This window comes from Patella vulgata, chromosome 1 (assembly GCF_932274485.2).
Source record: "Patella vulgata chromosome 1, xgPatVulg1.2, whole genome shotgun sequence".
Taxonomy (NCBI): domain Eukaryota; kingdom Metazoa; phylum Mollusca; class Gastropoda; family Patellidae; genus Patella; species Patella vulgata.
The window spans coordinates 57,117,563-57,261,741 of NC_065879.2; the positions used below are offsets into that span (position 1 = coordinate 57,117,563).

General features: G+C 36.0%; 1 protein-coding gene and 1 pseudogene across 1 annotated transcript; one reads left to right on the forward strand and one right to left on the reverse strand.

Annotated features, from left to right (window-relative positions):
* Positions 1 to 18,860: 18,860 nt before the first annotated feature.
* Positions 18,861 to 67,246, reverse strand: LOC126809798 (uncharacterized; annotated as a pseudogene).
* Positions 67,247 to 69,142: 1,896 nt separating this feature from the next.
* On the forward strand, positions 69,143 to 78,146 carry LOC126808789 (uncharacterized). The gene is made up of 8 exons (XM_056103550.1): positions 69,143 to 69,428; positions 70,530 to 70,590; positions 73,639 to 73,757; positions 74,181 to 74,376; positions 74,872 to 74,907; positions 75,243 to 75,323; positions 76,815 to 76,898; positions 77,337 to 78,146. Exons 3-8 carry the CDS (start codon positions 73,728 to 73,730, stop codon positions 77,525 to 77,527), a joined length of 618 nt encoding a protein of 205 aa, XP_055959525.1. The 5' UTR covers positions 69,143 to 69,428; positions 70,530 to 70,590; positions 73,639 to 73,727; the 3' UTR covers positions 77,528 to 78,146.
* Positions 78,147 to 144,179: the final 66,033 nt, after the last annotated feature.

Below are 144,179 nucleotides of genomic sequence, written 5' to 3' on the forward strand. Positions count from 1 at the left end.
ACCTACATAGCTGTAACTTCGTGAATATTTGACCTATTTTACATATTCATATTTCTTTGGGTACTTAGAAACATTTACTTTAAATCTGCTATTTTCGAACGTCATTGACATTCATTTCGGAAGTAAAAACGAATTTGACAACTTCTTTAATATTAGGACGATTTTCATGAAATTTGGAATAAAAGTAGACCTGATCCATTTAACTTATACCATGTCTCCCCTTGGAGAAATGAGGGATTTAAGCATGATTTTCATGATATTTGGAATGAAAGTAGATTGATTCATTTAACTCGACAAAGTTATTTACGAGTGAAAAATCAGCATTAACGGCTTGGAAATACTCGAAATAAGACGCCGTTTCGTGAATTGGTTTCCTATTTCCGAAGGTTAATTGTACGACATTTATGTTTTATCTTAATTTTTATACGCCTACATTGAAATGTGGTTGTATATTGTCGTCCCCCTTGTCTGTCCATCCGTCCGTCCGTCTGGCGGTCCGACCATCCGGCATCCAGCGTCCACAATTGCTTGTGGACGCTCTAGAGGCTAAAGTTAATTTCTGATTGACTTTAAATTTATACACAGTGTTTAAGGTCTTGAGACGAAGAAGCCTATTGATTTTCAGCGATTTCCGATAATTACTGCCAGAGTTATGGCCCTTGATCACTTTGAAAAAATTTTGTGGACGCTCTAGAGGCCAAAGTTAATATCCAATTGACTTTAAATTTATACACAGTGTTTGAGGTCATGAGACGAAGAAGCCTATTGATTTTCAATGATTTGCGATAATTACTGCCAGAGTTATGGTCCTTGATCACTTCAAAAAATCTTGTGGACGCTCTAAAGGCCAAAGTTAATATCCGATTGACTTTAAATTTATACACAGTGTTTAAGGTCATGAGACGAAGAAGCCTATTGATTTTCTGCGATTTCCGATAATTACTGCCAGAGTTATGGCCCTTGATCACTTCAAAAAATCTTGTGGATGCTCTAAAGGCCAAAGTTAATATCCGATTGACTTTAAATTTATAATTTCCGATAATTACTACCAGAGTTATGGTCCTTGATCACTTCAAAAAATCTAGAGGCTAAAGTTAACATCCGATTGAGATAAAATTTATACACAGTGTTTAAGGTCATAAGATGATGAAGCCGATTGGTTTTCAGGGATTTCTGATAATTACTGCCAGAGTTATGGCCCTTGATCACTTCAAAAAATCTTGTGGATGCTCTAGAAGCGAAAGTTAATATTCGATTGACTTTAAATTTATGCACAGTGTTTAAGGTCATGAGACGAAGAAGCCTATTGATTTTCAGCGATTTCCAATATTTGCTGCCAGAGTTATGGCAATTGATCACTTTGAAAAATCTTGTGGACACTAGAGGCCAAAGTTAATATCCGATTGACTTTCAATTTATACACAGTGTTTAAGGCCATGAGACAAAGAAGCCTATTGATTTTCAGCGATTTCCGATAATTACTGCCAGAGTTATGGCCCTTGATCACTTCAAAAAATCTTGTGGATGCTCTAGAGGCTAAAGTTAATATTCGATTGATTGACTTTAAATTTATGCACAGTGTTTAAGGTTATGAGACGAAGAAGCCTTTTGATTTTCAACGATTTCCGATAATTACTGCCAAAGTTATGGCCCTTGATCACTTTGCAAAATCTTGTGATGCTCTAAAGGCTAAAGTTATAATCCGATTGACTTCAGATTGATACACAGAGTTTAAGATCTTGAGACGAACAAGTATATTGATTTTCAATGAATTTTTATGACTTGAACAGTTAAATCCATGATATTAAAAGCTTTGCATGCAAAACGTTAGCATGGGGCAGAACTTTATAAAAACCAAACAAATTCTAATAGTTTTCTGATAATTACTTTGTGAGTTGTTGCTCTTAATCAGATTTTAGTGTATTATAAATGTTTCATTACCGAAAAAAGTAAAAATATGCGACAACCCTTGTTGACTGCCCGGACGATTTAGTTGCTGTGAGCGTATGTTTCGTTGCCTGGCAACCTATCTTTAAAACTTGATCTAAATATCCGAATATCTGAGGTCAATCCGATTCCAAAAATATAAGATTCATTATAAGTTATCTCACTTTATTGTTCGATTTTTTTCTCAGCATTTTCCCAGACATTTTCTACTCATTTTCTGATTCTTCTGGCTTTTAAACAACTTGAACGATTTTTCAGAAACTTCTGCAACGGAAAGTAAATCCGGTTTCAGCAATACAGTCTCAGCAATATCTTTTTATATTTAGATTACCTTTTGGCCAGGGGGAATGGTTCTCATTATATTTTAGCAGTCTATCAGTTGACTCGACTTCACTCTTCAGCTCGTTTCAATACTTGCTATGTTAAAGCTTAGCAAACTAAAATTTAAAACATAGATAGATATCCAGATCATATAGCCATCGCCGTTATTTATATTGATAATTCGCCTTTAAGTGGTCTGGGAATATTAGACTGAACCTCGTAAGTGTCGTAATAATGGGGGGGGGGGGGGAAGTAAATTCTCCGATATAAAACCTATTCAATATGTTATATTCAAACAGTTTCTGACATTTTTTAGGGTTTCATGTTTGCGCAATATTGTCCATAGCATGGTTTTGATTTTGTCTGATATATGGAAACGCCCGCTGTCCCAGCCAGGTGACTTTATTCTAGCTCTTTGAACTATAGAAATATCTTTGAAGTTTTAAAATAAGAAAATGAAATGATCAGTATTTTAAACTTCTGGAACGGGGAGTCAATTCGATTACGACAATACATGTCTCCGTTATTTCCCAATTTTTTTTGGCCCGGGTGCAATGTTACTCACTATATCACTCCGGTACTCTGTGAAATCCGACACCATTTTCATGTCCCGCTTTATTTCCTTATTACTTCAGCCTGGCAACCTATCTTTTTGGGAATATTGTATTAATATTTTTTGTTACATTCTGTCTAGACAGATGCATTTCCGTCTACTCTCCCTCAAATTCCAAGTATCCAAGGTTACTTTTTGTGCATTTTTGTCCCCCGCCTTTCGAAGAAAGCAGGGGACTATTAAAATGGGTTCGTCCGTCTGTCTGTCCGTCTGTCTGTCCGTCCGTCCGTCCGTCCGTCTGTCTGTCCGTCTGTCTGTCCGTCACACTTTTTGGGACACAATAACTCTCTTCCTAATTGAGCTAGAATGTTCAAACTTGGTGTATGTGTTTATTAGGTCAATGCCTTGATGGAGTTCGAAGATGAGCATTTTCCGCTTAGGGTAAGCAGAGATAAGCAATTTGATTGGTTGATGCTTTGGGACACGATAACTCTCTTCCTAATTGGGCTAGAATGTTCAAACTTGGTGTATGTGTTGATTAGGTCAATGCCTTGATGGAGTTCGAAGATGAGCATTTTCCGCTTAGGGTAAGCAGAGATAAGCAATTTGATTGGTTGATGCTTTGGGACACGATAACTTTTAATTGAGCTAGAATGTTCAAACTCGGTGTATGTGTTTATTAGGTCAATGCCTTGATGGAGTTCGAAGATGAGCATTTTCCGCTTAGGGTAAGCAGAGATAAGCAATTTGATTGGTTGATACTTTGGGGCACGATAACTCTCTTCCTAATTGAGCTAGAATGTTCAAACTTGGTGTATGTGTTGATTAGGTCAATGCCTTGATGGAGTTCGAAGATGAGCATTTTCCGCTTAGGGTAAGCAGAGATAAGCAATTTGATTGGTTGATGCTTTGGGACACGATAACTTTAGTTCTAATTAAGTGAGATTGATGAAACTTGGTGTATAGATTTATTATATGAATACCTTAACTAAGTTCGATAATGAACATTTTTTGCTGAGGGTAAGCAGAGTGATAAGCAATTTGATTGGTAGAAACTTTGGAACACAATAACTCTCCTTCTAATTGAGGTAGAATGTTCAAACTTGGCATAGGTGTCTATTAGGTGAATGTTTAAACTTGATGTATATGTAGATGTTCATTAGTTGAATGTCTTGACTGAGTTCAATAATTAACATTTCGAGCTGAAGCTACGCAGAGCTAATCGATTTCATTTGTCGATGGTTTGGGACAAGATAATCTTGATTCTATCTGATAGAGAGTGATGAAACTTAGTGAAAAAAATAAATGTGCGATTAATTAATATGTGTCATCTATTTATTTTGCAATTTCGGCGGGGGACATCAGCCTCACTGTTGGCTTGTTTTTTATCCAATTCCAACAATTAGACCCACTTTCCTTGTCAACTACTGGCAAGTGGCAAATAAAGCCAGGATGCATATTTCACTGAAGTATCTGTAAAAAAGATATAATGGACATAATCACACAGTTTGGATTTTGATTTGTCCCAGTGTTTTTATACACCCACATTTTCATGTTGACGTCCGTCCGTCCACAATTGTTTGTGAACACTCTAGAGGTCACAATTCTTATCCGATTTCAACGAAACTTGAAATATATGTTTATCACCCTAAAATCTCGGTTCCTTTGGCATGTATCGGACGGTAACTTCATGGATTATGGCCCTTGATTGTATGAAAAATCACTTCTTTTTTTGAGCTTGTTCCCTGTCCATCTCTTGCAAAATGTGGGCGTATCTTAGCTTGTGAACACTGTAGATTTTTATCCGATTTTGTTTAAACTTTGTTTAAACTTTAAATGTATGTTTATAACCCAAAAATCTCAGTTCCTTTCCATAATCGCGCATATCGGAAAATAACTTCCTAAATTATGGCCCCTGATTGTACATAAAAAACGTTTTTATACGTCCACATGAAAATGTCGTCGCCCCTGTCCGTCCGTCCGTCCACAATTTGTTTGTGGACACTCTACAGGTCACAATTCTTATCCGATTTTGAGATAGGTTTATCTCCAAAAGATCTCGGCTGCTTTCGATATTGGCATGTATCGGATTGAAAATTCATGGATTATGGCCCCTGTTTGTACGAAAAATCACGTTTTTAGCTTGTGGACACTATAGAGGTCACAATTTTTATCCGATTTTGTTGAAACTTGAAATGTAAGTTGATAACCCAAAGATCTCATTTCCTTTCGATATTCGCACATATCGGACTGTAACTTCTTGAATTATGGCCCCTGATTGTACGAAAAATTGCATTTTTAGCTTGTGGACCCTATAGAGGTCACAATTTTTATCCGATTTTGTTGAAACTTGAAATGTAAGTTGATAACCCAAAGATCTCGGTTCCTTTCGATATTCGCACATATCGGACCGTAACTTCCTGAATTATGGCCCCTGATTGTATGAAAAATCGCATTTTTAGCTTGTGGACCCTATAGAGGTCATAATTTTTATCAGATTTAACAAAACATATTATTATATCACCGTTACACCCTAAGGATGGCTGAGTTCAAATTTCGTGAAAATCGGCCCAAAATTGACAGACAAAATAGCCGCCGTTCGTTCTCAAATAGCGTAAAAATATGGTATATCAAGGTTGTGGACCCTATAGAAGTCACAATTTTTATACATCCACATTTTCATGTGGACGTATTATGCCGTCGCCCCTGTCCGTCCACAATTTGTTTGTTGACACTCTAAAGGTCACAATTCTTATCCGATTTTGACAAAACTTAAAATATAGGTTAATCTCCAAAAGATCTCGGCTGCTTTCGATATTGACATGTATTGGATCGAAACTTCATGGATTATGGCCCCTGTTTGTACGAAAAATCAAGTTTTTAGCTTGTGGACCCTATAGAGGTCACAATTTTTATCCGATTTTGTTGAAACTTGAAGTGTTGGTTTATAACCCAAAGATCTCGGGTCTTTTTGATATTGGCGCATATCAGACCGTAACTTCCTGAATTATGGCTCCTGATTGTACGAAAAATTGCATTTTTAGCTTGTGGACCCTATAGAGGTCATAATTTTTATCCGATTTAACAAAACGTATTATTATATGACCGTTACACCCTAAGGATGGCTGAGTTCAAATTTTGTGAAAATCAGCCCAAAATTGACAGACAAAATAGCCGCCGTTCGTTCTCAAATAGCGTAAAAATATGGTATATCAAGGTTGTGGACCCTATAGAGGTCCGTCAACAATTTGTTTGTTGACACTCTAAAGGTCACAATTCTTATCCGATTTTGACGAAACTTGAAATATAGATTAATCTCCAAAAGATCTCGGCTGCTTTCGATATTGACATGTATTGGATCGAAACTTCATGGATTATGGCCCCTGTTTGTACGAAAAATCTCGTTTTTAGCTTGTGGACCCTATAGAGGTCACAATTTTTATCCGATTTTGTTGAAACTTGAAGTGTAGGTCTATAACCCAAAGATCTCGGATCTTTTTGATATTGGCGCATATCAGACCGTAATTATGGCTCCTGATTGTACGAAAAATCGCGTTTTTAGCTTGTGGACCCTATAGAGGTCATAATTTTTATCCGATTTAAAAAAACGTATTATTATATCACCATTACACCCTAAGAATGACTGAGTTCGAAAATCGGGCCAAAACTGACAGACAAAATGGCCGCCCATCGTTTTCAAATAGCGTAAAAATATGGTTTATCAAAGTTGTGGACCCTCTGGAGGCCACAATTTTTATCCAATTTTGTCGAAAAATCACGTTTTTAGCTTGTGGACCCTATAGAGGTCATAATTTTTATCCGATTTAAAAAATCTTATTATTATATCACCGTTACACCCCAAGGACGACTGAGTTCGAATTTCGTGATAATCAGACCAAAACTGACAGACAAAATGGCCGCCCTTCGTTCTCAAATAGTGTAAAAATATGGTATATCAAGGTTGTGGACCCTATAGAGGTCACAATTTTTATCCAATTTTGTTCAAACATGAAATGTAAGTTTATAACACAAAGATCTCGGTTCCTTTCGATATTCGCGCATATCAAACCGTAACTTCCTGAATTATGGCCCCTGATTGTACAAAAAATGGCGTTTTTAGCTTGAGGTCACTCTAGAAGTCACAATTATTATCCGATTTAAAACACTGTTTGAATATATCACCGTTACACCGTAATGAAGGTTGAGTTCGAATTTCATGAAAATCGGACCAAAACTGCCAGACAAAATTGCCGCCCCTTGTACGCAAATAGTGTAAACATCTGGTATATATTAAGGTTGTGGACCCTCTGGAGGTCACAATTTTGTGCCGATTTTGATGAAACTTGAAATACATGTTTATAACACAAAGATCTTGGTTGCGTTCGATATTCGCGCATATCGGATCGTAACTTCCTGAATTATGGCCCCTGATTGTACGAAAAATCGTGTTTTTAGCTTGTGGTCCCTCTAGAGGTCACAATTATTAACCGATTTAAAAAAACGTTTGAATATATCACCGTTACACCATTATGATGGCTGAGTTCGAATTTCGTGGAAATCGGACCAAAACTGCCGGATAAAATGGCCGTCTCTTGCACGCAAATAGTGTAAATATATGGTATATCAAGGTTGTGGATCCTCTAGAGGCCACAATTTTGATCCAATTTTGATGAAACTTGAAATACATATTTATAACCCAAAGATCTTGGTTCCTTTCGATATTCGCGCATATTGGATCGTAAGTTCCTGAATTATGACCCTTGATTGTACGAAAATTCGTGGTTTTAGGATGTGATCCCTCTAGATGTCACAATTTTTATCCGATTTAAAAAAACATTTGAATATATATCACTGTTACACCCTTATGATGGTTGAGTCGGAACCAAAACTGTCAGACAAAATGGCTGCCCCTTGTACGCAAATATTGTAAATATATGGTATATCAAGGTTTTGGACACTCTAACACAATTTTGATTCGATTTTGATGAAACTTGAAATACATGTTTATAACCCAAAGATCTTGGTTCCTTTCAATATTCATGCATATCGGATCGTAACTTCCTGAATTATGGCCCTTGATTGTATGAAAAATCACTTCTTTTTTTTGAGCTTGTTCCCTGTCCATCTCTTGCAAAATGTGGGCGTATCTTGCAAGGCAACCGCTTGTTCTTTAGCTAACTGGCTGAGTTAGGACTAAATGTTGTGAATATATTTACAGGTGATGATGATGGAAATGATAAAGATGTAGATGATGATGGTGAAGATGTCCATGGTTTTATATTCTCAACACTCAAGTAATATAACTTTGTAGTCATAAATCAGCTTTTAATCGTACTAATTGTTAAATATGCATATTAATTTAGAAATTCTAACAGTTTAAACTCTGTTACTTGAATTCTTCTTGAATATTGTCTATTGTTTATCTCTCTATAATGTCACTTACTGTAAACTATGGAAACCTGTTGCAGCCTTTTTGCAATCTCAACTTCTCGCTCCTTCATCCTAGACTTCTTGTTTTCTGGAATTTGAAAATCCTAGATCTTCCGCCTCTCAACTGTGAGAAGTCCAGATTATAAAATGGCTACAACACGCTTCCATAGTACCATAGTAAACAAACCTTATTTAAGAATTAGAATTTTCAAAAGTTGCACTTGAGAATTGTGGAGGTTTGTAAGATTCAATAAGTTTGCAGATGACCATAATATACATAGCATGCTTTAAAGATACATTCCCGGGTACAAACTGGGTAATTTGATGATATATTTGAACTAAAAACATATTCAGACTAATCAATTTATCATAATTTTGCTTCAAATCCTTCTCAAAACATTGCAATTGTCAGGGAATACCCTGGCTATAAAAAATCGATCAAAAGAGGTCATGTTTGTGTCACGTGACTTACCTCTCTCGGTACCTAGCAACGGGTGCGAAGTCAGATAAGAATTCATTGCATACACAAGATGATGTTGTCTTTAATTGCTGACTATTTATTACAAATATCGAAGCCTAATTAAATTCTCGAATTATCCACTGCCCGCGTCTTTTTCAGTGATTTTTATCTAAGAAAGTGTTGTACGTCTAACTCTTCATAAAGTTTATCAACATGTACACCAAGCGCTCAATTCCGCGTGTAACCTTCGATGTCACGCCTGCAGACACTCCTAATCGCCGAACTGTCGATTAGGGAAAATCTTACATTTTTGTCCTGTATGCACTCCATGAGTGTTTTTCAGGGAATCCAGTATTTTTCTACTAAGACTGGATATTTCTACTCTCCATATATACCAAAATTTCATACTTTTATTGGAAATAACCACCCGATAAATACTTTTCTGGGAACGTATCTTTAACTAAGTGAAAAGTTTGGAAGTGATTGGTTTTTATAAATTAATAACATTGCTTCTTCAATTCAATTATATTCATGGGTTTATTTCATTTCAAGTTTCAAATATTTGTTTTTAGACAGCGATATCCAGATTCAAAGGAAAATCTGAACGAGTTCCAACATCATTTGCTCGATTCGACAGTGGAATTAGCTCCTCTGAAAGTTTGGCAGTTGCAGGGTATGTGATACTTTATAATACATTTATGCGGTTACTGGATTGAATGTTATGATGTTAAATTCTCTAACCTATCACAATATAGTAAGCGGAAGAATATTGGGTAATAAAGCACTACAACTTGGGTACCGTTTACTTTTAGGTTTCTATACGCCCACATTTTCATGTGAAATAATTAATAGAATACAATATCAAAAAAACATCGTTTTATCCAACGTTTCGTCAATAATCAATAAAAATACTAACTTCGTCAGGGATGAAGAACTAAATACAAAGGGAGATGCTAATTGCAGGCCGGTTGGGGAGGTGCGGAAATTACCGATGACCCGATGATTGCCTAATCCATTGACCAATGAGATTGCCGAATCCATTGACCAATGGGAGGCTTTGTTTTTATTTATGTCGAACGTGTGGGTATAGAGAGCCCATGGTTTGGGAAACGGTTAGACCGGCTTGGCATTTAAACACTAAACTACATATACATAGGAAGCTTATACCAAATTAGCAGGATAGTGTAGTAAGGGAGGGTCACAGTTAGATGGACCAATACCTGTAGAGTAGGATAGTGGAGTAAGGCGAGGTTATGGTAAGACGAGCCTTGCACCTAACCACTAAACCCACAAAGATGACATCTACCAATCCAGAGAAGAGACGCATAATGTCCGCATAAATGCTGTTTCTACAGATCAACTACCAAACCATATGTTTTTTATACGACCACATTTTCATGTGGACGTGTTATGCCGTCGACCCTGTCTGTCTGTCTGTCTGTCGTTCGTCCGTTCGTCCGATTTAAAAAACCTTTTTATTATATCACCGTTACACCCTAAGGACGGCTGAATTCTAATTTCGTGAAAATCGGCCCAAAATTGAAAGACAAAATGGCCGCCCTCGTTCTCAAATAGCGTAAAAATATGGTATATCAAGGTTGTGGATCCTATAGAGGTCACAATTTTTATCCGATTTTGTTGAAACTTGAAATGTAAGTTTATAACCCAAAGATCTCAGTTCCTATTGATATTTGCACATATCGGAATGGCCCATGATTGTACGAAAAATCGCGTTTTTAGCTTGTGGACCCTACAGAGGTCATAATTTTTATCCGATTTAAAAAAACATATTATTATATCACCGTTACACCCTAAGGATGGCTGAGTTCGAATTTCGTGAAAATCGGCCCAAAACTGACAGACAAAATGGCCGCCCTTCGTTCTCAAATAGCGTAAAAAATATGGTATATCAAGGCTGTGGACCCTATAGAGGTCACAATTTTAATCCGATTTTGTTGAAACTTGAAATGTAAGTTTATAACACAAAGATCTCGATTCCTTTCGATATTTGCGCATATCGAATCGTAATTTCCTGAATTATGGCCCTTGATTGTAGGAAAAATCACTTTCTTTTTAGCTTGTTCTCTATCCATCTCTCGAAAATGTTGGCGTATCCTGCCTGGCAGCCGCTGGTTATTAAATAAAGGGAAGAACTTCCCACTAAACCCACAAATGGAAAGTTTTCAAAATCATATTCTAAATAAACAGGAAGAAACTTCAGCTCTCCGCCTTGTCTGCGATATCAAGGGGCTGACAAGGACAGCTATCTAGTCGTTCGGATGGGACAAAAAAACGAGGACCCGTGTATACATTGGCTTGCAGGTTAAAGATTCCTTGGCAGTTGGAAATCGATATATGAGAGTAGACCATAGTACCACTTCCAGGGCAAAATTTCCCTCCTAGAATTCTGTATGGCACATGCCCGTCTTCATTAGCCCAGAATGACCTAAAATGGATACAGTGCTTACTTTTAGAGACAGTTCTTATTGCTGAGTATTAAAATACTAGTTAAACGATCATGAGTATACTAAATCTGAGGTACACTTCAAAGATCAAGACAATCAGTAAATAAAATGGCCAAATACACTATACAAAGTGTTGGTAATATAGAGGGGATAGTGCTTGCTTTTAGAGACAGTTCTTTTTGTACTGGGCCCCATTGCTCTAGGCTGAGGACTAAAATCTCAGTTACTCTGAGTTCTAATTTGCAGCCAATCATCCAGTCAATCAATCGGTTAGATTAAAAGACAATAGTCTTACTGCACTTTAATCTTTATTGAAGGTAACAAGTGACAAAGCAAACAATGTCCTTCAAGTATCTCATCATTTTATGGTTATTTAATAAAACAAATATATATTTTGTTTTAGGGTCATGCTAAATAAATTACCAGTTATACAATTTAAATATATTATTAAACTATTTGGATTCATTAAGAATTTTATAATAACTATGCAAGAGCTAAATCTGCCTATTGCAGGTCTTTCTTTAGGCCTGAAATATTATATGAACTATTAATTAGACATTTATTAACAAAACAAAACCATAATCGACTCTCGATGGCATCAGATACTCGGGATTTTAACTAGATTAAAACGGTTTGCCATTTAAAAATTTAATTTAAAAATGGGAAAGCGAGGTTAAGTCCCGATTATACCAGTGCTCTAGTTAACACTGTGCACACATCTTGTCAAAACTACAAACAATGATAACTTGGCTGAGAATGAAGTAATTTGACTGAAAATTTAAATATTTTCTTTTTTCATCATCTATTTTTGAATTATTATAGCAAGAATGACCAACTCTTTATTAAACTCTTAACTAATGTATCTTTAATTAACTATACTTTTGATTCATTTTTCAAGTCATACAGTGAAAATGTCTGTTTTCGTCACCACTGCCAATCACTTGAAAATTTACCTTGATGTTGTAAGTTATAGAAATTAACAATTCATAAACAAATATCGATTTATAGTGAATCCAGGATTATTTTGAGTTTGATATTCAAGGCACTTCATGGCAGAAAAAAAAGGTTGTCTTTTTAATATGTGTGAAAAATGGAATTTTATTTATCTAATGTGTAATGGTAATTAAATATACATTTTGCAAGAGCTAAATCTGCCAATTGCAGGTCTTTCTTTGGGCCTGAAATGTTATCTAAATTATTAAACATGCATTATGCAAGAGCTAAATCTGCCTATTACAGGTCTTTCTTTAGGGCTGAAATCTTATCTAACTTATTAATTAGACATTAATTAACTTATCCTGACCATAATGAACTCTCGATGTCAAAGCTAGCCTTCGATATTGACTGGATTAGATTCCTATATGCTGCTTAACGCTCATTGATAATTAAATCAAAAAATGGATGATCGAGACTATGCTTTTTATCATACTGACTTTAGTAATGATGATCGAGGCTAGGCGGAAATTTCCAAAGCTAATATCTCGGTTCATAGTGGATCAATTTGACTGAAATTTTCAGCAAATTACCTTTACATTATCTAGTTTTTACCTATTATAGTGAGAACTGCCAACCCTTTATCTAATCTCCCATAATGTATCTTTAATTATAGACATTAATTAACTTATCCAGACCATAATCAACTCTCGATGTCATCACTAGCCTGCGATATTTACTGGATTAGAATCCGATCTGCTGCTCAAAGCTCATTGATGATTAAATCAAAAAATGGATAATCAAGACTGTTTTTTATCATACCGACTTTCGTAATGATGATCGAGGCTAGGCCTAAAATTCAATTGCTAAATTCTCGGTTCAGAGTGGAATGTGGATCAATTTGACTTAAATTTTCAGCAAATTCCCATTACATTATCTATTTTTTTAACTATTATAGTGAGAACTGCCAGCTCTTTATCTAATCTCCCATAATGTATCTTTAATTACATTGCTTAAAATGAGAAAGTAATTGTAATGATTACATTTGAGTACATTAAATCTAAGATACACTTAAACCTGATGCGCATGAAAAGACAAGACATTGACAAAGTATAATAGCCAAATAAAACATACAGAGTGACCTAAAATAGTACTTGCTTTTAGAGACAGTATTATTGCACTGAGATGGGATAGGATTTACCAAGTTCCGCAGACACTGCATAATCAATACAGTTTTCACACTTTCGGATATTAACAATACCTAAGACCACTGTGCACCATGCATGACAATCCAGCTTGCACCTGTCGCATTGTTTTCTGCCTTTCTCATACAGGACTTTGAAGCAATAAGGACAACCTGATACTTTAAGTTCGATGTTTGATATGTTTCCGCCTATGACAATAGCTGGAAATGGTTCTATTTTTCTATTTTTAAGGCACGATATCATATGTATACAGAGCATTTTCTCATTGAAGGTGATCATACCCGGATTCACACCATTGCATATAGCTATTGCAATTGCAAAGAGTCCACAATCACTTCCATTTGACTGCCTTTGAGTTGGTTTTACAATAATGTTGAATTGAGTTGGTTTTACAATAATGTCGAATAGACCATTTTTTGGTCACATGAGCTGGAGCAGACTGTTTTTCACATCAACTACTGATCAACTACTGAAGAATACAAACTGTCATACAGATGAACTTTATTTTCCTGCGTGAAGCCAATGTTTGAGACAAAATCCAATGTTTGGAGGATCTGTATGAACTCAGACAGCTCAATAACTGGATCAAACTTGGGTGGTTTCACTGTATCTTGAAAAGAAGAAACCAATGGGAATTGATGACTGAGGAGCTTCTGTGCAGCTGAAATGTGAATATCTGAAAGCCAATCCTTTTTTTTCGAGAATAGTTTCATCTTTTGTTGATAAATGCAAGCCAGTACTTTGGTCATCTATCCACATACTATTTGGGATTGTTTGTTGAGTTGAATATGCAGCAGAGTTGATGGATACAGTTGACGGTTTGGGCGCAAGCACAGTGAATGGTTTTTGTACGGTGACAGTACGGCTTTAGAACAGTGACAGTTGACGGTTCTGGCACAGTGACAGTTGATAGTTTTGGCAAAGTGACAGTTGACAGTTTCGGCAGAGAGACAGTTGAAGGTTTTAGTGCTGTGCAGTGGCGGCGCCAGGGGGGGGGAAATGACCCCCCCCCCCATTAATCTGGTCTGCCCTCTGTTTGCCCCCCCCCCCCCAATAATTTTAGAAAATAAAAAAAAGTATTTGTGATACGTTTCGGTAATCAATACCTTCTACGGTGAATAAATCCCACACCCCCACTCAGTCATAAACTTGCATGTTGTAGAGCATTTCCGACAGTCTATTTTTCAAAATTTTCTTGGCAAGGTCCCCAATGGACTCGCTACTTTGGCGCTAACAAGGGGAATTCGTTGAGGTTCGCAAGTCCGTTCGTTTGACATTTTGTTCTCTAGTCGGATAAACTGGTGATCAGGCGACGAACGGTATCTGGGCAGATTTATTTATCTCGACGATCGGTGCCCGACAGAATACTGTAAGACAGCATTTCCGACAGTCTATTTTTCAAAATTTTCTGGGGGAGGACTCCCTACTTTGACGCTCGTGAGTGGGCTTTGCCCCCTTAACCTTGGACTTTGCCCCAGCTTTGCCCCTCCAATCACCGACGGCTGGCGCCGCCACTGGTGCAGTGACAGTTGATGGTTTTGGCACAGGTACAGTGAAAGTGGACAGTTTTGGCAGAGTGACAGTTTACGGCAGTGATGGGATTTTGCCCGTATATTCCGGACATGTCCGACGCTATTTTCCGAACGTCCTAAATTGTCCAACCAGGAATATGCCCTATCGGACATCAAGACATGGTAAATAATATTCAAAATTCCAAAGTTAATATAGTGTACTGAGTGTATAACTACCACTCAACCCGATTATCGTTGATAATAGGCTGGATTGATTAGGTAATTAAGTGATCAACATATTTATCGTTTTATACCGTCTATACAGCTATCTTGATTAACTACTTAATCTGCCTTGATTAACTACTTAATTTGCCTTGATTGGCTGACTTAATTCTTTGTCGGACAATTCATCAATTCAATCCTGAACAGAATTCATTGCTCCTCCTCCGTGATATCTATCCATTGTCTCACGTTTTAATCTCCTTGATGTCAACCGTAGACATAAGTCATATATGTCACATATCCTAATAGTATATAACACCCCAAATCAATATACATTGTGTCCGATAACTTGTCTGTGATATTTCTTAATAAAGCTATTTCACGCACACGCAAAATGAAAGTAGAAATCTCGCGAGACACATGGAATTAAGAGGTGTAAACGCGCCGAATCTAATACGTCTGATGTCGGGAGAAAAGATTCTATTTTGATGGCATATTTTAAATGAGGTTTATGTTTTTAAATAAATAAATAAACACGCTAAGAAATGTTGACGAATATTTCGATTGGAATAACGTAAGTAGTTACGGTAATTGTTTTAGATGATAGCGCATGCTTAGAGTCGAATAGAATTATTTAGCAGTTGCTGTCACTCTCTCGTTGTAATAGAGCTACGTTTACTAAGGCTTACGGCCAAATAAATTTCAGGATGTCATTTTTATACGCCCACATTGTCGTCTCCCCGGTCCGTCGGTCTGTCGGTTCGTCCATCGTCCACAATTTCTTGTGAACGCTCTAACGCCAAAAGTTATCATCCAATTGTTTTAAATTTGATCTATGTTGTTAACATTAGTGAGATGAAGAAGCCTATTTAATTTCAATAATTTCCGTTTATTACTTCTAGAGTTATGGCCCTTGTTTCACTTTGTTGAACCTTGTGAATGCTCTAATGCCAAAAGTTAATATACGATCTTTGTGAAATTTATATGCAATATTTAAGTTAGTGAAACGAAGAAGCCTATTGAATTTCAAGAATTTCTGTTTATTACGTCTAGAGTTATGGCCCTTGTGAACGCTCTAACTCCAAAAGTTATCATTCGATTTTTGTGAAATTTACATGCATTATTTAAATTAGTGAAACGAAGAAGCCTATTGAATTTCAGCAATTTCCGTTTATTATGTCTAGAGTTATTGCCCTTGTTTCACTTTATTGAACCTTGTGAACGCTCTAATGCCAAAAGTTATCATCCGATCTTTCTGAAATTTATATGCATTATTAAAAGTTGACTGAAACGAAGAAGCCTATTGAATTTCGGCAATTTCTGTTTATTACGTCTAGAGTTATGGCTCTTGTTTCACTTTATTGATCCTTGTGAACGCTCTCACGCAAAAGTTATCATCCAATCTTTCTGAAATTTATGTGCATTTTTTAGATTGCTGAAACGAAGAAGTCTATTGAATTTCAGCAATTCCCATTTATTACGTCTAGAATTATGGCCCTTGTTTCACTTTATTGATCCTTGTGGATGCTCTAATGTCAAAAGTTATCCGATCTTTCTGAAATTTATATGCATTATTTAGGTTACTGAAACGAAAAAGCCTATTGAATTTCAGCAATTTCCGTTTATTACGTCTAGAGTTATGGCCCTTGTTTCCCTTTATTGATCCTTGTGAACGCTCTAACGTCAAAAGTTATCATTCGATCTTTCTGAAAATTATATGCATTATTTAAATTAGTGAGACGAAGAATCCTATTGAATTTAAGCAATTTCTGTTTAGTACGTCTAGAGTTATGGCCCTTGTTTCACTTTATTGAACCTTGTGAAGGTTCTAACTCCAAAAGTTATCATCCGATTTTTCAGAAACTCACATGCATTATTTAAATTGGTGAAATGAAGAAGCCTATTGAATTTCAGCAATTTCTGTTTATTATGTCTAGAGTTATGGCCCTTGTTTCACTTTATTGAACCTTGTGAACTCTCCAATGCCAAAAGTTATCATTCGATCTTTGTGTAATTTATATGCATTATTTAGATTAGTGAAACGGAGAAGCCTATTGAATTTCAGCAATTTCCGTTTATTATGTCTAGAGTTATGGCCCTAGTTTCACTTTATGATAGTTATCATCCGATATGTATGAAATGTATATGCATCATTTAAATTTGTGAAACAGGTCTTTTGAATTTCAGCAATTTCCGTCAATATGGCGATTGTGAATGTTTGAATGACAAAAGTGATCGTGTGATCTGTATGAAATTTATATGCATTATTTAAATTAGTAAAACGAAAATACCTGTCAAATTTCAACAATTTCTGTAGATTACTTCCAGAGTTGAGACCCTTGTTTCAGTTTGTAGAACCTTTTAAATCCTCAAACGACAAAATTTATAATCTGATCTGTATGGTACTGTCTTGTTAAGGCCCCCAATTACCTACAAAGGAATAAATATGCGACAACCCTTGACAACTGCTCGGACGATTTAGCTGCTGTGGGCGTATGTTTTGTTGCCTGGCAACCTATCTTTTTACCTTCCGTATATAAATTGAAAAATGTATCGACTTATGACCCGAAAATACGGTAATTTTGGGGGAATTTGAAACCGGTACTAATGGGCAGTAGCCGGCACGCTTTCATTCTATGGTATTACGATGTCATGTAATTTTGTAGGAATATTATTGACATAATTTTGAATCCCGTACGGGAATTAAATATGAAAAATAACGAGGAGCACCTATTTTTTTTATTACGTATGAATTTGAATATTTTGTTGACACATGATTCTTAATTGTGGTTTGAAAAGGCCTGCTTAAATAACAATAAGAGTTATGTCCCTTTATTTTCGGGAAGAAAATGTCCGACTACTAAAATTTTGAAATCCCATCACTGGTTTACGGTTTTAGCACAATGATAGTGGATGGTTTTGGCATAGTGACAGTTGACGGTTTTTGCACAGGCACGGTGGACGGTTTGGGCACGTTAACAGAGGACAGTTTTGGTGCAGTGACAGTTGGCAGATTTGGCAAAGTGACAGTTGACAGTTTTGGCAGAGGGATAGGTGATGGTTTTGGCGTAGTGACAGTTTCGACAAGGACCGGGACTTTAAAATGGTTGCGCATCATTTTGGAGGCTTCACCAGATCTTTTGTGCTGCCAGGGTACCTTGTGTGGAGGTTTGATTCTTCTCAAGGACTTTATATCTCCTCGATTTCCACATGTTCCAACTGATTGCCTTGATTGTAGTCTCTTTTTTATCTTCTTTTTGTGTGAATTGAGGAGCAATCTGCCATCAGCAATAGTACCACCTCGTAGCATTCTGCAGATTTCTTTTGCCATATCTGTAGCCTTGTTGAGAAATTCTTAATCATGGCAGAGCAGAGATAGGCAGCTGTGGTGGCACTTGCCAATGCTGTGCAGCAGTATGCATGTGACTTCTTGATGTTGTTTCTCTTTGGTGATCCAACCTCGTGGGTTTTCTCCGGGTTCTCCGGTTTCCTCCCACTGCTAAAGACCCCTACGCGCAAGCGAATTGTGTAAATAAAATTAAACCATATGTTAGTCCCGAAATGACCTAGTTTGTGTCGAGTGGACGTTAAACCCCATTTCTATCTATCTATTTCTCTTTGGTGAAGGAAGTGGCTTCAATGTGGTGGTGCAGGTGCATCACTCTCAGTTCCACTGTCTACAAACATGGCACTATCGACTTCCACTTGTTGGTCCTCAGTGTCGTCACATTTATTCTGATTCTTTTGCTCTGTGACTTCGCCACTTGTTTCCTGTGTTGGACAGGCATCTAAGATAAGAAAAGGGCTATACCTTTAAGACTGTGGCAACTTTGAAAAATCCCAAGTCGGATAAAGTCTGAATATCGCCAGAAAATGCTTGCACAGGTACCTATATTTATACCAATCAGGGCACTCACAAGATGGCTCTTCAAATTTGACTTTGTACTAAACTGGTGCCCCAGGTTCAGCGTCCATAGAAAGAACCTCAAAAGTTCCGTCATCAGCATTCACAAGGTTCACACCATTCTCTGGCCAATCTCTTGCAGAATTCATTCTCTTCAAGACATGTTTGCTGAAGTGGTGTTGTTTGTCACTCAAATAACAAGGAATGGCTGCAGAATAGTCTTTGTACTCCTGGCTCCAAATTGTATTAGTCCTGCAGTATCTTTGGTATGCATCTGGCAGAAACTCTCTTATCACTGTAACCACCCCTGTCAAACTTTTATCTGAATGGTGGCAGAGATAATGTTTCAGAACATTGTTTTGGGATTCTACTCCATTGTTCGTGTTTAGCACAATATCCAAAGTTCCAATCCAGTGGCACTTCACCCAACGTTTCACTTCTGAAAACCACCTTGATTCCATGTATGTCTGTAAGTTTCTATTGCTGTTTTCATCTCATCCTCTGTCATGGCATTGGCAATACTTCGCATCATTCTCAGGGCCTGTTTTTGTTCAGTAGTTGATAATTGGTTACAGCTCTTGCTGACCCATCTCTCCCATGATTGATTTCTGTGGAAATCACACAGGAACACAAGAGCCTCTGGAAATACCTCCCCAACTGCACCATTCTCAGCCAACAAGTCCATCATAAAATACTTGGGATGAACTTCCGGATTCCAATCTCTAAAAATCCTTAGAGCTTCTGCAATGTTTTCAATTGTTTCATCCTCAATCACAAACTTTCCAATGACAACGTACGAATGATTGGTCTTCACACAGAGAAAGAATAAGGGGAGTGCATATTTCATTGTTTTGTAGGTTGCATCCAGTAAAACAATATCTCCATAGCGACCAAGTAATCTTCGTTGCCAATCTGTTTGGTGACAATACAACAAAGTGTTACCACCTTCTTTCATACCCAAACCATTTTCAACTTTGCTAATGCTAGGGCGAAACAAGAATCTATCAGTGGTTTCCAACTCCCACTCTTTCACCTTTTCCAAGAAATTTTCCTGATCTACCTTACTGTGCCTGTTTAATGATTTCACAATGTAGATATGATTTCTGATATTTTTATACGCCCACATTGTCGTCGCCCCTGTTCGTCCGTCTGTCCACAATTGTTTGTGAACAGTCTACAGGTCACAATTTTTATCCGATTTCAATAAAACTTAAAATATAGTTTTATCAACCTAAGATCTTGGTTCCTGTCGATATTGGCATGTATCAGACTGTAACTTCATGGATTATGGCCCCTGATTGTACGAAAAATCATGTTTTTAGCTTATGAACACTGTAGAGGTCACAATTTTCATCCGATTTGATTTAAACTTGAAATATATGTTTATAACCTACAGATCTCGGTTCCTTTCAATATTCGCGCATATCAAACCGTAACTTCCTGAATTATGGCCGTTGATTGTACGAAAAATCGTGTTTTTAGTTTGTGGACCCTATAGAGGTCATAATTTTTATCCGATTTAAAAAACCTTATTATTATATCACCGTTACACCCTAAGGATGGCCGAGTTCGAATTTCGTGAAAATCGGCCCAAAATTGACAGACAAAATGGCCACAATTTTTATCCAATTTAAAAAAACTTTACAATATATCACCATTACACACTAAGGATGGTTGACTTCAAATTTCGTAAAAATCGGACAGAAAATGACGGACAAAATGTCGTCCCCTCGTTCGCAAATAGTGTCAAAATATTGTGTGTCAGGGTTGTGGTCCCTCTGGAGGCCACAATTTTCATCTGCATGTTTATAACCCACGGATCTTGGTTCCTTTAGATATTCGCACATATCGGACCATAACTTCCTTAATTATGGCCCCTGATTGTATGGAAAATATCGCGTTTTTAGCTAAAAAATCGTTTGAATATATCACAATTACACACTAAGATCTTGGTTCCTTTTGATAATCGCAGATACCCGAACTTAACTTCCTGGATTAAGGCCCCTGATTGTTTGAAAAATCGCATTTTTAGCTTTGCGGATACTTTAGAGGTCACAATTTTTTTCCGATTTTAAAAACCGTTTAAATACATCACCATTCCACCATAATGAAGGTTGAATTCGTATTTCGGGAAAATCAAAATGAAACTGCCCGACAAAATGGCCGTTCTTTGTACGCAAATTGTGTAGAAGTGTGTAATACGAAGGTTGTGTACCCTCTAGAGATCACAATTTTTATCCGATTTTGATGAAACTTAAAACATATCTTTATATCCCAAAGATCTCTGTCCCTTTTAATATGTGAGCTGCTCCCACAAAACCAGTCTCTTGGTCATTTTTATGAAAAATGAGTTGGTAGCATATTTGCATAGTCTACAGTCTGAGCTTTCCAAAAATGTAACTCTTTTTAAATTAGGACCAGGGATAAGAAGTTTATGATATTATGAAGTTTGTGGGTGTTTCGAAATGGGAAAAACGTCAAAATGAGAAAACGGACTTCAAAGTTTTGGGACATTTTCAGAAGAAATTTCACTCAATAATCCTTAGCAACCTTCAATTTAGATATCTAAACCCATGATTTTCTGATAGTATAAACCAAAGAAAACACCGAAGGCGTGGTTCCAACTCGGTTGGGACATTTTTTACTTTTTCTAAATGAATAAAATCAAATCCCAGACTTTTTGTCACATTTTAGAAAAAAGGCCAAACAGGGAAAACCAGTCTATTCCAAACATGCTTCTTTTATTTTGGATTTAAAGCCAATAGCATAGCAGGAAGGAGGTTACCTTATTATTAGTAAAAGAAATTTCTGATTACACAAAATTAATGTGCCCATCAAAATCTAACCATGTTGGTTGCCATGGTAAAGGCGGCCAAAATGTTTTTTCTTGTAAGTTATTTCATGTACACTGAATGTATTAAATCATAAATAGCCCATTCCTAAAATCATGTGGTTTTTCCACATATGACGTCATAACACCTGGCTCCAGTGGATGGAAAAAAACGCTTACCTCATGACGTCAAACACAGATCAACTCTTAAGAGACCCAGATGTTTGACGTCATAACCTCATAACAAATCAACAATAGCCCATTCCCAAAATCATGTGGCCTTGGCTTTGGGGCTGTATTTAGGGCAAAGCTCTGTGACCGACATCATGACGTGATGTCATGACGCGATATCATGACATTAATCACAGATCAACTCTTAAAAGACCCAGGTGTTTGACGTCATAACCTTATAAAAAAAAACACGCCATAATCATTATGGTCAATAGTGTTAAAATATAGATATTATTATGCATTTTGTGCATTTTAAAGTTAACTCATTTTTTTTTTATCAAAAAGCGATTGCCATACAAGACACGCCCACATTTTGCAAGAGATTAGCAGAGAACAAGCTAAAAAAGTGAATTTTTGTACAATGTTGAGTCATTATCAAGTATGTTACGGTTCGACATGCAATATTATCACAAGGAACCAAGATCTTTCTGATATGAACGTATATTTTAATTTCCATCAAAATTGGATACAAATTGTGACCTAGATGATCAACAACCTTGGTATTACGTACTTTCAAACTATCTGCGTACAAGAGCGGCCATTTTGTCCAGCAGTTTTGGTCTGATAATCACAAAATTCGAACTCAACCACCCTTAGGGTGTAACGATGATATATTTGAATTTTTTTTTTAAATCGGATAAAAATTGTAATAGGGTCCACAATCTAAAAATGTGATTATCTTTACAATCAGGGGCCATAATTCGGAAAGTTATGGTCCAATATGCACGAATAAAAAGATCTCTGGGTTATAAACATACTGTGTCCACAATCTAAAAACATGATTTTTCGTACAATCAGGGACCATAATCCATGAATCTATGGTCCGATACATGCCAATATCAAAAGAAACCTAGATCTTGGGAGGATAAACCTATTTCTGGATGGACAGGGGCGACGACTATTTTTATGTGGACTAGGGTTAGGGTTGAACTAAAAACCATTTATTGTGAATCTTTTTTTAGAACATGCATTATGGAAGTGTTAAATCTACCTATTGCAAGTCTTTCTTAAGGCCTTAAGTGTTTTAAAAACTATTAATAAAATATTTATTTACATGACCAGACCATAATCAACTCTCGATGCCAGTTTATGGGTCGGATTTTCAGTACATACATGTAAAAATTGTTTGACAATTTAATGAATTAAGTTAAAAACGGTGAATTGGGCTCAGCCTCGAACAACCAGTACGGTGATTGCAATCGGTGCACCCATCTTATCAAACCGTCAAAGGCTAATATGTTTTTGAAGTATGTTTGAAATCTACAATTACAATCAAGTAATTTACTTGTATCACAAATTAACACAAAACTATCAAAATCTACACTAACCATAAAATTTGTATCACTCCCATTAATAGAACATTTAATGTATAGACCTATCTTCAACATGGTATAAGCCTAGACATATCACCATTTTATAATGGGAGCCACGATGATTAAGTGAGTAAGACGTTGGCTCGCTAGCCTGGAAGCCGCGGCTCGATCCCGGTGTTGACCGAGAAAGTTCATCGGGATTTTCCGGCAGGGTTTCTCCTTTTCAGTGGTGCAGGATGAAGGGACTGACAAGGACTGTCTAGCCGTTTGGGTGGGATGGAAAACCGAGGTCCTGTGTACTCATAGACGTGCGGGTAAAAGATCCCTTGGCAGTTGGATTCAATATAAGAGAAAGCCGTCCTGGCAAAATTTCTTTCGTATTAAGCTGTATGCCAGGGCTGGGGTGATGGTAATGGAATGTAAAGGCCGTAATGAGTAATGGGAGATTTCAAAAGTAATGAATAATAGAATTAATTACGTTCAAAAAATCATGTAATGGTCAATTACATTTCAGTTACATTGTATGACACATAATTATTTTTAATATAAGCCTCATATTTTATAGCACCAAAGAATAAGTGTATCTGACACAAATCAAATTCATTCTAATTTTAAGAAAAAGATTTAAATCAGTTTAGCAAAATAAATAAGAAGGCATTAAACATTTCCTTTTATTTATACTTTCACTTGGATATACAGGGTTCTTTTCTTAGACATGTACCGTATACTAATTATTACTATTAAGTATTAGCTACGGGAATGATCTGATATTTACCGGTGCAAACTCGTGTTTACTCATTCGAGCGTATACCTCCTTGAAAATACATTTACATTAGTCCAAGAATACTAATTTAACTATAGAACATACGTACTATGCCAAAAAGAATCCATTTATTTAGCCAAATACTTGAAGTAGCGATTTTTTTCGGTTCACTGACCACATGACAATTGGCATTATTTATACTTCTGCTTTATTAAAATGTATTTCAATAAGAAAATCAATAATTCCTTTGGAAAATCAAAGTATCTGTATAAGAAATTTGTCAAGATGCATAGAAATTGAGCAGAAGCAGGGATAGTTCTTACGGTAATCAGTCGAGTCGGGTGGAAAAGTAAGCGCGAAGTCACGTGACGTAAACAAGCTCTTTCACGGCGTGAACCTTTTGGCCGGGGTTATAACAGTCTCAATCATTTAAGCAATAAAATATCATATATAGGCCTAACATAAAGATTTTGTTTTTTCAATAGTTATGTTAAATATCACATAGAAGGTTTAGTACTTTAGAAAAATCGAACCCGCCATCGCCGATACACTACTATTAGTACACAGTGTCAGTAGTACTAGTACCGTGTAGAAATTCATCATTCCGGCATCTTAAATACCGATTTGCTTGGCTGAATTCAGGAGTCGTGCAACATGGGCAGCGGGTCTAGACTTGGATGACATTCTTCAAACTTTTTAGTTAATATTAATACGAAATGACGAAATTTTCATTCATAAAACTATTGAACAAAAGATGAATTTGACAGATTGGCAAGTCAACAAATCTGTGTTTACATCCTCGTTGCACATGCCCATGTTACACATCGAGCGCGTGCAAGAGCTTTAAGCCAATGAAATCGCGTATTATCATCGGGAGGTCGGCCATTCATGGCAACGAAAAGGCTTACGGTTGATCTTGTTAAACTGACTCTGATTTGTTACTGACAAAGAATTTGCCTTTGTTTACTCCAAATATGGAAAGTTAAGTTCATGACCTTTCAAATGACGTATGGAGATTAGCATCAAGCACCGCGTGCGTTTTCAAAACATTGGATTACTTTCGCCGATTTTTTCACAGAATAGACGTCATTTCTTGGGCCTTTTTAATCGGGTAGGCTCATAAAATACCACCAAAACACCATTTCCAGTTTTCAGATCGTCAAAATCCTTCTCAAATAACAAAGTTCTTTTGTATTTCTTGATGTTCCAACCTCAATCTCAAAATCGACAATTTGACCAAAATCCATTGTTAACAATGCTTTTGTGCCCGTAGCACAAAATGACGTCTTGCGACAAGCGTCTGATATTGTGCGACTCACATATTTGCACATTTCAGGCCATAACTTTCTGGATTATTGCCCCTGATTGTACAAAAATTCATGTTTGTTTTTAGCTTGTTCTCTATCCATCTCTTGCAAAATGCGGGCGTATCCTGCCTGGCAGCCGCTTTTTTACAATAGGAAAATATCCTTGATCAGTTATATCAGGTTTCTTTACACTGTCTATGAATAGAGTTTGTAACACATAGTCATCATGGTATATTTTATTTCCCGAACACTGTCTATCCCTTGAGCTACGAAATCATGAATTTTTGAGACGATATCCAGGTGGACAGGCATGGAAACTGAGTTGGCAGCACTTTCCAGATTGTGATTTTTATGTGCATCTTTCATGGGTGCCAATATGTAATACCGATCTATCTCTCTGGCAGTTCCTTTTGAAATGTCTTCTCTCAGTCTGTCAAGCATTTCTTTCTTCCTTAGCTTCCGTTCCCAGTTACAGATTGAATCATCATCAGCAAATTTATAATTAGGCTATATTTTTATCTTCCTAATTATGAGGTGTGCTGGGCAGTTCTTCTTGAAGGGTTGGTTGAAGAATCATGCGCTTTTTCTGCCGTTTGTCGTACTCCGAATGGTCAGGGCCAATCTGAAAGAAAAGAGTAGACTAAAAAATAATAGCCCTAAAGTCATTGCTGTTTTTTTCTCAATTCAAACAACATATTTCAAAATGAATTACCAGTAGTGTAAGACTATTGCTAGAATTTTGGCTCTTTAAATTAATGATTGCATTATAATATATCTTTGATATATAACTGAGTTAACACATTCTATAGAAGTCGTATCTAATGCACTCAAAGAATGAGTGACAGATTATAGAATCAAAACATAGCTGGTTCTATGTGTCAACAAAATATGACTAGATCCCACGTGATCCGAAAATTATGATGGCATCATTTGGCTTGAGTAACCAATTGTTATAATTAATTACGTCATATTTGACCAATTAGATAATTGAAGGTCCACAACCCAAACTACTTGGAAACTAGTGCTTATTGTGTATACTTAGCTGAAAACTTAGTAAGTTTTGAAACAATTATGATTTTGTCACATTTGGCTCTCTACTAAACTCTATTCAGTCTATACATGTATACCTCACCTTCTTTGCTGTGTCTTTGTCATCGTGTACTTTGTTGTTCAATACCAAAGAAACATTCTTTGCGATACACAGCTTCCAGTTTAAATGGCACGCCAGTGTACGGAATATGGATGTCACCAATACCACTCTTCTAACGAAGCTTGCTTAAAAAGAATGGAGAGGCATACAGTTCAATATTCTAAAGTAAAGGGAACTGTTTACCTGGGGTTTTTTAAAAGAATTTTCACGCTTTTAATTGGATGCTGCTCCACTAGTTTGCTTTTGATGGGATTTTGCTCGTATATTCCGGACATGTCCGACGCTATTTTCCAAACGTCCTAAATTGTCCGACCAGGAATATGCCCAATCAGACATCAAGACATGGTAAATAATATTCAAAATTCCAAAATTAATATAGTGTACTCAACCCGATTATCGTTGATAATAGGCTGGATTGATTAGGTAATTAAGTGATCATCGTATTTATCGTTTTATACTGTCGATATATTTACCTTGATTAACTACTTAATCTGCCTTGATTGGCTGACTTAATTCTTTGTCGGAAAATTCCTCAATTAAATCCTGAACAGAAGTCGGATTAACCCGTGATTTCTCCATTGTCTCAAGTTTTAATCTCCTTGATGTCGGCCGTAGACATTAGTCATATATGTCACATATCCTAATAGTATATAACGTCCCAAATCAATATACATTGTGTCCGATAACTTGTCTATGATATTTCTTCAGTGGAAGCGGAAGTTAAATAAAGCTATTTCACACACGCGCAAAATGAAAGTAGAAATCTCGCGAGACATGTGGAATTAAGAGGTGTAAACGTGCCGAATCTGATACGTCTGATGTCGGGAGAAAAGATTCTATTTTGATGGCATATTGTCAGATTTATGATCATATTTTGAATGAGGTTTATGTTTTTGAATAAATAAATAAACACGCTAAGAAATGTTGACGAATATTTAGATTGGAATAACGTAAGTAGTTATGGTAATTGTTTTAGACGATAGCGCGTGCTTAGAGTCGAATGGGACTATTTAGCAGTTGGTGGCATTCGCCCGTTGTATTAGAATGACGTTTACTACGGTTTACGGCCAAATAAATTTCAGGATATCACTTTCTTTTTAACCTTCCTTATATAAATCGAAACGGAGTATAAGACAATGCCAGACTTTGCTGAAAAATGTATCGACTTATGACCCGAAACAGGTACGGATGGTCAGTAGTCAGCACGCTTTCATTCTATGGTATTACGATGACGATGTCATGCAATTTTGTAGGAATATTATTGACATCAATTTGAATACCGTATGGGAATTAAATATGGACGTATATTGTTTCAATGAAACTTAAAATATAGGTTTATCACCCTAAGATCTCGGTTCCTTTCGATATTGGCATCTATCGGACCTTAACTTCATGGATTATGGCCCCTGATTATACGAAAAATCACGTTTTTGGCTTGTGAACACTGTAGATGTCACAATTTTTATCCGATTTTGTTGAAACTTGAAATGTAAGTTTATAACCCAAAGATCTCGGTTCCTTTCGATATTCGCGCATATCAGACAATAACTTCCTGATTTAAAAAAAACGTATCATTATATCACCGTTAAACCCTAAGGACGGTTGAGTTCGAATTTTAGGAAAATCGGTCCAAAGCTGACAGACAAAATGGCCACCGTTCGTTCTCAAATAGCGTACAAATATGGTATATCAAGGTTGTGGAGCCTATAGAGGTCACAATTTTCATCCGATTTTGTTGAAACTTGAAATGTAAGTTTATAACTCAAAGATCTTGGTTCCTTTCGATATTCGCGCATATCGGACTGTAACTTCATGAATTATGGCCCCTGATTGTACGCAAAAACGCGTTTTTTGGGTTGTAGACCCTATAGAGGTCATAGTTTTTATCCGATTTAAAAAAACGTGTTAATATATCACCGTTACACCCTAAGGACAGCTGGGTTCGAATTTCGTGAAAATCAGCCCAAAACTGACAGACAAAATGGCCGCCGTTCGTTCTCAAATAGCGTAAAAATATGGTATATCAAGGTTGTGGAGCCTATAGAGGTCACAATTTTTATCCGATTTTGTTGAAACTTGAAATATAAGTTTATAACTCAAAGATCTTGTTTCCTTTCGATATTTGCGCATATCGAATTGTAATTTCCTGAATTATGGCCCTTGATTGTGGGAAAAATCACTTTCGTTTTAGCTTGTTTTCTATTCATCTCTCGAAAATGTGGGCTTATCCTGCCTGGCAGCCGCTGGTTTTATTAAGTATGAATTTGAATATTTTGTTGACACGTGATTCTTAATTGTGGTTTGAAAACACCTGCTTAAATAACAATAAGAGTTATTATGTCCCTTTATTCTGGGAAGAAAATGTCCGACAAATTTTGAAATCACATCACTGTTTTGAACTGAGAGTGGTTTCCAAAGAGAAACAAGAGCATCACTAATGATTCAAAATGGATTTGCATATTTTGATAGTTAATTGGTTTAGATTAATTTTGTCCCATTTTATGACAAGAGGCAAAGAAGGCTAGGCGTTGGGTTTCTTTTGCCAAATTTACAGACCAAATATTAACAAAAAAGTGGGTGTGACACCGACCTAGGGGGTTGGTTCAATGGGGAGGGGTAGTATTAACCACTCACCTTCTTCACTATATCGTTGTTTGTTAGCTGATGAATTTGAATCTCTGTAATGACCGCAGGTAGTGGAAAACTGTTGCCCTGTTTCCGTACGCAAGTCTTTTTCAAACTTCTTCAAATTCTCTAATCCATCAATGTAACCTAAAAAATAATGATAATGACATAAAAGACAGTAATTTTGGTTATATATGAGGGATTAAATATACACGGCAGTCGACGTATTTCGCAATAAAGCTTTTCAAGAATGTGCTACAAATTGTGAGCTTACACTTACATTGATTGTTTTATGTAAAGATGTATTGTCTTTAAATCCTCAGATTAAAACAAGTTTGCATATATTTGATCATACTATTGAACCCCTAATATTGTATGGCAGTGAAATATGGGGGGCTTTTAATACACTTAGTCCTTAGTTCAAAGACGGTTTCTCTTTAGAAAAGATATATAATGCTATAGAACCTGATAAGCTTCATGTTAAATTTTGTAAATTTCTTTTAGGAGTACACAAAAAGAGTTCAAATTTTGCAGTTCTGGCCGAATTAGGTCGATCGCCAATGTATTTAGAAATTGTTAAGTCTCTCCTGTGTTTTTGGCATTACCTTGAGAGCTCATCTCCAGATTCTTTATTAGCTCATGCTCTCACAACTAGCAAAGAACTTTCCAATGTTGGACAGTCATGGTTTAGCACTCACTGTCACTGAACTATGTCAACTCTTGAAAATGCCCTTAAAAACTTCATGTTATAAATTTTCAACATTTAAGACCAATTTGAAAAACTTGCTGGTCAAATGTCATAAAGAAACTTGGCTTAAGCAAAGGGAATCATTTATATGTCCAACTTAAAACTAACTTTGGATATGAAAATTATTTATCCTTGAGGAAATATGAATTCCGAAGGTATATCACCAAGCTCAAAATATCCTCACAGGCTCAAAATAGAAACGGGCAGGTATATAGTATTAAATCGTGAATCACGCCTCTGTGAAAAATGCCTGTCAGGGAAAGTTGAGGCGAAGTGCATTTTTATACGCCCACATTGAAATGTGGTGGTATATTGTCGTCGCCCCCGTCCGGCGGTCCGGCATCCAGAATTGCTTGTGGACGCTCTAGAGGCTAAAGTTAATATCCGATTGACTTTAAATTTATACACAGTAGAAGCCTATTGATTTTCAGCGATTTCCGATAATTACTGCCAGAGTTATGGCCCTTGATCACTTCAAAAAATCTTGTGGACGCTCTAAAGGCCAAAGTTAATATCCGATTGACTTTAAATTTATACGCAGTGTTTACGGTCATAAGACGAAGAAGCTTATTGATTTTCAGCAATTTTCGATAATTACTGCCCTTGATCACTTCAAAAAATCTTTTGGATGCTCTTGAGGCTAAAGTTAATATCTGATTGACTTTTAATTTATACACAGTGTTTGAGGTCATGAGACAAAGAATCCTATTGATTTTTAACGATTTCCGATAATTACTGCCAAACTTATGGCCCTTGATCACTTTGAAAAAACTTGTGACGCCCTAGAGGCTAAAGTTATCATCCGATTGACTTCAAATTGATAATTACTTCATGAGTTGTTACTCTTAATCAGATTTTCGTGTATTATAAATGTTTCTTTACCAAAAAAAAGTAAAAAATATGCGACAACACTTGTGGACTGCCCGGACGATTTAGCTGCTGTGGGCGTATGTTTCTTTGCCTGGCAACCTATCTTTTAATTGATTGTGCACATCTGACAACAGATAGGAAATGTTTGTTTGAGATTATTGAAAAATCTAATCCTAACTTTATCAACTTGAGTAGTCTGAACAAATATATGTTTGGTTACTAACTTGTGAAAGTGCAGACATATTAAAGGAGCTAAATCGCTAACATTTGGGACCTAGAAATTGACACAAGTGGGTCGCAACTCATATAATACTGTAATATGAATGTATATAAACTGATATACATTCAATGGTTTCCGTTTTTACTCTAATTTCAAATCGGTTATGTTCCGCGAAATAAGCCCGCAGTCTCAATCGAATGCAAATTTCTAGCGCCTGGTTATTCCAGTCTACATACGCCGTTTGGTTTGGTGCAATATGTCTAGTCTCGTTCCTCAAGTCTCTTGGTAGAACTGGGGCTGAAACGCATTATGGTACACGATTCGTGTACCAATGGCAAAATGTTTATTTTGTCTTAAACATTGGATATCAGATGCCCATCTTTTTCCAGTAAGATCACAGCATCAATATGTTGATTTAAAGTAGCTAAGTCTCTAACTCAATATCATCCAAAATCTTCAACATTGAAAGCACGATTTATTTGTCAAATTAAATCAACATTGATGTTGTGATCTTACCGGAAAAAGATGGGCTTTTGATATCCAATATTTAAGATTAAACAGATAGACCTATTTAAAGATAATTGTGAAGGTTGAGTCATGCGCAACTCATTAGTTAGGCTACTCATAAATATAAATGGCCAAAAAAAGAAGACTAAATTTATTATAAAAAGTGCAATTTACTTAAACCTCTGTCAGCCCCTAGATGCTCGTCAGCAATTTGTTAATATGGACTTTATGTTTGATCTGACCGTTTGATAAGCTTATACACCTAGGCAACTTTTTCTAATTGTGCTACTAGTACTGTTACTGTTAGGCATTGTAATTGTCAAAGTGCATTAATTTTAAACAATAGTTACCAAAATGATATTATATCACATGACTCTATTTCATTTGTCATTTAAAATGGCAAATAATCTAAAAAAAAAATTGTGTAAAAATTAAGATTAAATTATATTTGTTTGAAAAGAAATTTGGTGCTCTTACATTAAAACTTAATTTTCAAATGGGTTTCATTATTTTCAAATACTGGTAATTGCATTAAAAAAATCTAGGCCTATGTGACTATGTCATATTTTAATTTATTCAGGTTACGGTCAGTACATGCTGTTTTTTTTGTTGTTTTTTTGTGATTATTTTCAAATCCTTTTGAAGGTTTGGATTTTGTGTTGTGCCAAATGCAAAGTGTTTATTCTTTTTCCAATTTGCTTTATTATTTATAGACTACTATTTATTATAGATTCAAAATTTGAATCAAATGTTGTATTTTTATCATTTTATGTTAAGAAAGTGTTAAAAGATAATAGCTTATTATAAAACCAAGAAATAAAGCTCTTTTGTTATCATTTTAGTTCAACCGTGTTCATTTCAAGCCAATTTCTTTGGAGTATGCCCAATTTCTGAATATAATATACGTACAGTACTGGTCTGGTGGAAGTTTGAAATTAGTCCTTGATCGGTTTTTTTCCCGCTCAAGAATCTCGGTGTTTCCTCATTTGCACTCGGCGAAAATATTAGCATTCTGGGCGGAAAAAAAGCGGTGGAAATATAAAAAAAACGCGGGGGATTATATTCCGCGAAAGTATATAAACCGCGGCGGATTATAGTCAGCGAAAATATAAAAACCGCAGCGGGTTATAGTCCGCGAAAATATAAAAACAGCGGCAGATTATAGTCCCCAAATAAATAGAGTTGGCCCGCAAAAACTTGCCGAACCAGAATTAGAATATGCACAAGATTTGTACATCAAATTGATTAGTTTCTTTTCCTAATAAGTTGTCAGAAATTGAAATAAAGGGGAAACATAAGTAATCGATTTGATGAAATCCGACGGCTGCGCTAAATTTATAAAAATGGCTGCCGAACGAGAACTAGCTATGATGATTTAATAACAAAAGGCGAATTGTATGCATTGTGATGAAACATTTAAATCATATACCACAGTCTGTTAAAAATCCATAAAATATAAATTTCCATATTGATAATACAAGACAGTCTGCCCAATAGTAGTAATTCACACACAAAGGATATATTCAAACTAAAATTCCTTCAGCAATTCACTAAATTTACATCGGTTACAACTGAAAGCCATTTCAATGCAGTTGGATTTCAATAACAGAATTACCCTGTGATATAATCGTATATACGGTCCATGATATAACAGGTAGGCACCTATTTTTAGGCTCAAATAACCCAACCCTTTCAGAAAGCATGCAGTTCCACCTTACAATGTGTTCAATTGATTTAAGGCTTATTATGTAATGAATAATACATTACGTGTCGCACATCTATGTAGCTATTTTAGGTGTCAATTGTTAATTTTACACGAGGCAATGAAACCATGTTTCGTGAATTCGGTTAGCACTATCGGAAAGTTTGAGACATATACAAATATATTTAGAAAGGACCATCCTTTATGCCTAATGAACATCGGTATTACAATTGTGAATAATAGCACAAAGCACATACACGTATATGTAGCTATAGATGTTGACGCTTAATCCGACAATGAAACCATGTTTCGTGAATTCTGATTCATGTAGAAGGGTCTGAAAAAGTATTCAGGGAGTAGCAATTCGCACCCTTAGCTTTAAGTATGGAGAGTAATTTAAGTGTTTTGTTGGAAGTACATGCAACATAAATATATAATATTGGACTTTTAGCAGACAAAGCAGGCGATAAATTTTGAGAGTTTGTGTATGTCAATTGAAATGATAATTCGGCAACACGAATGCAACAGCACTCAATATACATGAATACATTTACGGGTGGACCCACCATGAAAGAATGTTTACCAATTTTAGTTTAATTCTGTTTTTGGCTTTAAAGTTGACTTCTGTATCATAACACAAATCCAATTTGATGACAGGTCTACATCAGATCAAAACTGATCAATTCTTATCAGTCATTGAACAGACAAGAATAACAATCAATCCGTCAGACATTTATTTATTCATAATGCATTTATTTAAAGTACCAAATGATTTAGAAGCAATTTAATTACAATTTTGTATATACACTGACAAAATATTATCAACAACGTTTCTGGTAATTACATATACATCTTCATCATATAAATACTTCTACAAATAAAAGGTTCTTCAATCTTATCAACAACATTTCTTGTAATTACATATTCAGGTAGCTATTTTAATTTCCTTCACAGTGCTTTATTTACCCATGGAAATATACATATTATTAATATATACATCATATAAATACATCTACAAAGAAAAGGTTGTTTTTTTTTGGGGGGGGGGGGGTTACTGATTAAAAATATAAACATGTATTTACATTGTCGTCATTATTTCCTTCTTAGGGCCTCGTTCATCGTCGGGACGATGTGATCTTTCCAGACCTTGACATCGGATACCTCTGGATAATAATAGAGAACATACCGTTTAATTAATGTTTTTCTCCTGTGTTCCAATTCTATTTTTTTGCATTTTCCCCCCTCCAAAATACGAATAATGCTGTCTTTTATTTTCGTCCGTAAATAATTCCGGAAATAGTCTAATAGTAACTTTTACTGCAAAATTTCCAATATTTAACGCGTGAGTTTTTAGTTTTTTTGAGTTCTACAACAGAAATTCTAAATTCGTCGGGAATATCATCAAACACAGACACGTCTGTACCTATAGCTTGCTGGTTAATTTCCACTGGCTCTTTTCTATTTTCCATTTTTTTAAGAATTTTTCCCAGATTTTGATCTATTTTATTCAATCACTTCATAATGACGTCCAGCGACTGCATTATCGTAGAACTACAACCACATTTTTTGCTAGCAGGACTGGTTTGTTCCAAATAGTCCAAGTCATGTAAGACTGCGAGTAGGGAAAAGTCTAACTCTGCTTCTGGTGTGGGTGCTGGTGTTGCTGCTGGGCTCTAGTGCTGCTGTGGCTACGGGTGCAATGGCTGGTGCTGTCTGGATTGGTGTTGATGTGGCTGTTGTGGTTGATGGTGTTGTTGTGGCTGATGGTGCTGTTAGGGCTAACAGTGCTTGTATCGATGTGGCTGTGTTGGCTTGGGATACAATAATCAATCTCGGCACTACGGCGGTATACTTCTGAAAAGAAAAGATAAAGTATGTTATACACCCATGCATAAAATATAAGATTTATAATTAATATGCAGATGCGGTAAATGTAAACTTGGTTATCATCCATACATCTATTTGATACATGGTCCAAGATAATTGCTAATTGTACGATGTCAAACACCATTCCATTTTGATATAATTATTATTATTACATACATGATCCAAGACAATTGCTCATGGAGACTTTTGGCAAGCCTAAATTAATTAAGATTCGAAATTATTTTTTTCTTTAATAGCTCGGTGACTGTCCAGCGACTTCAGTCCCTCCAGTAATTTGTAGGCTAGACACTGACTGTGATCATGCTGTAATAGAACTATAGGCAGGGCGGAAATCTACCAAAACTCTAAAAACTACATTGTTGCAACTGATCACGAGACAATACGGATACTTGATACGGGATGGAAAAAATTCTGCTTGCCAAAAGTCTCTAATAATAATTAACATGTGTTTAAAATTTACGAAATTTGTTGCTTAAAATGATTCGCTTGTTACCACCCATACTCTGTCAAGATAATTAAATAAAAAGAAAATTTATGAGTTTTGATTTATAAAAACTATTGATTATTTCCATGTTCTGATAATTGAATAAACTATCTATAAGGTAATTAGTCTTCTAAATCCACTTCTTTTTATAATGACAAGTGTGACAATATCATGGCGACATACTGTGTAGTAACACCATGATAAGTCACACCTGAATGTCTAGATTTCTGACTTGCAAACCCATCAACCTGGTGACATCTGCTAAAATGTGTATTTAAGTGTAAAAAGATGTGGAATGGTGGCCTATAAATCAGTAGAGAAATCAAATACCTAACACCTAATGCACCAGGGCTCCAAAGCTATCGACTAAATTTATCTCAGATAAAGTAGCCTAGCTAAGACTCCAAAAGGACTTCTCAAACCCAGAAAGACCACTAGATACTACAAAAATCATCTAGTCCAAAAATAGATTTAAGGTTGTCTTTGTTTTTATTTTTATACCTTCACAAGGTATAAGGTTTATTTTCTTTATATTTTGCATTCTTAATTTATTTTATTTTACTTTATTTTCTTTAATTTACTTTATTTTCTTTTCCTTACCTCCTTCCTCAGTGCTTTATTATTAGGATATTGTTAGGATATTATTTTTACCTTATTTCTATATATTAGATATAAGCTAATTTTCTTAAATTTTCCTTCTATCTCATATTTCTCCACTCCTAATCTAATCTATTTTTTTGTTACTTCTTCTTTTTGCCCCTTTTTTCAACTCTATATACCACCTTCCTATCTTTATTTATTTATTTAATTATTTCTATTTTTCTCTATTCTGTATCTATTTAATCATTTCACTTTTCTTTCTATCATCTACTAACAAAGAAGCTCAGTGTACAAGCCAATCAACTGATTGAACTCGTCACAAGCTTCTTAAAACAATAACAAGCTAATTTATTTCTATAGCTAATAAGCCTGATAACTGTTAAGTACACCCATACAAGCAATAGGAACCCATAGTTAATTAGTATTAATTACACTGATTGACTAGCGCTTCTTTGTGGAAAGGGGTAACAGCAGGTATATCAGCTTACGTCATTAATTAACGACAGAATACATCCTTAACCAACACTGTTCAGTCACTCCTTTTGTTTTCGATTTTACTTTTCGGCAGCATAAGAACGATGGCGACAGAGGCTAGCTCACCCATGTCAATGGCTGACGCTTTTAAAAGCAGCCCTGCACCAAAGTTCTTTCCTGCGACAAAAAGGAGAGAAGAACATACCCACGTCGTACTTGTGAGGCCACTGGAAGGTAAGTCCTTCCAAGGAGCCAAAGCAAAGCAAAGATAAACTTACCTTTAGGGAGGCAACCCAGCAAGTAAAGAACAAGGAGAGAGAAGCAAAAGTAGTCAGAGAACCGGTGGTGGAACCAAAACAAAACGGAAACGCCACTACAATGAAGTCAATCACCAAAACTACCTGAAGTTGAAATACGCCGCAAGAGACACCATCCGGAAGGCACAAAGCAAACACTGGATGACATTCTGTAATGCGTTGAATCAAAACACGCAAACAGGTGCCGTCTGGAAGAAGCTGAACGCCATGAACAGGAAGCGCAGATCATTCAACATACCAAACCTAAAGAATGGAGATGAGTACGTTACCAACGGCAATGAAAAGGCAGATCTACTTGCAAAAGCTTTCGCTGACGCAAGCAGGGACGAAAACCAATCACCAGAGTTCCCGAAGAGAAAGGAAATCTTTTACTCACAGCACCCTTCATTAGAAATTGAACCCAATGAAGGGTCTAAACCAATCAATCTACCCTTCTCTGAGGAGGAGTTAAATAAGGCTCTTTCCCTCAAGAAGGATAGTGCGGCTGGTGAGGACAAAGTAAAGTACTCGATGCTCAAACATCTGCCTAGAAATGCCAAAAGGATACTACTAAACTTCTTCAACACATCCTAGTTGGCAGGAGAGGTACCCAAAGAATGGCGGAAAGCCAACGTCATCCCTCTTCCAAAACCAGGTAAAGAGAGAACAAAGGCAGAGTCCTATCGACCAGTAAGCTTGACATCCACACTGTGCAAAACCTTGGAAACAATGGTTAACATACGACTACAGTTCTATCTGGAGAGCAACCGACTGATCAACGAAAATCAAAGCGGGTTCAGGAAAGGGCGTTCAACAACGGACCACTTGGTGAGACTACAGCAAGTCATGTCGCAGGCACTCCTCTCTGGGAACCTGTTATGTGTCGTGTTCGTAGATTTAACTAAGGCTTTCGATTTAGTCTGGCTAGACGGGCTGCTCTTCAAGTTAGGACGTATTGGTATAACAGGCATAATGTTTCGGTGGATCAAAAGCTTTCTGAGCGATAGAAGGATACAGGTGAATGTAGGCAGATTCCTGAGTGCCGCGCAAACATTAGAAAATGGCACGCCTCAGGGGTCGGTTATCAGTCCCACTCTCTTCAATATCATGATCAACGACATACAGAAATCTTCCTACCTCGACGCCAAAACTGAGTTAGCTAAATTTGCTGATGACAGTACCATATGGAGGAAAGGGAGGAACTTCTGCGAACTACAAAAGAACATGCAGAAGGCCTTAGACAAATTCATGGCATGGGCAAACAATTGGGGATTCAAAGTCTCGGAGAAGAAAACAGTCGGCATGCTTGTAAGCAGGGATAGAGGGATAAATAGAATGACTCTGTGTATGAACGGGAAAACCATCGAGTTTAAAGACCAAACCAAGTTCCTTGGCGTAATCTTTGACCGAAGGCTGACCTGGAAACCGCACATCGACGAGACTGTAGATAGATGCACCAAAATCCTAAACTTAATGAGGAAAATAACAGGCAGCACATGGGGTGCCAATAGAGTTACATTAACGATGGTGTATCGTGCTCTAATACGCTCTGTATTAGACTACGGCTCTTTGGCCTTCATGAACTATGCGCCAAAACTCTTAAGTAAGCTTGACACCATCCAATACAAAGCTCTGTGTATTGCGACCGGCGTAGGGCTTGGGACTAGGAGAGAGGCATTACTACAGGAAGCTGGGGAGTTGCCCCTATCCCTAAGAAGAAAAGAAATAGCGACAAGATATTGGGCCAAGATCCCCTACTTTTGTCAGTCTACAAAAGACCAGATATGTAAGAGATCCTAGAAAGAAAAGCTTCGACCAGGGTATCAGGGAAACAATCAAGGAACTGCAACTGGGGGAGCTCGTGATAAATTAACACAACCCCCCAGCGATCGCCCCTTGGACGCTCCCTATACCGCCGGTTAATCTAGATCTACTACAGAAAACTGACAAGAAAAACAACCCCACTGCTGCACATGCTTTCTCTCTAGAACACCTGGAAGACAACTGGCCGTCTGATGACTGGGACCATGTGTACACGGATGGGTCACGCAATCCTGAAAGGGGCACCAGCTCGTTTGGAATATACCTGCCAAACGGGAAACAGGGAATAAGCAGGAAACTGCCCAATAACTGTTCGGTGTACACTGCAGAGCTTGTGGCCATTCGTGACGCTATATCATGGATTTCCCATCAAAAGACTATTAAGTTCGTCATTCCAAGCTACTCTCTGAGCAGTCTGATTTCAATCCAAAATGACAACTCGGACTCAAGACCAGAAGTCATTTTGGAAATCAGGCAGCTGTACCAGAGGGTTATAGAGAAGGGAAGCAAAGTAGAACTCGTGTGGATTCCATCACATGTCAACATTAGAGGAAACGAGGAGGCAGATCGACTCACTAATGAAGGTCTCAAGGACACAGCACCACTCCGCACCATAGACTACAGCACCACGAAAATCTACAGTATGGTCAAAAGACAGGTCAATTCAATCTGGGAATTAAATCTCGTTGAACTTGACACATACAGATTCCGGCTGGATGACAAGATCTACACAAAGACAACACTCAATCACCCTAGAAGAGATATTTGTAGACTTATATCGAAGCTAAGGGTGAAAGAGCGGCTGCGAGACTACAAACACCAAGTCATCATCTGTGAGTGCGGAGAAGAATGTACCACCAACCATGTCCTGGTAGACTGCGAGGTATACGAGGAGGAGAGAAGGGAACTAGTGAGAACAATGGAGACCAACAACATACCATTCAACACTAAGAACCTACTCTTCCCGAGACCAGATCTGAAACTGTAAATCTTCGAACAAATCCACACCCTAATGGACACAGTTGGACTAAGTAGAATAGTGAAGTAAGAGGGGGTCATGGTTAGACGGGCCCGGCATCTAAACACTAAACTACATAGGGGATTTATACCAAACTGGCAGGATAGTGGAGTAAGGGGGAGTCACGATCAGACGGACTCGGCATCTAAACACTATTCCACCAAAAACAGACACCAAACCTACAGAGTGGGATAGTGGAGTAAGGGGAGGTCACGATAAGACGGGCCTGGCACCTAAACACAAACCCCACAAAGATGACATCTACCAAACTAGCAGGATAGTGGAGTAAGGGGGAGTTACGGTCAGATGAACTCGGCACCTAAACACTATTCCGCAAATGAAACTGATACCAAACCCAGAGAGTGGGATAGTGGAGTAAGGGGAGGCCACGATAAGACGGGCCTGGCACCTAAACACTAAAACGATGACATCTACCAATCCAGAAGCAGACGAGATCATCTACCAAACGATATGTTTTATATTAAATAAAGGGAAGAACTTCCCACTAAACCAAATCCATGGCCTAAGGCCAAATGGAAAGATTGCAAAATCATATTCTAAAAAACAGGAATCAGCTTCGGCTCTCCTATGTCTTGTCTGCGATATCACTTATGTGGAAGCAGACGTTAAACACCAAGAACGAACGAACGAAAAATAATGGTCAGGGGGGTTGGGATGGCCTAGTGGTCTAGAGTGCCGCGCTTCGACCTCTAGCTGGCCGGTCACCTCTGGCTTGCGACTGTGTTTCGATCCCTGGTGTGAGCGTATGTGGCTTGGAGATAGGGGCGCCTTCTCAACCACGTGGGTTTACTCTGGGTACTCCGGTTTCCTCCCACAGGAAAGACACCCGCGCGTGCGCTAAGATAATGAAAATGAAAATAAGACTTGTCAGCGATATCACCTTCGGTGGAAGCGGACGTTAAACACTGAGAACAACAACAAATAATGGTCAATTCGTTTTACAATGCCTTTTAAGATACAACAACACAACATACTAGAGATAATAAAGCTGCACCAGAAAGGTTGGACCCTCCAGAATTGCAAGATTTTTAGAAGGGAAGGATATTACAGTCAATTGGCTAGCAGTTAAAAAGGTTATTAAAAACCACGAAGACGGTAAAATTCAACATACTATAGCTGGGTATACAGCAACAACCCCTAGGTATTGCCAGCTGATTCGAAAGAAAAATAAAGAATTAATAGAAAGTAACGACCTATTTCAAAATGTCATCTTTACAGACGAGTGCACGATACAACTACATGACAATAAGACTGTGGCATACAGAAAAAAGGACGCAGAGGCCCCCCACCAATCCAGACCCAAACACCCTTTAAAACTTTATTTGTAGGGTGGAATAAGTAAAAAAGGTCCAACCAATCTACTGATTTTTGATGGGTTAATGGCCAGTAACTTTTATGTAACAGAAATTTTAGAACAAACACTTCTACCATACATAAAGGACAGATTTCCAGAAGGACACAGATTCCAACTAGATAACTACCCAAAACATACATATAAGCTATCAAAAAACTTTATGAAGGATAATGGAATAAACTGGTGTCCATGGCTTCCGAGAGTCCAGATTCGAATCCAATAGAAATGGTTTGGAATATGTTGAAAAGAAATGTGAGCAAACGAAACCCAAAATCTAAAGAAGAGTTAGCAACATATTGTGAAGATTTTTCGGCAGGAGTTTGCCAGAGGTTTACCAGAGGTTTGTGGAACATTTATACAAGGTCGTGCCCATCGTCGTGGCAATAGGTGGACAAGCAACAGGGGATATCCCAAAAAGGTTATTCGGACCAGAACCTTCAGCTGGTAAAGGTTGTGTATATTTTGATGCTCAAGTGGACGTATATTGCTGTCGCCCCTGTCTGTGTGTGGGTGTGTCGCCTACAGGCCACAATTCTTAAGTGATCATCTTGAAACTTTACATACTTATTCCTTATATCCTAAGAATGATCCCTATTGTTTTTGGTGCATGCCCGACCCCCAGGGGGCAGAGCCACTCCCATTTTTTGTATTTGTTTGTTTGTCGTCTTCAGGCCGCATTTCTTAACGTAACATTTTGAAACTTTGCATACTTATTCTTTGTACCCTAAGGAACATCCCTATTGTTTGAGGTACATGCCCGACCCCCAGGAGCAGAACCATGCCCATTTTCTTTTTGTATGTCTGTGTGTCGCCTACAGGCCACAACTCTTAATGAATCGTCTTGAAAAATTTTCATATGAGCTCCTTATAACCCTAAGGATGATCCCTATTGTTTTTGGTGCATGCCCGATCCCCAGGGGCAGAGCCACGCCCATTTCTTATATTTATTTATTTGTTTGTCGTCTACAGGCCGCATTTCTTAGCGTATCATCTTGAAACTTTGCATACTTATTCTTTGTACCATAAGGAACATCCCTATCGTTTGGGGTGCACGCCCATTTTCTTTTTGTGTGTCGCCTACAGCCCATAATTCTTAAGAGTCATTCCATGAGAAAACCATGCAAAATCGTGCAAAATCAGGAAGATGGGGGGTCGGCAGATCGAGTTCATCTCCGAGGTATTTAAGGGACTACTCCCGACTACTTCACAGCCAGAAGGGCCAATTTCAAAACTTCACCCTTATTGAGAAACAGCCTCTGGGTGATATTTGGCCAATTTTGCCATTTTTCAGGTCATTTTTGGTCAATTTTCAGCCACCTATTGTGGCGAGTCTAGGGTTTGGATGAAAACGGTGGTGATTGGTAATGTTAGTGGGGGTCTTCCTGTGCCCCAGTGTGAAGAACATGAAGTTGCATCTATTTTCTGGGAGCAGTGATCAGCAAATTTGTAAGATATGGTGAATAATACAGAAAATATACACCTCCAAAGATTAGCTCTATTTTCAATGATGCAGGGGTAGGTCAAAATATCGAAATGGTTTTATGCACAGCTCGACTCCCTCTATCGATATAAGAAATAAAATCTCTGTCACCTTTCTTCAATCAATGCGAAATCATAAGTCAAAGTTGGTGAATTTTCCCTATTGTAAATCTCTCATTCTCTATGAAATGGCCAACTTCTTTCATTCAGGGTAAGCCAGCTCTCTCCGTTTCTTCACCAAATCATTCGCCCGCGCTCACTGGTAGCAGATTGAATCCCCCTCAAGCAAAACTAGTCTCTTTGATGAGGCTTGGTATCCAATCCATGATGGCCGTGCCCAAAAGTGCACAAAATTGCAGTTTTTCCTCATGTTTGGCCATTAAATGTGGTACATATCCCAGATATGACCAAGAGAATCACTTCATATGATTGAAAAAATGTACTAAGGACATTAAGGCCCACCTTTTAGCACATCACATAGCAATAAGTGATGTGAGAACCGAATGGGAGTTGATTTCTTGACGAAGCTGCATTAAATGGAATATTTCAAAAGGATGCATTCTGCCACATCTAAGGAGAAGCCATACAAAGACCGCATTGTGTCACTTGGAATCAAGTTATTCCTACTGGAACGGCTAAGTGAAATAAAATACTATTGAAAAAAAGAAGGAAGAAATTGTGTCTTTGAAATATTGATGGAAACCTTGTGTGTGTGCTCGACCACAATCAAATTAGCAGAAAACAGTTGTGCGGTGATACTACATTTGACTGAGGTAAGTGTTGGGCTTCAGAAGTCCTCAAACCAGCTGCATTGAATCTGATATAGCTGTAATACCTTTACTAAAGGCCAGCTCTCTTCTTTTTTTAACTTTGGCAGCATTAAAAAATTCTTGTTAATGTTAGAATTTTTTTCTTCTATTCTATGTATATGCCGGAAATATTATGCTGCCCATAATGAGGAAATGGGATGTCAAGAGAGTCAAGTTCCTACACCGCCTCAGGGTAGTTCCTCAAATAAAAAATATGGCATAGGGTTAAAAATTCAACATCATCATGCTTCTAGGGGCTTACCCACAGTTCCTTGCAAAACATGCCTAAAGCTTGCCGTAACAGACCGTTTCACTGGCTAATACCTCACACTATTCAGAACATGTCAATGATAACAACTCTTTCAAATCCTAGTGTAGTAAAGACAAGTGAAACGAAATTATGTTCTATAAAAACGAAACGAAATAGGATCTGTGTTTGAATCAGATTGAAAATATTCTTAATATCAATCCTAAGGTATATGGGCAATTGAGAAATCTCTTGTATCAAGTCTCCGGATGATCGATTGACTGGGACCAGTTTCAGAAAATTTTACAAATGTTGCCCCCTGCAAATAGTACATTAGAAAATAAGTTTAGTAATTTATTTTATATGGTTTGGTTCTTTCAGGTTGCTGTTGCAACTGGTGACAGCGCTCCCACTGCTACATCATATGCAGCTACTGGTAATGCTGCTTACATCCATTATCAATCTACTGCAACTACATCATCTGCAGCTATGGGTATTGCAACTACCACGCTGCCTCTTCCTTCTGTAACCGCTATTGGTAGCAACACCAGTGACTGTAATGACTACTAATAATAGGCCTAGATCAGGTAATGATGATTACATGCGAATCTTGAACCAATCTCAGTATTCTAATTCTGATTTGTTTTGATGTATGGTTTCAGCGAATTCTTAGCAACCTTCCTAAAGGTTTTGCATGTAATCATCATTACCTGATCTAGGCCTGTAATCATCATTACCTGATCTAGCGACACCAGTGACTGTAATGACTAGCAATAATAGGCCTAGATCAGGTAATGATGATTACATGCGAATCTTGAACCAATCTCAGTATTCTAATTCTGATTTGTTTTGATGTATGGTTTCAGCGAATTCTTAGCAACCTTCCTAAAGGTTTTGCATGTAATCATCATTACCTGATCTAGGCCCATTATTGGTAGTTTAAAGTCATTACTGTTACTGGTGTCGCTACCAATAGCTGTTACAGAAGGAAGGGGCAGTGTGGCAGTTCCTATACCCAGCAGTTCCTATACCCAGGGCTGCCGACAACCAATATCGCAGCGCAATTTGCCATATATATTTTGGCCGTTGCTAACCAAAAATTAAAATCTAACGTTTTTGATTCGCAGTTACTGCGAATCATTAATATGCCTGTCATTTTGTATATTGACACAAGAATAATCCACATTTTGAAGACTAGAAGGCTTACTAAACACTTTCAACGTGTATAAAATGTTGAATAAAATTTTATAAACAAAACTGAATTCTCCGTGTGACATTTTCTTCTGGAACTACCCAGACACAATACTATATAACACAGGGACATAACTCTATGAATAGGGACTATTAAACCGGAAATAGGGAATCAAGTAGTACCACTCACATTGCGAGACATCAAGTAATTATATCATATTCATTTTGAAAGAAATAAATCCAGTGTATGTTAACGTATTGTAAAATGATAAATCAAAGTAAAAATTCCCGTAAAATATTATTGTTTATATCGCGTGTGTCTAGTTAATCGAGGTGCGCCCGATTGAACAAAAAAATAGTAATACTACTAATACACAATAAAAAGCAGAAATTGTTTTCTAACGAAGATTTCTAACGTGACAAAAAATAACAATTAAAATGAGTGGGGCTTCGGAAGTCACTGTCAAGAATTGGCTTCAGACATAAACCTAACTAAATGTCTACATCACATTCACAAACTGTCACAAGTACTTGTGGCAGTGCTAAAAAATCTAAGAATTTAAAGAATAGTCAGAATGGAATCTAATCATATTTGTTATGAATTAAAGTAATATCTTGTTATTTAGGTGTTTTACGTTGAAACTGAAAAACTGCTAATCAATTTTTAAATTTGCTAATCAAATTTGGCAAAATTGGACGTTTTGATTAGCAGTGCTGCTAATCAACTGTGAAAAATTACCGACAGCCCTGTCTATACCCATAGCTGCAGATGATGTAAGCAGCATTACCAGTAGCTGCAGATGATGTAGCAGTGGGAGGGATGTCATCAGTTCCAACATTAACCTGAAACAACCAAACCACATAAAATAGTTTACTAAAATTATTTTCTAAGTATTTGAAGGGGTCCCTGTTACCAGCCAGTCCATCATTTGGAGACTCGATGCAAGAAAATTTTCAATGGCCCATATACGTTGGGGTTGATATCAACAATATTTTGACAGCCCATTCCTCATTATGGACAGCATATTGTTTACATCCTTTTGGAATATTCCATTTGAGACCCAGGCGGTAGCGATGGGCAGCACATATCATTTTTTCTGTTAATTTGGCAAAACAAACCCAACGCCTAGCCTTCTTTGCCTCTGATCATATTACAGCCATTTCATATTTCATTCTCTTCATTTTAGGGAATCACGTGGCTAAGTGGGTAAGACGCTGTCTTGCTAGCCTGGAGGTCGTATGTTCGATCCCTGCATTGGCCGAGAAAGTCCATCCAGATTTTCCGGCGTGGTTCCCCCTTGTCAGTGATGCAGGACAGAGGGCCTAACAAGGACAGCTGTCTAGTCCTTCGGATGAGACGAAAAACCGAGGTCCTGTGTATATGTTACAGTCAATGTCTACAATCAGGCAATGTGTACATTGCCTCAAATACATGTAACCAGTCAATGTGTACATTGCCTAATGAGGCCAGTCATTGTGTACATTGTCTAAAGTTTCCAGGCATTGTGTACATTGCCTGATTAATTAGCCCAATTATTGTACACATTGACTGATTGTTGAAGAGCGATTATTGAGAAGACTAGATTACCACAGGTTTCGTTCTGTGATCACATAGGCTTCATTTCATATTATAAAAGATACTTTAATAGGTTCTTTGTCGGTTAATATGATTAACTATAATCACCACTCCTCTAATAATTGATAACAATTAAGAATGGCTTCATATTGTATATTGTACACTGATGCTTCATTTAATGAGGTTATGTTCATAGGTTACAATAATCCTATTATCCTTAGAGCGCTGGCTTCACAGGTTAGAAATTCTATAAAATGCAGGTTATTTCTTAGTAGACTTCACATGCATTAATGTTATCATCATGGAGTCCACATTTCGTGAGCATCTCCTTAACAGAAGACGGTCGGATGCAAAGTCAGTATTGTTGACGAAAGAAGAGTATTATAGTTTGATAGAAGAAGTCAAGGTTGCACTAGTAGCTGAGAAGAAGACGTTCCGGCAGTACTACGTTCTTGGGAGGTATGAGATCTTGCAGTGCGGAGACATTGAGAAGTTGATCAAAAAGAGAGAATCAGAATCTGCAGGGGGTTATTTCACCCATATTGATGAGATGTTTGACATCCTAAAGCATGCCCACATATCTACTAGTCATGGAGGTAGAGACAAAATGATGGAAGCATTAGTGAAATATGCTAATGTAACAAGATTACTTGTCCCGTGGACAGGTGGATCTTGTGGACATGCAGTCAATGGCCAGTGGATCACAAAAGTGGATCATGGTATACCAAGACCACTTTACCAAATTCTGTGTTTTCGTCCGCTCACCTCCAAACGTGCATGTGAAGTTGCATATCAACTCATAGATATCTTCCTGCTGCTTGGTGCACCTGTGATTTTGCAAAGTGACAATGGATCTCAGTTCACTGCCTCCGTGATCACTGAACTGAAGCTCATGTGGTCTGACTTGGTCTTGGTGCATGGCAAACCCAGACATCCACAGAGTCAGGGATCAGTTGAGCGACTTAACTGCGATGTGAAAGATATGCTTGTAACGTGGTTGGGTGACAATAGTACCACTGATTGGCCTGTAGGACTAAAGTTTGTTCAATTTCAAAAGAACAATAGCTATCACTCCACCATCAAGACGTCACCATTCAAAGCCTTGTTTGGTTCTGACCCAAAAGTTGGGCTGCGCTCCCTGCCACTACCTGATGAAATAATGGAACGACTTGTGACAGAAGAGGATCTTCTCCAAGCACTTCAATCAGCAGCAGCCACATCTGTGACAGCATTTGCAGAGACATCACCCGAAGCTCCTTCAGCAGAGACCTCATCCACATCTGCTGATGGTATCCTGACGCAAGCTGAGAGAATGATAAAGCGCAGTCGGGTAATCAATGTTGCTGCTAACCCTGGGGACAACGTGACCGTCCCCATCCCCATGGTTGATCGTGTAAAGGGTGGCGCACGCAACATTATGGGTGTGGTTCTGGACAGAAATGAAAATGACATGTACAAGATTGGTGTACAGGCAGGTGTCCTGAAAGGGCGATATTCAAGAAATCAATTTGACCTTTGCCCCTAGAGGCTTTACACTCCAAGAGGCTTTACCACAGAGAAAGAAATTGGACTTAGACAAGCAGTTCAAACAGAATCAAAATGCGGAGGCCAAGGTTATACGAGGAGTAACTGTTCTAAAAGTGGGAAACAGTGTGCCACAAATAAGTGTAAATGTTACAAGTTGGGTTTGTTATGTAACAGCAGATGCCACAACAGCATCAATTGTCAAAACAAAAATTGTTGACATATTTCATGGCCACTTATATCATGTACACATTGACTGGTTATTTCAGGCATTGTACACATTGCCTGATTGTAGACATTGACTGTAACATATATATTGGAATGCACGTAAAAGATCCCCTGGCAGTTGGAATTCGATATAAGAGTAGGTGATAGTGCCGCTGCCCAGGCAAAATTTCCCTCATAGCACACTGTATGGCATATGCCCGTCTTCATTAGCCCAGTATAGGAGCAGAACATTTCTCTTCATTTTAAAAAGTACCATATCAATCAAAGCTGGAATGTGAACGTATGTTGCCGCGTTAGCGATGCTCTGGTTTGTTTTGTTTTTTTATAAAGTACTATATCAATCAAAGCTGGAATATGGACGTATATTGCCGCGTCAGCGATGCTCTCGTTTGTTTTTTTATAAAGTACTATATCAATCAAAGCTGGAATGTGGACGTATATTGCCGCATTAGCGATGCTCTCGTTTGTTTTTTTTATAAATATGTGTGATTTTAAAATTTTAATTACATATGGCTAATAAAAATATGTTCTTACTTTTCTCTTTGGTGTTGGCTGGATTTGGGCTATCTTTTGTTTGGCTGTAGGTCGGGGTCTTTAAAGTCTGTAGTTTTTTCTTTTTTTCTTGTTCCAAAGCTAACCATTCCCCACTGGATATGATCTCAGCCTCTTCAACCTGTGCACTGGTTCCCCACTGCATAAGACATCGCTTCCCTACCGTGTTCTACCCTCAGCAAATATTCGGGACCGGGTTGGTTCTTTCGTTTGGTCGTGTAGCATGGTCGTAGAATAAAGTGTTTTGTTACTTTGGTGATTCATCAGTAATTGATGTTTACCAGCGTGTTATCTGGGGATTAATTGGTTATGAAAGTTGTGTAAACACTGTTCTCAGTATGTTTTTTTTACCATGGCTATTTAATATTACTATTTAATTGAGTATGAAAGTTGTTTTAACAATGTTCTCATTATGTTGTTTGATCATGATGGCTCTCATTTTTTTTTTGAAATATTTTTCTTAAGTGTGGGTGTATCTATTAATTTTGTAGCTTTTTGGGGAGTTGAATGGGTTGAAATAGGCATGTACACGTACCATTTTTAATCACATGCAAGACTTTGTTTATTGATAATCCACCGAGTTCTTTGTAGAATTACAATAAAAACATAAGATAATGATATACATTTGCACATGCATATTTAAATATATGAAGATCATTGATGTCAATGTGAGATTATCATTCACCAGATCTGAAATAAAAAATTAAAATAAATGTTACTGGAAATGTTAAGCCCGCATTTACAAATATTCCAATTTCTTATGCCAGCACACATGTTCCTGTTTAAACCCTCCCCTCACACCCCTCCCCAAAAAAAAAAAACCCACACAATTAATAAATTGTTAACATTGGTTTCAATGCAAAGCTAATATTTGAAATGTTTTGATTCTGATGTTGCTATCACTGGATTATATCTTTTCTGTAAACAGGACGTTAAAACCCATTTCATTTCATTTTTAGGAAACCAAATTATACAGGCCACCCTGCTTCTGTATCCGTTGAATATATTAAAACAAAAAAAAAGATTGTTTATTTTTCTTGTAAAATGTTTATTCACATAATTTAAATAGGTCGTCATATTTTTACATCACAAATTCAACAACACGTGTTTCTTCAATTGGTTAAAAGTGTTAAACCACATATTTGCCTGTTTTTAATGTTCCATTTTTGTGATATATTGTTATTTTTAATAAAAAAATCTTTTAATAGAATAAACACCTGGTATTTCAATGTCAGCAGGTTTGGGATAGAAAGCACGGCTTTAAAACTGAGTGTACTCACTTTTCTTTATTATTTTAATAGGATAAACACTTGTAATTACAATGTCAAGTGTACTCACTTTTCTTTATTATTTGCCGACATACTAAAAAGGTAAATGGCTTTGTAGCACATTGTTGTTTTAAAAACAAAATCAAAAACAACAACATAGTAACAGAATACAAACTACGTACATGTGTGTAAATGTATAAGGCATTAATGGACAGTTAGCTAAGGCTCATTCACGAGTGTGCAGGTAACTATACGTTGATTTAAATGTACGTCTAAATGAATACATATACAATGTAAAGCATTTATGTAACAATAAATAAATAATATTAAATTGTGCGGTGGACACTTTAAATTTCCTCAGCGTTTTAACAAATCCGCAAGGGTAGGTGGTTTAACAAATCCGCAGTGGTCGGCGGTTTACTCAAATTCGCAGAGGAAATTTAGAGCGGGGCCTGAGCGGATTAATACGCTGTGGTTCTCGATTTTTCATTGTTTGTGGACTCTCTACAGGTCACAATTTTGATTCAATTTTGACGAAACTTAAAATATAGGTCTATCTCCCAAAGATTTCGGTTTCTTTCGATATTGGCATATATCGGACCATAACTTAATGGATTATGGCCCCTCGATTTTTCATTTCTGCCAAGGTCGGACCAAGGACTAATTTCATACTTCCACATGACTAGTACTGTATGTATAGGCTATACTTCGGTAATCTCATTGGTCTATGGATTAGGCAAACATCGGGTCATTGGAAATTCCTGAACCTCCTCAACCGGACTGCAATTAGCATCTCCCTTTGTATTTAGTTCTTAATCCCTGAAGAAGTTGGATAAAATGATGGTTTTTTGACATTGTATTCTATTAATTATTTTATATCAACTTATCTGAATATCAAATGCATCATTTTGACTTTGTCAAAATTGATCCCATCTAACTGTCTGTATTTGGTTTGTGTTTCCTGTTTCTATTGATTGGAAGTTTCACATTTTCATGTGGACGCATATTGTCGTCGTCCCTGTCTGTCCGTCTGTCCTCGATTTGTTTGTGGACTCTCTACAGGTCACAATTTTTATTCAAAGATTTCGGTTTCTTTCGATATTGGCATATATCGGACCATAACTTCATGGATTATGGCCCCTGATTGTACGAAAAATCATGTTTCTAGCTTGTGGACACTCTAGAGGTCACAATTTTCATCTGATTTTGATGAAACTTGAAATGCATCCATGTTTATAACCCAAAGATCTTGGTTCCTTTCAATATTTGCGCACATCGGATCGTAACTTCCTGAATTATGGCCCCTGATTGTACGAAAAATCGCATTTTTAGCTTGTGGTTCCTCTAGAGGTCACAATTATTATCTGATTTAAAAAAAGTTTGAATATATCACTGTTACACTGTAATGACACTTCAGTTCAAATTTCGTGATAATCGGACCGAAACTGACAAATAAAATGGCTGCCTCTCGTAGTCAAATAGTGTAAAAATATGGTATATCAAGGTTGTGGTAGGTTGACCCATGTACTCACAGAAGTACAGTCCACCGCTGATAGTTCGAGACTACCACTGAAGCGTGCACATTCGCCGTGCCGAGACCAACTTTCTGACAGTATGATACTATAAATAGCCATGACACGTGCAATTCTCTACAAATCTATCAACTATTACAGCCGTAAAAAATTTATTGTTGCCGATTTTGAATAGCAGTAAAATTAAGCTTCTTGGTTATTACAGCAGATTTAGAAATTACGTTCGTTTCATTTTTTAAATCGCTTTATCATTAACTGTACCGTTAAGAGCGGCATCTTTTGGTTTAGTACAAATAATATCTCTGAATCACTCGGGTTAGACAGGAACATGATACTAGCAGTAGTTTCATTTTACTTTTACAAGCTTCTTAAAACGATTGTTGAGCTACCTAACGTGCTTATTTCTAAATTCAATTTCTTGTTCTAGCTTTCTGTTATGTTTCGTAAAAAAGTAGTCTTGATTATCCCGACCTGTCAATCAGACGTAAATAGTCGATAGACTGGTTAAGCGAGACTAATTTCAAAACAAGGGCACGTAACCTATCTTTTACTCAAAAGTGTCTGGATGTTATGGACGACTCTTGGAACCAGTTTTCAGTCTATTATTTATACATGATCGTTTATTTAGTGACTATAATTGTGTGAAACTGATTTGAGGCTTGGCATATATATAAATATTGTGGCGTAATTGTCGAGATATATGGAGATATTTATTTATAGTGGGTCACCCTAGTTGTGGACACTCTAGAGGACATAATTTTGATCCGAATTTGATGAAACTTGAAATACATCTTTGTAACCCAAAGATCTGGGATCCTTTCAAAATTCTTATATACTATTCAAAAAAAGTAGGGGATATTTGATTTTGGGGGCATAATACTAAAATATGCAAATGACTACGAAAAAAGTCACTATAGAACCTAACAGAAGAAACATTTCCAGTTACATGTGACGCCCAAACGCACCAATAGCTACCGCATGGAATGCAGGTGATGCTTGGGATCATCATGGGGGTCCAACCCAAGATTTGCACGACTCTGACTTTGAATGTTACAGTCATTGTGGCATTGAATTCCAGGGTGGAAACATCAGTTTAATTGTTTTAGTGACCAGAAAACAAATTTTGATATGCGTCGGCTTACCCAAAATGAAAGGTTACGTGCCCTTGGCATGCTACAGATCGGCACAACACAGGCGGTTGTGGCGCGGACGATGAATGTTTCTCAGTCTGTCATAAGCAGGCTATGGTCCAGATACCGTGATACACAATCTGTACAGGACAGACCACGCTCAGGTTGACCAAGGGTGACAACTCAAGCCCAGGATCGATTTATCCGTACCTTGGCTTTGAGAAATCGTGTCATCACAGCAAATCATATCAGCGCTCGTCTTCAAACAGACACTGGTGTGAGAGTGAGTGGCCAGACGATTCGGAATCGACTGCATAGGGGTCACCTTCGCGCCCGACGTCCTCGCGTGATCCCTTGTTTGAGAGATCATCACATTCAGGCAAGACGTCGTTGGTGTAGGGATCGTCAACACTGGGATAATCGACGCTGGAGCAATGTGATGTTTTCAGATGAGTCAAGGTTCACTGTTGATTTTTTGGACAGACGTAGGAGGGTGTGGCGTCGTCGAAACGAGCGCTTCCAAGACGTTAACGTCATCAGACATGATCGATTTGGGGGTGGTTCTGTTATGGTGTGGGGAGGCATCACTGTTGCTGGAAGAACGGCTTTACATGTTGTTGCAGGGCGTGTTACAGGCCAGTACTACTGGGACAACATCTTGGCAGTCCATGTTGTGCCGTTCGCACGACGTCATGGTCGCCGTTTCATCTTCCAGGATCGTTACAGGTTACCTCCAACAACAGAACATCACCACATTACCTTGGCCAGCACTGAGTCCCGACCTCTCCCCCATCGAGCATGTCTGGGACATGCTTGGACAGAGGTTACGTCAACGTCAACAACGTCCTGCCAATGTCCAAGAACTTGCTGCTGCGTTGCAACAGGAATGGGACAATCTGGACCAAAATGACCTTAGACGTCTCATTAGGAGTATGCCACGTCGGATCAATGCTTGTTTGGCAAACAGAGGAGGATTTACCCGTTACTGACTTGGTTGTGATGCTGTGGTAACTTTGCTGTTTGACCCCGGGTATCATTTTACCCTTATAATGGTCAGTCTGTGCCTTACTTAGTCTAACGATCATTTGGAATAAATCGATGAATGTGAACTTCATTTCATTTTGTCATTTGTTTCTTCGTCAGTTTCATTAGGTGACTTTAATAACACTTAAAAATCAAATATCCCCTACTTTTTTTGAATAGTATATATCGGATCATAACTTCCTGAATTATGGCCCTTGATTGAACGAAAAATCATGTTTATACGCCCACATGGAAATGTGGTCGTATATTGCTGTCGCCCCCGTCCGTCTGTCGTCCACAATTTCTTGTGAACACTCTACAGACTACATTTATCATCTGATTGTTTTGAAATTGATATATGTTGTTTGCATTAGTGAGATGAAGAAGCCTATTGAATTTCAATAACTTCCCTTAATTTCTTCTGGAGTTATGGCCCTTGTTTCACGACATAAGTTATCACCCGATCTGAATGAAATTTATATGCATCATTTAAATTAGTAAAACAAAGAAGCCTATTGAATTTCAACAATTTCCGTTAATTTCTTCTTGAGTTATGACCCTTGTTTCACTTTGTTGCACCTTGTGAACGCTCTAACGACAAAAGTTATCAATCGATCTGTATGAAATTTATATGTATCATTTAAATTAGTGAAACAAAAAAGTCTTGAATTTCAGCAATTTCCGTTAATTACATCTAGAGTTATGGCCGTTGTTTCACTTTGTTGAATCTTGTGAAGGCTCTAATGACAACAGTTATCATCCGACCTGTTTTAAATTGATGTGCATCATTTAAATTAGTGAAACGAAGAAGCTTATTGAATTTCAGCAATTTCTGTTAATTACGCCGTGAGTTATGGCCCTTGTTTCACTTTGTTGTACCTTGTAAATGCTCTAACGACAAAAGTTATTATCCGATCTGTATGAAATTTATATATATCATTTAAATTAGTAAAATAAACAAGCCTATTGAGTTTCAGTTATCACCTAAATTAGTGAAATGAAGACGAACAAGCCTATTGAATGTCAGCAATTTCCGTCAATTACGTCTAGAGTTATGGCCCTTGATTTACTTTGTTGAACTTTGTGAACTTTTGAATGACAAAAGTTATCATTCGATCTGTATGAAATTTAATGCATTATTTGAATTAGTAAAACGAAAAAGCCTTCGAATTTGAACAATTTCTGTAGATTGCTTCCAGAGTTACGGACCTTGTTTTAGTTTTAGAACAGCTTCCAGAGTTACGGCCCTGTTTTAGTTTTTAGAATCTTGTGAACCTTCAAACGACGAAAATTATAAGGGCATCTATATGAAATTGTCTATTAAATTCCCCTAATAACCTACAAAAGAATAAATATGTGACAACCCTTGTCGACTGCTCGGACAATTTAGCTGCTGTGGGCGTATGTTTTCTTGCCTGGCAACCTATCTTTAGAACCTTGTCAACCCTCAAACGACGAAAATTATAATGTCATCTGTATGAAATTGTCTATTAAATTCCCCTAATTACCTTGTCGACTGCTCGGATGATTTAGCTGCTGTGGGCGTTTGTTTTGTTGCCTGGCAACCTATCTTTTTAGCTTGTGGTCACTCTAGAGGTATTGATTTTTATCCGATTTTAAATAAAACATTTGAATAAATCATTGTTACGCCCTAATGACGACTGAGTTCGAATTTCATGGAAATTAGACAAAAATTGCCAGACAAAATGGCCACCCCCCGTACGCAAATAGTGTAAATATATGGTATATCAAGGTTGTGGACCCTCTAGAGGTCACAATTTTCTTCTGATTTTGATGAAACTTGAAATGTAAGTTTATAACCCAAAGATCTCGGTTCCTTTCCATATTCGCGCATATCGGACCATAACTTCCTGAATTATGGCCCTTGATTGTACAGAAAATCACGTTTTTAGCTTATGAACACTGTAGAGGTGACAATTTTTATCCGATTTGGTTTAAAGTTGAAATGTATGTTTATAACCCCCAGATCTCTGTTCCTTTCGATATTCGCGCATAACGGACTATAATTTCCTGTATTATGGCCCCTGATTATACGAAAAAACCTTACAATATATCACCGTAACACCCTAAGGTTGGTTGAGTTCGAATTTCGTAAAAATCGGACCGAAACTGGCGGACAAAATGGCCGCCCCTCGTTCGCAAATAGTGTCAAAATATTGTGTATCAGGGTTGTGGACCCTCTGGAGGTCTCAATTTCATCTGATTTTGATGAAACTTTAAATGTAAGTTTATAACCCAGAGATCTTGGTTCCTTTCTATATTCCCACATATCGGAGAGTAACTTCCTGAATTATGGCCTCTGATTGTACGAAAAATCGCGTTTTTAGCTTGAGGTCCCTCTAGATGTCACAATTATTATCCGATGTAAAAAAAACGTTCAAATATATCCCTGTTACACCATAATTTTGGTTAAGTTCGTATTTCATGAAAATCAGACCAAAACTGCCGGACAAAATGGCAGCCCCTCGTATACAACTAGTGTAAACATCTGGTAAATCAAAGTTGTGGACCCTAGAGGTCACAATTTTGATCTGATTTTGATGAAACTTGAAATGCACGTTTTAAAACCCAAAGATCTTGGTTCCTTTCGATATTCAGGCATATTGGGTAGTAACTTCCTGAATTATGGCCCCTGATTTTATGAAAAATCATGTTTTTAGCTTGTTGTAGAGTTCCCAATTTTTATCCTATTTAAAAAAAACATGTGAATATATCACCATTACACACTAAGATCTTGGTTCCTTTTGATAATCGTGTATATCCGAACGTAACTTCTTGGATTATGGCTCCAGATTGTTCGAAAAATCGCATTTTTAGCTTGCAGAGTCTCTAGAGGTCACAATTTTTTTCAATCTGATTAAAATACAGATCTATATTTCGTTTCCTTTTTTTATACTTTCGATGGCCTACACTACATGAAGATCTGACAAGTTGTAGCGATAGGTCACGTCAGGGGTCAAAAGATCGACTTATGACCCTATGGTGTCAGACATTTGATTAACCAATCAGCATTGATGTTACTAGTGGATTACCCACAGTTCCGTGCAAAACACGCCTAAAGCTCGCTGTGACAGACCGTTTCATTGGCGTATCCCTGACACCATTCAGAACACGAGTTAAATAACAACTCTTGCAGATCCGAGTGTAGTAAAGACAAGTAAAACGAATTTTTGAACTATAAAAACGAAACGAAATAGGATCTGTGTTTTAACCAGATTGAATTTTTTTTTTCCGATTTTAAAAACAGTTTAAATATTTTACCATTCCACCATAATGAAGGTTGAATTTGAATTTCGGGAAAATTGCAATGAAACTAGCTCGACAAAATGGCCGTTCTTTGTACGCAAATGGTGTGAAATTATGCAATACGAAGGTTGTGGACCTCTAGAGGTCACCATTTTTATTCGATTCTGATGAAACTTAAAACATATCTTTATATCCCAAAGATCTCAGTCCCTCTTGATATCTGCGCATTTCAGACCATAACTTTCTGGATTATTGCCCCTGATTGTACAAAAAATCCTGTTTGTTTTTAGCTTGTTCTCTACCCATCTCTTGCAAAATATGGGCGATCCTGCCTGGCAGCCGCTGATTTCATGTCTTCTTAAGTTAAAATGATGATAACCAATTTATCTTATTAATTCTGTATTTCTAAAGGCTTTGCCTACATCGTCATCCCTGAAAAAATCCTGGTCATTTATGGCCTTTTACAGAGTTTTCTCGGAGAGATCTAGCTTTATTGGTACCTTATCTGTGGGTATACACTTGTGCTTTGAAAAATATTTCTTTGACAAAGCTTTTACAAGTTGAACGGACACGTATACTGTCTAGGTGCTTTGGTCTTCTCTGTCGATGTTTTGGTTCCCCTGTCCTGGTCATTTCCTTAGCATTAAAGAATTTGTTTTGTTCACAGGGTGCAAGTTGCAAAGCATCTATTATCTCATATCTAGATGCTTATGTTGTCGTTTCATGTGTCTGTTTAACTTTCCACCTTTGATAATATTCTTGCAATTACACGCAATTTCGATCAAGTTTCTGAAAAAGTAAGGATATAAAAAAGTTTAGATTTCACAAATGTCCTATTTTTCTGCACCTATTGGTTAAGCATGTGTGAAATGATTAAGAAAATATCCCATGCCAGTACCAGTAGTTGAAACATATTCGTTATGTTTGACTAATCATGATTCTCACACACTTTTGATGTCTGTACCAATACAAAACATTGTACCATATGTTGGTCTTGAAATGATTGTAAATGAGACACTAATAATCACTCTTTCAGTTTAATTTTTTTTTTTGCCGTATAGTATACAATTGATATTTCTATTTCAGATTTGAGTTTACAAGCTGCCCAGAAGATTATGTCTGCAGATATTAAGGATGCTTTAACTATTTTAACAGATATTAGTCAGAATTTTCCTGTACAAGCCAGGTAATTAATATAATATACTCTTCAAAAAAGTAGGGGATATTGAAATGCAAATACCTATGCAGGTTGTGATATGATAAATAGTCATGGACACTTGACATGCTTTTTTTAGCTTGTTTTCTGTCCATCTCTTGCAAAATGTGGGTATATCTGGCATGGCAACTGCTTGTTAGTTTATGGACACACTAGAGATGATAATTTTTATCTAATTTTAATGAAACTTCAAATATAAATTTATATCCTAATGATCTTGGTTCCTTCCATTATTGGCGCATATCGAGCCATAACTCAGTCATTGTTTTTGAAGGTGCACGATCGCTCACGAGCGCCTGCCGCGCACCTGAATGTTTTTTTTTTTAAGTTATAATAAAAGAGTGCTGCATTGAATAAACATAGTATACTCTTCAAAAAAAGTAGGGGATATTCAGAAACAATACAAAACTGCGGAAATGCACTGATGTTTTTATTAGAGGTAACCAGTGTATGTTAATAACAGGCCAATTGCCTACGCATGAACATAAACAGTTCGTATGTGCGGCTTATCTGACCCACTCCTTTTGCAGTGCCACAGCCAATTCTTGCAGTGTGGTTGGTTGGCGTTGATGTCGACGAACACGTCTCCCGATCTAATTAAACGTATCACATTAAAGCAAAGATACGCTAAACAATAAATCTTATGCAAGAACCGATAGGAAAGCAAACATGGATAGATAAACCAGCAGGCGGCAGTTTTCATCAACTCTTCTTCAAAGTGTCAAATTTGACAATGAACCCCTCCCATGTGTATGGCGCTATTGCATGTCGCATGTGCAGCTCATTGGTTCTGTTGGGGAGATAAGTTCTTCATCTGTGAACATACTCGCAAAGCATGTCAAATGTCCATGACTATTTATCATATCGCAACCTGCATAGGTATTTGCATAAATTCAATATCCCCTACTTTTTTTGAAGAGTATATAATAATTATCTTTAAAGTAAAGATTGAAATGCTAACTTGAGATTCACTTCCTCCTATTTCTTTTTCACTCTCCTCAGAATCTGTTTTGAATAAAGGTCGTGAATATTCTTCTTCCATAGTAAATATAAATTTTAAAATAAATGAGATACACATTTTCATTTTGTTTTACCTGAGCCAAATCAGTCTTATTTGGGGATATATTTTACTCAAAAGTCAATTTTTTAACTAGTAATAATATTAAAATGAAATAAAAATTGATATTGACATTTTGCAAAAATCATCTAAATACTTCACACCTAAATATGTACGGTTTTCAAAAGTTAGATAAAAAAATCTTCATTGTAGTCTGATCCCATACACGCACCTACCAAGAGTAGAGTGGCCCACAGCCTCTATTATCTGTACTATATAAACTGACCTGTTTTAACAGCATGTTGTCATGCAGATCAAAACTTCGTTTATGAGAAAAGTGCTCTCACAAGCTCGCCAAGAATAGACATTCACGTGACAATATTCATTCACTTATTTATCAATGAAACCATGTTAAAAATTATTCTTTACTCGTTAGACTTTTAAAAATAAGTAGTTATGAACTAGATTAAAATTTTGGCTAAAACTCGATGATTTAATTTCTAAGTTAGTTGATTGTAACCAATGACGTATATATTGTAACAGTTCAGAGTCTACTTTTAAATCCACTCTCGTGGCAACATACCGTCACTGCAAGACTGAAAGTTACTTTTATTTAACTGTAAAACTCTGTTGTTAGTGGGCGCTTTAGTTACTTTAGAACTTACCTTGTTGCTACCTCTAAATACGCAGAAAAAATTTGAGACTGGAAATTAATTGAACGAAATTATTTTCCCTAGTCTCAATTAACCAGACGTGTATGATTATAATAAAATTACGGCACTGGTCACAAGACTTGGATTCTAATCATTTTAGGGCGTTACGAATTCGGCCTCCAGTTTTGTGTCAAATTTAATAGGAAAATGTGCCATTATGGCTATGCCATCATTCGTGTTTAGTATCCTTAAGCTTTCGTAAATACAGGCAACCTCTCCCTCTCTCTCTCTCTCTCACTAAGGACAGCGCACCTGTACAAATGTTAAATTCAATAGTTAATTGTACGTACGTAAAAAAAAAAAAAGGAATTCCGACTGCGGAAAGTTAGAATTCATTTTTCAGAGCAAAATTTGAAACTTTGATGTGACCAAGAAACATAACTCTTTTTGATGAAAAAATCTACCGCTGTAACGCCACTTGGTCGATCAACTTTTCCACATATTAGAAAGTCCCATTCAAATGGTTAAATCACACAAATATCCATCTTAGCAATAGTTTAATTGTTAATGAATGATGATTTTAACGGTGAGTCTTATCATATTTGTTAAAATAAGCCCCAAATATAGCTTGTTTAATGGATTTTTAGTTCTGTGCATGAACCACTCTACCAAGAGTTGTCTTTCCCTGATTCCTCCCCGGTTCCACTTTCTGTCATATTGACAATTTCTACGGGGGATTTTGGCATAACAAAAGCTCAAACTATACAAAATATATACTAGGGCTAGACGATATTTTCGGTAATTCGATAAATAGCGATATTAAAATTTGAGTTCCGATAATTTATAAACCACCTAAAAAATCGCGGTATAATGATATATCGTATTGTGTGTTTTTCTATTAATATACCGGTATTTTACACGATATATCACGATATTATGTGCTGCATTTGGGATGGGATTGACATCGAACAATTTACGACATTACGTCACGATCGATGACTCGGATGACTTGTCACTTGTTCATTGACAAGGCCTACTAAATACATGAATAGTCTAGTGGTTTTCTCGATTATTAAACTTGAAAAATAAATTCATAATTGAAAAATTATTATTTAATTTATAGAGACATTCCCCTCTTGCCGTTGGAATTTGTCATTATAATGTCAAACCCGTCGCTAATGTTGTGCAACACTCGAATAACCAGCCAAGTAAGTCATGGCGTAATATCTTCTCTTCGTCGTCTTCGGTCGATTTATCAGTGGCACCATTGGGAAATAGTTATTACCATTTAATGTATGATGCCGTTTGTTAGTTAACTATCATTTTGTGTGTGTGTTTGGGTGTTTTGGGGTTTTTTTTTGCCAATTTTTAAACTGAAGCCGATTTAAATAAAAGTAAAATGTTATTTGTAAATAAAACTAAATTGTGTCTAGATATTCGAGATTTACACAAACTCCAGAGTTATGCGCTTTTGTAGTGTACTGAATAGGAGAAATTACGTCTGGTTCTTTGAGTCTACTCATACCCACATGTTATTCAACATTTTGGCGGAACATTGCGAAGCTCAAGCTGATTGAACAGTAGTAATAAAGCCTAACACGGTTCTAGGACATCTCCCCCACCCCTCTCCACATTTGCCTAGCCAAAACCCTAACCCTTGAACTTAATTCTCGGTCTGTGCTTTTGAAACAGGAATAATGCACCCTAAGGGGGAGGGAATGACCTGTTTTTAACACTTATATAATCACATCTTTTATAATAAAACTAAAATATCGGGATATTGTGATATATCGCGATATATTTTTAGCTTTTTATAATAAAACTAAAATATCGCCATATAGTGATATATCGTCGTTTTTTGGGAAATATCGCGATATTTGATTTTACCAATATCGTCCAGCTCTAATATATACCAGGCTATTCAAAAATGCTGATATCTCGAGCGGAGCGGTCTTTTTTTCAAAGTTTCTATTACATGGGCCATACTATATACCGGAAAACAACCGGAAAACACCATTTTATACTGAATCCCGGAAAACACCGGAAAAACACTAAATACCGGAAAACATCCTAAATACCGGAAAACACCCTAAATAGGTAACCCGGAGCCTGGTCCTCTGTGTGCGGTTTTGGACCAAGTGAGCGCCGATGAAGGAAGGTCAAGGTCATTACGATGTTCGTTTTACAAATAGCCCCCCCCCCCCTCAAAAAAAATAAATAAATAAATAACAAAATTTCCGATTTTTTTTTCTCCAAAATTTTGTTGAAGCCTATTATGTTTTGAATGTTTTAAAAGACGCAATCAGTCTACCTCCATCATTGACCATATTTTAGTTTGTATTTTAATTTTAGTTTTCAGTAAATTTCAGTAGATTTAAGTGTTTTAGTATTTCAGTAGATTAAACACTGCCCTCGGAGGGCCCCATTATATGCCGGTTGCGCCGGTCTCCTGATTCTTACCAGTAACGCTGGCATCAGGGTGGTACGAATTAGTGGAAGGCACGACTAGGCCAACTCCTCCCTAGATAACAAAAATCGCATCATAAAACAGCAAGTATCATCAAAAGCGAGTTAATAAATCTCTGAATAGTTCGAGTTGAAGTTCCAGGTTTAACCATCTATCCATCTCGTTGGAAGTGCTAAAAATCTACTTGTTTCTGAGCTTACTTTCATTCCAGGGCCAAATATAATCACTTGAACCATAATAATACTCAACATATTCCATCATATTCCGAGGGCCGCACACAGGATTTTTTTCTGGATTACTTTTCGAGCTTTTTTCCCCAACTTGTTGACCAGTTTTCCTTGAGAAAACCTCAACTTTCGCCCAATTGTCGATGAGAAAACTACATATTCTATCTTACTGCATTGACGGGAAGTGGTAAGCTGGACGTCTGTGAAAAGGGTTGATCGATAAATTTTCAAGGAAGCAATTGTTGTTTTTGTTTGTGAAATAGAGGACTCTAGCCGATGAGGCTACTTTCCCCCCGAGAACCTCAGGCAACCAATTTGTTTTATGTACTACTATCGTTATAAAACATTACTATGTTAAAAACTTCCTGGTGGCTGAAGACTTACACCGAATGCGTATTGGGAAAATAATGTCCCCGAGAAAATGTGCTGCACTGTGTAAGAACTTGCATCCTTTGATCTGAAGATTGTAGATGGAAAAGTATCATTTGAACTATTTCAAAGTAAACCTGCATTTTCGTATATCATCCCGTAATTTGTGATTAATGACAATGACTGTGGAAATAATATGGGTTGTGGAACGGAAGATCTATGTTCGTCACGTGACTGGACAATTCCACCCCTGTCCCAACCTGACGATGATCCCTTCCGGAGCGGAGCGGCGCGTTCTCTAAAAAAGTTTACTCTTCTAAGTTTTCCGGTAGCTATTTAGTAACCCGGAGTTTGGTCCTCGTGTGTGGTTTTTGACCAGGTGAGCGCTGATGAAATAAGTTCATTAACATAAAGCGAGCGATCGCCCAGGGTCAAAGAAAAATTTCTTTTCAGATTTTTTTTTAACAATTTCTTCTTCCAAATTTCTCTCAAAAAAAAATTCAAATTTTTTTTCCAGTATTTTTCTCTGTAAAATTATTTTCTACGAATGTTTTTTGGTAAAACCAATTTTTTGGAAAAATTTGATTTATTTTTTGTGACAAATTTTTTTTCGTCAAAAAAATTTGGGAGAACAAAAAATCGGAAATTTTGTTTGGGGGGTGGGGGGGCTATTTTTAAATCGAATATCGTAATGACCTTGACCTTCCTTCATCGGCGCTCACTTGGTCCAAAACCGCACACAGAGGACCAGGCTCCGGGTTACTTATTTAGGGTGTTTTCCGGTATTTAGGGTGTTTTCCGGTATTTAGTGTTTTTCCGGTATTCAGTATAAAATGGTGTTTTCCGGTTGTTTTCCTGTGTTTTCCGGTAAATAGTATTGCCGCTATTACATTTAAAAATTAAAAACAAGAAAAATAAGCAAAAATTTGATCAAAATCTTACCTACTATGGCAGTCCGCAAACTTCAGCTCACTAGGTTCCACAAAAGTACCATGTGACCACAAACTTCCTGAATATTCATGAGACCCCATAGTAGAAATGGTACTTTTTTCAGTCAGGGTTTTTAGCATGCCAAGAAAAGGACCGCCAGCGCCTCTAGAGGTGTTTGGCATCGCTACTGAGGGTTATTTCATATGTACTTACTTTGAGTTATTTTGTTAATACACAGTAGACTGGAGAATATTTAGATGTTATAATCAAGTTAAAGAGGCATTATTCAAGAGCTAAATTTGCCTATTGTAGGTCTTTCTTTAGGCCTTAAATGCTCAAGATTTTAACTACGGGTAGATTAGAATGTTTGGGCCATTTAATGATTTAATTTCAAAATGGAGGAGTGAGTCTAAGTCTCATATATACCAATACTGTGGTTACGATAATAAACAATCAATGCACACATCTTGTCTAAACTACAAACAGTTATAACTTGGCTCAGACTTATTTAAACATGTATTATGCAAGAGCAAAATCTGCTTATTACAAGTCTTTCTTTAGGCCTGAAATGTTATCTAAATTATCAATTAGACATTAATTAACTTATCCAGACCATTATAAACTCTCGATGTCAAGGCTAGCCTTCGATGTTGGCTGGATTAGATTCCTATATGACGCTTAACAGCCATTGACTGCCCGGACGATTTAGCTGCTGTGGGCGTATGTTTCGTTGCCTGGCAACCTATCTTTTTTTTCTTCTGAAAAGTGTGACATTCCTCTTTAAAATATAGGAGTTGTTTCTACACAAAGTAAAAAAGTTACAGCATACATGAGAAGTATCAAACGTGAGTTTTGTGCAAACAGGGCACAGTAAATTTCTGCAAATATCGGTAAAATTCTAATTATCGCAAAAAATCTAATACCACGAGGCTAAAATCTGTAGATACGGCGTGTTAATTAACAGGGGTGAGAAATTGACTGAAAGGTGATTTAATTATCGCTAGGGGTGAATATCTCCATGACGGTGCGTTTTCTGCACTATGTGTGTTAATTAACGGACGGGTTAAAAACGACTGACACAGTGTGTATTTTTTGTTTGGTGAGTTTTCTCGAAAGCGTATTATAACTGTAGCAAAGGTGATTTATTAAGGATCAACAGGCTTTATCTGACACGTATGTGTTAAATCTAATTTACCGTGTGATTTCTTGTTTGACCGTGTGTTTTACGCAGATCGGTCTTTGTTAAGTGTAGGTCTTTATATATGGATTTATACGTGGGGTAGTTACGTATATGCGTTCTTATACGTATTTCATTTCTTGATGAATACTACGAATTTTATTCTTCGTACCATAGTTGGCTGCAGTTATTTATATATTTGATCTTTTTTGTGGGCTTAATTTGTTTACAAATTATCGTGTGTACCACTGAACTGTAAATGCATGTATCTTCAAATTGATCACACGCAGTATCGTCATTTCCCGATATTCGAACCAACCTCAATTTGATTATCCGATATATTGATATTGATATCAGATTAACGAATCTGTTTCGAAAGCAAGTTTATAAATATAAAATCGCACAATTAATGAAAACTTGTAAGTTTTCGTCACTGCTATATTTACTATACTATGCTTGGGAGTATTAATGTATAAATGTATAGTTTCTTGCCTGGGTCATAGATAGGACTACCAAGAAAAATTAATTTCCTCACTATATATAACAAATGATAATTCACATATAAAATAACACTAATGAAAATAGGGACATGCGCCCGCTTCCACCCACGGTGATAATGCCCATTGCCGAACATTATTCAGATTCGATCAAGCTCTGTGTAACAAGCTCCTCTTTGCATACAAAATACTGACATATGACCTAATATTGAGACGCTTGTTCATATAGCCGCTTGTTTTCTATTGTATGAAATAGCTTTATTATTTTACTCCACGGTACTAAAAAACCACAGGTTCTGTGATTGTGAATCCAGCCTTTATTTTACAATTTATACTGTCGGTTTGTGCACGTTTTTCACACGGAACTGCACTTTGATGTTGAGAGGCGACACACAGTTAGCTCTGCTCTTTGATGTTGAGAGGCGAGACACAGCATGTGCTCGAAAGGATTAGCTGATAAAGTTGGTTAGAATTTGGCCATTGTTACAGTTTATTCCAATAAGTACAACAAAAAAGAATAATTTTGTAATGTGGGTGAATACTGTGGTATATTCAGTTTTGATCTTATTGCAATGGATAAATGTATGGTTCACTTTTCGAGCATCCCATTTAAATAAAGCTTGATATTCTATTAACATATATACATTTCATTTTTTTTCTCATAGGAAATTTCGGTTAGTATCTGAAACGAAAAAAATGTCCAAGCCATTATATTATATTGTAATCAGAAAAATGTTCAAACAAAGAAATGAACTAGACAAGACAAAGAGTATAAGCAATACCATTATTTGTTATCACATTATTGATTTTTATATGCGTTCATAATTAAATGTTTTAATTAAATCGTAACGTATGAATTATGTACTTTATTTTTCATCGAATTGGGTGGAATTTAAGACTGCGCAGGGCAGTGATGGGATTTCAAAATTTTTCTTGTCGGACATTTTACCGAAAATAAAGGCGCATAACTCTTATCGTTATTTAAGCAGACGAATTCGTACCACAATTAAAAGTCACATGTCAAAATATTCAAATCCCGTACGTAATAAAAATAGGTGAACTTCGCTATTTTTCATATTTAATTCCCGTACAGTATTCAATTCATACCACAATTAAAAACCACATGTCAACAAAATATTCAAATCCCGTACGTAATAAAAATTGGTGACCTCGCTATTTTTCACACTTAATTCCCGTACGACATTCAAATTTATGTCAGTAAGCATTTTCGTAATATGTTGAATGAAAGCTTGCCGATCCTGCTTCGGCATCAAATTCACAACCATAATATTCCTTTAGAATTACGTGTCTTCGTTTATACGGCAGCAAATGAATGCAGAACTTCCGAAATAGTTAAATCACTTGTAAACAGGCATAGCTAACTTCAGCGAATAACACTCTTTCACAGTCACGACAGAGTGACAGGCATCATAGGCAACACAGCAGAATGATTGACATGCTTCTTAATTCCCGCCTACAAATACGTTATAATTTCTGCTCATATAGCTATTGGTAGCCCCTCCCCTTTTTGTTATTTTGCTGGGTGCGTACTAGTCTCGGTTACCCAGAAACTCCTAGTCTTCAACATATTCGTAGAATATTTTTCTGGATAATAGAGACTAATAGCCTACGTGACTCACATCACACAGCTTCATAGTAAGCACTGCCTAATAATATGTTAAGCAATATTTGTGCCGCGCTCGAGATCAAGGGAAAGTGCCACTGTGGATGAGAATTTCTATATGGATTCTTAAAAGACGTAAAAGATATCGTAGACAAAATGACTGTCCATTGATTTAGGGTGTTATTTGTGCTTACGATATGTGACATCTATGATTAGTTTATTATAGATGATGTTGGCTCACATCAATGCGATTAAGATGCCCGACAAATGAGAAACCACGAGGTAAACAGGTGGATTAAAATTATAATCATTCTTATTGAATTGATGAATAGTCAACGATAATCGGGTTGAGTGGTAGTTATACACTCAGTAAACTATATTAATTTTGGAATTTTGAATATTATTCACCATGTTTTGATGTCCGATTGGGCATATTCCTGGTCGGACAATTTTGGGCGTTTGGAAAAAAGATTCGGACAAGTCCGGAATGTACAGGCAAAATCCCATCACTGGTGCAGGGTGAAGACGGGGAAACGTTATCAAGTTGTTATTCAAATTATTCAAAGAAATATAAGGCCAAGAAATATGTGATGGCATTGAAAAGGAGAGATTTATGTGCTACTATGCCGACATTATCATAGCCTACCTGGACTACTGCTAAATCATAGGACTATGATATTTTTCTACAGCATATTTCTCCCCCCCCCCCCCCAAAAAAATCCTTTTATTAGAAAATTTAAAGTCTTTTCAAATAATATTAACAGATTATTTGTTGTTTGTTTGTTGTTCTTCTTGGATTTGTTAAATTATTAAAAGGAATTTCCAATTCACATAATAGTAATTTACATTTCTAATTATAATCACCAAACTGCCACCAGAGCACGAACTATACGCTTCGCTGATCATCAACTTGTAACAACGTTGACCTAGATGTTATATAACTGCTGCCAGACTTTATTTAGGGGCAACATTTGTAACTATATAATGTGTATATTATAAACCAAAGGTACATTTAGAATTATAATCAGAACAGAACAATAATATTATTCCCAATACATTCATTGTCTTATTATACGACGACTTTGGTTTAATAAAATTTAAAATTCGTCATGACTCTGTAAATTAATAACGATATGTTGTGTATCCTATTTAAAAACTGTAATTTGTCAGGGACACAAACACCTCAATGGATTATGTACATACATAAGCTATAGATATTTTAATTACATCAAAATATTGTTTATAAAAAAAAAGAAAAAAAGTTACATCAAAGGTGTATTAGAAATTACTGATGTTCTGAAATAGTTTCTTTTTACAAAAAATCATGACGTGGGACTCAATATAGAATAATAAATGACCAGAAATATTGAAAATGAAGCTATATAAGTTTAAAACTATGACTTTAAAATATAGTGAATATGTCGAAATAGGTAACTGCAGCAATAAATTATTATTGCCTAAATAGATTCCTATAAAGGCAGTGGCCTAATTCTTTCATGCAATTTTACATATCGGATTTAACTTTGAATGGTGTGAATAGAATACATAACAAATATAGTGAAATTTAGTAAAATATAGTGAATATGTCGAAATAGGTAACTGCAGCAATAAATTATTATTGCCTAAATAGATTCCTATAAAGGCAGTGGCCTAATTCTTTCATGCAATTTTACATATCGGATTTAACTTTGAATGGTGTGAATAGAATACATAACAAATATTGTGAAATTTATTGAAATACATGACAAACCATATCTTTATACAAAAAATTTGGTGTGTATCATTATTAATGCCCCACACACCCTTTATTGTCCCCCGTCTTTCGAAGAAAGCAGGGGACTATTAAAATGGGTTCGTCCGTCTGTCTGTCCGTGTTTACGAATGGCTATCTGTTGGGTCAAATTTTAGTACAATGGACACTTGTTGGGTACTTAGGGACTTGTTGGGTATACCCAAGAACAACTGAAATTGGGATGTGTTTTTCATGACATTATTGGGTATTTCAGAAGAAAAACCCAAGAAAGGTTCGGACCCCAGTATGTCCATCAATATGTGTCCATACGTGTATTTCTTCATAATTGAATTTCCCTCCCTAATAATGTAAAGGTCAAGGTTGTTTATGATCTATGGGTAAGCTGATTCATTTTCAGCCAATCAGGCAGCTGCAGTTGAGTCCATACCTTCTTGGGTATTGGAAGACCAGGAGGAAATTGGTAAGTTGTGTTTTATTTTCATTTTTGCTTTAATTTTCTCTAATGGTATTCATTAGATAAAAGGTAGATCATGTATTCATTTTAAATAAACATTCTACTTTCTGTATGTTGAAGAATAATGTGTAACCATCAAAATTGTCCAAAATAGCAAAAATACAAACCAATCAAAATAATATGTGACAAAATGGCGTCTTCGCCATGCTTGTAATGTCTAGGCTACTATTATTTTGCTTTTTATGTGTGTGGATTGGTTAACATATGAAATGTATCTTGTCTTTGAACACTGTTCACATTATCAGTTCAGAGAAATTCTGTGTTTAACATTAAAAATGGATATTCATTGTTTTCTCAAATTCAAATATGTTCAAAAAATACAGATTCCTAGGCTAATTTTCTTTGACCTTGTGTCACTTTATATTGTGGCTTGTGTTTGTTGGGATTTAAATGTTGCTTTCACAATTGAAGGAAGATTATAGATATAGACATAGCTTCACAGGTATGCATCTTTATTGATTGCATGTAATCTTGAGCTAAAATTTTGTTCTGTTAGAATATTTTTGATGACGAATGTAGCCAAGAATTTTGGACAATTTTATGTCCAACACTTGATGAGTAAGATATGTCCAAACTTTATTGGCTTCAAGTATATTTAAATCAGATTCAGCCTGTTAGAATTTTTTTAATGACGATTGTAGCCAAGAATTTTGGACAATTTTATGTCCAACACTTGATGAGTAAGATATGTCCAAACTTTATTCATTGGCATCCATTCCGCTAATTTCATAGAACGACGTAACAAAGACTTTTAGAAAACTATTGCACTGTGTAGTTGAAGGTAGATCAACATATTTCTGTTCAAGACACATTTCATCTAGCAGCAACGAGTGGCAAGGTCAGGTATGCTGAGCTTTTGGTTACTTCTCAGTAGTGTTCTGCGAGCAAGAATAACAATAAAAAATTGAATTAACTGGGTGCTCCGAGGTATTGTTATTTTTGGTCAAATTAGGGTTTCAGAGAGGCAAATTTCAAGGGATTAGGATAATGCATGTTGTATAAACTCTAGAATTAATACTTGATTGAATGCAAATCATTATCTTGCAGGTTGATTCAATTGTTTGTTACTGTTTTTGAAACAGCTCTCCTCATAGTGCAGAATTATAAGGTAAGGATTTCCCAAAAATTTTGAACAATTTTATGTCCAACCTTGTTGAGTAAGATATGTCCGAACGTTATTGGCTTCAAGTATTTTACAATCAAATTCAGTCTGTTAAAATGTTTTCAATGACGAATGTAGCAAAGAATTTTTGATAATTTTATGTCCAACACTTGATGAGTAAGCTATGTCCAAACGTTAATGGCTTCAAGTATTTTAAAATCAGATTCAGTCTGTTAGAATATTTTCAATGACGAATGTAGCCAAGAATTTTGGACAATTTTATGTCCAACACTTGATGAGTAAGATATGTCCAAACTTTATTGGCTTCAAGTATTTTAAAATCAGATTCAGTCTGTTAGAATATTTTCAATGACGAATGTAGCCAAGAATTTTGGACAATTTTATGTCCAACACTCGATGAGTAAGATATGTCCAAACTTTATCGGCTTCAAGTATTCTACAATCAAATTCAGTCTGTTAGAATATTTTCAATGACGAATGTAGCCAAGAATTTTGGACAATTTTATGTCCAACCCTTGATGAGTAAGAAATGTCCAAACGTTATTGGCTTCAAGTATTTTGAAATCAGATTCTGTCTGTTAAAATATTTTCAATGACGAATGTAGCCAAGAATTTTGGACAATTTTATGTCCAACCCTTGTTGAGTAAGATATGTCCGAACGTTATTGGCTTCAAGTATTTTACAATCAAATTCAGTGTGTTAGAATGTTTTCAATGACGAATGTAGCAAAGAATTTTGGACAATTTTATGTCCAACCCTTGTTGAGTAAGATATGTCCGAACGTTATTGGCTTCAAGTATTTTACAATCAGATTCAGTCTGTTAGAATATTTTCAATGACGAATGTAGCCAAGAATTTTTGATAATTTTATGTCCAACACTTGATGAGTAAGCTATGTCCAAACTTTATTGGCTTCAAGTATTCTAAAATCAGATTCAGTCTTAGAATATTTTCAATGACGAATGTAGCCAAGAATTTTGGACAATTTTACGTCCAACCCTTGATGAGTAAGAAATGTCCAAACGTTATTGGCTTCAAGTATTTTGAAATCAGATTCAGTGTGTTAGAATATTTTCAATGACGAATGTAGCCAAGAATTTTGGACAATTTTATGTCCAACCCTTGTTGAGTAAGATATGTCCGAACGTTATTGGCTTCAAGTATTTTACAATCAAATTCAGTCTGTTAAAATGTTTTCAATGACGAATGCAGCCAAGAATTTTGGACAATTTTATGTCCAACACTTGATGAGTAAGATATGTCCAAACTTTATCGGCTTCAAGTATTCTACAATCAAATTCAGTCTGTTAGAATATTTTTAATGAAGAATGTAACCAAGAATTTTGGACAATTTTATGTCAAACACTTGATGAGTAAGATATGTCCAAACTTTATTGGCTTCAAGTATTTTAAAATCAGATTCAGTCTGTTAGAATATTTTCAATGACGAATGTAGCCAAGAATTTTGGACAATTTTATGTCCAACACTTGATGAGTAAGATATGTCCAAACTTTATTGGCTTCAAGTATTTTAAAATCAGATTCAGTCTGTTAGAATATTTTCAATGATGAATGTAGCCAAGAATTTTGGACAATTTTATGTCCAACACTCGATGAGTAAGATATGTCCAAACTTTATTGGCTTCAAGTATTTTAAAATCAGATTCAGTCTGTTAGAATATTTTCAATGACGAATGTAGCCAAGAATTTTGGACAATTTTATGTCCAACCCTTGATGAGTAAGAAATGTCCAAACGTTATTGGCTTCAAGTATTTTGAAATCAGATTCAGTCTGTTAGAATATTTTCAATGACGAATGTAGCCAAGAATTTTGGACAATTTTATGTCCAACCCTTGTTGAGTAAGATATGTCCGAACGTTATTGGCTTCAAGTATTTTACAATCAAATTCAGTCTGTTAAAATGTTTTCAATGACGAATGTAGCAAAGAATTTTGGACAATTTTATGTCCAACACTTGATGAGTAAGATATGTCCAAACTTTATCGGCTTCAAGTATTCTACAATCAAATTCAGTCTGTTAGAATATTTTTAATGAAGAATGTAACCAAGAATTTTGGACAATTTTATGTCCAACACTTGATGAGTAAGATATGTCCAAACTTTATTGGCTTCAAGTATTTCAAAATCAGATTCAGTCTGTTAGAATATTTTCAATGACAAATGTAGCCAAGAATTTTTGATAATTTTATGTCCAACACTTGATGAGTAAGCTATGTCCAAACGTTAATGGCTTCATGTATTTTAAAATCAGATTCAGTCTGTTAGAATATTTTCAATGACAAATGTAGCCAAGAATTTTGAACAATTTTATGTCCAACCTTGATGAGTAAGATATGTCTAAACGTTATTGGCTTCAAGTATTCTACAATTAAATTCAGTCTGTTAGAATATTTTCAATGAAGAATGTAACCAAGAATTTTGGACAATTTTATGTCCAACACTTGATGAGTAAGATATGTCCAAACTTTATTGGCTTCAAGTATTCTACAATGAAATTCTGTCTGTTAAAATATTTTCAATGACGAATGTAGCCAAGAAATTTAGACAATTTTATGTCCAAGTCCAACACTTGAGTAAGATACGTCTAAACTTTATTGGCTTCAAGTATTTTAATATATTGTCAATGTAAAACTGTATAAAGGTGCCTAATCTCATAACCAACTCTTTTTGTGCTATCTATCTCTATATGACTAATTTGAATGAATACTGTGCAAAACTTATCAATGTATTTTATAAGTATTTTGTATATTTCTTTTAGAATGGACTTTGTTTGGGCAATACTTCCCGGGTTACCCCAAAAATGCTTTTGGCCCACAATTTTGAAATCGACCCTGCTGCATTCAAAAATACAAATAGTATGTCAATTTAGTGTCTGGAGTAGTTCATACTATGAGTTTCCTCAATACAATGGTGATTTATTGCTTAGCTATTGACCAATCACAATTGAGGATTGCACACAAGGTACTTCATAATTTCATTTATTAACTTACTGTATTTATATACTTAACAGGACATGGTGTATTGAGAGCTTATGATAGCCTAAAATCGTTATGCAAAGAAATTGAACTATCAAAACCACACAAGATTACAAGCGTAAACATGCGCAAGTATACAGCTACAATTGCTCAAGTAAGAATAAGACCTAATTGTATAATGTTATTTTTTATTAAAGCCTCTATACTGTGGATATTTTGGGCTGGAGAACATAATTGATCTAAAGTTGACATTGACATTGTTCAAATTCAGTCAATTGTACACGAATCTATGAGCATTCAAATATTCTGTGCTCTTATTTACATTTTGACATCATCGCACCACCGCGCCTATAGTCAACGTTTATAAATCGAAAAGGAATCCCAAGTTAATCTGAGAGATCGATTAATTTTTTAGAACTTGGATTAAAAATAAATGCTGCAATTTTCAGAAGGAGTTGTCATCCAGTGAAACACAAACATTTTTGATACGATTGCTATTGTTATGCTCATACTACCAAAATGAGTAAATTATTACAAGTATTCATATAAAGTATAGAGTGGAAATTTTCTTTTGCAGATATTCGATCTAAGCAACAACCAACAACAATGGTTACTGAACCATTTGGGGCACTCCATGGATGTGCATAGAGTGCATTATAGACAAACTTCAGGATTAATTGAGAGAATCGATATGGCAAAGCTGATGCTTATGCAAGAGTTTAACCTTACTTCCAAATATGCAGGAAAAAGACTAGAAGACATTCAGTTGAATGGTTAGTATTTCTATATCATTTCTACCACATTTAGAACATAAAATGCATTTTATGAATATGAATAACATGTAAGTTACATTTACTACTATTAACAGATGAAACTAAAGGTCATAAACATCTTCCAGGAAGAACCATTGGTTGTATTTATTCAAAAAAAATCTTTGTCTGAACTAGTAAATTCTAAAAATATGCAGATTAAGACTTTCAAGTGCTGGTTTCTCATCGATTGTATACCAATTTATTCCAATGCAGCGGACCAGTTAAGATTGGGTGCACATGTTTAACTAATCATGACAACTAGGTTAATTTGTGAGGGTAGTGGAGAATCTTGAACAGTTGTTTTTCCCAATTTATGTGAATGCTTCAGCAGAATCAAGATAATTATAATACTCTTGTATATCCTTGACTACAACATGTATTAATTTAAAACAGAAGAAACTATGTTTGTTTGTTCTCAATTGTAAATCATTCTTTTCCCTTCTTTTTCTTTTATAGAAATAGTATTTAATCACACAGTAGATGATTGTGATGGTAAGCATTTTTCTATATTCTCCTGAACAAAAAAAGTTCATTTGGACAAGAAGTGCATGTGGCATTTCCAGGGTTCAGCAAAAGCTACATGTATGAGAAAATTTGTGTCATTTATGCTGAATTAGCTGTTAATTACCTTTTTCAAAATTCAAGTACAGGGCTCAGATAACCATCAATCCATATACCATACTAAAATTTGATTTAAAGAGACAATAGAGACTATTTGTATTGTAAATTAATAGAAATTTAAATATGATAATTGGTTTAAGTTAAAGCAAGTTGTTAATTTTGATTCGAAATAACTCCTATCAAATTTATATGTCTTCATTTTGTAGTATCGACACAAGATTTGACCGAGGCTTTGGATCTTGATAACGATAATGTAGACGATGATTTTCAACCTGCTATGAATGATAGTAAGTTTTTACAAATTTTTCTTTCATGGTTGATATAAAAAGTTTTTGTCTGAATTATTCAAATTCTTTAAAATACAAATTTATCGATTCTAGATAGTAAATTGAAACGGCCAAAACTTTGAAGAGTGAACATGAAAATCAAATCATTTTCATTTAAAATCAGCCCAAATAGATCTTTCCCATCAGCACATACAAGCCAAATTTTCATGATTTTTACAAGTCTCAATTGGACAGTCAACCAAAGAAAGAATTTTCTCTCATATCTAGCCATGTAAGATATATGTATCCAGGGTCTTGGGGTATATAGGAAATTCTTATCTTACCCCGGTCTTTCTTACATGAGTCTTTCTTACATGACCTGTCACATCCGTAGTGATATGTTTGTTGGAACGCACACAAAACATGAAACTTCAATCGATTTTGATGTTTTTATTTTGTTTTTAACAAATATATTAAAATATAGTGCGTAACATTTGTGAATGTTGCCATTTTAGACCACTTTAGTTTTAAATATCACAGAACTTCTTTTTGTAGCGTAATTATTTCAGTGTGGCGTGACAAATGTCAATAACAACTGTTTTAAAAAAGACGGAATACGACACCATCTCGGACGCTTTTGAGCGCAGTTCAATGTTTTAATATGAGAGAAAAAGACTCATTCATATGTGATGGGGAAGGATTAGTGCATTCCTCCCTCGGGGATCATAAATTTGGGTAAAAACCTTGGCAAGCCTCAGGTTTTACGCCAATTTATGACCCCCTCGGGAGGAATTCCCTATCCACCCCCATCACATATGAAAGAGTCTTATAGTCTTCATTTTTTTAAATTGTCAACTTATTCGGAGCATAACTTTGTTACTATTCAAGATAAGTAAATGAAACTTGGCATATGTATCAATCAGAAGAAGATGTGTCGCATACAAAATTTGGGGCATGTGACCTGTTATTTGAGGGGTTAACACTATTTTTTAAATAATTTTGTGTCTAGAGCTTAAAGCGGCTATGTTGAAGACGAGTTTGTCCTTAAATCCACCTAAATACACGCTAATATGAAGATAAAATGAAAGAGTAATATATAATTAATAGATTCGTACAATTATAATTTAAAAAAAGAGAACCGATGGCTTGGATTGAATTGGTTTCGTTTTAGATTATGTCAACAAATGTTAAGTCATTAAATTTACGGTAGTGTGATGACCTCAACCGGAAATTACCATATAAGAAGGCCTGATGATTGTCAAACGCTGTCAATGTCAACTTTATGACAGTTTAGGTTGTGGAAAGTGAGATATCTTCAACATAGCTGCTTTAACTTTGTTATCATTTAACATAAGGGAATAAATAACGCTTGTTTTTTCTCATTCTTATGTTCAATCAGGTAAACAAGGTTGAACTGTAGCTTTGCCAACAGGGGGAGCCTTTTGTTTTAGTAAAAATGAAACAGGAAATCTTCAATTGTTATTCTCATTATTATTGTTATTATTTTTTAAGCTGGTAAGGATGAATTCAGCTTCACCGATGATGATGAAGATGACGATTATGATCATACCCCTAAAAAAAAAAGGAGTACTAATGGTAATTTTCATATTTATGTAGAGTCAAATCTTGATATATTAAACACACAAATCACTTGCGGCAATGACTGACTTTTAATCTGAAACTTGGTTTACTCAATGGCTGTACAAATGAGCACCTGGTAATGATAATTCTTTGTCTTTTACCGAAATCAAAATGGACACCATTAAAGTTCGAAATATTACAAATATGCATGAACGATAATTGTTTATTGTCACAACACTAAGTCCAGAATCTTTTAATTAATAATTTTTTTAAAAATATAACCTTGGTTAATAAAAATTGACTATAATATTTACCATTGTAATTGGGTATTACTCTCAGGCTAAAAAACTCTTTAAAAGCTAGTTCAGACTGACTTGGAGTATTACCATAGCTTTTTTATGAGCATTTATCTTTCACTTTTTTGACTTTTTTTAAATTTTTTTTATATTACAGTCAGTACTAGAGTAAGATGGAGTAAGGAAGAAGAGACGGAAATAAGACACTTCTTCAAAGAATATTTTGCAACGAAAGCCACTCCTGGGCGGGAAGCATGTGAAAACATTATAAAACAGAGTAAATTTTTGAAAAGAAGGAGTTGGGAAACTCTGAAAAAAAAGGTCTGGAACATGATCAAAAAGAAGTGAATGTACATGCAGGCTGAAGATGATACTTCATCAAGTTTATGATGTTATTTAAAGTCTCATTGTCAATTTGCCGAAATAAGAAAACATGACCCTTGACATCCGGACAATATTATACTCTGCTGTGTTCAATTGCATATACACATAAAAATAAAAACGATAAAAATACTAAAATAGCAAAACAAATGACTTCAACAAAGTCAAAACAAGAGTATATTACCATGCCAACGCCGTATTTAACACATTTCATACAAGTGTCATAAATCACTATTATATAACATAGTGAAGACATATTTTATACTCTTTTATATTTCCTGTCAGATAAATAAACTTCAAATATATCTAGTTTTGATGCTTATTCTAATTAACCCCACCAATGCCATAGTCACATCAATCTGATAGCTTGATGAAATGCAACAGTCAAATACAAAGTGCAATATTTATTAGAAATTGGGCTTAACATGCCTGTGCAGTGTATTTGATGTCGAACACAACAAAGTATAAAATTGTCCGGATGTCAAGGGTCATGCTTTAATTTCGTCAAATTGACAATGGGAAAAAAATCTGTAACATAACAAATATGTGAAATGTACAAAAATAGATAATAAAAGATCCTTTCAAATCTGTTGTTCATAATATAATACAGACTTATCTGAGAAAGTTCTTTGGCATCTCATGCAAACAACCTCACATATGAAAAAAGGTCTTCTAAAGTGGTTTTGACCAGTTTGTGTATTAGTAATACCTTTGTACATGTACTGTAGCTGCTTTATTGAAAACGCTTTTGAATTTCATATCTTTAATCAATAAAATTTTGAAAAAAAAAACCCATTATATATAGTAATTGAATGTGATGAATATGTCACTTTCAGATATCCGACAGCACATGACTTGCTTTGCTGTTTCACTTTGATTGACAACCATTCACAATGCTTATTATAATGAAAGCATTCTAACCAGTAGACCAAAAATCCTATCATTCCTCAGCGTTAAATGAATTTTCAACCCCTATTAATTTCCCTTGCCCTAAGTAACAAGTTCCAGTTGATTAAAACTTGGCTTAAAGCATTGTATCACTTACATGTAGACAGAGAATGTTACTGATTTTCAGCCCTTATTAATATTGTGATTAAGGGGAAGGTAATGTGATTGCATAGTTGTAAACTCTTGATGTATTCTAACATTTTCTACAAATTTGTATCCAATAAAGAACCAAATGTAGGAAGAAATACTCAACCATGAAAGCCTTGGACTGTAGCCCAACAATCCATGGACAGATTAGTTAACAACATAGAAAGACCACTTGTGACCACGCTTGAGTAAAATTAAATAATTCTCTGAGCTTTATGGATATCATTTACTGGTATTTACTCTCTGGCAACATTTCAAGGATGATTCCAATTATAATTTGATCCACAAGCGATCAAAGTTTCAATTCTAAGCAGTAGATGTAAATATGAGTCAGGTCAGGTTATACAACACAAGTAAAATTTGTTGGAAACTGTAGGCAACATATTGGAAATAGTCCGCATTTAAATTAGAAGAGCTTTGTGAAATTTTATCCCACCCTGGATAATTGGTGTCTGGGACAGTGTTACCCAACAGGTCTGGACAACCCACAACCCAATAAGGGTCGCATTGTAAGAAGACAAAAATATACCCAATAAGGTATGAAAACCTACCCAATAAGTGAGCCCAACAAGGATAGGGACAAAGTAGCCAACTTGTAGCCAGATGTTGGTCCGTCCGTCTGTCCGTCCGTCTGTCTGTCCGTCACACTTTTTGGGACACAATAACTCTCTTCCTAATTGAGCTAGAATGTTCAAACTTGGTGTATGTGTTTATTAGGTCAATGCCTTGATGGAGTTCGAAGATGAGCATTTTCCGCTTAGGGTAAGCAGAGATAAGCAATTTGATTGGTTGATGCTTTGGGACACGATAACTCTCTTCCTAATTGGGCTAGAATGTTCAAACTTGGTGTATGTGTTGATTAGGTCAATGCCTTGATGGAGTTCGAAGATGAGCATTTTCCGCTTAGGGTAAGCAGAGATAAGCAATTTGATTGGTTGATGCTTTGGGACACGATAACTTTTAATTGAGCTAGAATGTTCAAACTTGGTGTATGTGTTTATTAGGTCAATGCCTTGATGGAGTTCGAAGATGAGCATTTTCCGCTTAGGGTAAGCAGAGATAAGCAATTTGATTGGTTGATACTTTGGGGCACGATAACTCTCTTCCTAATTGAGCTAGAATGTTCAAACTTGGTGTATGTGTTGATTAGGTCAATGCCTTGATGGAGTTCGAAGATGAGCATTTTCCGCTTAGGGTAAGCAGAGATAAGCAATTTGATTGGTTGATGCTTTGGGACACGATAACTTTAGTTCTAATTAAGTGAGATTGATGAAACTTGGTGTATAGATTTATTATATGAATACCTTAACTAAGTTCGATAATGAACATTTTTTGCTGAGGGTAAGCAGAGTGATAAGCAATTTGATTGGTAGAAACTTTGGAACACAATAACTCTCCTTCTAATTGAGCTAGAATGTTCAAACTTGGCATAGGTGTCTATTAGGTGAATGTTTAAACTTGATGTATATGTAGATGTTCATTAGGTGAATGTCTTGACTGAGTTCAATAATTAACATTTCGAGCTGAAGCTAAGCAGAGCTAATCGATTTCATTTGTCGATGGTTTGGGACAAGATAATCTTGATTCTATCTGATAGAGAGTGATGAAACTTAGTGAAAAAAATAAATGTGCGATTAATTAATATGTGTCATCTATTTATTTTGCAATTTCGGCGGGGGACATCAGCCTCACTGTTGGCTTGTTTTTATAATATTTTCTCTGATTGAAATAGCTTTAAGTGATTTCTCGGTATCATTCCAAATAACCAGTCTTTGCTCTGCAAAAGGACATCAAACAGTTATAAATGGGATTTAGACAAAAGGGAAACATATTTACGCATATACTTGAAGATTTTTTGTTTCAAATCATCGTTGTATTATTCATCTGTGATTTATTCATGTGATTTATTTTTACACGGTCACATTGAAATGTGGTCGTATATTGTCGTCGCCCCTGTCCTCCGGCGTCCACAATTGCTTGTGGATGCTCTAGAGGCTAAAGTTAATATCCGATTGACTTTAAATTTATACAAAGTGTTTAAGGTGATGAGACGAAGAATCCTATGATTTTCAGCGATTTCCGATAATTACTGCCAGAGTTATGGCCCTTGATCAATTTAAAAATTCTTGTGGACACTCTAGAGGCTAAAGTTAATATACGATGGTCTTTAAATTTATTTATATGCAGTGTTTAAGGTCTATTGATTTTCAGCGATTTCCGATAATTACTGCCAAAGTTATGGCCTATGATCACTTCAAAAAATCTTGTGGACGCTCTAGAGGCCAAAGTTAATATCTGATTGAGTTTAAATTTATACACAGTGTTTAAGGTCATGAGACGAAGAAGTCTATTCATTTTCAGCGATTTCCAATAATTACTGCCAGAGTTATGGCCCTTGATCACTTTGAAAAATCTTGTGACACTCTAGAGGCTAAAGTTATCATCCGATTGACTTCAGATTGATACACAGAGTTTAAGGTCTTGAGATTTTCAATGAATTTTTATGACTTGAACAGCTAAATCCATGATGTTAAAAGTTTCGTATACTAAAGTAAACGTTAGCATCAGGCAGAACTTTATAAAAACCAAACAAATTCTAATGGTTTTCTGATAATTACTTAATGAGTTGTTACTCTTAATCAGATTTTAATGTATTATAAATGTTTCATTACTGAAAAAAGTAAAAATATGCGACAACTCTTGTTGACGACAACTCTTGTTGACTGCTCGGACGATTTAGCTTCTGTGGGCGTATGTTTCGTTGCCTGGCAACCTATCTTTGGTATATCAGACACATATTTAATATGCCTTAGCTTAAAACACAAGTAATAGATATTGTTAAACTGCATTAACAGGCCTTTAACAAATAGATCATGCTATAGACCTATTCAAAAATCCATAATTAACGATTTGTTTTTCATCAAGTTTTTAGATTTCGAAGCGCACACAATTAAGCAGAATTGGCAGTAAAAACAAAATCACAAATTACTACAGCTTATTATGAAAATCGTTTCAAATAAACCGACTGAAATAACAAAACACACCAAAGTGATTTCCGAAGGTGATTGCATGCCTTTAGAAATAGAACAAGCTAGGCAACACATGGAGCCGTGTCTAATCCGAGCTTTCAATTTATACATGCAACAGATGCGATGTAAAGTCTGAAATATGCGTGTATAATCATTCTTTGATCAGGAATTTCTTTATTACATGACTTCGATTTACATTCACAATAATCCGCACATCGACATCTCTTTTTCGGGACCGAGAGTTAGATTTCTTTACGTTTGACAATTGTCCAAGAAGGGTCATTTAAGCTGTTGATAGAAGGCAATCAAACATACCCTAATGCGAATATATCGGGAAGACGTCATGTAAATCGGCAAAAAGCAGTTTTGTATGAAAATATGATTATAATGGCTGCTTCGAAAACAGATTCGTTAATGGAGATTAGAATATATTGGATAATCAAATTGAGGTTGGTTCGGATATCGGGAAATGACGATACTGCGTGTGATCAATTTTAAGATACGTGCATTTATAGTTCAGTGGTACGCACTATAATATGTAAACAAATTAAACCCACAAAAAAGATCAAATATATAAATAACTGCAGTCTGACTATGGTACGAAGTATAAAACACGTATTCATCAAGAAATGAAATACGTATAAGAAAGCATATACGTAACTACCCCGCGTATAAATCTATGTATAAAGACCTACACTTAACAAAGACCGATCTGCGTAAAACACACGGTCGAACAAGAAATCACACGGTAAATTAGATTTAACACCTATGCGTTAGATAAAGCCTGCTGGTCCTTGATAAATCTCCTTTGCTGCAGTTATAACACGCTTTCGAGAAAATTCATCAAACAAAGAATACACACTGTGTCAGTCGTTTTTAACCCGTCCGTTAATTGACACACCCAGTACAGAAAATGCACTGTCACAGAGATATTCACCCCTAGCGATAATTAAATCACCTTTCAGTCAATTTCTCACCCCTGTTAATTAACACACCGTATCTACAGATTTTAGCCTTGTGGTATTAGATTTGTTGAGATAATTAGAATTTTACCAATATTTGCAGAAATTTACTGTTTTAGGTAGAAATCTATGCCCTGTTTGCACAAAACTCACGTTTGATACTTCTCAGTGATATTGTCTTATTTGTTCCTTTCTTTCAGGTTCTTAGTAATAACAAATTTTATTCCATAATTTTAGGTCATTGATAAGAATGAGGTTGAATTCCGATCTTAAAACAGAAATGAGCAGAAATCAACAAGTGAGTCACAGTTTTCAGACCTCGAAGACTTGCTAAAATATGCCAGAAACCACTCATTTGATAATGGTCTTGATAAGAAAGACCCCACTAATTTCTTTATCATGTTCTATAGTTTAACTAACTCATTTAGATATAATGTTGTGTAAATCGTTCTATATTCTGTATTTTCATGCTGACGTATTATATCGTCGCCCCTGTGTGTCTTTTTATACGCCCACATTTTCATGTGGACGTATTATGCCGTCGCCCCTGTCCGTCCGTCCGTCCGTCCGTCCGTCCACAATTGTTTGTGGACTCTCTACAGGTCACAATTCTTATCCGATTTTGACGAAACTTGAAATATAGGTTTATCCCCAAAAGATCTCGGCTGCTTTCGATATTGGCATGTATCGGATCAAAACTTCATGGATTATGGCCCCTGTTTGTACGAAAAATCACGTTTTTAGCTTGTGGACCCTATAGAGGTCACAATTTTTATCCGATTTTTTTAAAACTTGAAATGTAAGTTTATAACCTAAAGATCTCAGTTCCTTCCGATATTCGCGCATATCGGACTGTAACTTCCTGAATTATGGCCCCTGATTGTACGAAAAATCGCGTTTTTAGCTTGTGGACCCTATAGAGGTCATAATTTTTATCCGATTTAAAAAAACATATTATTATATCACCGTTGCACCCTAAGGAAGGTTGAGTTCGAATTTCGTGGAAATCGGCCCAAAATTGACAGACAAAATGGCCGCCGTTCGTTCTCAAATAGCGTAAAAATATGGTATATCAAGGTTGTGGACCCTATAGAGGTCACAATTTTGATCCGATTTTGTTGAAAGTTGAAATGTAAGTTTATAACACAAAGATCTCAGTTCCTTTCGATCTTCGCGCATATCGGACCGTAACTTCCTGAATTATGGCCCATGATTGTACGAAAAATCGCGTTTTTAGCTTGTGGACCCTATAGAGGTCATAATTTTTATCCGATTTAAAAAAACTTATTATTATATCACCGTTACACCTGGCAGCCGCTGATTACATTTGTTTGTGGACACTATACGAAGGTCACAATTTTTATCCAATTTTAACGTAACTTAAAATATATGTTTATATCTCAAATATCTTGGTTCCTTTCGATATTAGCATGTATCGGACCTTAACTTCATGGAGTTTGGCCACTGATTGTACGAAAAAAATCACATTTTTAGCTTGTGGACCCTCTAATAGAAAGTGCAGAAGGACCGCACTACACGTAAAACAAAAATCTACAAGATAAACCTGCAGACAAGACAGAAAATAGACATTGCAACAAATATCATAATAAATGAATGGATCCGAGGGCCAGCCGTAAGCGTCCACTGCGCTGTACAGTCCCGGGCCTGTAGTGACACAGTAGGGGTGATGATTTTCTGTGATCGCGGAAAAAACGCGGAAATCAGCACTCAAAACGGAATTTGAAATCTCACACGGAAAGGCCGTTTTTTTTGTGATATTAACCCATTTAACCCTGAGCCAATTAAAAGATTAGCTACCCTACCCCTAAGCTCATTAAATCAGCAGGGCCCATATTCCTTAGCCAATTAGTGGATTATTGTTAATCCTAATACCCTCTACAAAATTGCAAATAACAAAAAAAATATTTTCTATACACAGAAATACTCTGTTACAAAAATGCACAGATTATCGTGTTCTTTCCAATGATATAAAATTCAATTGTACAAAGTAGCAATTATATTACTATAAATAATGTTGAAAAGTCAGTTCCACTAAAATTATGATTTTCTGTCATATAACGGTAAAATAACGTGAATAAGTATCCCCTAAGATTTTTTTTTTTTTAAATAGAACACAAATATAGTCCCTCGAGTTGGTAGCAGTGTTCAAAGTTAATATAATTATAACTTTTAAAAAGAAATATTAACCCAAATGACGGACACTTCATTGCTATCGGCATTTAACATTTCTGCCATTCTTTGGATATATGACGGGAAATGTTGTATTCTTCGCTTCATTGCGTCGAAAATAAAAATATTTAGTTGAAATCTTCGACAATGTAATATTCCCAGGGTTCTCGCGGTCCTTGAAAATCCTTGAATATCCTTAAATTTAAAATTTCATTTTCAAGGTCTTGAATATCCTTGAATTTCGCGGAAATAGGAAAATATCCTTGAATTTCAGTTGAGATCCTTAATTTTGTTTCAAATGTCTTCAATTCCTTTAAAATATGAGATTATAACAATAGTTGGTAATGTTTTGGTTATTTTTAAGATGAAAAATTGTAACTTTAGGCTAAAAAATGTCCTTGAAAATCCTTGAGTTTGACGTATATTTATCCTTGAATATCCTTGAAAAAATGTTGAACGAAGCCGCGGGAACCCTGTATTCCTCTATGTAGCTTGTATTAAATCCAAAAAGTTTTGATTCAATTTAGCTTCCCAAAGTCTAGAATTATTAGCCGTAAGTTATCGTCTGTTTGAAAGAGTATTCAAGATGGCGGCGACATGCTTGATTTCGGCTTGAGTACATGTATTCTTCGCTTCATAACGTCTAAAAAAATAATAAATAGTTGATTTCTTCGACATTATCATATTCCACGATATGCCTGGCAGTAAATCATAAAAAAACCTGATTCCATTTCACTTTCCATATCATAAAATTATTAGCCGTAGGTGACGACGTGAAAATATTGGAATAATGCCAAAGTCATTGACACGGTGTGAATTTTCACCTCTGACCTATTACGTAAATACAGGAAGATCCTTTGTTGAAACATACGTTTTTTTATTCGATAATTAGCGAATATAACATTCCTTTTCATTAGGTATTTTATTTTTATTACTCTATCACCATTAATTTAAGAAATAAAAACAATAGAAATGTGTTGATTAATCTCGCGCTTTATTTCGCTAATGCCGTTGCCAAGTATGATGGGTCCGCGAGTTGATTCGCTACCGTCAAGCGCTGGCTGCGAGTTGATTCGCAATCATCAAAAATGGGTTAAACAAAAACTCAACAAAGCTTTGTATTTATCCAAGTATTTTATCTTTCTATTCATGAAAAAGTCGAAAATATTGAACGATATCGCATGGTTTTATTACTATTTTAGTATTTAGTAATAAAGTAATAGTATATAGTCTACTTTCATTTCATCATTTTGGAATCATAAATTTACTCGAAATCGAAATGAAAACCTGTCTTTCATTTATCCCTAATAATACAATTACTCTGTAGTTGAATTTAATAATGTAATCTATATCTTATGTCTTTATATAGTCATTTATAAAAGTAAAAATCGTTTCATTTACTTCTTTTTTACTGCCGGACTCTCGTGGCTGTGTTTATCCGCTTTAACCACGTGATATCACAAATATATCGTAGTCTAGTGAATCCAGCCTTTATTCCCGTAGAAACTACGAAGCTTGTCTGGATACATCGCGACTACAACAAGCAGATGAGGGAAATCATAATGGCGTCGTCTGCTAACAAAATGAAACGCTCCCACAGGGTTGTAAGCCTTTCTGCCGTAAATAGGGCGCGGCAATTCCCTGCAGATTTTTATGAAGACGGCGGAATCATGTTTTGCTGTTTTTGTAGTCACAGTGTTGATTTTTGAAGAGTCGATACCATTAAGGACCACATTAATTCCAAAAAGCATCAAGCTACAAAGTCAGCCAGTGGCCGGCAAAATGACGTTGTCTCACTAGGAAATAAACAAACCACCATTACTTCTACTATTGCTAAACAGCAAACGTCAAAATGTATCCGAGAAGAATTTGTTCTTGATTTTCTTAAAACAATGGTTACAGCTGACATTCCATTGAATAAACTGGAAAGAATAAGGTATTGCAAACAAGCGGGGGCGCTTCCACAACAGTCAACACTTCGCCAAGTATACTTACCACAACTCTTTTCTGATCATCATGCATCTTTGGTAGATAAATTTGTTAACAAGCCAATTGCAATAATGTTTTCTGTCTATGGTGAAGTCTATTTAGTGGATTGTGTGACAATGGGGGCATGCAATCATAGTACTGTTAGTCAAGCTGTGGTAAAAACTGTTACAGACTATGGAATTGAATATGACAATGTTATGGCTGTGGTTACTGACAGTGCAGCCTACTGTAAAAAAGCTTATAAAGATGTATTGTTTGGTTTATTTCCACAGTCAACACATGTGCCATGTCTTGCACATATTATAAATCTGGTGGGAGAAATCTTTCTACACTGGCCAAGTTTTAATGATGTTCATTTAATGTGCAGTATGATGAAGTCTGCCTTTTTCAAGAAACCCCAAAGAAAGCAAAGATTCCTTGAATTTTTAGCTGAGTATTTGCCGCCTGATAGGGTCCATCTCCCCCCTGAACCGGTTAGGACACGCTGGGGAAAATGGTTGGCAGCCATAAACTACCACACAGAATACATTCATCTATATGAAGGATTCTTCAAATCAGAGAAGTCTGAAGGCGTAGCAGTTGAAAGTTTATTAGAAATAACAAGGAACAAGGACAGATACAAAGATGTTCAATTACAGATGGCTTTTATTGTAGAAAATTGTTATCACATTATGAACCTTATAACTTATTTAGAAGGAACTCATTTTCCTTTAGCAGCATATATGTATAATAAAATGGAAGAAATGCGTGCCTTTCTTCTGTCAGGGACGACTAAATTAGAATTTGGGATTCAAACAGATATTCAGCTCTCAAAATATGATATTCAAGCCAGAAAAAAGTACACACTACTTTTTAATAAAAATTTCCAATCTGCTTTGGACAAGTTTGAAAAGCATATAGATCACCATCCAGCCATGGACCATTACAAATCAACTCGTTTGTTTAATCCTGTTTATTTGCCAGCCCAACCCAAAACCTTGGATGCCTATCCTAATATTCCAGAGTTTTCTATTAACAATCAAGAATTATTAGACGAGTTTAACATTTACAGTCATCTGAGAATTAACACTGAAGACAAATGTGATGTAAATGATTTCTGGGAATCAAAGAAGGATAGCTTCCCAATATTATTTAAAGTTGCCAAAAAGGCAATTTGGATGCCTTTTGCGTCAGTGGATGTTGAGAGGAGCTTTTCTCTTTACAAGACTCTTCTTACAGATAGAGGGAAAGATTCACAGAACAAAACACTAAAATGCTGACAATGCTAATGCACAATGGTGATGTGGAAGGAAGATTTGAATTTAAAAATTAACTTTTCGTTCCGTTTGTGACAAATTACCAGTAATGTGTTAAAGTGGAAGAACAACTAGTTATTGAAAATTAAAAATAAAAGTCATTCACAATTTATAATTTGTTATCATTAGTTTAAAATGGTCAGTTTTGTATTTTTTGAGATGTTTTATTCATTTATTCATGAAATAGTATTTTATCCAGAAAAAAATGGAATCTGGTGAGCTCTGAAACAGAAAATAACGGAATTCAAAATATTTAAAACGGAATTCACAATTTTCTGAAATGGAAAATCATCACCCCTAACACAGACTTCACTAAAATTTGAAAACAATCAGGAATACAAAAAAGATGTAACAGAAATAATGTGACCGATCTTGACAGTGGTCGTCTTCTCAATATATTGCCTTTGCCCCAGTGGTCACTCAACAGGTGAATGCGATTTTGACGGAACTTGCATCTTCAAAGGATCTCAGTTCCTTTCGATATTGGCATGTATCGGATCTTAACTTCGTGGATTATGTCCCCTGATTGTACAAAAATCACGTTTTTAGCTTGTGGACACACCAGAGGTCACAAATTTTATCTGATTTTTATGGAACTTAAAATGTATGTTTATAACCCAAAGTAACTTCCTGGATTATGGCCCCTGATTGTATGAAAAATTGCATTTATAGCTTGTGGTCCGTTCTAGAGATCACAATTTTTATCCGATTTTAAAAATCGTTATCACTGTTACACCCTAATGACGGTTGAGTTTATTGAAGTTTGTGAAAAACGGACCAAAACTTCCCGTCATTATGGCACCTCCCTTTGTGCAAATAGTGTTAATGTATGTAATATCAAGAGGTCACAATGTTTATCAAATTTTGATGAAACTTAAAATGTATGTTTATATCCCAAAGATCTCTGTTCCTTTCAATATTTGTGCGTATCGGACCGTAACTTCCTGGATTATGGCCCCTTATCGCTTTTTATATGCCCACATTTTTATGTGGACGTATATTGTCATAGCCACTGTCTGTCTGGACAGACGTCTCGCCACAATTGTTTGTGAACACTCTACAGGTCACAATTTTTATCTGATTTCAATGAAACTTGAAATATAGGTTTATCACCTTAAGATCTTGGTTCCTTTCAATATTGGCATGTATCAGACTATAACTTCATGGATTATGGCCCTTGATTGTACAAAATATCACATTTTTAGCTTGTGAACACTTTAGAGGTCACAATTCTTATCCGATTTAAACAAGAAATGTATGTTTATAACCCACAGATCTCGGTTCCTTTTCATATTCGCGCATATCGGACCATAAATTCCTGAATTATGGCCCTTGATTGTACGAAAAATCGTGTTTTTAGCTTGTGGATCCCATAGAGGTCACAATTTTTATCTGATTTTGATGAAACTTGAAATGCATGTTAATAACCCACATATCTTAGTTCCTGTCAATATTCACACATATCGGACCCTAACTTCCTGAATTATGTCCCCTGATTGTACGAACAATCGAGTTTTTATACGCCCACATTTTCATGTGGATGTATCACTGTAACCCAGGTATCATTTAATCTTGTGTATCTAGCACTAATTTCTTTCACATCTGTTTAATATCAAATCTTTGTTTAAAAATTCGTAATAGATACACATGATTAAATGATACCTTTTTTGACCCATTCAGATAAAAAGTACGCTCAGACCTTCCATTCTAGATTTATAGCCCCTTTTTTTTATGCAAAATTTATGTATCAATTTTGTAGACCTCCTGCGCTACAATTTTTTCGCGATTCTGATGAAACTTAAAAAAATATGTTAAGGATCAAAATAACTTGAATGAGTTCAAATTTGGTGCACACCAAAACTCCCTCAAATTCGATGTGAAGCATTGGCACAAAGAGAGGATGAGCCCTATTGTTTTTCCCTGTGGCACATCTTGCATTGCAACCACTTGTATATTTTAACAGACTTCGTATTACTTTTAAGTTTTATTTATGTGTCTTGTTATTAACTTTGTATAGTAAAAAGCCAAGGAAAACACTTGTTTTGTCCAAGATATCAACCACTTAAATCGGCCATCTCATAGCAGCTATTCTTAAAGTAGCTGTAACTCAATATCCTCCAAAATCTTACATGTTGAAAACACGAATTATTTGTCAATTCAAATCAACATTGGTGTTGTAATCTTACCGGGAAAAGGTAGGCTTCTGATATCCAATATTTAAGACAAAATAAACATTTCAGCGTCATTTGTAACAAGTGACCAGAAAGAACGAGGCTAGACATATTCAACAACTCAAGTCAAACGGTGACGCCATGTCTTATCTGGAGAGTATGTGCAATAGACTGGAATAACAAGAGGCTAGAAATTGGCATTCGGTTGAGGCTCATGCCGTATTTCGCTGGACATAACTGATTTGAAATTAGTGTCAAAATGGAAACAATTGAATGTAAATCAATTTATATACAATCAGATTACAGTATTATATGCGTTGCGACCCATTTGGGTCAGTTTCTAGGTCCTAAATATTAGCGATTTAGCTCCTTTAAAATAATTCAGTATATATCTTCATTAGTGTAAAAATCAGAACCATAATGTGTATTTTGTTTTATTTTATATTTTTGTCAGAGATTTGAAGCCGATCATGGTCTGTCTGCAGGGGATTCAGCATTTTATTTAAATGGACTGCCAATAGATTTAGAAGTGTATGATATTTTTACACTCCTAGATTTGATGAATTCAGAAGCTAAATTGATTGAAGGTCTTCATTCTCTGGGGTTTAAGGTACAAGAGTTATTTAAGATATATTTTTATATTGCCGCTTTTTTTTATGTAGACGTATATTGTCGTCACCCATGTTCGTCCGGATGTGTTTGTGGACACATAGTCCAATCAAAATATGATTTTACTCCCCAAAAATTGCAAGAAACCTTTTTTGCATTTTTGCATTTATTTAGGTGTACTTTATAAAATCCCAAAAGTTTACCAAATTTTGCCCACCGGAAAGCGTAAAATCCAAGATGGCCGACATTTGCCTAATCAATGTACAAGAAAACCCTAAACTGTTGGTTTAAGACCCTATAAATGTTTTATGACCATATAGATTAATGCTTTTGGGATTGTGCTTTCATTTGAAGATATAGCAAGTATTTTTAACTGGTCCCTTAAAACGGTAAAAATAGTAAAATCCAAGATGGCCGACATTTGCCAAATCAGTGTACAAGAAAATCCTAAACGTTTGGTTTAAGACGCTGTAAGTGTAATATGAATATGTAAATTAATGTTTTGGGATCATTCTTTCATTTGAAGATATATCCTGTGGTGTTCACTGGTCCCTTGACTGCCTTGAGGCCAGTGGCGGTGCCAACCACCGGTGGTTGGAGGGGCAAAGTCCAAGGTTAAGGGGGCAAAGGCACCAGCTTCAACTACGGGTAGGGGGGCCTCACCCAGAAATTTTAGAAAAACAGGCTGCCGGAAATGCAGCCTGGCAGTATTTCAGGCACTGATCGTTGAGATAAAGTGTCAAACAACCAAACCTCGGCGAAGCCAGCCACCGGTGGTTGGAGGGGCAAAGTCCAAGGTTAAGGGGGCAAAGGCACCAGCTTCAACTACGGGTAGGGGGGCCTCACCCAGAAATTTTAGAAAAACAGGCTGACCAGATTTATGAGGGGGCAAATGCCCCCCCCCCCCCCCCTGATGCCGCTACTGCTTGGGCAGTAAAATCCAAGATGGCTGACATTTGCCTAACCAATGAATAAAAAAAAATCTAAATGGTTTGCTTTTAAGACCCTGTTAATGTATAATGAACAGATAAATTAATGCTTTAGGGGTCATTCTTTCATATGAAGATATATCCAGTGGTGTTAAATGGTCCCTTATACCTTTTGAGCCCCCCCCCCCACACACACACACACACACACACACAATCTGCGACCGGTAACCCAAATTTACGAATAGGCTTTACCCTGCGGTTTTTCATCCTAATATAGCATATCTGAAGTAATGTTTTTGGGGTCAATAATTCATAATGTATCAACAATGGTATTGATATCAACACTCGCAAAAGTGTTGGTAAACTTAAGACTCATAATTGCTATGATAAATAAAACAAACGCCATTAACATTATAGAACGATGCTATCTCATATTTTAGACTTCTGGCTGTACTATGTGCCATACAAATTAAGTCATAAATGGAATGTGATTTGGCATGTAAACTTCGAAGAATTATTACACTGTGGGGTTCCTATACAGTAAAATAGAAATGAAAAAGCCACATCCTTATTTCAAATAGCCTGTGCAGCATAATTCAGCATAATGTGTTGAACTTTGGTGTTACCCAGGCGCAGATTTAAGGGGTGGGGTGGGGCAGATGCCCCGTGAGACCAAGTGAGTGCCCCTGTGAGACAAAGTCCCCTCAGGCCCAGTCCAAAAAATTAAAAGCTGTTATTATATGTCGCTTTCTGAAATTTTTTTAACGCCTGCGCCGCTCAATTCCATAATATCGTCATTCCTCCACTCCTCTATGGTCTTATACTATCTTACCCCTATCTGATATTCTTTAGCGCCCACGACGCTTAATTCCATAATGTCACCATTCTTCCACTCCTCTATGGTCTTATACTATCTTTATCACCCTAAGATCTCGGTTCCTTTCGATATTCGCATGTATCGGACTGTAACTTCATGGATTATGGCCCCTGATTGTACGAAAAATCACGTTTTTAGCTTGTGGACCCTATAGAGGTCACAATTTTTATCCGATTTTGTTGAAACTGGAAATATAAGTTTATAACCCAAAGATCTTGGTTCCTTTCGGTATTCGCGCATATCTGACCGTAACTTCCTGAATTATGGCCCCTGATTGTACAAAAAATCGCGTTTTTAGCTTGTGGACCCTATAGAGGTCATAATTTTTATCCGATTTAAAAAACTGTATGAATATATCACTGTTACACCCTAAGTACGACTGAATTTGAATTTCACGAAAATCAATCCAAAATTGACAGACAAAATGGCCGCCGTTCGTTCTCAAATAGCGTAAAAATATGGTATATCAAGGTTGTGGACCCTATAGAGGTCACAATTTTCATCCTATTTTGTTGAAACTTGAAATGTAAGTTTATAACACAAAGATCTCGGTTCCTTTCGATATTTGCGCATATCGAATTGTAATTTCCTTAATTATGGCCCCTGATTGTACAAAAAATCGTGTTTTTAGCGTAAAAATATGGTATATCAAGGTTGTGGACCTTATGGAGGTCACAATTTTAATCTGATTTTGTTGAAACTTGAAATGTAAGTTTATAACCCAAAGATCTTGGTTTCTTTTGATATTCGCGCATATCGGACCGTAACTTCCTGAATTATGGCCCCTGATTGTACAAAAAATCGTGTTTTTAGCTTGTGGACCCTATAGAGGTCATAATTTTTATCTGATTTAAAAAAACGTATCATTATATCACCGTTACACCCTAAGGACAGCTGAGTTCGAATTTCGTGAAAATCGGCCCAAAACTGACAAATAGCGTAAAAATATGGTATATCAAGGTTGTGGACCCTATGGAGGTCACAATTTTAATCTGATTTTGTTGAAACTTGAAATGTAAGTTTATAACCCAAAGATCTTGGTTCCTTTTGATATTCACGCATATCGGATCGTAACTTCCTGAATTATGGCCCCTGATTGTACGAAAAATCACGTTTTTAGCTTGTGGACCCAATAGAGGTCATAATTTTTATCCAATTTTAAAAACTGTATTATTATATCACTGTTACACCCTAAGGACGGCTAAGTTCGAATTTCGTGAAAATCGGCCCAAAATTGACAGAAAAAATGGCTGCCGTTTGTTCTCAAATAGCGTAAAAGTATGGTATATCAAGGTTGTGGATCCGATGGAGGTCACAATTTTTATCCAATTTTGTTGAAACTTGAAATGTAAGTTTATAACACAAAGATCTCGGTTCCTTTCGATATTTGCACATATCGAATTGTAATTTCCAGAATTATGGCCCTTGATTGTAGGAAAAATCACTTTCTTGTTAGCTTGTTCTCTATCCATCTCTCGAAAATGTGGGCGTATCCTGCCTGGCAGCCGCTGGTTATCCGATTTTGTTGAAACTTAAAATGTAAGTTTATAACACAAAGATCTCAGTCCTTTCGATATTTGCTCATATCGAATTGTAATTTCCTGAATTGTGGCCCTTGATTTGTAGGAAAAATCACTTTCTTTTTAGCTTGTTCTCTATCCATCTCTCGAATATGTGGGTGTATCCTGCTTGGCAGCCGCTGGGTATTCAATTTAAAGAAAAACAAAAAACGTTCAAATATATCACCTTTACATCGTAATGATGTTTGAGTTTGAATTTCCTGAAAATCAGACCAAAAGTGCCTGACAGAAAGGCCGCTCTGTGGACTCAAATAGTGTAAAAGTATGTAATACCAAGGTTGTGGACCCTCTAGAGGTCACAATTTTCATTTGATTTTGGTGAAACTTGAAATGTACATTTATATCCATAAGATATATCCGCACATACCAGACTGTAACTTCCTGGATTATAGCCCCTGATCGTACAAAAAATCACATTTTTAGCTTGTGGATGCTTCATAGGTCTCAATTCTTATCTGATTTAAAAAAACGTTCAAATATATCACTGTTACACCAAATAGTGTAAAAGTATGTAATACCAAGGTTCTAGACCCTCTAGAGGTCACAATTTTTATCTGATTTTGATGAAATTTGAAATATATGTTTATATTCCACATAACTCGATTCCTTGCTATATTCGCACATATCGGATAGTAACTTCCTGGATTATGGCTCCTGATTGTACAAAAAATCGCATTTTTAGTTTGTAGACCCTCCAGAGGTCACAATTTTTATCCGATTTAAAAAAACGTTTTAATATATCACTGTTACACCATAATGATAGTTGAGTTCAATTTTCATGAATATTGAACTGAAACTGCCTGACAAAATGGCTGCTTCCTTTATGCAAATGGTGTAAAATATGTAATCACTTATTCTCAATAAATGAGTGCATTTGACATTTGTAAATATTGAAAAATAAATGTTATATATAAGAATATTTTTTTGTTTTTCTTTAAATGGATACATCTGGTGAATACAATAATAATAATATTAGCGAGTAATCCTTTTCAGTGACTTCAGGAAAACAATATGTTCGTGACCGCTTTAGCCCCGGAAAATACCCTTTGTAATGTACGTAACAGTCAAATAAAGAGTTGCTACATGGGAATAAAAAAAAACATATATTTCTTAGATGACCTCTGTGTGAAGATGGATTGTACACGAGAAATATAAAACAAATCGGGCACATCTCAGAAAGGTTTGTATTGCTGAGGTGTTTATTTAATGTGTTAGATATCACACTAATTGCTCAAGAAACAATACAATATGACTATAGTTAGACCAGAGGGAGAAGAGGGGTATTATCCGAAAGGTGGGCAAAAAGCGAGAGTTGACTTTTCTAGAAGCATTTTTCCTCAGGAATCCGAAAATGGTGGGTAATCAGTCAGGCGAGAGAGCATTCAGAAGTTATCGAGGTCAAAAGGTCAAAGGAGGCTGGCTTATGAATTTAGCCACTTCTGATGCTGTCTGTCGCAGATTTCTTGTTGGAACGCAACTGAACGAGGGATAATTTGTGAAACCAATTAATCAAATTATGACGTAATTAAAAAGGTCAAAAGGTCACCGAGGTCAAATAAGCAAGAAATAAGGATACACTGAGATTAGGGGCAAAACTAATGTTATTTTCAATATGCAGTACAATTCTGCATGGTCTGGCGAAGTCATTTCATCCAAAATTAATGATTATGTTAAACGAGTGATATGTCACACCATAAGTATATAATCTGTAAGTATATAATCGCGAACATTTCACAAACTGGAAGTATTATTCGTTACCACTTCCGGGTGACCGATTGTGGATTGTGATGAACATTACTCGATATTCACGTCCATGAGTGCATATGACTCCTCATCCGATTCATTATCGTCATCAACGTCATTACTATCGACATTAATTTCATCGAAAACGTGGGGAATTTCTCCATCGTCATGAACCAACAAATCAGCGATGTTTTTGGGGTACGCTTCCTCTACCCATTTCAGGGAGAAATCCTCGTTCCAACCATGTAGGGTTGGTGACTCCAGTTCAAGCCTTGGCGAAGACGCAGATCACCACATCCCCGCCACATAGTTGGCTCGACAACAATGAAGCTTGGGGGACTTGGCACAGAGTGGAAGCAAGGTCAGGTCTACGATGCGTCCTTCCTTACCTCTTTACAGGTATCAGAAGAAACAAATAGAAATTTCACACCTTTTATATTGGAATTAATTGACCATTGAAAAAAGTCATTTTCGTCCTGGATGACAACTTTTCCACACCTTACAGCTTGATAAGCCATTCTTTTTGTCGTACCTCCAAGGCCGTCGCATGGCCCTTTCCCATGTCCAACCTCAAAATAATTCCAGTGTGCTTTAGTTCCATAAATATCTTGATGGTTAGCTACAGTAAAGAATATCTGTTTGTTGCGATACTGACTGGTTGGACTATTTGTCCAGTAATGTATTATATCTACTTCAGGGTCTATTAACTTTATTTCTGGGATTATGATGTCTAGAAAAGCATGTACAGTTGTTGATGAATGCCCCAACTGATGCTGTGGAAGATTTTCTTTCAGTTTTTTTATTTCAATGTATTGTTTTCCAATGCTGTATGAATGTTCTTTAAAGTCAGTGGTCTGGGCTATCACTAAGTCAATAAATGTATTTTTCTCAATTTCACTCTCTACTATTCTCATCACAATCTTTTCTTTACCTTTCTCCGTTACAGTTATCCTCTTCCATTGACCAAGCTTTATTTTCTCAGGTAATATATCAAAATTAACAGGGTTTGGGTCGTTTTCCTTGGGGTAAGTTTCGGGATTAGAAGAAACCATCACACCCTCTCTTCTGATTGACTTTAAAATTAGTGCCATATTCTGGTGTTTAGTGCATAAACAGCAACTTCTACTTATAAAACTTGTTAACAGAATATATCTTGGTCTCATTCTACAGAATGTGGCTAGCAATAATACTATAGTAGGATTCTCTGATGAAAATTTCTTATGTAGATAATCTAAATAATCGGTTAAAACCCGAGTTTGTTTTCTCACGCCAGTTTCATCCTTCTTCGAATCGGCTTTTCCTGGTTGACACCGACTGTTGTCATCTCTTTCTAAGAAAGAGGTCACATCGCTGAAAAACCTCTTCTGAACGCTACATCGTTTGACTTTAGACTGTAACTGGATTGACTTTCCACCAGACCCTAGTTGATTTCTGCTTATTCCGGTCTGCTTACTTAACCAGTTTAACCCACAGTACTTTTTGATGATCTTTCCAGACGCTATACTTTTCAACGTTTTTACTTGTTCTTTTTTGTTACCAATCTCTTTTCGCGCAGAATTGATTTCAGAAATTAGAGCGTTCCCAAATATAAGTTATTGCCGTATTTTATCCCCCTGTCTTTGCGAAAGACCAGCATTCCGTATGTCATTTTTGGCTTGACTTCTAGGTGTTTGTGGTGATGAATGTGAATTTGTTTTATTTGTAACCGATCTTTGATTCCTTCTTTGAAGTGTTCTTTATTTTCTTCTCAATTCTTCATTCTTTTTTCTAAATCTTTCATTTCTCTGTTTGCCTTTCACAGCGCCCTGCTGATTCTTTTCCTCGTTCCTGGGCGTCTATTATTTACAAAATCCATTCTGACGATCATTGGTTGAGGTTCATTGGACGAGGATGAAGCAAAACTCTCATAGCCACTTGATTCCGCATTTGGTGATCCTATTGGACTTAAAGCCGCCAAAATTTCACCTTTCTTCTTCTCTCTGTGCTTTCGAACCCTCTCTCTATTTTTCTGGTTTCTCTTTTCTTTGTCAACCTTTTTTAACTCTGCGGTTGGATCATAGTATGCCATTCTCCTTTTTCTTTCTTTCTCTAGATAAGTTTCTCCTTCTTTTGTCTTTTTTCTTTCTCTATATGCCTTTTGAATTTCAGCTCTACTCTTTGCCATTTTCTAAAATGATAGAAATATATTATCAGTGTTTATGGTCAAGTTTATCGACATTTTATTTACGGTAACGTATATTACCTGTCATATGTAATGTACGTTACCATAAATAAAGTCTCAAAGATATTGAGAGGAATATTGTTAAGGTAATAAAATGTGTTGCTTGTTGTTTGGTTGTTATTACTGTTTCGCATAGATAAATTTGAAATGCCAAGTATATAATACTTATGATGTACATGGTTCTTGAAAATTGTCAACCATAAATTTTTAGTCAAAATTTATAGGATGCATTCATGTAACAAAAACAATTTCTTCCACAGTAATAAATTTAGTCGTAAGTGATTTATGCTATAAAAAAGGGTGGATGTTTTCTCATTCAAGTAGAAAAAAACCTTTCTGTTGGGACAATAGTTTGGAACTGGTCTCCCAAATAAGATGAGGAAATGAAATGCACGTTACCAAATGTAACGTACATTTTATGTTCTTGTCACGTATCTTGCTGTTTCTTACGTCCACGGTAGTCAAATGTATTAATCACATTACTTAAATACATTAAAAATCTATTACTATTCATAACATATTCGTTTGCAAATGATCTTGACATCAAGATGGGATTGTATATCAATATTTTAGTAATAGTACTTACCGGTTTTGTTCGAAAAGGGAAATTCTAAGGTTAATCTTTAATCAAGGACGTCTAGTCACATAAAAATGGTGGTTTCTACGAATAAAAAAGTGTTGATATATACATTTAGCCGTATTTTCGTAAAGTTAGGTAACGTACATTACATATCGTACATCTCCCAAAGATCTCGGTTCCTGTCGATATTGGCATGTATCGGACCATAACTTCATGGATTATATATATGGTCCCTGATTTTATGAAAAATCACGTTTTTAGCTTGTGGACACTCTAGAGGTATCAATTTTTCATCCGATTTTGATGAAACTTGAAATGCATGTTTATAACACAGATATCTTGTTTCCTTTCGATATTCGCGCATATCGGATCGTAACTTCCTGAATTATGACCCCTGATTGTACGAAAAATCGTGTTTTTAGCTTGTGGTCCTTCTAGAAGTCACAATTTTTATCCGATTTAAAAAAGCGTTTTAGTATATGACCGATACAACCTAATGATGGTCGACTTCGGATTTTGTGAAAATCAGACCAAAACTACCAGACAAAATAGCCGCCCCTTGTACGCAAATTGTGTAAAAATATGGTATATCAAAGTTGTGGGCCCACTAGAGGTCCCAATTTTGATGAAACTTAGAATGCATGTTTATATCCCACAGATCTTGGTTCCTTTTGATATTCGCGCATATTGGATCGTAACTTCCTGAATTATGGCCCCTGATTGTACGAAAAATCGCATTTATAGTTTGTGATCCCTCTACACTGTAACCCTTGTATCGTCCAATATGCGGATTATAGCGATAAAAACTATGCATATAGTTTAATTTCAAAACATCGTTTGATATTGATAAAAATCGTTTGGAAATTACAAAAATCGTTTAATTAGTACTATGATTTTATCTAATGGTACACCGTTTAATTTCTCTGAGAGGCGTTTAGAAATGGCCGAAGCGTTGACTTATCTAATGCGTTTATTTATTAGACGAGCCGTCCAATTTCCCCGAGATGCGTTTAAAAATCAACACCTGCTAATTTATTTACTATGTTTAACTATTAGATGAATCGTTTATTTTCCCACGAGCCGTTTATCCAATCGGTTCATTTTGATTACGATTATTTGCATATGAAGTGCGAATAAAAATGGTGAATTTAAAAAAAAGCACACCCATAGATGCTCACCTTACCGTGGTCGTAGTATTATTATCCATTATGCATTCAAAATAGTAATTCCGCCATTGACAAATACATCAAAAATCGGTAAATCACGTCCGAGGTAATTATACATTTGGAAATTCGTAAATCACATCCCATTCGTTTGTTCGTTCGTTCCTGGAGTTTTACGTCCAGTTCAACCTGAGGTGATATCGTAGACAAGTCACACACATCCCAGGTAATGTATCTTCTTTAAATCACAAATGAATTAACTTCCACCTGTAGACGTCACAGGAAGAGAAGTCAACCCCGCAATGTAATGTTGAACGACGATAATCTCGTGAGACTTCTCACTGGCGCCAAAATCTCTATAGACAAGCTATCGCCCATTTTCAGGCAGGTCAAACAATATCAACAGGAAATATGCTTCAATGAATACTGCCTTGAGGTTACGTAAACACTTGGGGGGGTTGGATGGCCGAATGGTTAGCACATGCGTGCTGTATCATAAAGCCTGTCATTGAGTCAACTGGCGTGGTTTCGAATCCCCGGTTGAAGTGACAAGGAGTAGGGTCGCCTGTCCAACCTCGTGGGTTTTCTCCGGGTCCTCCGGTTTCCTCCCACTGCTAAAGACACCTAGGCGCAAGCGAATTATTGAAATAAAATTAGACCATATGTTAGTCCCGAAATGACCTAGTTTGTGTCGAGTGGACGTTAAACCCCATTTCTCTCTCTCTCTCATGTAAACACTTGACTGCAGTACAACGATTTTTGTTATACCCGAATCAAATCATATTAAATCAAAGGTACATTATCACTACCCCAATATATGTACCCGTATGGTATTACAAAAATAATTTGTTGGGGAGGTCATAACCCGGATTGGGCAACGGTGTTAAAAAACAATATACTAAAAGGGAAAAGAAAAAAAAAAGCGAGGCCCTTCTGTACCGAAAAGCCTCAGCATGCCAGATAAGTTTAAGGTCATACACAATCAAAAGTATTATTTAAAACAAAACAACAACAATACTGTATTTAATAATATTCAAGGACTTGAAATAATTCACGTGTATTACAACCCATATATAATTAACGAGAATTTTATATACTTCACCAGTATTTGATATACTTCGCGAGTATGTCACCTGTCCGACTCCGAAACATCGGGCCATTTTTATTTGAGTCCGAAATTACGCGGGACCGAAATGACATGTAATCAATACACCATGCGTAAATATAATTCTCAATTGCATGAAAATTCTTAAACCAAAACATAAAAAAATCACAAGTAATAATCGCATTGTTTAGATTGCTTCATTTAATTAGCTAAGTGAGAGTTCAGTTGTATTTACATACGTAATTCCATTTTAAATAAAATGTTAAACACTTTTAAGTCTAATTGCTATGGATTAATAAAAAAATGATTAACTCAGTGAGATGTATGAAACTTTATATACCAGTAACAATTATGGAAATTCTTGTATATATTATGTAATAAAAACATTATAGTCAATGATAAAAAAAAAAATCAGTTCCCGAGAAAAGTATGACAATTCTTTAACAACCAATGGTTTTCTCAAATTAGTTTAAAATTAATACAGACATAAATCATTAAATGGTTATAAAGCTGTGATACCTGATCAAAAGTTGTTACATGTATGTTTTTCTTGATAAAATATTAAAATTAAAATGAAAAAGACCAAGAATAAGCTTACGGTCACATACATGTATAATTGTGTTAACTCGTCCACACAAATCCGAATTTATATCATTGCACTTAGAATTCTGTATAAGAATCGGCTTAGAACACCAAAATGCGAATCGTAACACATTGTGGTCTAAACTGTCATAAAATAAATGATAAATCAATGGAACCTGTTAGAAGTTGGTAATGTTGGTTTATTTAAGGCGCCACATAGTCTTAACAATTGAATACAACACGTCTCGAAAAATCGGCTACGTGCAAATGTATTCTTTGATCTCATATCACGGAGCAATTCTGTGACCCACCTGCATGAACCTAAAAACATTACAAGTTCTGCCATGATAATTTTGTTGCACTTCTCGCGAACTGACGAATCAGATATATTTAAGTGTTTGAGATTGCTTTATTTAACGTCCGCTTCCACCGAGGCGATATCGCAGACAATAACATGTTATGTATACATGGTGCAATATTTTACATTGTGATTAGTTAAAACAGTGATTAAATAATTATTAGATATTTATATATATGTACAGTAAAAAAGGTATTGAGAATCGTCTTTTAACTACGAGTTATTAGTCGTTAATCACCCCTGAATCTATATCCCCATACACCTTGATTACAGAAAGGGTTCGTGTATACATGCCATTGTGAGCATTCACTTTTTGGTCATCCGAAGGTTATTTTGAAAATACACGTACAGTACAAAGTCATAAATGTCCGCTATGACAGTAAAGATTAATTATTTGATTGGTCGAATGCTATTGTTTCATTAATTCCCACCTGTGGCCACCTGTCTGGGTACTATATGAAACCATGTTTTTGAATACACATTCCGTTATTACAGTATGGATTAATGCTTTGATTGCTCAAATGCTATTGTTTTATCACATCCCACCTGGCTTACCTGTGATTGTGTTATGTGTGCATACATATAAATACATACAATTTGCTTTTTGTTATTAATAGACTACAAAAGATTCAATACAAAGCTGCAAGAATTGTTACAAGAACTAAATTATACACAATATTACCCCCGTTTTGAAAGAACTCCACTGGCTACCGATTAAGACCAGAATCGATTTTAAAATTCTCATGCTGACTTTCTGTGCTTTGTCATGTGATGACTCTCCTGTATATATTAAAGAATTAATTCAACCCTACCACCCTACCAGAAATCTTCGTTCCGAAACTAAATACCTTATTAAATCAGTAACTGCAAACTCTTCTTTCGGTAGACGCTCCTTTGCTTTTGCGGCAGCAGAACTGCGGAATTCTAATGATTTTCCTATAGAACTAAAGTACTGTGCATCAATTGACTGTTTTAAAAAGAATCTTAAAACCCATTTTTTTAGAAAGGTTTTCTTTTAACTGTTGATTTTTAACTAGTGTTTTTGCTTTAATTGACCATAATGTTACCAAAGAGCAGCTTTGGTTGGATTTTAGGACATAATTATTATTATTGTGACGTCTACAGGTGGAAGTTAATTAATTTGTGACTTAAAGAAGATACATTACCTGGGATGTGTGTGACTTGTCTACAATGTCACCTCAGCTGGAAGTGGACGTAAAACTTCAGGAACGAACGAACGAATAGGATGTGATTTACGGCTTTCCAAATGTAAAATTACCTCGGACGTGATTTACCGATTTTTGATGTATTTGTCAATGGCCGAATTACTATTTTGAATGGATAATGGATAATAATACTACAACCACAGTAAGGCGAGCATCTATGGGTGTGCTTTTTTTATATTCACCATTTTTATTCGCACTTCATATGCAAAAAATTATAATTAAAATGAGCCGATCGGATAAACAACTCGCGGGAAAATAAACGAATCATCTAATAGTTAAACATAGTAAATAAATTAACAGGTGTTGATTTTTAAATGCATCTCGGGAAATTGGACTGCTCATCTAATAAATAAACGCATTAGATAAGTCAACGCTTCGGCCATTTCTAAACCCCTCTTGGAGAAATTAAACGGTGTACCATTAAATTAAACTATAGTACTAATATCAAACGATGTTTTGAAATTAAACTATTTATAAATCCGTTTCGGTTTCAGTAATGTGGATTTTGAGTTAGTACCCAACTTGACACAAAAATATAACACTGGTGACACTAGGGACCGGGTATCGTCCAGACTTGACGAAAAAACGAAAGAAACTAAGCTTATCGTCAAGAATTTAATACATGTATCCAGCTAATAGATTGCCGTCAAGAATGTGTTAAATGCTGTCAATATTCACCAAAAACCGCCCAGTTTGTGCTACGTGTAGATTAACAAACACCGTTTACTTTTGACAACGATCGTCTGCTTTACGACCGTCCAGTTTCTTGGGATGTTTTTTAGAAATGAACTCTACCATTTAGATTTGAAAGGGGTTTAGTTTTTAGACAAGGCGTTTATTTTCCCGGACCATGTCAAGAAATGAACAGAGTGTTTAATTATTTAAGGCGTTTAGATTTTACGCCAAATTACCACTTTACCGAGAGCCATCTAGTAACTTACGGGTGAGTAGTAATGCAATGCCATTTACTTTTCATGTCTTGTAATTAGTTTGCCCAGTGTCATCTAGAAAACTTAAGGAGTTTGTTTTTGTGTGAAATATTTAATTTCTGTCTCCCAATTTTAGAAACTATGTTCAGATTTAGAATCTGAGTATAGTGTCTAAAATTCTCGAATGAATTGCATATTTGTTGAATATCGTCCATTCTTCGGTATTGCCGACGTCCGTTGGGAAAAGTCGATTTACAATGAATTGACAATTGTCTGTACATTCCCTTGTTTTTATTCATTCTATACTTAATAAAAACATGGTAATGCACTGACTTTTTCTCATATTGACAGTCAATATTTTTTTTTTTCAATTGTCAGATATATGCTAGTCAAGTCGTCCACACGAAAAATCTGGTTAAGTCATCCGCGCTGCATTGGTTGACTTGTCCACCCGACTTAGTTTAATTTCGAGATGTAGAATAAGTCGTCCACACGACATTGTGTAATGTTAGGGACGCAGAAATATTCATAGTCAGTATAATATGAGTGTTCGATATAAGTATAATTTTCTTTACGTGCCAAGTGGCAGACTCGCCAGTCTAGAGCGGTCGCATTTATAAATAACAAACAACAAAATAAATCACTTTATTCAATAACAATTTCATTAATACATAATGTCACTACACAGCCACTAAACGACTCACCTCTATAGTCCCGTTAAACTTTTCTTCCCCAATTCATATAATTCCCATTTTATAAATATTTTATCTTGAATAGTGTCCAACGCCTTCCTTTACATACGCTTTAGCTTATTTTCCGAACACGCCTATTCTCGGCACCAATTTTACTAAAATTACATCGCCTACAATTGAGCGATCCTCAATGCAAAACTTTCAACTTGTAATTATAATATAGTCCCTTTCCTGCACGTTGGTTTCACCTGAACAGAATTGCCCTGTGATATAACAGATCAAAGAATTAACTGCACGCAGTCACTTTTTCGACACGTGTTATCTTCAGTTGTTCAGACTACCTGGACCTCAATTAACCCAACGTTAAAAGAAAGCATGCAGTATCCACCTTACAACAGGTTCCATTCATTTATGATTTATTTTATAATTTATTACACAGTTTTGACCACAATGTGTTTCGATTCTCATTTTGGTATTCTAAATTGATTCTTATTCGGAATTCTTATATTTAGTTCCATTTTGTGTGCGGAAATTAAATCAACGATTACTTTTAAAATTAATTATGATGCCGAAATAATATCAATCCAATTGTATTTTGGCGAGAGATTAAGTTGTCAATATGTAATTGTAAAATACCTTTTATTTATCTGTCTAATAATTTATATTCAGATTTCATATCAAGTCAATTAAATGTTGTCTAAACATTAAAATCATAACGCCAATTAACAAGTAGTAGTATCCTGCTGTTAACGTCTGCTTCAACATAAGTGATATCGCAGACAAGAAATAGGAGAGCCGAATCTGCCTCCTGTTTTTAGAATATGATTTTGCAATCTTTCCTTAGGCCATGGATTGGGTTTTGTGGGAAGTTCTTCCCTTTTTTTAGTAAAAAACATATCGTTTGGTAGATGTCTTCGTTGTGGGATTAGTTTTTAGGTGCCAGTCCCGTCTTATACGAGTATACTTTACTACAAAAACATCAGTGAAGTATTCCAAAAATCTAAAATCATAACGGCAATTAAATAACAACACAATATACTTCACTACAAAACCACGTGTCTGGATTAGGGGATTAATTAAACAATAGGTAGCGGCCATTCAAAGAATCTAATGACAGACATTTATGACTGTTGTATATTCCATGCAATGGTGGTGTAATTACACGTCTGTGAGCGATATGGTTTTAGACGGAACCGAGACAGGTGATATAAGCAGGACGTATTATCAGGTAGCTTTTCTTCATACCTGTCGCTTCAGTAAATAACCTGTCACTCTTATCAAACTCAAAGACTAATCACATCACACATATCCATACATGTAGGTACACACGCACATGGTTAGGTCTTTGACGTACATTGCTCTATATAAATATCGTAATATGAAACCTTTTTATTTCTTCGACATCGGATTGCCTAAAAGTTCTTGAAAGTCGGCGAATCTGCTTTGGCTCAGCGACTCGAAGATTCGTACAATTCTATCATCCGTATCCAAGTGAATTCCGCAAAGTATTATTGTAGCACACCCTAAGGACGACTGAGTACGAATTTCGTGAAAATCGGCCAAAAATTGACAGACAAAATGGCCGCCGTTCGTTCTCAAATAGCGTAAGAATATGGTATATCAAGGTTGTGGACCCTATAGAGGTCACAATTTTTATCTGATTTTGTTGAAAATTAAAATGTAAGTTTATAACCCAAAGATTTCGGTTCCTTTCGATATTCGCGCAAATCGGACCATAACTTCCTGAATTATGGCCCCTTATTGTACGAAAAATTGTGTTTTTAGCTTGTGGACCCTATAGAGGTCATAATTTTTATCTGATTTAAAAAAACGTATTATTATATCACCGTTACACCCTAAGGATGGCTGAGTTCCAAATGTTGTGAAAATCGGGTTTTTAGCTTGTGGACCCTATAGAGGTCATAATTTTTATCCGATTTAAAAAACTGTATTATTATATCACTGTTACACCCTAAGGACGACTGAATTCGAATTCCGTGAACCCAAAATTGACAGATAAAATGGCCGCCGTTCGTTCTCAAAAAGCATAAAAATATGGTATATCAAGGTTGTGGACCCTATAAAGGTCACAAGTTTATAACACAAAGATCTCTGTTCCTTTCGATATTCGCGCATATTGAATTGTAATTTCCTGAATTATGGCCCTTGATAGTAGGAAAAATCACTTTCTTGTTAGCTTGTTCTCTATCCATCTCTCGAAAATGTGGGCGTATCCTGCCTGGCAGCCGCTGGTTATATTTTGTGTTTGTAAACAATACGCGGATTAGGTTTTAGACTTGGATGTGAGGTATCCCGAATGTTAGTGTGTAAACTGATAAGTGTTATATGTGCAATATATACTCAGCCAAATTAAAAACTTGACACTCGGGATTTTAGGGACTAGATTTTTAATATTTGGTTTAAGGCAACTATTAGTGTTGATGTTGTGCACAGACGACCTTGACAACAACAGAAAGCAAGAATACGTCTCGCCGAAAGTCTTTGACATTGATAACGTTCGTGATGTCACAGTATCCCCCAAAATGAAATTCACAGACTTGGAGAACAATCGGAATAAAGTGTTTAATAACGGTTATGGTCTTCTCTAGCGTCTTGTACTGCCACACAAAGTTTTCTCGTGGATCTGAGAACATTGGTAAACACTACCCGAGGAAGACGTCGCCACTGCTCAGCAAGAGCATGTTGAAGGTCCTGCAACGTCAGTGGTGGATTCACTTGCTGACGAACACGTCGACCCAGTTCGTCCCAGATGTGTTCAATAGGATTAAGGTCGGGGCTAAGCGACGGCCAATCCAGGACTTGGACACCGGCATTTCTTAAAAAATTCTGGGTAGCAATTGCTGTATGGGGTCGAGCATTTTCTTGTTGAAACGTTAGTCCAGGCTCATGTCTCTGCATAAACGGAAAAAGAACAGGTTACAAAATCTGATCCCTGTACTGGACAGCATTTAAGTTCCCTTGGACAACAACAAGAGGAGAACGTCCATGTGCACAAAAAGAACCCCAAACCATGACGCTGCCGCCACCAAATCGGTCAACTTCTCTGACCTCGTCTGCGGTACACTCGGACCCTGCCATCGGCAAATCTCAAAGTGAATCGAGATTCGTCACTAAAGACAACCGAATTCCACTGTCTTTGAGTAAATCTTATGTGTCTTGTGGCCCACACAAGTCGGTTACAGCGATGAAGAGTTGTCAATATTGGTCCATTATAGGGCCTCCGAGCTCGAAGACCATGAGCCTGCAAGCGATTTTGAACAGTTTGTGCAGTTAGCCTTCCACCAAACATCCCTCTACTTGTGGAGGTTGCAGTGACAAATCTTTTTCTAAGATGACGTAATCGTATTGCTTGATCTTCCTGGAGTGACGTCACACGTGGCGCTCCCGCCCTTGGGCGGTCGGCAATAGTTCCAGTTTGAAGCACTCTCATTCTAAGATTAATTATTGTCTGGCGTGACTCACGATTTGGTAACGCAGATTTTCTCCAATACTATGGTGGCTGATAGTGGCCATTTAATGGCGAAAAATTACATGGCCACTATCAGCCACCATAGTATTGGAGAAAATCTGCGTTACAAAATCGGTAGTAGAAAATCTGAAGTGGAAAGTCGAGAGTTAAAAGTTAACAGTAGAAAGCGGAAAGTCAAAAGTTGATAGTAGAAAGTAGAAATTATGTCCATGAAAGTTGAAAAGCTTGATGTTTCTGCAGACTAAGTACATAAATTTATAGGTTTTCACCATAAAAATACCCTTTTAGATAAGAATTTTCCCGTTTACTTTAGATTTTCTACTTTTTACTCTAGATTGCATTTTGAACCCGATAAGCGCCATACAAGTTACGTGTGCGTGTTCAGTTTAAGCAAACTTGCATCGATTGACCTCACGAGTTTGTGTTTGCACGTGTTTTTCAGGTTTTTCATCTTTATATGCTCAAAAGTCACGTGATCCACGTGACTTTACAATTTTATGAAATTAAAGGCTTCTTACTACTTACTATCGTTAGAAACACTTTAAAATTGATTTGACTTACCAGAAAAAAAAATTTGTTGAAATTCATCAGTGTCAAGTTTTTAATTTGGCTGAGTATATGTGCATATAGTTTGTAGAGGAACTTTCCGTGTATTTGGATATTAGATATTATAATGACCCTGCTTGTTTTGCTTTTGTTTTTTGATTAGAAATACTCGATTTTATTGTGACAAGACTAATTATAAACTAGATACGATTTGCGGTCCTTGCCCGTTTCAATGTAGGGAAACTGAACCTACAATTGTAAATTCACAATTACATTTGTTATTAATTGCGGAAGCGGGTAAATAACCCAGAAAGCAAGATTATAAGTAACAAGATATACGTCCATTTTTTTGTTATTTTCTAATAAATAAAATGTGAGTTTTATCTACGCTGGGAAAATTGTCAATTCATTGTAAATCGACTTTTCCCAACGGACGTCGGCAATACCGGAGAATGGACGATATTCAACAAATATGCAATTCATTCGAGAATTTTAGACACTATACTCAGATTCTAAATCTGAACATAGTTTCTAAAATTGGGAGACAGAAATTAAATATTTCACACAAAAACAAACGCCTTAAGTTTCTAGACGACACTGAGCAAACTAATTACAAGACATGAAAAGTAAACGGCATTGCATTACTACTCACCCGTAAGTTACTAGACGGCTCTCGGTAAAGTGGTAATTTGGCATAAAATCTAAATGCCTTAAATAATTAAACACTCTGTTCATTTCTTGACAACGTCCGGGAAAATAAACGCCTTGTCTAAAAACTAAACCCCTTTCAAATCTAAATGGTAGTGTTCATTTCTAAAAAAACATCCCGACACTGACACTATTCAATAAATGTTTACATATTGTAAAAGTATACTATATGATTGTGGGATCTGAAAACAAGCTGGGGCTTATATAAATTCATCTCCCGAGGACATTATTTACAATAAAATATAAATACTTTGTATAAGATTGTAATCATAAATAACAAACTGGTATAAAATTACAAGGTAAAAGTGTTTACTCTCATTTAATTAATCAAAACGTTATATTGGATATAGTATAAATCAGTTAAAGTACGAAATGTAGTAGAAACGTAGTGGGGTTAGCGAAATGATTATCTGATGTTCATAGCACTGAAAGGGTATGCGAAACAATGGTTGTGGTAGTAGGAGAAAGAAAATATTATTGCAATCGGAGGCATCTGACATGCGATGGTGTTACATGGTTAGCCCTGTGTGACCTGTTTGAAAATGGGCGTCAGCTTGTCTATAGAGATTTACTGACAGGTACTTTTTGGCGCCAGTGAGAAGTCTCACGAGTTTATGGTCGTGTAACATTACTTTGCGGGGTTGACTTTTCTGCTTGTGACGTCTACAGGTGGAAGTTACTTCATTTGTAACTTAAAGAAGATACATTACCTGGGATGTGTGTGACTTGTCTACGATATCACCTCAGGTGGAACCGGACGTAAAACTCCAGGAACGAACAAATGAATGGGATGTGATTTACGGCTTTCCAAATGTATAATTACCTCGTTAACAAAAATATTTACTTGACGCATCGTAGGTTTCCACTAATTTCCAGCATCCAAAATCAAATTTAGCGATATTTTCCTGTGGGCCAGAAACACAATTCCCATTAGACAATTATTCGAGGATTGGTTACATGGGCTTTATTTGCAGTTTGGGGTTCGTTTTTTGACAAATGTAAAATATGACGAGAGCGATTTTATCCTCGGAGGAGAGCGATAAAAAGCTCTTCTATTTTGACGTTTGCGCGAGCCGAGAAGAGCGATATCGGTCGCTCGCGTCAAACGTGAAGCACTGGAATAGAGTATGCATAAACTAACATGTTTGTTGTTGAAAAGACGACTATCCGTTACGTTAGGCCTAACCGTGGCCGGTTCATTTCAAAATGGATTAAGAACCCTGAGTTAAACATAGTAGATAAATTAACAGGTGTTGATTTTTAAATGCATCTCGGGAAATTGGACTGCTCAACTAATAAATAAACGCATTAGATAAGTCAACGCTTCGGCCATTTCTTAACCCCTCTAGGAGAAATTAAACGGTGTACCATTAAATTAAACTATAGTACTAATTAAACGATTTTTGTAATTTCCAAACGATTTTTATCAATATCAAATGATGTTTTGAAATTAAACTACATGCATAGTTTTCAGCACTATAAACCCCTTATTAGACGATACAGGGGTTACAGTGCAAGAGGTCACAATTTTTATCCAATTTCAAAAAACATTTTAGTATATCACCGTTACATCCTAATGATGGCTGAGTTCAATTTCGTGAAAATCTAACCAAAACTGACGGACAAAATGGCCGCCCCTCTAAGCAAATAGTGTAAACATCTGGTATATCAAGGTTGTGAACCCTCTAGAGGTCACAATTTTGATCCGATTTTGATGAAACTTGTACGCAAATAGTGTGAATATAAGTTATATCAAGGTTGTGGACCCTCTAGAGGTCACAATTTTCATCCGATTTTGATATACCAAATAGTGTGAAAATACGGTATATGAAGGTTGTTGACCCTCTGGAGGTCACCATTTTCATCCGATTTTAATGAAACTTGGAATGACTGTTTATATCCCAGAGATCTTGGTTCCTTTTAATATTTGCGCATATCAGATCGTAACTTCCTGATTTATGGCCCCTGATTGTACAAAAAATCTTGTTTTTAGCTTGTGGTCCCTCTAGAGGTCACAATTATTATCTGATTTAAAAAACTGTTAGAATATATCACCGTTATAAATAGTGTAAACATCTGGTATATCAAGGTTGTGGGTCCTCTAGAGGTCATAAATTTGATTCAATTTTGATGAAACTTGAAATGCATGTTTATAACCCAAAGATCTTGGTTGCTTTCGATATTTGCGCATATTGGATCGTGATTTCCTGAATTATTTCCCATGATTGTATGAAAAATCGCGTTTTTAGCTTGTAGTCCTTCTAGAGGTCACAATGATTATCTGATTTAAAAAACTATTCGAATATATGACTGTTACACCGTAATGTTGGTTGAGTTCGAATTTTGTGAATATAACGGAACAAAAACTGCCAGACAAAATGGACGCCCCTCTATGCAAATAGTGTAAACATCTAGTATATCAAGGTTGTGGACCCTCTAGAGCAGGGTTTTTAATCCATTTTGAAACGAACCGGCCAGAATTGGGTACAATGAGGTCCCGGTAGGAAATCAGTTAATTATAAGCTTCCATTCCCTTTAATATAACGAGAATTCCACAAAAATAATTATTGGTAATTTGTTATGGAGAATGTCGTATTCTGATGTATGTGATTGTCACAAAAATAACAACAATTAGGTACACTATTTAAAAACTTTTCTTCCATATTTAATTCACGTACCAGCTTTCAAGTTTGCGACAGTAATACTCCTGAATAAATTACTATCTTCGTTTATTCGATGAAACGTTTGTGTTTCATCAGTCGATGATCTAAAATATTAGCATTTTTCTACTATTGCCAGTATCAGAAAATGCTGCAGCCAAAATAAACTGATACAGCACCATGGCATTTCTTCATAACACAATTTGTAGTTTTTTGTCGATCACGTAATTAGTCACGTAACTTGCAAAAGTTTTTATTCATTCATCGATGATAGACAAGCGGCACAATTGTCACATGACAACCATAATTGAAATTGCTTTAAAATAAAATTCCGTACAATTAAGATATAGCCCGCATCTAAAAAACATTTTAAAAATTATGCCTTTGTCAGAATGTGTATTTAATAAAAAAAAATCATAACGGTAAACACTATTTAAAACTGGTTTATTGACCTAGTTCCAACCGATACGTCACGTCTCATTGGAATTCAGCATTGGCGATTCTATCGGGAAAATATATTATTAATGACTGTTTCTCGGTGTATTCGGTGTTCTATCAGGGGATTATACTCAATGAAGATATAAATTTACCTAACAACTGGTCAGTGAATCCATCAATGTATGATCCAGTTATTATTTTAATATCTACCGGTACCTGGAATTCATATGGAGCGTGGAAGACGCTCGATTGGCAAACCATGCCGAGATCGTCTTTCACCACGTAGGCAATTTTTACAAAAGCAGCTTACTGAACCTGTTAGGAATTATCAACAAGCTTGTTTTATCCAAATTACCGTTAAATGTGCTAATTAGGCTACTCAGATTATAAACCACATGGCCGATTCGCACTTAGGCCATGACTGTTGTTGTAGCCGACATGCATGCTGATAGACTTCTTAATTAACATGTAATAATTAACCCGATGTAATTTAGCCGAAAGTAGATTGATTTATGATACAATAATGGCCGGTTCATTGTTTTACCAATCCGCTAGATTAAACATCAATTGGCTAAAGCTGACAAAAAACAGCCGATTAAGATCACTGCTATAGAGGTCACAATTTTGATCTGATTTTGATGAAACATGTTTATAACCCATAGATCTTGGTTCCTTAAGATATTTGCGCATATTGCATCATAACTTCCTGAATTATGGAACTTGATTGTACAAAATTTAGAGGTCACAATTTTCATCTGATCTAAAAAAAAAAAAAAGTTTTAATATATCACCGTTACACACTAAGATCTTGGTTCCTTTTGATAATCGCACATAACCGAACGTAACTTCCTGTATTATGGGCCCTGATTGTTTGAAAAATCGCATTTTTAGCTTGTGGATTCTCTATCTTCCAGGATTATGTCCCCTGATTGTACAAAAAAATCACATTATTTTTTTAGCTTGTTCTCTGTCCATCCCTTGCAAAATGTGGGTGTATCTTGCATGGCAACTGCTTGTTATCTGATTTTGATGAGACTTAAAATATATGTTTATATCCCAAAGATCTGGAGGCAAAAATTAATATCCAATTGATTTTAAATTTATACACAGTGTTTAACACCATGCGATGAAAAGGCCTATTGATTTTCAACGATTTCCTATAATTATGCCAATTGTCCGTCAATATTACAGCTGGAAGGGGCACAACTCTTACTTGACTTGGCCAGAAGATACTGGATAATTAACCACATTAAAAACCAAACTCCCGGTTATGTATGGACAATGGACTTTTCGGCAAATATTGACAACGGTCCCAGACGTTCCGTACGTTGAAGACTAGGAGGTTCTGGGTGACCGAGACTAAGATCATTGCTACAAAAGATGCGTAATGAAGATTTGAAGAAATAGAAGTGATGAAAGCCAAAGGAAAACACAAGTTATTCTTCTATATAACTGACTGAAATAATGAACGATAACAGATACACAAGCTAATTTTTGCTCTCTGATTATTCCTTCGAAGACCAAAAGTTGTTATATGAGACTGTGAGAGGTTTTAGCATCTTTCTTTTTAACATCTTCGAATTTTAGAGGATCTTTTGTTTCGCTCTTTTCTTCTTGGTGAAAGAGGACGAGAAAACTGTTGATGTTTAAAAACTTCCTGATACAGATGTTCAATTAAATGGCATCTATATGTCCTTTTCTTCTTAGGATAATCAAAATGAACCACCTAAAAGTTAATGGTGAATGAAGATTAATGTTTTGAAAATTGATGTAGTAAACCCTTCTAGCATGCATATTTTTTTTTTTTGCAGGGTGAAAATCTAAATAAATTGTTACATATAGATTTAAAGAGTGGTGATGAAGTAAAGTATGCTTTAGATATACGACACTCAGCAGTTCAGGTAAAATGTGTAATAGAAGTATGTTGTAGGAGAAAGAGTAGTCCCCATTGATCAGAACTACGACAGACTTGGGTAGAATAAAGTTTGAGTTCAGTGTAAACCCTGAAACGTGATTCATTTAACTTCAACTTTATTCAACCTAAACCTTTTGACTGTTTCTACTTCTGTTCAGTTTAGAGGACTACATTGTGACCCTTTTTACAGAGTATTACTTATTCACCATTATCATCATAAAAATATTATCTTACAGTTTTGTATAAAAGGTTAGCTCACTTAAGTCTCAATGATGTGTTGTTTTACACTGAGAAGTAGTAATAGTGTTATTTGTACATTTAGGGCATAGATATCTACCGATTTTTATACGCCCACATTTTCATGTGGAAGTATATTGTCGTCGCCCCCGTCCGTCCGTCCACAATTGTTTGTGAACAGTCTACAGGTCACAATTTTTATCCGATTGCAATGAAACTTGAAATATAGGTTTATCACCCTAAGATCTCGGTTCCTTTCTATATTGGCATGTATCGGACCGTAACTTCATGGATTATGGCCCCTGATTGTACGAAAAATCACGTTTTTAGCTTGTGAACACTGTAGAGATCACAATTTTTATCCGATTTGGTTTAAACTTGAAATGTATGCTTATAAACCAAAGATCTCGGTTCATTTTGATATTCGTGCATATCGGAACGTAACTTCCTGAATTATGGCCCCTGATTGTACGAAAAATCACGCTTTTAGCTTGTGGACCCTATAGAGGTCATAATGTTTATCCGATTTAAAAAAACATATTATTATATCACCGTTACACCCAAAGGACGGCTGAGTTTGAATTTCGTGAAAATCGGCCCAAAACTGACAGACAAAATGGCCACCGTTCGTTCTCAAATAGCGTAAAAATATGATATATCAAGGTTGTGGACCCCATAGAGGTCACAATTTTTATCCAATTTTGTAATATCAGACCCATATTTATCCTTGCTATTCGGACCAACCCAAAGGACCACACGGACCAATTAAATTACATTATAAGGCTTGACTTATTCATTTTAGCTTGTGGACCCTATAGAGGTCATAATTTTTATCCGATTTAAAAAAAACGTATTATTGTATCACCATTCACTATACGACTGGTACCGTGGAATCTCGGGTAAATAGCGTTATTATCTAATCTATGTAGAATTATTCATAAATATCATTGAATTTGGCCTAATAGCATTCAATTTGTCCTTGTATACAACTTAAATCTCAACGTGCAATTTTGATTACCAAGCGTTAATTGACTAGTGTTTAGTTTGTCGACACGTGTGTAATTATAAGCGTCCCGCTTAATTTTCACGACTGTTCAATAATTAGTTGGACCGTTCAATTTCCCGAGTTGTGATTAAAATTAGTCAAGGTGTCCAATTATGCCAGGTATTCAATTCTGTTGCCGAACATCCAATTTCACATGCGTTGTTCAGATTTTAACGAAATGTTAAAGGAGTTGTAATAAAGGATGTTATTGAAGGAGTTGTAATAATATAGTAATTGCTGCCGTGAAAACGTGTACATGTATAATGTACAGGTCGGTTTGAATAACAACAAAATGAGTTCGATAATCTCTGGAAAACATTTACCGGCATTCTTTATCGGTTAGGATTTTTTTCTAACGCACTTTACAAGGATAAAACGTCGGCCAAAATGTATGCAACAATGAACAACTTACAATTTTTTTACAACGTATCATTACATCTTCGTCTATAACTTAGATGTAATCCATCAATTATTGGCTGCTATAAAATCCAAACTTTAAATTATATACGTCATACGATGAGCTTGCAGCTTCAGTTAATCTAAATCAATCATTCATAGAGCACTCGATCCACTCCACGGGGCGCTTAACGGTAAGTCATGTGGTCAGAAACGCGCCAATATTGGGACTATATTCTTAGTCTGTCTGTGTTAATCGGCGACAAATCTCCGCTGTGACAATATACATCTACTTTAAATGTCGCCCAATTCATTTCGGTGGAAGCGGATATTGAATAAAGCCATTTCACACACGTGTACATTACATGCGCATGTCCTATATTTATACAATGTCCACGAGTGTGTTAGGCCTACATGTAATTCTCGCCTTCACTCCGTTATAATTTTCTTATTTTGAGTACAATTTCCCGAATTTCTACTGCATATACATGTACCCTGTGTAACTGCAATCTATAAGTTTATACATACATGTATATGTTTACGTTTAAAATCTAGATATCAGAAGCTCGAAAGTTATACTAGACGGTGAACACGCAAGTTTCTTGATTGAACCTGCATTTGCTTTTGTAATTATAACTGTACATGTATGTAAATCGTGATTATAATTAGGCCGTGTTGAATTGATTCCTTGTTTCTCCTCGCCCGCGCGCTTAGGTCGAGGACCCCGAAAATCGTGCGCTTACGTTTTTAACACCAAAAAAAATATTCAAAAAATTACGTTAATAACATCTAAATAAAATTCTACCAAACATCAGAAGTCAATTCTCGTTGTTTATTCCTCGTTACGAACTAAATAAGTAAGTGCAGGGGGCCGCACTACACGCAAAACAAAAATCTACAAGATAAACCTGCGGACAAGACAGAAAATAGGCATTGCACCGAATAAACAAATATCAAATCAAGTGAATGGATCCGGTTGATAATACACATGTAGGGGCCCGCATACTATGGAATAAGTTACACTGTATATGATTGGATGAATTCCGCAAAATGGCGCGTGTAGCAGTCATTTCGGCTAATGAGAAAGCATATTATAAACTGTAAGACAATCGCTAATATTCAACCGCGAACCTGAATAATCAATTTTTTCATTGGCTAAAATTATAACACATGTCATTATTATTCAAGTATTACCCAATCATATCTTGTGTAATAAATAATGCACGCCTTACAAAATGGTGAGCTATGCCGGGACATAGGTAAATTCGCGTACCGGTCGGCCTAATTTATTGATGTTCAAGGAAATAATAGTGGCCCCGTCCGCTCGTTTCTGGAATTTAACGAACGAACAAACGGGACCACTATTATTTCCTTGAACATCAATAAATAAATTAGGCCGACCGGTACGCGAATTTACTTATCTCGACTCGACTTTGGTGGTTATTCCCAGCACTTTCACGTTCGATGATATTATCGAAACCATCTATAACTCAACAAGCGAATCAAATATTGTCTAACTGGAATGTTTCCATTGTATTTTAACACAAGAATACGGAAAATTTATATCAAAATATGGTTATTTCATTTTTTAAAAAGTTAAACAAAGAAGCCACTTGTTACCAAATTTTAGTTTGTTATTAAATTTATTTAATTAAATATTATCTGTGTTTTTATTCTAACCAATAATATAACTAGATTATTTATAATATTATTAAAAATGGCACACAACCCTCAGACTATATAGGTATTATGCCAGACCACTTTGTGTTTTGAAACCCACTTTGTGTTGTGTTTACCGCACTACCGCGTGGTGGCAGGAGAAACAAGGAATCAATTCAACACAGCCTTATAAACAATGCATTTATATAACTGTACGGCTTGTTTTCAGATCCCATAATTGAACATTGTATCTTTATAATATGTAAATATTGAATAAATATTGTTAGAAAAAAAGGAGAAAATATTGCATCTATATTGCATATCGGACCCATATTTATCCTCGCTATTCGGACCAACCCAAAGGACCACACGGACCAATTAAATTACATCATAAGGCTTGACTTATTCATTTTAAAAATATAATACAGACAATATGTTATTAATGATTTTAATAATTAATAACATATTGTATCATAATACAATGAGGCGAACAATTTATAGGTGAGTATATACATAACTTTAGAATATCCGCTACCGGTAAGTACATATTAGCAAATATATATCTTTATTACATCAACAATTTAATTGTTTTTCTTTGATGTGCTTCATGATGAAACAATGCGACGGGTAAGTACATAACACTTTATTATTTCAAACAAAACATATGCATATTAAAACAAACACTATTATCAATTATTAAAACAACAATTAAAACAACACTTTATTATTGATTCGAGTAGTCATATTAATACAAACACAAATATAAACGTATTAAAACAACACTTTATTATTGGTCCGAGTGGTCCTTTTGTGTAGTCTTTTTTGTTTCGTCCGAGTGGTCTATTAGTTGGTCCAAGTAGTCATGCATTCGTACAAAAGAATGGAATCATTCAGAAAGTGTAGGCTACTCAAAATAACAGAGTGAAGGCGACAATTAATGTAACACATCGTGGACATTGTATAAATATATGACATTCGCATGTAATGTACACGTGTGTGAAATGGCTTTATTCAATATCCGCTTCCAACGAAATGAATTGGGCGACATTTAAAGTAGATGTATATTGTCACAGCGGAGATTTGTCGCCGATTAACACAGACAGACTAAGAATATAGTCCCAATATTGGCGCGTTTCTGACCAGGTGACTTACCGTTAAGCGCCCCGTGGAGTGGAACGAGTGCTCTATGAATGATTGATTTAGATAAACTGAAGCTGCAAGCTCATCGTATGACGTATATATACTATTCAAAAAAAGTAGGGGATATTTGATTTTGGGGGCATAATACTAAAATATGCAAATGACTACGAAAAAAGTCACTATAGAACCTAACAGAAGAAACATTTCCAGTTACATGTGACGCCCAAACGCACCAATAGCTACCGCATGGAATGCAGGTGATGCTTGGGATCATCATGGGGGTCCAACCCAAGATTTGCACGACTCTGACTTTGAATGTTACAGTCATTGTGGCATTGAATTCCAGGGTGGAAACATCAGTTTAATTGTTTTAGTGACCAGAAAACAAATTTTGATATGCGTCGGCTTACCCAAAATGAAAGGTTACGTGCCCTTGGCATGCTACAGCAAATGCAAAATGCAATGGAGTTTAACGTCCTACTGTTCTGCTCCTAACCTGGGCTAATGAAGACGGGCATACGCCATACAGTGTGCTATGAGGGAAATTTTGCCCGGACAGCGGCACTACGGCCTACTCTTATATCGAATTCCAACTGCCAAGGGATCTTTTACGTGCACGCCAATGTGTACACGGGACCTCGGGTTTTTCGTCCCATCCGAACGACTAGACAGCTTTCCTTGTCAAGGCATGCTACAGATCGGCACAACACAGGCGGTTGTGGCGCGGACGATGAATGTTTCTCAGTCTGTCATAAGCAGGCTATGGTCCAGATACCGTGATACACAATCTGTACAGGACAGACCACGCTCAGGTCGACCAAGGGCATAAAACTCAAGCCCAGGATCGATTTATCCGTACCTTGGCCTTGAGAAATCGTGTCATCACAGCAAATCAGATCAGCGCTCGTCTTCAAACAGACACTGGTGTGAGAGTGAGTGGCCAGACGATTCGGAATCGACTGCATAGGGGTCACCTTCGCGCCCGACGTCCTCGCGTGATCCCTTGTTTGAGAGATCATCACATTCAGGCAAGACGTCGTTGGTGTAGGGATCGTCAACACTGGGATAATCGACGCTGGAGCAATGTGATGTTTTCAGATGAGTCAAGGTTCACTGTTGATTTTCTGGACAGACGTAGGAGGGTGTGGCGTCGTCGAAACGAGCGCTTCCAAGACGTTAACGTCATCAGACATGATCGATTTGGGGGTGGTTCTGTTATGGTGTGGGGAGGCATCACTGTTGCTGGAAGAACGGCTTTACATGTTGTTGCAGGGCGTGTTACAGGCCAGTACTACCGGGACAACATCTTTGCAGTCCATGTTGTGCCGTTCGCACGACGTCATGGCCGCCGTTTCATCTTCCAGGATGACAACGCAAGATGTCACAGGGCCAGGATCGTTACAGGTTACCTCCAACAACAGAACATCACCACATTACCTTGGCCAGCACTGAGTCCCGACCTCTCCCCCATCGAGCATGTCTGGGACATGCTTGGACAGAGGTTACGTCAACGTCAACAACGTCCTGCCAATGTCCAAGAACTTGCTGCTGCGTTGCAACAGGAATGGGACAATCTGGACCAAAATGACCTTAGACGTCTCATTAGGAGTATGCCACGTTGGATCAATGCTTGTTTGGCAAACAGAGGAGGATTTACCCGTTACTGACTTGGTTGTGATGCTGTGGTAACTTTGCTGTTTGACCCCGGGTATCATTTTACACTTATAATGGTCAGTCTGTGCCTTACTTAGTCTAACGATCATTTGGAATAAATCGATGAATGTGAACTTCATTTCATTTTGTCATTTGTTTCTTCGTCAGTTTCATTAGGTGACTTTAATAACACTTAAAAATCAAATATCCCCTACTTTTTTTGAATAGTATAATTTAAAGTTTGGATTTTATAGCAGCCAATAATTGATGGATTACATCTAAGTTATAGACGAAGATGTATTGATACGTTGTAAAAAAAATTGTAAGTTGTTCATTGTTGCATACATTTTGGCCGACGTTATATGCATGTACAGTGCATTAGAAAAAAATCCTAACCAATACAGAATCCCGGTAAATGTTTTTCCAAGATTACCGAACTCATTTTGTTGTTATTCAAACTGGCCTGTACATTATACATGTACACGTTTTCACGGCAGCAATCCAGCATTACTAAATTTCGTTAAAATCTGAACAACGCATGTGAAATTGGATGTTCGGCAACAGAATTGAATACCTGGCATAATTGGACACCTTGACTAATTTTAATCACAACTCGGGAAATTAAACGGTCCAACTAATTATTGAACAGTCGTGAAAATTAAGCGGGACGCTTATAATTACACACGTGTCGACAAACTAAACACTAGTCAATTAACACTTGGTAATCAAAATTGCACTTTGAGATTTAAGTTGTATACAAGAACAAATTGAATGCTATTAGGCCAAATTCAATGATATTTATGAATAATTCTACATAGATTAGATAATAACGCTATTTACCCGAGATTCCACGGTACCAGTCGTATAGTGGTTACACCCTAAGGACGACTGAGTTCAAATTTCATGAAATTCGGCACAAAACTGACAGATAAAATGGCTGCCCCTCGTTCTCAAATTGCGTAAAAATATGGTATATCAAGGTTGTGGACCCTATAGAGGTCACAATTTTTATCCGATTTTGTTGAAACTTGAAATGTAAGTTTATAACCCAAAGATCTCGGTTCCTGTCGATATTTGCGCATATCGGACCTTAATTTCTTGAATTATGGCCCTTGATTGTAGGAAAAATCACTTTCGTTTTAGCTTGTTTTCTATCCATCTCTCGAAAATGTAGGCGTATCCTGCCTGGCAGCCGCTGGTGGTAAATTTCTACTAATATAGATAAAATTTTAATTACCGCAACAAATCTAATACAAAGAGGTTAAAATCTGTAGATACGGTGTGTTAATTAACAGGAGTGAGAAATAGACTGAAAGGTGATTTAATTATCGCCAGGGGTGAAAATCTCTGTGACGGTGCGTTTTCTGTACTGTGTGTGTTAACCAATGGGTTAAAAACGACTGACACAGTGTGTATTCTTTGTTTGGTGAGTTTTCTCGAAAGCGTGTTATAACTGCACCAAAGGTGTTTTATCCAGGACTAGTAGGTTTACGCGCAGGTGTTAAATCCAATTTACTGTGCGATTTCTTGTTCGACGGTGTGTTTTACACAGATCGGTATTTGTTAAGTGTAGGTCTTTATACATGGATTTATACGTGCTGTATGTACGTTCTGATACCTATTTCATTTCTTGATGAATACTACGTGTCTTATACTTCGTACTATAGTCAGGCTGCAGTTATTTATATATTTGTCTTTTTTGTGGGTTTAACTTGTTTATATATTATCGTGTGTACCACTGAACTATAAATGCACGTTATTTACCGATATCCGGACCAACCTCCATTGATATCAGACTAACGAATCTGTTTCGAAAGCAAGTTTATAAATATAAAATCGCACAATTAATGAAAAACTATTGGTTTCGTCATGTCTATATTTACTACACGTGGGCATTTTAATACATAAATGTATTGTTTCTTACCTGGGTTGTAAATAGGACTATCCAAGAAAAAAGTAATTTCCACATATATAACAAATGATAATTCACATATCAAATAACACTAATGCATTGTCGAAACAGGGGTAATCAGCTTGCCTTTGCATGCAGAATACGGAGCTATGTTCATATAGCCGCTTGTGATTCGATCAAATGTTGTGTCACAAAGAGGTCTTTGCATGCAAAATACAGACCTTTGAATTAATATGGAAATAGGGGCTTTATAAGAACAGCTAAATTTAAACACGTGTTAATATTTCTATTGTTTACAATTGTATGAAATAGCATTATTATTTTTCTCCCAGTACTAATAAACTATGGGTCGAGTGGATCCAATTTTTATTATGTAATTTATCTACATGATGACAGAAATGAAATGAAATGAAATGGGGTTTAACGTCCTACTGTTTTGCTCCTATACTGGGCTAATGAAGACGGGCATACGCCATACAGTGTGCTGTGAGGGAAATTTTGCCCGGGCAGCGGCACTATCGCCTACTCTTATATCGAATTCCAACTGCCAAGGGATCTTTTACGTGCATTCCAATGTATACACAGGATCTCAGTTTTTCGTCTCATCACTGACGGGGAAACCATGTCGGAAAATGTGATGACAGATCGAGAGCACGGGCTCCATGTGTCTATTTATAAAAGTATGCAATCGCCTTTGGAAATCAGTTAGTTTCCAGTCTAAAACAACTTTAGAATTTCTTTTGTTATTTCGGTCGCTTTGTTTGAAAAGATTTTCATAATATGGCGTTGTAATTTGTGATTTTGTTTTTATTGTTAATTCAGTTTAATTGTGAACATTTCGAAATCTAAATATTTGATGAAAAACAGATATTTAATCGTGGATACAGGTTTAGAATAGTGTTATAGCATGATTTATTTGTTAAAGATCCGTTAATTAGACTACTGTCTTTATAGAGATAGATATTTCTGTAACAACAATTTATTGCTGTAGTGATCAATTTCAACATTTTCACTATACATGTATTTTAAAGTCATAGTTTTAAACTTAAATAGCTTCATTTGCAATATTTCCGGTCATACATTATGCTAAATTGAGTCCCACATCATAAAAGTCTTCAACTTTTAGAACCGTGCATAGCACACATTATGTCCAGAACTGGACGTTTTAACAGCTTAATTAAAAAATTTGATAAAGAAAACTATTTCAAAACAACAATAATTTCTAATACACCTTTGATGTAATTAATTGTTTGTTTGACAAATTACGGTTTTGAAATAGGATACACAACACATCTACATTAATTTACAGTCATATTTTGAATTTTAATAAACCAAGGTTCATTCACGACAATTATTGTTGTGTTCTGATAAATTAAGTGTACCTGGGCTGGGCCCTGTTTCTCGAAATCTCAACCAAAGATAAAATCCTGAAACAGCTGCGGTGATGATCAATTTATTACTCCTAATAAAGTCTGGCAATTAATGTTGTTATATAACATCTGGGTCAATGGTGATCCAAGTTGGTGTTCAGCGAAGCGTACTTCCTGCTCTGATGGCAGTTTGTGTTGTAATATGTGACTTGGAAATACGTTTAATAATTTAACAAATTCAAGAAGAAGAACAATAACCAAAGGCATCAAATTTTCGCATACATGTATTTCCAATACGACAATTTTTTTTTTTTTTGAAATATACTGTTGAAAAATAACTTAGTCCTTTAACTTCAGTACGACATGATAATAATATAATAGTTAGTATTTCATTGTATTTAAATCTTATAATCCCTCTTGTTGTTTTCAGGTATCGTGAAGGTATCGGAATCGAAATCCCACATAGGATATAAATTTTGATATTATATGTAAGATATGCTTACAATTATACTCAATTTTGATATTATTTGTAAGATATGCTTACAATTATACTCATCGATCACTTTAGAGCATTTTGGTGCTGGTAATATCATAATATGTAGCAAATAGTGGACTACCTTCTCACTCGATAATCGTCGCTATTTGACTCATTCTTGTATTTCCCATCAATGGTGATAGTACAATTTGAAATAATATCTGACTAGTCATGTTTGTATATTTTACATGCCGTATGAAGCCACGGTTTAACTATCAAAATAATTAATTCTCTTTGAGAAAAGAATTGACGGCCATTTTGAATATTTCCTTCTAGCTCACTCTTAAATTCCACTTGTTGACCATGTTTCTTTTGAATCGCCCTAATATTCCACAAAATGTCATTATTGGAGTAGAGCTAATACGTATAGCAGCGAATGCTTTGGCCTATAACAACTGCCAATTAAAGAAAAAATAAATAAAGCAGATAATTTTTACATTACAATTTAATTAAAACGTTTAATTATGAAGGCATATGCATATCAATAATGTAATAATAAATAATGGTATTGCTTGTATTTTTGTCTAGTCTATTTTACTTGTGTGTTTGAACATTTCTCTGATTAGAATATAATGGCTTGGGCTGTTGTTTTTTTTCATTTGAGATACTTAACGAAATTTCCTATGAGAAACAAAATAAATTGTATACATGTTAATAAAATATCAAGCTTTATTCCAATAAGATGATAGAGAAGTACAACATACATTTATATCATTGCAATAAGACCAACACTGAATAGACCACAATATGTCATCCTGGAATAAACTGTAACAGGTAAAAATAGTCACACTCCATCCAACTATTTCAGCTAATCCATTAACAGTGTCGCCTTTGGGTCTGAGATCAAAGAGCAATTTCGTGTGAAAGGCGTGCTCTCCGGATAGTATAAATTATATAATAACGATGAGACTGAATCCACTGTACCTGTGGTTTATCAGTGCCGTGGAGTATAGTAATAAAGCTATTTCATACAATCGTAAACGATGGGAATATTAAGTTATGTGTTTAAATTTAGCTGTTCTTGTAAAACCCATATTTCCATAGGTCGGTATTGTGCATGCAAAGACAAGCTTGTTACACAAAGTGTGATGGAATCAGAGCATACCAGAAGATGTTCGACGATCAGCTCCACGTGTTGGAGGCGGACGTGAGTCCCTATTATTAGACATGATTAGTGTTATTTGGTATGTGATTTATCTATTGTTATATAGTGATGGAATTCTGTTTCCTTGGATAGCCCTATTTACGACCCCGTAACAGCGACAAAACTTACAGGTTATCATTAATTGCAAGATTTTTTGTTTATAATTGTGCTTTCAAAACAGATTAGAGCATCTGATATCAATAGAGATTAGAATATATCGGATAATCAAATGGAGGTTTGGCGGGATATCAGTAATAACGATATTGCGTGCGACCGATTTTAAGACACATGCATTTATAGTTCAGTGGTACCACAATAATGTTAACAAATGAAACCCACAAAGAGACAAGAAATATAAATAACTGCAGCCAGACAATGGTACGCAGTATAAAACACGTAGTATTCATCAACAAATGAAATACGCATAGATTGAAGAAGGCACAAATGTAACTACAGCACATATAAATCTATCTATAAAGATCTACCCTTAACAAAGACCGATCTATGTAAAACACACGGTCGAACAAGAAATCGCATGGTAAATTGGATTTAATACTTACGCGTCAAATAAAGCCTGTTGGTCCTTGATAAAACACCTTTGGTGCAGTTATAACACGCTATCGAGAAAACTCACCAAACAAAGAATAACTATTGATTTTGGTAAATGCCCCGACCCACAGGGGCAGAGCCACGCCCAATTTTTGCCTTTAGCGCCGGAAGGCCACAATTCGGAATGGATTATCTTGGATCTTGGTATACTCATTCCTTATACTCTAAGGATGGCAACTATTGATGTTGGTGCACGACCCCCTCCTGCACCCCACCCTTACCCCCCCTAACCCCTGCCCTTTCGGCGGTGCCACATTCACTTTTTGTTGATATTTTGTCTGTTAATAATATACAGGTTGCAATTATTTACAGATTTGGATCCAATTCAGAATGATTCAGCATAGGGTTGTACCTATATGTGTGAATCCAAATATAAAAGCCTCAATATAGTATAAATGGTCCAAAAAGGGTCAAAATCTATGAAAAAAGTTGAAAAATCTTTATATTTGTATAAATCTAAAGTACGTCTAATGGTATAAGGGAGGTAACACATTTGATTCAGACTACCAATTATTTGCCAATTATCGTTAAATATCTTCTAATTTTCCTTTCTTTGTCCAACGGTTCTTTCTGAAACTTAAGGTACAGGAAGTTAAGTTCCCATACCACTTGTTAAATTTATTCCGACAATGATCCATTAACCGGAAGTAGTCGAAAAAATATTCGATATTTTGAGAAAATATAGTAAAAAATTGCGATTTCTCAGCCGGGTGTCACTGAATCATAACAACTAAAGTATCGTTTGGTAGCAAGTTGAATGGGCTATTGTATGACACACTTCGTGTCTGATTCCTGAAAGCCGGTTCAGTGCTGCTTGCCGGTCTAGTTAGGCTTTGTTTTATACGCCCACATTGAAATGTGGTCATATATTGTCGTCACGTCCGTTCGTCCGTCGGTCCGGCGTCCACAATTGCTTGTGGACGCTCTAGAGGCTAAAGTTAATATCCGATTGACTTTAAATTTATACACAGTGTTTAAGGTCATGAGACGAAGAAGCCTATTGATTTTCAGCGATTTCCGATAATTACTGCCAGAGTTATGGCCCATGATCACTTCAAAAAATCTTGTGGACGCTCTAGAGGCTAAAGTTAATATCCGATTTACTTTTAATTTATACCCAGTGTTTAAGGTCATGAGACGAAGAAGCCTATTGATTTTCAGCGATTTCCGATAATTACTGCCAGAGTTATGGCCCTTGATCACTTCAAAAAATCTTGTGGACGCTCTAGAGGCTAAAGTTAATATCCGATTTTCATTAAATTTATGCACAGTGTTTAAGGTCATGAGAGGAAGAAGCCTATTGATTTTCAGCGATTTCAGATAATTACTGCCAGAGTTATGGTCCTTGATCACTTTCAAAAATCTTGTGGACGCTCAAGAAGCCAAAGTTAATATCCGATTGACTTTAAATTTATACACAATGTTTAAGGTCATGAGACGAAGAAGCCTATTGATTTTCAGCGATTTTCGATAATTACTGCCAGAGTTATGGCCCATGATCACTTTGAAAAATCTTGTGGATGCTCTAGAGGCTAAAGTTAATATCCGATTGACTTTAAATTTATATACAGTGTTTTAGGTCATGAGAGAAAGAAGCCTATTGATTTTCCGCGATTTCTGATAAGTACTGCCAGTGTTATGGCCCGTGATCACTTCAAAAAATCTTGTAAATGCTGTAGAGGCTACAGTTAATATCTGATTGACTTTAAATTTATACACAGTGTTTGAGGTCATGAAACGAAGAATCATATTGATTTTCAACGATTTCCGATAATTACTGCCCAAGTTATGGCCCTTGATCACTTCAAAAAATCTTGTAAATGCTCTAGAGGCTACAGTTAATATCCGATTGACTTTAAATTTATACAGTGTTTGAGGTCATGAAACGAAGAATCATATTGATTTTCAACGATTTTCGATAATTACTGCCAGAGTTATGGTCCTTGATCACTTCAAAAAATCTTGTAAATGCTCTAGAGGCTACAGTTAATATCCGATTGACTTTAAATTTATACACAGTGTTTGAGGTCATGAGACGAAGAATCATATTGATTTTCAACGATTTCTGATAATTACTGCCCAAGTTATGGCCCTTGATCACTTTGAAAAATCTTGTGATGCTCTAGAGGCTAAAGTTATCATCCGATTGACTTCAGATTGATACACAGAGTTTAAGGTCTTGAGACGAACAAGTATATTGATTTTCAATGAATTTTTATGACTTGAACAACTAAATCCATGATGTTAAAAGTTTTTTATACTAAACATTAGCATGGGGCAGAACTTTATAAAAACCAAACAAATTCTAATGGTTTTCTGATAATTACTTAATTAGTTGTTACTCTTAATCAGATTTTAATGTATTATAAATGTTTAATTACCGAAAAAAGTAAAAATATGCGAAAACTCTTGTTGACTCCCCGGACGATTTAGCTGCTGTGGGCGTATGTTTCGTTGCCTGGCAACCTATCTTTACTAAAATTATTATTATTATTATTTTTTCCGCGGGAGCCTATTTCTCCATGATCGAAAACAGATATCGATCTGGAACCAAATTTTCTATCGGGAAACCATGTGGTGGCTGCTTGATAAAACAATTTTGAAACTTCTGCGAATACCGAATTTTGTACTTTTTTCCGGAATTGAAAATCGCCTGTGGTTTGGTCAATTCTTTACCTATTTTCAAACAAATGACATTTATGGAAACCCCGAATCTTTTCCGAGATAATGGCTATCTCACATTTTTCAATTTCGAACATTCATCTATGGCTTTTGTTGTTCGAATTTTGAAAATACGTTGTTTACGAGACAATTTTTGTTATCCTGCAAAATTTTTAAATTTGACCTACATGAAGTCTATCCGGATTCAAATAATATAAGTTTCATTCAGAGTTATCGCCCTTTATTTTTCGAATTTTTTGCCCATTTTATAACCCTTATATTTTTTTGAAAGCCTCAATTGATGTTTCTGAAACTACTCGAACACAAAGCTATACAGTCAGACCACTTGGTAAAGCAATTTCAACAACGATCCGGAAACAGGAAGTAGTCGAAATAATGATAGATATTTCGAAAAAAACGCAAAAAATGGGTGTTTTGGGGAAAAACTCGATTTCTCCGTCCAGTATCAATGGTTTAAACGAATTAAGCTTTCGTTGAGTGGCCCGAAGAATGGACTGTCATATGATGCCCAATTTTTACGGATACTATGACCAAGCAGCAAAATATGACAAGCTGAAAATCAAGTATTTTCTGATTTGGAACGTTTTTGGACGCCTTTATCTCAAAAACGTAACCTACAATTATTTTTTTTAACTTTCTCTATCGAGAGTCCATTTGATAGTCTTGTGCATGAAACAATCCAATAAGACTTTGAAATGTCTGGAATAGGATAAAAAAGGGGCTGAAAATCGAAAAAAGTCGAAAATAAGTGAAATTTTGGAAAATGCTATATTATTTTATTATTTAATCAGATTTTTACGGAAAGGTTACACATTCAGATAGCTGACCTAATTACGATTCTAACGATGTATAATATGTATTGAGTTATTGAAATTTAATTTTCGATATTTTGACATTTTTGAATTTTTGGCACTTTTGAACATAGGATTTCTCAGGGCCATTTTATCTGATCAGATAATGTAATATATCATTACAGAGCCCTGTGGCTATCTAATTGCCCAAATTGGTTATTAAAACTATCCTTACAATAATCTCCATACCGGACATACTCAAAAAATGAAGAAAAAGGTTAAAAAAAAATTAGCGCTCTTGCGAAAAACTTGATTTCTCCATCAGATCTTAGCGGACCAAAAGAACTAAAGTGTCGCTGGATAGCCCCATTAATGGACTATCATATGACATCTGAATGTTACGATTTAGATGGCTAGAAAATAAATTATGGTACGCCGAAAATCTAGTATTTTCCGTTTTGGAGCATTTTGAGAGGCCTTTTTCTCAAACACAACAACTGCATTTTTTCTTAAATTTTTAATTCTCAGAGTCCTATCGGTGGACTATGGCGTGAGTCCAAAAATAAAAGCATTGAAATAACATAAGTTGTCCAAAAAGAGCCTCAATCTTGGAAAAAAGTTGAAAAATACTAAAAATGATCTTCTAATTTTCTTTCTTTGGAAAACAGCTGAATGGATTATTCTGAAACTTCTTGTACAGAAGGTAAAAAATTTCCGATATCTTGAGAAAAAAAAACGTAAAAAGTAAAAAAATGGTGACCTTGGTAAAAAAAAGTGATAACTACGCCAGATTTCACCGAATCAAAACAACTAAAGTGTCATTGGATAATTCGAACAATGGACGATCTTATGAAATCTAAATGGTAAAAATATGCGGGTTAGGCAATATATAATGGAACACTGAAAATCAATTATTTTCCTTTTTGGAGCCTATTCAGACGCTTTTATTTCGAAAACTTCTCTAATTTCCTTTCTTAAACTTCTGTTACTTAGAGTCCTAACGGTGGTTTATGGTGTGAATCCAAATTTAAAAGCCTCAGTATAGTATAAATGGTCCAAAAGGGCCACAATCTTTGAAAAAAGTCGAAAAATCGTTATATCTGTAAATCTGCTTCTAATGGTATAAGGGAGGTAAAACTGTCCAATGGATCTTTCTGGAACTTCTGGTACAGGAAGTTAAGTTCCCATACCACTTGTTAAATCTATCCCGATAATGATCCGTAAACAGGAAGTAGTAAAAAAATCGGTGCTCTTGCAACAATCGGGATTCCAATGTCGGGTGTGACCGGATCAAAACATCTAAAGTATCGTTTAGTAGCTCGATAAATGGGCTATTGTATGACACACTTCCTGTCTGATTCCTGAAAGCCGGTTCAGTGCTGCTTGCAGGTCTAGTTGTTTTTATGTTTAGTCATTAAAATAAATTAAAAACAAAACAACCTTATTTTTATTTTCAGGGCAGGTGTATTTTTCTGTAGGGCTAGCAAATTTTGTCATGACACCTGCCCATGGGCTAGTGGTTCAAAAGTGGAATTGTGCACCCCTGAACCAGCTAAAAGTGAATTAAAGTTATCTAATCGAGAAGTGACCAGAGAATTAACAAATGACTTAGTGGCCTCTACAATTAAACATTTACGTATTTTACCTATATTTCTGATATTAAAATAGCACAATTTACAAATATTATTTACTTGAGCTCCCATAAGCATAAAACTATCAAAGATTGCGCCAATATTACAAGCAGAATAAGATGAAAATATATCACAATTACCAATTACAACAGGGTGGGTATCATGTGCAAATTTACTTAATTGATGCCTTGAGCCTAATAACAAATATTCGGTTTTATCATCATTCAATTTTAGAAAGTTCTTTGACATCCATTTTCTAATTTCACTAATACAGTTCTCAAGTTGCAATTTTGATAAATTGAAAGAAGATGGACAATTAGGTGTAAATGAAATATATAATTGAGTATCATCGGCATACAAATGAAAGCTGAGACCATATTTTCTGACAATATCACCTAATGGTGACGTATAGAGGGTAAATAAAATCGGACCAAGAACAGAACCTTGGGGAACCATAGATGACAAAACAGATTCAGATGACGATTTACAATTAACTAAAATACACTGTTTTCTACCCACAAGATAGCTTTCTAAAAGATTAATTGAAGTCCACGTAGAAGAATGGAAGGGTCCACCGTGTCGAAAGCAGCAGATAAATCTAATAAAATTAAAAATGTAAATTTTCTATTATTAATTTCCATTAAAATATCATTTGAAACCTGGGTTGAAGCTGTTTCAGTACTGTGAAATTGGTTATAGGCATTATGAAATGCATCATACAAACAGTTATCATCTAGATGGGCCTTTACCTGTGAATTTTTAATTAAAGGGGTAACATAAGCTGGTTTGAAAACTTTGGGAATAGTAGAGGATGATATACAAGAATTAATAATATTGGTAAAAACTGGAATAACTTTGTCTAGACAGTCCTTAAGAACAGGAGTCGGAACATGATCTAATGAACAAGATTTAGGAGCAGATGATTTAATTAGCTTTAAAACAAAAGATTCACTAACCAAGTTAATATTTTCGAAACAAACAGAATTTTCTAACTTATCAAAATGATGAGATTTAAAGTTAATAGTTTTATTTAAATCATCAAGTTCAGTTCGTATTTTCTGTATTTTTATTTGAAAGAAATTGGAGAATAAATTAGCAAGTTCAGTGTCATTATCATTGTCCAGGAGCATAGTCCGCTCAGCATTATGATCTAAACGGGAATACACAACTTTATAGAGGTCTTTTTGTCTGTTTTCGCCATTTTCTATTTTATCAGAGATTTATAAATCTGTTTATGGACATGTAGATTTGTTTTCAGCCTTACTACGGTCCCTTTTGGCTTCTAAAATAGAATCATTAAACCACTGCGTCTGGGGACGAATAGTAAATGTTTTCGTTTGAAGAAGCACAAGTGAGTCCAAGATTTCAGCAAGGGCCTTCTCTTGTATATCTTGAATACGTTGAATGTCATTGAAATTAGAGTTCACTATTTCTGCTTTAAATTTATTAGTGTCAAGTGATTTAAACCTTCGATATGTTACAGTCTTTCTTGTTGGTTGTGGTTTCTGGATCTTAAGATTAAAACTTGCCGGGAAATGATCAGATATTAATTTGTCCGAGACAGAGAGATTATCCAGTTTAATATCACATGGATTAGTTATCACCAGATCGGGAATATGTCCACCGTTATGAGTCGAAGAAGAAACATGTTGTGTGAGAGATCTGTTGTTCAACATTTCACAAAAATCAACCGCGGTAGAGTGATGGAATCATCAACATGAAAATTAAAATCACCCCAAATAATAGTGCAACACTTAGTCATCATCAACTGGTCCAGAAATAACCATCAGGTACTAAAGCTGCGATTGTCGATGAATCTGAACAGTCATTATTCAGCCACGTTTCATTTATTCCACAAATATCAATAGAATTTTCAACAAAATAATCAGATAAGATTGTTCTTTTATTCCTTACGGGTCTGACATTAATTAATCCAAACGAAGTTGTTAAAACTAGCGCTTCATTTTCGACCGCCTTTCTAATTTGTATAATATTGTTGTTTATCTTCTGTTTTCTTCTAAAGTTTTTGATCTGTTTTGATTTTTGATAGAGTTTGAGGTGAGCTGGTTGAGATTGCAATGATTAATGTTAATATTCAGTGCATTAGTGTTTAGAGGTTCATATGGTCTGTTGGTGGTGATAACTTTTAAATGTCTTTGATTTCTCCCAATTACTTCATTAATATCAATGTTGTTGTCGTATATATGTTTTATTTTTCATGGGCCATGCATTAAGACACAATTGTGTGTTGTCTGGGCGTTGATCGATTTGTTCAGAAATTATTGGAATAGTAAAAATGTGTTAAGATTGCCCCTGTTCACTGTTCTGTGTCTTTTTACTGTATCATTTCTAATAGTATAGTTGGATTAGAACATTAATCTTTTTGACCCACTGCTTTCCACTCCTCACGCCTCTATTATTATTAGGCTTTCAGACTTTCGTCTGAAAGCCTATTGAGATTACTAAAATTATTATTATTATTATTATTTACCGCGGGAGCATATTTCTCCATGATCGAAAACAGATAATGATCTGGGGTTCAATTTTCTCTCGGGAAACTGGGTGGTGGCTACTTGATAAAGTATTTTCGAAACTTCTGCGCAGATCGGAAGTGGCCGAATTTCGTTCGGTGCATAAAAATTAAAAAACGGCCGTAACTTCGTCAATTCTGTACCTATTTTCATACAAATGACATTTTCAGAAACCCTGGGTCTTTTCTCGGATGATAGCAGTTGAAAATTTCGAAATTTCGAAACTTCGTCGCTGACTTCTAGCGTTTGAAAAATGAAAAATGTTGTTTAAGAGACAATTTTTGTTATCTTTCAAAATTTTCAAATTTGACCTACATTTTTGGGTACTTTAAGGCAATCCGATTCCAGTAATATAACTTTCATTCAGAGTTATCACCCTTTATTTTTCGATTTTTTTCGAATTTTCTGCCCATTTTGTGAGCCCGAGTTTCGTTTTACGGCCGAATCGACGATTCTGAAACTTCTGGAACATGAAGTTATTGTCCAAATCCAACTGATAAAGCTATTTTGACAAGGATCCTTAAACAGGTTACACATTCAGATAGCGGACCTAATTACGATTCTAACGATGTATAATATGTATTGAGTTATTGAAACTCGATATTTTGACATTTTTGAATTTTTGGCACTTTTGAACATAGGATTTCTCAGGGCCATTTTATCTGATCAGATAATGTAATATATCATTACAGAGCCCTGTGGCTATCTAATTGCCCAAATTGGTTATTAAAACTATCCCGACAATAATCTCCATACCTGACGTATTCAAAAAATGAAGAAAAAGGTTTAAAAAAAATTAGCGCTCGTGCGAAAAACTTGATTTCTCCATCAGATCTTAGCGGACCAAAAGAACTAAAGTGTCGCTGGATAGCCCCATTAATGGATTATCATATGACATCTGAATGATACGATTTAGATGGCTAGAAAATAAATTATGGTACATTGAAAATCTAGTATTTTCCGTTTTGGAGCATTTTGAGAAGCCATTTTCTCGAAAACGAAAACTATGATTTTTCTTAAACTTTTTTTACTCAGAGTCCTATCGGTGGACTATGGCGTGAGTCCAAAAATAAAAGCATTGAAATAATTTTCTTTCTTTGGAAAACAGCTGACTGGATTATTCTGAAACTTCTTGTACAGAAGGTAAGGTAACCAAACAACTTGTTAAAGCTATCCCGACAATGATCCAAAAACCAGAAGTAGTCAAAAAATTTCTGATATTTTGAGAAAAAAAACCTTAAAAAGTAAAAAAAATGGCGATCTTGCGAAAAAAGTGATTACTACGCCAGATTCCACCGAATCAAAACAACTAAAGTGTCATTAGATAATTCGAACAATGGACGATCTTATGACATCTAAATGGTAAAAATTCGCGGGTTAGGCAATATATAATGGAACGCTGAAAATCTATTATTTTCTTTTTTTGAGCCTATTCAGACGCTTTTATTTCAAAAACTTCTCTTATTTCCTTTCTTAAACCTATGTTACTTAGAGTCCTAACGGTGGTCTATGGCGTGAATCCAAATTTAAAAGCCTCAATATAGAATAAATGGTCCAAAAGGGCCACAATCTTTGAAAAGAAGTCGAAAAATCGTTATATCTGTAAATCTGCTTCTAATGGTATAATGTCCAATGGATCTTTCTGAAACTTCTGGTACAGGAAGTTAAGTTCCCATACCACTTGTTAAATCTATCCCGATAATGATACGTAAACAGGAAGTAGTCAAATAAATATTCGATATTTAAAAAAAAAAAGACAGTAAAAAAAATCGGTGCTCTTGCAACAATCGGGATTTCACCGTCGGGTGTGACCGGATCAAAACATCTAAGTATCGTTTGGTAGCTCGATAAATGGGCTATTGTATGACACACTTCCTGTCTGATTCCTGAAAGCCGGTTCAGTGCTGCTTGCACGTCTAGTTAATATTATTATTACTAAAACAATGAGATTTGGCTTGAAGGTTATTGTTGTAAGAGTTCAGTTGTGATTGATAGTAAGTGGATTTTAATGCGTCAATTCATTGTTCATATTTGAAGGCAAACAAATAGAGTTTTACAAATTTTACAGGACTAATTTGTGTCCTCACTAAATTTGACCAAATAATTATTACGGATGAAAATGGACATGCGGGCAGGTCATGAGAAACAGACAATTAACCACTTTTTATCCGATATAAAAAAACCTTTAAATATATCTCCATTACAGCTTAATGATGGTTGAGTTCGAATTCTGTGAAATTGTACGCAAATAGTGTAAAAGTATTTAATACCAAGGTTGTGGACCCTCAAGAAGTCATTATTTTTATCTGATTTTGATGAAACATAAAATATATGTTTATATTCAAAAGATCTCGGTTCCTTTCAATATTCCTGCATATTGGACCATAACTTCCTGCAATATGGCCCCTGATTGTACCAAAAATCACATTTTTTTTAGCTCGTATTCTGTCCATCTCTTGCAAAATGGCAATCTGGTTAAAGCACAGATCCTATTTCGTTTCGTTTTTATAGTTCAAAATTGCGTTTTACTTGTCTTTACTACACTTGGATCTGGAAGTGTTGTTATTTAACTCGTGTTCTGAACTGTGTCCGAGATAAGCCAATGAAACGGTCTGTTACGGCGAGCTTTAGGCGTATTTTTAACGGAACTGAAATATTCACGCATATTTCTGTTTTAGGCCCCTGATTGTATGAAAAATCACATTTTTGGATTGTGGACCCTCTAGAGGCCACAATTTTTGCCCAATTTTAAAAACAAAAACATTTAAATGTATCACCGCTACACCATAATGATGGTGAGGTTCGAATTTCATGAAAATTGGAACGAAACTGCCCAACAAAATGGCCAATCCTTGTACACAAATAGTGTAAAAGTATGTAATACCATGGTTGTGAAACCTCTAGAGGTCAGAATTTTTATCCAATTTTGATGAAGCTTAAAATATTTTTATATCCCAGAGATTTTGGTTCCTGTTGATATTTGTCCATATTGGACAGTAACTTCCTGGTTTATGGCCCCTGATTAGATAAAAAAAATCGGCTCTTTTTTTTTTTTAGCTTATTCTCTGTCCATCTCTTGCAAAATGTAGGAGTATCTTCCATGGCAACTGCTTGTATATTTTATGCATCATCTTTGTTTAAATTTTATACACCCACATTTTCATGTGGACATATATTGTCGTCGTGTCTGGATGTCCATCTGTGTGTCCATTCGGATGGACCCTCTACAAGTCACAATTTTTGCCTGATTTTGACAAAATTTGACATACAGGTTTATATACCAAAGATCTTTGGAAGAAAGCAGGGGACTATTAAAATGGGATTGTCTGTCTGTCTGTCCTTCTGTCTGTCTCTCTGTCCATCCGTCTGTCTGTCTCTCCGTCACACTTTTTGGGACACAATAACTCTTTTTCAAATTGAGCTAGAACATTCAAACTTGGTGTAGGTGTTTATTAGGCAAATGCCTTGATGGAGTTCGAAGATGAGCATTTTCTGTTTAGGGTAAGCAGAGATAAACAATTTGATTGGTTGATGCTTTGGGACACAATAACTTTAGTTCTAATTAAGTGAGAGTGATGAAACTTGGTGTATAGTTTCATTACATCATTACATTGACAAAGTTCAATAATGAGGATTTTCTGCTCAGGGTAAGCAGAACGATAAGCAATTTGATTGGCCGAGACTTTGGAACACAATAACTCTCCTTCTAATTGAGCTAAAACATTCAAACTTGGTGTAGGTGTTTATTAGGCAAATGCCTTGATGGAGTTCGAAGATGAGCATTTTCTGCTTAGGATAAGCAGAGGTAAGCAATCATATTGGTTGATGTTTTGGGGCCAATAACTTTGGTTTTAATTAAGTGAGAGTGATAAAACTCTGAGTATAGATTCATTATATCATTACCTTGACTAAGTTTGATGATAATTTTCTGCTTAGGCTAAGGATCGATAATTTTTAAACTTGATGTTGATGTTCATTAGGTGAATGTCTTGACTGAGTTCAATGATTAACATTTGGAGCTAAAGCTAAACAATTTCATTATCTGATGCTTTGGGACAAGATAACTTTGATTCTAACTGATAGAGAGTGATGTAACTTAGTGTATAGTTGATAATCAGTTTGATTGCTTGATACTTTTGAAAAAAATAAATGTGCGATTAATTAAGGTGTCATCTTTTTATTTTGGGATTTCGGCGAGGGACATCAGCCTCACTGTTGGCTTGTTCTGTACTTAATAAAAACATGGTAATGCATGGACTTTTTCTATTTTTCTCGTTATCTAGTGATAGTCAATTATTTTTGGGAATTGTCAGATATCCTCCCACAATCTCACATAACTTTTGTATCACATATGTGATAATGACTAACACCAATATTGTCCTTTAAAGTATATATTTATATCCCAAAGATCTCGGTTCCTTTCGAAATTCGTGCATAACGGACCGTAATTTCATGGATTATGGCCCCTAATTGTACAAAAAAAATTGTTTTTAGCTTGTGGAACCTCCAGAGGTCACAATTTCATTTTTGATTTTTAAAAACATTCAAATATATCATCATTACACCATAATGACGGTTGAGTGAGATTTTCGTTAAAATCGGACCAAAACTGCCCAACAAAATGGCCGCTCCTCGTAAACTAATAGTGTAAAAGTATGTAATACCAAGGTTGTGGACCCTCTAGAGGTCACAATTTTTATACGCCCACATTTTCATGTGGATGTATTATGCCATCGCCCCTGTCCGTCCGGACGTTCGCCCGTCCGTCCACAATTGTTTGTGGACTCTCTACAGGTCACAATTCTTATCCGATTTTGACGAAACTTGAAATATAGGTTTATCCCCAAAAGATCTCGGCTGCTTTCGATATTGGCATGTATCCGATCGAAACTTCATGGATTATGGCCCCTGATTGTACGAAAAATGACGTTTTTAGCTTGTGGACCCTATAGAGGTCACAATTTTTATCCGATTTTTTTGAAACTTGAAATGTAAGTTTATAACCCAAAGATCTCAGTTCCTTTCGATATTCGCGCATATCGGACCGTGACTTCCTGAATTATGGCCCCTGATTGTATGAAAAATCGTGTTTTTAGAGGTCATAATTTTTATCCGATTTAAAAAACTGTATTATTATATCACCGTTACACCCAAAGGAATGTTGAGTTCGAATTTCGTTGAAATCGGCCCAAAATTGACTGCAAAATGGCCGCCGTTCGTTCTCAAATAGCGTAAAAATATGGTATATCAAGGTTGTGGATCCTATAGAGGTCACAATTTTTATCCGATTTTGTTGAAAATTGAAATGTAAGTTTATAACCCAAAGATCTCGGTTCCTTTCGATATTCGTGCATATCGGACCGTAACTTCCTGAATTATGGCCCCTGATTGTACGAAAAATCACATTTTTAGCTTGTGGTCATAATTTTTATCCGATTTAAAAAACGTATTATTATATCACCGTTATACCCTAAGGAAGGTTGAATTCGAATTTCATGAAAATCGGCCCAAAATTGACAGACAAAACGGCTGCCGATCGTTCTCAAATAGCGTAAAAATATGGTATATCAAGGTTGTGGACCCTATATAGGTCACAATTTTTATCCGATTTTGTTGAAACTTGAAATGTAAGTTTATAACCCAAAGATCTCAGTTCCTTTCGATATTCGCGCATATCGGACCTTAACTGCCTGAATTATGGCCCCTGATTGTACGGAAAATCGCGTTTTTAGCGTGTGGACCCTATAGAGGTCATAGTTTTTATCCGATTTAAAAAATCGTATTATTATATCACCGTTGCACCCTAAGGACGGCTGAGTTTGAATTTCGTGAAATTCAGCCCAAAACCGACAGACAAAATGGCCGCCCTTCATTCTCAAATAGCGTAAAAAATATGGTATATCAAGGTTGTGGACCCTATAGAGGTCACAATTTTTATCCAATTTTGGTGAAACTTGAAAAGTAAGTTTATAACCCAAAGATCTCGGATCCTTTCGATATTCACGCATATCGGATCGTAACTTCCTGAATTATGGCCCCTGATTGTATGAAAAATCGAGTTTTTAGCTTGTGGACCCTATAGAGGTCATAATTTTTATCCGATTTAAAAAAAACTATTATTATATCACCGTTACACCCTAAGGACGACCGAGTTCGAATTTCGTGAAAATCAGCCCAAAATTGACAGACAAAACGGCTGCCGTTCGCTCTCAAATAACGTAAAAATATTGTATATCAAGGTTGTGGACCCTATAGAGGTCACAATTTTTATCTGATTTTGTTGAAACTTGAAATGTAAGTTTATAACACAAAGATCTCAGTTCCTTTCGATATTTGCGCATATCGAATTGTAATTTCCTGAATTATGGCCCTTGATTGTAGGAAAAATCACTTTCTTGTTAGCTTGTTCTCTATCCATCTCTCGAAAATGTGGGCGTATCCTGCCTGGCAGCCGCTGGTTATCCGATTTTATCCCCTAAATCACGGTTCCTTTTCATATTGGTGTGTATTGGACCGTAAGTCCCTGGATTATGACCCCTGATTGTACAATAAATCACGTTTTTATTTTGTGGACCCTCTAGAGGTCACAATTTTCATCCAATGTTGATGATAATTAAAACATATATTTATATTCCGAAGATCTTGGTTACTTTCGATTTTAACGCATGTCAGAGCGTAACATCCTGTATTAGAGTCCCTGATTCAGAGCCCTTACATGGGGGGGTGGCTGAGCGAGACATATGCCCCGGGGCAACACTTCTTGGGGGGCGGCAACTTATCTAAGTACATAACAGAAATATTCAAAGGAGGCTGAGATAGCAAATCACTGGCCTTTGCTCCCCTAAATCTGAGTAAACCAGTGCATATTTCAGCAAATAAAGGTGGTAGAATTATGACTTTTCCAAGAAATATTATAGGATTTTGCGATCAAATGGAGAGTTAAAGGGCAAATAATAATAAAAATTTGTATATATAAGTTGATTTACTAAATAGTTATTTAGATAAAGTGTTTAAAGTATATAAAAAAAAAGTATTTTAAAATTTCTTTAATCATAAAAAATCAACTGAGCACAGGCACTGAACAAAGCAGTTACAGTATGCAAGGGGTGGGTGGGAGGCGGCGTCACTGAAACTTTTGCCCTGTTGTGCCACATAGGCTTGTGAGGGCCCTGCCCTAATTGTATGCAAAATCACTTTTTTGGGTTGTTCTTTGTCAGCCTCTTGCAAAATGTGGGCATATCTTGCATTGCAACCACTTGTTTTGTCTTGTTTTAGTTTTTGAATGATTTAGAAAGTGACAAACAATATCAGAACTGGCCAAACAGCATACAAGACTTACTTAGACCAACATTCCCAGGCATGCTCAGACATGTGGCTAAAAATATCTTCCATCTAGTAAGTATTGTTTTCGGAACATCCTCTTGGATTCAGTCCTATGCTGCTTATTGAACATGGCCGTACTAAACGTGGAATATTATGAATTGTATGGACATTGTTTATTTGTACTTTGAATTTTGGGGGGTTGGATGGCCGAATGGTTAGCACATGCATGCTGTATCATACGGTCTGTCATTGAGTCAACTGGCGTGGTTTCGAATCCCCGGTTGTACGTGACAAGGAATAGGGTCGCCTGTCCAACCTCGTGGGTTTTCTCCGGGTCCTCCGGTTTCCTCCCACTGCTAAAGACCATATGTTCGTCCCAAAATGACCTAGGTTGTGTCGAGTGGACGTTAAACCCCATTTCTCTCCTCTCCCACTTTGAATTTTTTGAAATAATTAAATGAAATTGTAATCTCGATTTCATTGCAGTGATCACAAGCCAAACATTATTTCAACTATTTATATTTTTATTTTATTAGGTTTTTGTAGTTGATCCTATCAATGAAACAAGTAAAGAATTATTAAAGATGGCGGAAGCTTTTTATGTTCACAAGGCACCCATCAGGTAACCATCCTCCTTATAAATTAAGAGCTTGTTCATGGTATGACCATGCAAAATTAAAAAAAATACAGATAAGGGTTCGGTCAGCAGATGTTTTTCGTCCCATCCGAACAACCAGAAAGCTGTCCCTGTCAGGTCCCCCGTCCTGTTTCACTGGCAAGTGGAAACCACGCCGGAAAATCTGGATGAACTTCCTCAGCCAATGCAGGGATCGAACCCCCGACCCCCAGGCTAGTGAGCCAGCGTCATAGCCACCGTGATCCCCCAACATATTTTCAACACTTAATTTAATCCCATCACACATTTAAATTATCCCATCACCTATTTAAATTTAGCCATAACATGTTTATTTAATGCCACGGCATTATATGTGAAAGTGTTAACAATCTCGACCAGGTATTGAACGACACAACATAATGTATATTGATTATCTATAATCTCAAACTGTTCATAAATACATCCACTCCTTTATTATTCAAGTGCAATCAATCACATAAATGATTTACTGAGATATTATGTTTCACAAATTTCCAATTATTTTCTCTGCACATCCTTTCATACAGTTCATTTAGGATTAAAATCCTCCTGTTAACGTTTTTGTTCATAGTGACCAATACTTGCGATATAAAAACCGAGCAGCCAAATTTTTTTTGCAAGTCACACAAACATCTCATTAATAGCTTAAGACTTGCTTTGCAATTTCCAATAACAGTCGATTGGAGTAAATTTGATACATTTAAATCATTTGAGCCAACATGGACCAGTACATAAAACAGTTTATAACGAGAGACAAAATCATTCAGCACCTTGGCTATATCCTTTATCCCCCCCCACTAACAGACCTTACGCCCCATTGAACTTTATCGTCTAATACCCTCACAAACGAATCGCCAATAATAACTTTTGAATGCGGTAAAACTGTAGGGGGTTCATAACGGATACATTTACTAACTCGCGCAGGATATATGTGGAAAACTAACATATTCCATGGTAAACCTTTCTTATCACGTACCCTTCAGTCCTAAAGTAGCGCACAAACTGCTAGAATAAACTAAATTTGGCCACCATGACTGTTTGACAGGGAAATCAGGTACAACTAAAGTGCAAGATAAGTTTTGTTGTAAAATAAAAGCTAAAACTGCCTCAATACATTTAAAGGGTGGGATTACATAACACATCTCCGCGGAGTCAATATCTTGTGCAAACATGTTTATTCCAGCAGAGTTGGGTGTGGCATATGGAGTAAAATGCTTAATTTGCTTACCATCCCTTCCTACCATAGCGTTCGAGTCGAGTGCCATTAAATCTAATGTATGACAGTTTCCTGTCCTTAACTGTTGTACCCTTTCCCAGGCTATATTCGATAACATAGTATCCTCTTTGGAAAATGATCTGGATAAATCATCTACGGGATTTTGTTTGGAAGTTACAAAACAGAAATTTAAATAAATTCTCAAATCTCTTACTAAAATGAAAAGTTGTTTAAGCACTACAGTTACCTCAGGAGACTTTGAACCTTGACCATTCCAAGCATCAATAAATGACTTGCAATCACAAAAAATTTTTGAGGACTTCCATCCAACATGAGCTTGAATATTTTGATCAGAAACGCCCAGTAACTTTAATGTCATAGCACATGCACCTCTTGCACCGTGTGGTGTTTCACCAGCCTACAAACCTGCATTATGCAAATGGTTCTTAAGACGCATATTCATACCAGACGAAGAAACATTTTTATTTTTACCCACATCGACAAGAGAACGACATGAGTGAAATAAAAAACCCTGTCTTAGGTTGTCAAATATTTTAGAATCGCAGAACGACAAATAGTCCTTCAAACCAATAATAGGACACAATTCTCTATTCTCATTAACCATTAACACAAAAACTCTCGGCGTTCCCTGGATAGTTTTCCCTTCCACCATACGAATCAATATCCCTCCGCTATCAGGTATGTATCTTACATTTTCTGCCCTCAATCTCCCAAGATCGCCAGCTCTATCCCCTGAAAAGCCTATGAACCTAAATAGGCCTGCAGCCAAAATTTCTAGCTTGCTTAGAAACACAATTCCGCTACATGGTCCTCCCAAATAAACAAACTATACATTTTTGGAAAGCTTATAACACCAGGAACACAAATCCAGAGAGTTCCAAGCAAAAAGTCTGTACTAACTCGATTTAGGGCCAGATGAAAATTGTAATAATTGTCAAGTAAATGCTATATTTATACTAATAATTGTGAAGATGACATAAAATTAAA

What these genes read in the sequence shown, in the direction of transcription:
- LOC126808789 (XM_056103550.1), top strand. Translation starts at nt 73,728, where the DNA reads ATGCGCAAGTATACAGCTACAATTGCTCAA. An exon ending in AGAAGACATTCAGTTGAATG is followed by an intron (nt 74,377 to 74,871) that starts GTTAGTATTTCT and finishes TTTCTTTTATAG; the next exon opens with AAATAGTATTTAATCACACA. An exon ending in AAAAAAAAGGAGTACTAATG is followed by an intron (nt 76,899 to 77,336) that starts GTAATTTTCATA and finishes TTTATATTACAG; the next exon opens with TCAGTACTAGAGTAAGATGG.